This window comes from Podarcis pityusensis (assembly GCF_964106645.2).
Source record: "Podarcis pityusensis genome assembly, chromosome: 3".
NCBI classification, from domain to species: Eukaryota; Metazoa; Chordata; class Lepidosauria; order Squamata; family Lacertidae; genus Podarcis; species Podarcis pityusensis.
Genome location: NC_138026.1, coordinates 3,776,966 through 3,921,144, shown reverse-complemented (window position 1 = coordinate 3,921,144; position 144,179 = coordinate 3,776,966). Strand labels below are relative to the sequence as shown.

The window sequence follows — 144,179 nt, the reverse complement described above, 5'->3', positions numbered from 1 at the left end:
TGAAATAATTTTGTAAATAGGGATGCAGAAAGGGGAGGTATGGGGGAGTCCGAGAAACGAAGGTTACGGAAAAAAGGTCATGAAATTATACATGTTTGTTTGTCTTTTTATTTGTTTGTATTGTTTAAAAAATGTTGTAAAACTAATAAAAATTTATAAAAAAAAAGAAAAAAGCTGCTAGAAATATAATAAATAAATACGCAGTTTAAAACTAGCAGAGTCCTGTAAGTACCATCAGTACCTTTATTATGGCAAAAAGATTGTGCAGATTAGAGTTCACTTTTTCAGATGTGTGAAGAGTTATTATCAGTGCCAGGATTGACTATTCTCAACAGCTATAATTGGTGAAATCACGCTGGTGTTTGCATGGTCACTGCAAACTTTAATTGAATTGCCTTAGATCATAACATAGTTTTTTGCATTCTATTCATATTTGACCCTACTATTTGTCACACACATGCATATGTAATAAATGTTGTTAGCCTTTAAGGTGCTAAATGGCTCTGTGGTTAGGATGTTTATCCTTCTCGAAATTTAAATTGATTCATGTTCTATTGTCTAGGGCTGAAAGAAATTGGTTGCTCCACACGTCTTTGTTGTATGTTTTCTTCCTTTTTCGTGCATCTCTCTCCCTCTCTCTCTCTCTCTCTCTCGTGTGCCAGTGCACCTTAGGTCCAGTTCACATATTATTATTCAGCCCTCAACTGTAGCAAAAAAATATGACTTTTGTGGGAGAATGAGTCATCATAGGCAGTCCATCTCTGCTCCATGGGCCTGGGAAATGTAATTTGAATTCAACTCTTCTAGCAGGTTTCACAGAGGTGGCTAATCAAATTTCAAGACGCCAACAAAAGACAGATCCCAGTCATGCCCAGCCCAGAACATGGTCACTTTTACATTGATGCAACTGCTCTGCTTTATCAATCATTTGAAAACGTTGGGTGGGGTTTTGAATCCAGAGTGTAAAGCCTGGTTCCACATTTTCTCTATACCCAGGAAAAATAGAAGAAGAAGAAGAAAATAAATAGCTTAGGGATTTTGAATGCTAAATTCTGCCCCATGTACTTGATTCTATGCTTGTGTGGTTCTAATGCGGATGTGCAGAATATAGATAGTGCTGAATATATATATAGAACTGTTTTATATCACTAGTTAAATATTGCCTCATCCTTTTTTACAGGAAAACTGCCTTTACGAAAAGCACTCCCACTGGTTGATCATATTGCAAATTTCACAGAATTTAAGGTCAGAAGGAACCATTAGAATAATCTAATCTCACCTCCTGCATAACACAAGCTGTAGAGTTTCTGCAAAAATTTGCACAGGTTTGATAGGATTAAAGGACACGCTTTATACTCCCTTGCTTTGCAGTAATTGAAGGCAATGATTTTTTTTATTTTTTTTGCCTAGATACTTTCTTTATTGCACAGAAGAAAATCCGACCCTATGAGGTGTAGATAGTTTGCAGAGACTTAAAATTAACATTAAAATCCCTTCTACAAACTCTGTTAAAAATTATGAGTTGATATTTCAGTGAGTGGGGGGGGGGAGAGGAGTAAAATTACATGTCAAATATGAAATGAATACCATTTCTTCTTTTTCAGTGGTTAATTTTAGAAGTCTCCAAGACAGTCGCTGGTATTCTTTGCCATTAGAAAAATCAAAAAGTGGGGGAAGGGAAAGAGAGGGAACCACGTGGGGACTTTTAGCTTACAGCTATGAGACAGTTCTGCACTCTCTCCTAATAACCTTGACCTGCTTTTCCTGGCTCAGCAGTGGCAGCTGCGTCACATTGGTTTAGCATCTGTTTATCAATCTAACAGTGCAATCCTGATTCCTGCTTCTGTTCTCTTTAGTGCCCAGGATATTAAAATGACTGAATGAACGCAACAGAGTTCACAAGACTGGGGTAGATCTGTTAAAACAAAAATGGGAAAAATATGTTACAAAGTGAACTAGTTTGGGAAGGTGCCATTTTTGCTTGGTGGATCTATAACATGTTAGGGGTTTTGTGTAGGGAGGGGGAGATATTTGAATTTTGCTGGAGTCTTGCTGTGCATTGCATGCCTAGATCTTCATGTGGGAAATGTAAAAGTACTTAGTAGGCCATTTTCCCCTTACCATCTTTTGACAAACACTTTTCAATATGTTTCTGTGAATGAGCATTAGAAGAGAACAAAATTATTTTTAGTCAGCATTCATCATTGAAGGTAATGATGTCTCTCAACCCACCAGCAGCCTTCTTCCAGTTCTCAGAATTGTTGTTTATTTGGTATTTGGTAAGGCACCCCACCAGACCTATTCTTTCTTTTGCTAATGCTCATCTAAGTGAGCAATTGAGGCAACAGACTATTCCCAGATGTCCTGAACCACATAATGGGAATTGGAATCCAACAACATCTGGAGGACAACAATATTCCCATCCCTGCCCTAACACATAGTTTTTCATCACATTTGCTGATTCCTACTAGCAACAGCCAGTAATGTGGAATACAATACTGTATATATTTAATGGCACAGAAAACCAGAGCTGATTCGCACTATCAGACATGGCATGGAGAGTATGCGGCTTGAGTGGAACTGAACTGATCAGAGTTTGGCACAAATTACTGTCCATCCTACATCCAGTTGCATCCCAGCCCACATATACTTTGCTGTGGCCATCCCAGTTCTGAGGCAGTGAGGTTAATGTCAGCTGACCTGTAAAAAGAATATGTTAACATGTCACTGACATGCTGAAATAATGCAATGGTCAGAACTTAGGCTCAGGCACACTAAACCAGCCAATTACTCCGTCCATTTGAATGATGTTAACAAGGACACACAGACACCTATAGTCTGTTCTAAAATAGAGGCCAAGTAAGCACATTGATTCGTGACAATATACCTGTCAGCACTTGAAACTCCAAAAGAGGGAGGGCTGCTTGCTTTAGGAATGCTGAGTTTATTGAGTTTAAACATATTGCAACAACACCTAATAGTATATATACATGCAGAATATAACAAACAATGTAACAAACCAGAAGGGGGCATTGAGGGAAGTCAGATGGGGAGAGAGAAGATTGTAAATGTAACGGTAAGGCATAGCTGTCAACTTTTCCCTTTTCTTGCAAGGAATCCTATTCGGAATAAGGGAATTTCCCTTTAAAAAAGGGAAACGTTGACAGCTATGCAGTAAGGTAGGATTGGATATTGGTATGTGATAGATGGAATTTGCAATCATAAAACTGCAATAAAAATGTATTTATTTTTTTAAAAAGGAATGCTGGCACCCTTCTCATCCTCTTGGGAGAAAGAGATGTATTTGCCTTAGTATTCCTTTCTGAGAGTTATGTTAAAAACAACAAGTAATAATAATAATAAATTTTATTTATATCCCGCCCTCCCCAGCCGAAGCCGGGCTCAGGGCGGCTAACAACAATCAAATAATCAAACAATCAAATAATCCAACATTCTAAAAACATTTCATTATAAAAATTAATTAAAATCAAATTAATGGCAACCGTTAAGCAAAATTCTGTGCAGGTTGCCAGAGGAGGGAGTCAGGCTGGGCCCTGACCAAAGGCCTGGTGGAACAGCTCTGTCTTGCAGGCCTTGCGGAAAGATGTCAAGTCCCGCAGGGCCCTAGTCTCTTGTGACAGAGCAGAGTTCCACCAGATTGGAGCCGCGGCCGAGAAAGCCCTGGCTCTAGTTGAGGCCAGCCTAACCTCTCTGAGGCCTGGGACCTTCAGTAAAATTATAAATGCACATCATTTTGCCATTTATAAACTGATTTATAAACTTTTTCGGTTTTATGTTATAATGAGCTGGGCTGGGTGAGAAGAAGAAGAAGAAGAAGAAGAAGAAGAAGAAGAAGAAGAAGAAGAAGAAGAGTCACTAATAAGATAACCTGACTTCTTCCTGCTGGTAGAACAGTTTACACTAATGTGCAGATGTACTAGAAATGCTTTGGACTAGTTCCACAGCAATACAAATTGATATGATTGTTGAGCAGTTTGTTTTGGCCAGGTTTTCTGATTGCAAAATAGGTGGGAAGAAGGAACCCCTTCAGGGTTATATGCAGGTAGCAGTTATTGGGAACCTGTCAACACATCTTGATGCAAGGTATCCGGATCCTTGCCAGACTTAGGACTTACACAAAGAGTAGATCACGTGGGGGAAATGTTCTTGGGTTGTCATGTGCTGGTGCCAGATCACATGTGACGGGGTGTTCCTATGCATTAAACAAACTAAACAAATACTGGAGGCACACAGAATACAAGAAATTGGAGAAAGGGGATTCCAGCTGGGTTTTCCCCTGAGATTATTATTTTTTTAAAAATTATACAATCCAGCACCATCACCACCTGTAGTCTGGGAAGGGCCATAGTTCAGTGGTGGAACCACTGCTTTGCATGCAGATGATCCCAATTTCAATCCCAGTATCACCAGGTATGTGATTGAAAACCCTGGAGAAGTGTGTGTCAGCCATATGGTTTCTGGTCTCCACAAAGGTTTTAGACTTCTATACAGACAATGGGGGTGTTGTGTCTATGTGTTAAAAAAAAGTTGAATTGTGCCATTTTAAAGAGGGTTTACTGCTTATAGTATGTACATTCCTGCTTTCACTTCTGGTAAATTGATTTTGTATTGTTTTGAAAAAGGCGACATTATCAGTTTACCTAGAGGCAACAGTGGGGCAATAAGTAAATAAATTGTTAAGTACACTATCAGTAGTTAAGTCTCTCTCAAACTCCTTCTCTCTCTCTCTCTCTCTCTCTCTCTCTCTCTCTCTCTTTCTTAAAGTATGCTCCCTAGGAGCCTCCATAAGGATGCTGTTTCCAGAGGAAGAACTGTGAGATGAGACAGACACTGTTTGCCATCAGGGAGTGGCTGGTTTCACCTGTGCTGCTCCACCTCCAGCCTGAGGAATATTCAGAAGGGAGTTGCTGCCAAAGGCATGAGGGGTATGTGGCTTTTAATGTGCTGAATCAAGTGAAAGATTATGGGGGTGGGAAGAGTGTGCGTTTGAACTTAACGGTGCTAAGTTTAATTTTTGGCTGCTATTTTGTCAATGTTGTTAATGTTGTTCTATAGATTATAAAGGGACGCTGGTGGCGCTGTGGTGCAAACCACTGAGCCTTGGGCTTGCCGGCAGTTTGAATCCCCACGACGGGTTGAGCTCCTGTTGCCCTGTCCCTGCTCCTGCCCACCTAGCAGTTTGAAAGCATGTCCAAGTGCAAGTAGATAAATAGGTACCGCTGAGGCGGGAAGGTAAATGGCATTTCCGTGCGCTGCTCTGGTGTCGCCAGAAGCGGCTTAGTCTACTGGCCACATGACCCGGAAGCTGTCTGCGGAGAAATGCCGGCTCCCTCAGCCAGTAAAGTGACTGGACTTAACAGTCAGGGGTCCCTTTACCTTTATAGATTATAAATAATGTATTGATTTGTATCATATGTATAATATGACATTTGCTTTAATTGTGATGTTTAGCTTATTTTTTAGTTGTTGCTTTGTTAACAGTGTTTTACAGATTGTAATTGTTTCACTGATGATTTGTTAATTATTCTATATGATTTATGTTGTATTTGTTCTATTATGTTCTATCATGTTATTTTTTATTTATTGTTTGTAAGCCACTTTGGGATTCATTTAAATGAAAAGCAGCAGAGAGATATAATAAATCAAATCAATCCGTTTGAATCCTCCCCAGTTCCATATTAGTTCATCATTCCTTAACCCCGTCTCACAACTTCTTTATTGACCCTTGTCCTTTTCTTCTTACTAGAAGGTTCTGTGTAGCTATATCTGGCAGTAGATAAAGCAATAAAAGTAGTGAGTCATCATGAAGCTGCATTATTTCCACAAAAAGGATGTCCAAGCTGAGTTCCCATCCAGCTTCTCATTTCTAAGCACATTTGCTAAAAGTAAGTCCCAGTGATTTCAGTGAACTTATTTCCTGCCAAGTGAAACTGCAATCTCAGAGCCATTGCATGTGGCCTGGTTCTAACATGGTGTAAAGGTAAAGGTAAAGGGACCCCTGACCATTAGGTCCAGTCGTGACCGACTGGGGTTGCGGCGCTCATCTCGCTTTATTGGCCAAGGGAGCCGGCATACAGCTTCCGCGTCATGTGGCCAGCATGACTAAGCCGCTTCTGGCAAACCAGAGCAGCGCACGGAAACGCCATTTACTTTCCCGCCGGAGCGGTACCTATTTATCTACTTGCACTTTGACATGCTTTGGAACTGCTAGGTTGGCAGGAGCAGGGACCAAACAATGGGAGCTCACCCCATCGTGGGGATTTGAACCGCTAACCCACAGTGCCACCCGCATCTAACATGGTGTAGAAGTTGTAAAACATATAACATATAACATATAAGCTCCATTCAGATGGATGATGAATTCATGCTTAGTGACCACATGAAGTGGAGTAATAGGTTGTCCCCCTCCCCCAGATGTTGCTGGTCTACAGCTCACCTGATGACTGGCCATTCTTGCTGGGGCTGAGGGGAGTTGCAGCCCTGAAGCATCTGAAGACCCAGAGCTTGGCCACCTGTTCTGTATTATCAACTGACATATACCAGATCTTTTCTATATACCGTATTTTTCCATGTATAAGGCGACCCCTATTTTTAAAAAACCCGAAATTAAGAAATTAAGTTGTTTAGCTTTTTGGGGGGGGTCACTTCTGCCAATCGCTCACCTGCCTGCCCGCCACTGCCAATCACAACCAGCCACTGCTGGTCGCACACCTCACCACAGCCGCCAATCACCTGCCCAATTGCCGCAGCCACAGCCAATCGCCAGCAGGCCTTGCCGCAGCCACCAATCACTCGCCCAATTGCCACTGCCAATCTCCTGCTTGCTGCTGCCATTAATTGCACGTCCCCCCTCTACATTCACTATCCGTGTATCACACCCAATTTTTGCCTATTTCTTTAAAACAAAAAGCATCGTCTTATACACAGGAAAATACGGTGTATAAAAAAATAATTCTTAGCATTCTATGCAAGCTTTTGATATGCAAACATTTTGACTTGTGGAAGTTTTCACACAGAATAGCAGGAGGACAGAGAAACACAAAACATCTTGAAATTGATATATTTGGACAGTCTAATTCTGGAAGCTAGGAATAGCAGAAGTATTTGTGTCTACAAGGTAGAACCTCCTGTTTCTGAACACATTTGAAACTTATTTTCTCCCTTCTCTGGAGGGTAGGACTCAAACCAATGGATTCAAATTGCAAGAAATAAGATTTCGACTAAGCATTAGGAAGAACCGGAAGGTAGCGGAAGGTAGCTCCTTCATTGGAGGCTTCTAGCCAGAGCTTGGATAGCCATCTTTCAGAAATACGTTATCTGTCCTTCCTGCATTGCAGGGGTTGAACTAGATGGCACTTGGGATCACTTCCAACTCTGTGATTCTATGGCATCAGATGTATTCAGAGAGTATGGCTGAATGTGCCGAAGTTGAGGCTGGGTCAACAAGTCCAATTTTCCTTTTTTTTCCCCCTGCCTCCACAGAAATTGAATGCAAAGTGTTCATTTGAACAGGGCTACTTCAAAGTGAGAGAGGACCACTCAAAGCTTTTCTCTTTGATGTACTAATTTACTAAGGGAGTTTTTTACATGAGGAAACACCATATATATATATACACACACACACACACACACACACACACACACACACACTATTTGTAGTCTGAAGTGGTACAGTCCAGAATCCTGTGTGACATTGGTCTGCATAGGGACAGAACATCTCTGAGTCTCTAAAAGTGTATTTCATATTGAATATGGCCCCAACAAACGGTAGGATTCAGGGGGCCTAAGGATATACAAGTAATCTGTAGGAGAATAGCATGCAGAGCCAGAGCTCACAGCAGTATTTACCCAGAATGCCTTAGTCAGCCCCTGCTCCAACCACATGTTATCAATATGGGCTATTTCTATTATTTCCAAGAGCATTAGTAATGTAAAAGCAATTCTCCCCATTTAGCTTGAGGTGCATGAGGGAGAAAAGAAGGCACCTCTAGGAGGTTGGCCATTACTCAGTACTCTGCATACAACTCCACTTTCCCCACCTGTGCTCTTGTATTGCTCTAATGGGGTATTTATCCCTCTGAGACGATAGCTAGGAGAATATTTATGTGGCTGTAAAAAACTTTAACAGGAGGCTGCCTGGATCTAATAGTCTCAGGTATTTCAACACATCTCTGCTTGCCATGTGTCATGTTGAATTACACCATGTCCTGCCTTTGACAGCAGCCTCTAATGTGACCCATGTAACAAAGTCGGAAAGGTAATTCAACAGGAGGGGAACTTAAAGTGAAAGGGTACCTTTTATCTTTTTTTCTGGAGGGCATACGTTTTCACAGAATTAACAGGATTATGGAAACATAGTCATAACTGTGCAGTAAGCTAATATATACATGATTTGTAACAACAATTATATAAACATACATAAATTAACAAATATGGTTTCTCAGAGTGGCATACAGAAGCTCACCCAATATGGGCTATTTATTCTTAGAACTTCATATTATTAAAGGCTCTGAAGTTCCATAAAAGAGTGGGTTGTTTCCTCCTGCCTGATACTTTAAAAAAAAAAGTTTGGGGGTGAGAAGGAAAGTTTCCCATTTTATAACACTTATTTATCTTGATTGAGCAAGTGCAACACTGGATAAATGTATTTATTTAAAATATCAAAAAATTCTACTCAAAGCACATAAAACGGTGTACAATAAAGCATAAAAAGCTATAAAACACAAACTATCACCGGGGCATTCCAAATTATAGAAGTCAAGCACAGGCCAGAATTTGAAAGCCCATGGATGACAATGCTGCTTTTAATCCTTGGGATCTTTAACATTACGTTGTTAGCAATGGGAAAATAAGGCACGTGCTCAAATTTTGTGCAGTGGTTTCATAACCAATATGAATTTGTTTTTTAATTCACCTATTATAAGCATAGTATACAATGATCTTTGTTCATTACCTAAACACAGAAATTTATTATTTGATCCACGCTGAAAACTTAAGCCCACATAAAAAGGGATTAAATGGAAGCATGAAAAGATTTAATAAGCTGCAAGAGGACCTTAAGAAACTCAGGAGTCATTGTTTCCATTTTCAATGGTGAAATTTTACTTTTATGAAGCACTGGGCAGCATTCTGTGAATTTTCAGCTTCTAGTGAATTTTCAGAACTTTAAAATCACAGTTTAATCCTGTACATGTCTATTCAGAAGAAAGTCTCATTGTTTTCAGTGGGGGTAACTTCAAATTAAGCATATATAGGGCTGTAGCCTTATGTTCCCATTTAATTAAATTTTGAGAAGAATTAAACATGTTTCACTTTCATATTGAAACCATGGAGACTCAAATGTGCTTCATTTTGGCTGGATCATGCCCAAAGTATTTCATGCTAGCAGGGTGGAGACTAATTTCATCTGAAATAAATTAATAGTCCTGCTTTCACTGTTTATGGCTGTTTTTGTAGAACTGGCTGTGCTTTTCATTGACTTGTGGGGAGATTTTATTTTATTTAGCTGGCAGAAAAGGCAACATTTCACCCTCCAGCAAACTGACAAGAACTGATCATTCTGGCCATTTCTAAAACCTCCTCCATCCTAGGCAGCACAAAATTGAGCCTGCTTCATTCTGACTGGCAGACACTGATGGAGAGCAAAGATCTTAAGATTCTGCCTACTGAAAAGATACTGCAACACAATCTTGCAGTGAAATTACGTAGTATGGCCACTATCCAAAACAGAGTTAGGCATGCTTAATCCCTATTGATGTCCTTCAGTCTAAAATATACCTAACCATGTACTGGATTATTGCTAATGGATCTGAGCCATCACAAAAGACATACAGCATACTAAAACATTTACCACCAATTCGGCAGAATTGCACAGGTGTGAGGAAGCAGACACATGAGGCACACCACAAAACATCCATGTTAAGCAAAAAATCTAGGATATGTGACAACTAGGAATGGGAAACAAATCTGCATTCTAATGAGAGCCAACCAAATTTGCACTTCCTGAACCAGTATCTGAAGTGAATGGAGCTATTATTTGAAATTTGGCACTCCTTGCCTAGGGAGGTCTGCTTGACTCTTTCCCAGCGTTTATCTGTCTAAGATTGTAAAGTGGTACAACCTGGACAATAGCTTAGATGGAGAAATTGATCAAACAATGGTGAAGAAGAAAATATCTGACAAAGAAACATGATTCCAATCCTCCTCTGACCCCTGCCTCTCTTTGTGGGGAAGATGCAGCTCAACATAATTTCAGACCTATAATAACCTCAACTACACAGCCTGGATATTACTGGACAATCATGATGTGATTCAGTATTTACTAACGAGTGAGCATTGGTAAATATAACAGAAGAGAATACCTTTCGTATTCAAAAATGTTTGTCTTAGCCTACTCCACTAGTTCATTTTTTTTCTTCTTCTTCATTTTTTCCTGTAACTTGTTTACTGAAATATTTTATTTTGCATGCAGAGTTGATGTATGTTATTCTTTTCTCTTTCAAGTACTGCAAAATCTTTAAGAAACATATTCTTAAAAAAAGAATGTTCCGGATGATATTTGGTTCTCTGAAAAGGGAAAAGGAATAGGTTTATCACACTGCATGTTTAGTTAAATTTGTTGTGTTTAAGATTTATCATTTTAGAATGGTTTTATTCTTTTTTATTGTAGCAGTGGTTATTATTTGTTGCAAGTTGCTATGAGACGCTGATGAGGCTGGTTAAGTGGAATATTTTTATTTATTTTTAAGAAGAACTTGAATTCCCATTGATCTAACTGGATGCATCATTTGAGGAAGAAGGCGGATGTTAGTTCGGAGTGACTGGTTTTTACACATGACAAGTGATGTGCAACTGCAGCTGGTCAGGGGTTGGTATCCAAAGAGCTCCTAGCACCGCATGCCATTCCAAAGAGCCCCCACCCTCAGGAATTGCTTTCCAGCAGGTGAAAGCTGCCGAAGTAGAAAGGAGGACAGGAGAGACTCAATAAACAAATGCAACTCCACTTTGGATCCAAGCCAATGTGTCTGTTTGGCCAAACAACTGGCCATACTACAGAGATTAACACATGGCTTCTTTCAAAGTCAATATTGAAACACAAAGTCCAAGATTTATCTTTAAAACTTTGACATTTCAATATAAACTTTTTAAAAATGTCCCACTAGGTCCTATACTGCTGCATCACTTTTAGGGTGTGTCCCCCCTCCCACCTGTTAGGTTTAAAGCTGGTTTTTTAAAATAAATAAATGACAGATGTGTTGCAAATATAAAACCTACATAAGCTGCAAATGCTCATTCAAATCGCAAGTACTTTCTTCAGCCACATCAACATGTCTCAGTGGAGAAGTCTGAATGACAACATTTGGATCCCTCTTGGCTCCTTAATTCTATAATGATATGAATATGTGAATGGTTTTTGCTCAGAAAGTTGAGTAATGAATTAAAAAGCCCTTCCCTTACTGATCCTAGGGTGGATTTTTAAGATTGGGGTTTTTTAGGCATGTGTTCTGTGTGACTGGAATTTATTTCATCAGGCCCTCTGCTGCTGAGTTCACCAGAGAACAAACAAATCATCTGGAGAAATGGGGTTTAGTGGGCTGTCACACAACATCTGGGAGCATCAGGTTCTTGTGCAGTGAACAATCAGCATTCCTTCCATTCAGAGAAGTCTGGTCAATATTGTTACAGATTACTGTCATTAAGAGATGGAAAGGGAAAACCCATACAGTGGTGCCCCGCAAGACGAATGCCTCGCAAGACGAAAAACTCGCTAGACGAAAGGGTTTTTCGTTTTTTGAGGTGCTTCGCAAGACGAATTTCCCTATGGGCTTGCTTCGCAAGACGAAAACGTCTTGCAAGTTTGTTTCCTTTTTCGTAAAACCGTTAATACAGTTGCGACTTGACTTCGAGGAGCAACTCATAGCACGCGGTGTGGTAGCCTTTTTTGAGGTTTTTGAAGACTTTGGTGATTTTTGAAGCTTTTCCAAAACTTTTCCGACACCGTGCTTCGCAAGACGAAAAAAACCGCAAGACGAAAAAACTCGCGGAACGAATTAATTTCGTCTTGCGAGGCACCACTGTACATTAAAAGAGAAAGCAATGCTATCCATGACTGGTAGGAAATTGCATCTTTATTTACCAGCAATACTCACATGGAATAAAATATCCCAGTCCAAGCAAATCCTTCAAAAGGAAGTAATATTTTCTAAATAAATCCATTTCCACCAATTTTTATGATTTAAGAAAACCTTTAAAAATAACTGTTAAGCATTTTGTAGCCAAACGTTTGTGTAGTGAACAGAGCTTTTGTGTTGCCCCACTGCAGGTGCGAAGAAAGACAAGATGTTGGTAGGAGAGCAGGGCAGGAGAAGCAGCAGGTGCACCTTAACTGGAAGCCACAGGCCTGCTGAGCTAAAGATATTTGGATAGTGGCGACCTAGAAACCAGACAAGATATAAACTCTGAGCAAACCATATTGATTCCAATTATTTACAATGTGAGTCCAATGATAACCAAAACCCAGTGTCACAGGAAAGGGCTGTGAAGTCTCATCAGCACTATCTGGGTAAATAAAAAACTATTATTTCTTATATTATTCATTTCTGCCACAATGAAGCCAAAAGAGGACAGCAATGCTTTCGTAACAAGCAACATAAACTGTGCATCTTATACGTGAACTGGAATGCACTTTGCCCAGTGCTCCATGCATGTGCCTAACAAGTATAACAGCAAACCTTTTCTCTCTAAAGGCAGAGGGAATAGTGTGAGCAGAGTTAACAGGATTACATCATAATTATAATACTTTGTTCTTGAAATGTTGCCCTTGGAACAAGAAGACACACCAGGTGATGCTCGTTGACAGCACACCTTTTGTACGGCTCTTTTGCAGACTTCTAACGGCTGCCTTTTATGGTTGTTGACAAGCTAGGACCAGACTTGCACACATGTTCAGAATGCCTTTGAGATTAGGGGATGGATTCAGGGCTCAACCAGACTTCCTTTTTGCCCCACCATGAAAATTTGCTCTTTACCGTTGAATGGGAGCAAACCGCAGAAAACCCAAATTAACGTTTGCGTGTTCAGACCTTTAAACCTCCCCCTTAAATAAATTCAGACAAGACTCAAATTTCGGTTTGGTTTTTGGCAGAATTTAGGCCACAACTTTATTGATTACAGCAAATGAATGGTTGCATAGGCTCTGGTTTGACTAGCTCCCTGCACCATTGCAGGTAGCGTTGACCCAGGACACCAGCATAGGTCAGCCTAGGGTGAACACCTGGATAAGCGGAAAGCTGGGAACAGGCTATGTCCACCACCCAAATGCCCCCCTGGACTCAGGCACGGGCACAACCCCCTCACAGGGGTTGACCAAACCATCGAGTTCCTGGATTCCTTTACTGGAATACCCTTCTCATAGGGATGGCGAGAGTGTTCTCCCATCCCTATCACCTGAACCAGAGCCTATCCGCAACCTTACAAGTTGTGACGATTTGCTATTCAGCAGGCGAAACCCAAATGGCACCAGCCAATCAGCCAAGTGGGGAAAATTCCTGCCGTGCCCCTGTCCCAACGACAGACGACACACGACGGCATAGCAAGGTCAAGCACACAGCCCTAAATATAGGGAGAGGTGGGCAGGTGTTCCGATGCATGCACCGAAAGAGGAAGCTCTGAGTCACGTGCATAGGTATATATAGGTCCCTTGATCCATTTAGCTTGCGTCCCATTGGCCTGATTAAACCCAGCATCAAGGGACCTACCAATTGGGCGTTGTGGCTAATCAATCGACCCATCCACAACACAGGGTTTGGTTGCCAGGTCTCACCGCAACTCGTGCCCTCTTTAAGGGAGGACCCAATTTGTTCCAATTTAGCGTTCAACAGCAAGTTTTCCTGAGGAAAGTGGCAGGCCAGAAAGAAGAAGAGAGCATTCTGACCCAGTGCTTTGAAGCTCGGACCTATGCCTAGGGCAAAAGGTATAGAGTATGTGGATGAGCCCTCAGTCTCGGAGCACCTGCTTTGTATTCAACAGGTCCCAGGTTCTTTCCTTGGCATTTCCAGGAAGGGCTGGGGAAGAATCTTGCCTGACACCCTGGAAAGCCACTGCCAGTGGGCACAGACAATGCTGAGCTATTTTTGGACCAATGGTCTGATGTGATGTAAGGAAGCTTCCTGTGGGATTGATTGTTCCTATTCATTTGCCATTTTCATGGTTTTATCAGGCCTAGAAAGACACTTCAAAGATATGCCACCCCTTCAGTCTACCAAAGCTCCTGGAGTCTTCAGGTCATACCTGGAGGTCTGATAACTGAAGAGGAGGAGAAGGAAGAAGAAGAGTTTCCCTTGCTTCCTGTTTTCCATCTATCAAGGAACCTGCCTGTTTTGTCTAAGGACAGATGCATCTTGGTAACAACCAGTATTTGTTCTAGAGATGCGGGAAGCAGTCACTGCTGTTTCTTGATCCAACAGGCCTTGCTGCAGAGCACCTGCAGAGCACCTAAATAGCTCCTCCTTAAGACTGTGACCAGATGCAGACTCCCTAGCTTCAACCTGAGCCAAATGTCCTCCTTCCTTCACCTGCACCCTCCTTTGCTTCCTATGATGAAGAGCTCTGCAAATCTCCAAAGCTTACATACTATTTCTGTTATTGTGGTTGGCCTAAAAAAGTATTGCCTTAATATGGATTTAGATTGTTGTCCATATCTGCCTCAAGCTTCTGGAAAGAATAAACGCATACTATGAATTTTTTTGGTGCAGCCCACTTTAAAATGCATGTGTTTTACCTATCTAAGTCTAAACAGTGAAGTAAGAATTGGCCTCTGGAAAAGCATCCGTATGCCTGAAAAAAAAGCCCAGTGGCGTAGCATGGGTTGACAGCACCCAGGGCCATGCGGGAGGGGGGGTGTTGGGTGGGAGGGAGGGAAACGAACTGAGCACGCATGCGCATTCAACTGCCAACAAACAGCATCTGCATCACCTAGGAGATCACAGCTGCAGAGATAAGTAAAAAAGAATAGTTTCATTGTCTGGAGACGTCACTTCCTGGTTTGCATGGAGAAGCCGTTCTCAGCAGATCCCAATGAGGAAAGCATGCAGCTGTATTGAGGCAGCACTGGGTGTTGAAATTAAGTGTCCCTTAACTAGTTTGTGCCCAAGGCAACCACCCCTGTGGCCCCACCACAGAAAAAGCCCCCCCACACACACTCTTTTTAAGAGTATGCTATTTCATTTTTGTACAGTGGTACCTCAGGTTAAGAACTTAATTCGTTCCGGAGGTCCGTTCTTAACCTGAAACTGTTCTTAACCTGAGGTACCACTTTAGCTAATGGGGCCTCCCGCTGCTGCTGCACCGCCACCGTGTGATTTCTGTTCTCCTCCTGAAGCAAAGTTCTTAACCCGAGGTACTATTTCTGGGTTAGCGGAGTCTGTAACCTGAAGCGTCTGTAACCCAAGGTACCACTGTACACCTTCTAAAATTTGTTTTGCTATCCTCCTAAATTCCACCTCACCAAGTAATAATGCTTGAACTGCCAAACTTTTTTTCTTATTCCTTGCAGCTCACATCCTTGCTGAGCAATGAATTATCTCCTTGCAGCATATTCAGGAGGGAGAAAGTGGACCTTGTAACAGCCTGAGCTTTTCTATGGCTGCCTAAAGAGTTGCCAGTCTGGATTGCATATTTTAGAGCAATGTGCACCTGAGGAAAAAAACTCACCTGGTGAGCAAGCTCCTTTTCATTTAGAAAGAAAATCCCTCAATTTGTGTTTGCTTTACAATTTTAATTCGGCACTTAATTAAAGCCAACAGAGGATAAAAATTAGAGCAACAACTTTTACATTTTGCTCCAGGCATTCTTTCACTTTTCTCAAAAGAACATAGGCCCCTTTCCTAAATATATATTTAGATTATGATGACTGTACTGCATGCTCCTTTTCGTTAGGAAAGTTTTTTTTCTTTCTCACATGGCATACCCTGTACAAACTCAATTCTCCACTGGTACCACAAGTAGTACAAGGGAAGCACAACCAGCTCCCTTATTGTTCAGCAAGAGGGACTGGCAGGCAACTTCCAAACCAAAATATTTATCAGCACAAAGGTGGTGCTACAGAAGCTTGAACATTACAAGGGTTTGTGTAAAAGGGAGGAAAAATCCATTTTCAGGTTGTTAAGAAGAGAAAACTAAGATGCCTTGCTAGGTTCTGCTAAACATCTGCTCAGGCCCAAACTGCTCATGACGGCCACAAACTCCTGGGTGGGATTCAACTCATGTGTTCCATCAGTAGATGCTCTGCACAACAGCTTCCATTTGTGCAAAGGAGCTTTCCCTTCTATGCTTTCCCAGCACCCTCTGAAACTGGATCTGGGGGGCCAGGAGAAGCCCCAGAACCAGAGGTGCTAACTTGAATGAAATAGTGGGGGGGGGAGGAGAGATAAGCTCTGCCCTGCATAATTCATCACATGATGCAATGTATGCACACCATTTGAAATGCAATGCCCATCAACTTTAGGGGGCCTGGCCCCCTCAAATGTTTTATTGGGGGGCTGAAGACCCCTTGGCTCCTAGGATTTGGCTCCTATGTATGTGTGCCATCACTTTGTCCCATGTTTTGTTTTGCTATTCTTCTCAACGAGCACAATGTGTTTAACCAGCAAGCTGACAAGAGAGTGGCCATCTTGAATAAGGACTCGTTCGAGGCACATGTTGCTGTGCAACATGTGAAACAATCCTAAATTAGAATGGTAGCGGCGCTTGATGGAGGGAAAATAGCATACCCATTAACTGTCAGCAGGTTTAGTGTAACATATGGAATTCTGCCAGCACACAATGTGTGCCAAAAAGCACATTTACACCCAGACAGCTGCATAAAGGGATTTGGCTCTACAAGTAGCAAGGTTCAGTAAGCAGCACATTTCCAAAGCATTACGAGTGCATTGATTTTGGTTGTGCAGAGTGTGCTGAGCTTATGTCCAGCATGAATCCAATAGACGGGGTCTTTTCTTCCTGTTGTGGCTGAAACAGTAACACTGCATGTTTGTGTCTGAGATGCTTATGTGGCTGTGCCCATTCTCATATCATAGCCAAAAGACGTTGTTTGCTTCTTAGATGCTGGCAGTGTCTAACATGTTGCTGTTCCCTTAGCGATTGGTAGCAATTTCCTTCATCTTGCAGATCTGGGATCTTCTTTTCAAATTTCATTGTATCATTGGTCGAGAGCCAATTCACAAGACTATCAGTCTCATGGCAGATTTGCAATGGCATTCAGAATGCTTAATCCCGCATATGAAGGCTGCACGGCCAGCTGGTGAAAAGTGAAGAGCCAATATATGCTCAGGAATTTCAAGAGTTATCACAAGCCCAGTGATCAGCAGATCTCATGGCCTGCTGTACCCAAGGTCATCACTTTAGCTCTTGTTAAAGATGCCTCAGTTTTGATCACAGTTTATGAATACCATTCCTGTGAGGTCTGATTCCTACAAGAAGCAATCTCTAATTCACCACAACTGTCCTTTTAAAAAAGGAAAGGAAAAGCATCATTGTATTCTATTCATGTATCTTATTTATTCAGTTAACTTATGTACAGTTTCATAGTTCAACAGAAATATCTGTTTTGTGTACATGTTGCAACAAAAAGAACCAATATAAAAATTACAATACGTATTATATTGTTGTTGTTGTTGAAATGATTTAAAAATGCTTTCATTCTGCTCCAAGGTAGATGGTGACCTCCACCTGTGTTCTGCTGCAATACCACATGAAGGGAAGAGGCAATAGCTTAGTAGTAGAGCATGTACTCCGCATTTTACAAATCCCAAATTCCGTCCTTAGTAACTTCATTTAAAATGTTTTCAGGCAGAATAGGCTGGGAGAAGTTCTTACCTAATAACTTATAAATTCATCATCACTCGGAGTAGGTGAGCCAAACTTTTGACTCATTAAATATGATCTCCTACTCAAGAAAGTGTTGCCAACTAGAACGGGGTTTTATGGGACAGTTATGATTTTGGACTATGGCCACTGTGGCTGGTTTTGTAAACACTCGTTCTGCCATTTGGCTTCTCAGCAAGGGGACAGGTGCACAGTGGCAAAGTCGCTGAGTGTTCTGGGGGTCCCGGGCATGTGAAATCTGTGTGCTGAACACTTGAAAAGCCCTCTGTCTGGTAGCACCCTAAGATTAACTCAGTATCAGCACTTGAGGTACATCTCTCTCCCTACCAGCAAATATCTTGCTGTAGATCATAACGGTATAGAGTTAAATGGCAGGATTAGTGGTGCTGAGAAGAAGCTGCCTGTCGCACTAATCTAGGACTCCTTGGATTATTACATGGATTTCCTCTGTAAAAGTTGTATAGAGTGTGCAAGCAATAGCACAGTGATTTCTACCTGAGGCAAATGAATAAAATCACAAGCAGAAGCAAGCCAGCTTTTTGTAGGAGATAGGATGAATGGGTTCAATAAAAATCAGATAGATACTTCTGAACAGTGGCCAAGAATGCTTCTGGCTACATAACATCCCTAAAACTCACAACAGGGAACACAGCTCTCCAAACTTAAAACGAGTATGTTTTCAAAGCACAATGCAACATTCTTTTAAAACAATGTATATATGTACAATTTGAAAAACGTATTTCTAGTAAAAAAACAAAACATTTTTAATAGAATCTTTTTTAAAATTCCATTTAAACTCTTCAGGAAATGTGATCATCTAAACTAAAAGTAAGCTGAGTTTCTTCAAATTTATGTGCTTAATCCATTTCCTTCAGCATGTTCAGCTCTGTGTATTTTGTAGAGTAGGAAGGTAAACAGCGTTTCCATGTGCTCTGGCACTCTCAGTGGTTTCCCGTGCACCAGAAGTGGTTTAGTCCTGCTGACCACATGACCCAGAAAGCTGTCTGTGGACAAACGCCAGCTCCCTCAGCCTGAAACTGAGATGAACGCTGCACCCCATAGTCAAATTTGACTGGACGTAACCTTTACCTTTACCTGTAGGGAATCCCCACAGACCCTTCTCTCCTATCCCCCAATCTCTCTGTTCCTCTGCAGATGCACAGTATAGCAGGTACACTCCAAGGCACCTGACTGAATGGAAGTTCCATCTGCATCTCTACTTTGGGTGGCTAGATACAAAACATGACAGGGCCCCAGGACATTTAACAGTTGACTTCAAAAGAAGTCTGAAGATAACCTGATCAAATGCCATCTTCTGTGTCAAAAGTGCAAGAGCCCTCTCCTCCTCTGGCCACCCTGTCAGTCATAGAGGCACCTAGGAGGTGCATATGGAGTTCATAGGTTTTACTGCTGTATCATTGCTAGAGAAGTAAAATTAATGATTGGATTTCTTACACAGCTTTCACCATAAGGTCCTGGGGTGAAATTACAGCAAAATAGAAATTGCGGGCCAGAGATTTTGGTTATAATATACAATATGATGAGTGGTCAAAATTATGGAATGAAAGACTAAAATTTACGGCATGTACTGCGCTAAAGGAAAATGTAATGAAAATGGTATACAGATGGTATATAACGCCAGTAAAACTAGCTAAAATGTATAAAACATTTAATAAGTGTTGGAAATGTAAAGAAAAAGAAGGGACATTCTATCATATGTGGTGGGAGTGCAAAAAGGTAAAAGGCTTCTGGGAAATGATATATAATGAATTGAAAAGGATGTTGAAATATACGTTTATTAAGAAACCGGAGGCCTTCTTATTGGGATTGGTAGGAAATGAGATAAGATTGTAAACTTTTTCAATACACAGTTACAGCAGCGAGAATACTTCTGGCCCAAAAATGGAAACAGGAAGAAATACCGACGGTGGAAGAATGGAGATTAAAACTGACTGATTATGCAGAATTGGACAAACTAACAGGGAAGATTCGGTATCAACGGGACCAAAAATTCATCGAGGACTGGGGAAGATTTACAGATTATCTGAAAGGCATATGTGATGAACTGATAACGTTTGTTGGTTTTCAAGAGACTCTGTGAAAAATAGAGGAATATTGTTAAAAAGAGAATAAGATGAGGGAAGGAGATATTTAAAGGCAATACTAAGTTAAGAAATGCGTTAATAATATAGACGTAAACGAAAGATCAACAGAGGATCTGAGGGAAGTCAAAAAAAAGAGATGAATGTGTGATAAAATGTGAATTGATTGTATAAAAAATTGTTTTTTTGGAAAATGAATAAAAATATTATAAAAAATAAAATAAAATAGAAATTGCTCTTTGCATAGTCACACCCCACACAAGGACCCTTGAAATGAACTGACTTGAATGGGAAGAAGACGGGAGGAGACTTTATGTAGATATTTAAGAACTTGCACCCATCTTCCCTGAGAAAAAGGCCAGGGAAGAACTAATCTTTCTGTCTGAGGAACAGGGCGCAGAAATAGGCATGCTGTGACCTGTTTGTGCCACTGAATCTGTACAGATCTGCAGAATCAAGATTCCTAAGTCTAGTCTTACGTCTTCCTGTCGCACTAATCAAAGGCTTGGGAGTGGGACAATGTATCACTGCATCAATAAATAATGTTACATTTATCAGCCTGGGGTGGGCCCCCAAAAGGGGCTTTGTATCCGAACCAGTCTGGCTGATTCCATGGAAGGTTGCACCCAAGTCCATCCATCCTCCTGGAGGTCAATATATTTTATGGCTATCACAACGTTTATATACCGCTTAATTCTAATTGTCAGTCCAAAGCTGTTGAGAACAGGTACAGTATTAACATTCAAAATATAATATAAATCAACAATAGGCTAAAGGAAACATGATTTAATCTCAGCGAAGAGTGGTCATGTATCCAACTTCAGGGTTCTCTATTTGAGGATCTGTCAGAGGACTGCTGGAAGGATTGCCCAGGCCGGTTCATTTTAAAGATAAAGAACCATAAGTAGAGCGTGTCAGGGCCTTGAAGCTGACCGTCAATAGTTAGCACCTAGACAGCAGACTGAGCTGGCCCTCTAGTCCTCCAGTCACAGACTTTCCTCACTATGGTATGGCGAGAATGAACTGTATTTCTATTTAAATCAGGAGCGGGGAATCTCAGGCCTTGGGGCTGAATGTGGACCTCCAGGCTGGTACATCTGGCCCTCAGGACTCTTTCCAAGCCACACACCCTCTCCAGCCACACTTCCTCTGGCTCTGCTTCACAGACCCCTGGGCTGGAATGTGTCCTTGAACTTCAGAATTGCCTTTTGCTTGCCTGGATGGCATGTGAGTGGATATAGAAACTAGCTTACTGTACAGAGGCAATATTTACATCCAATACTCCATCCACATTTGCCTCTGGTGCCACACTCCACTGGCGTGTGGCCCTTGAAAAGTTGGCCAGAGGAGAACGTGGCCCTCGATCTGAAAAGGATGCCCAGCCCAATTTAAATTGCAGCAATTATTTGTAAATTTGCACCTGTACATATGAATCAACGTGTGCGCATTATATGCAAATCTGTGCCTCACTTTGTGGGGGTGGGAGTGTGATACATTCCCTTTCTCTCTTCTCTCATGGCAATGCTTACATGGGTGCCCTAGGCTAGCTTCTTGAACTTGGTGCAGCAAACAGAAAGTACAAAAGCAGAATGCCAGAGCAGAGGCTTCACACCACTAGCCAAGTGCAGGGCCCTCTGTGACAACACCCTGCTCCTTTCTGCACTGAAGAAAGCTCTGAACCTTGGGCAGCGCACTCGCCAGGCTACACCTCATGCCTTGTTCAAACAGCCCCCAATGCTCAGGGACTATGGCTGTGGGTGGAGTTGCTTGAGCCATTGCTGTCAGATAGGGAAGGAGGCATTGGTTGAGTCAAGCCTGCAGGAGCCCAGATGATGTGAGGCAGCTTATGGTCACTCAGCAGCAGTTCAGTGAAGTTCTGGGCACCAGTCAGAGATGGTGAGGGACTGTGACCCATCCCTTGTTGCTAAGACCACTAGTAGTGACATGAGCCCAGGTTGGTGAACCAAAGAAACACCACAGATCCAATTTATTTGGGGGTAAAAAAAACAACAAAAAACCCACTTCCCCATGCCTAGTAAGGCAATCTGAGAATCCTTATAATGTGGCTTCAATGGTAGCTGAACATTTTGCTCACAAAAAGAAAGAAAGTGAGCTGAGCTCCCTCCTGCCTCTTATCTTGCCACTGCGCTAGCAGCCAGTGTGACTGTTCTGTGGTGAAAATGTTATTCCTTCCTCATTTTTTCATAACCCACTGGAATGAACCCAGCCATTTCTCCAAATGGATGCCCTGTGACACTGTACTTTTAATATCGCTCAGAAAGATATGGCCATTGCCTTTATTTGACAACATTATGGTCCCCTAAACACTCATCTGCTATTTGTTCCTGACCTTAGCAGAGCAGCATCCTATTGCTTTTAATAGAGCATTTTCCCTAATACGTTGTTGACATAAAATGTCATTTAGCAGAATAGACAGGGGACCAATTTTGAACGGTCTGGAAAAATAGTTTGGCCTGAGATTTTATTATTATTATTATTACACAAAGCAAGACTAAAAGCTGTTTTATGAGGGGAGGGGAGGGGGACGGGAGGAGAAGGGAAGATAGAGGCTGCAATGCTGAGGACATTGACTAGCAGTTAAGTTCCACTGAACACTGTGAGACTTGGTCCTCAGGAAAGGTGCTTAATATAGATTTGGAAGAAGAACTGAGGTGATTCCTTGCAAAAATGCATATATTTGGCAAAATTTTGTATAAAAATGCATATTAGGATAAATTCATGCAAATTCTTTTTTAAAAAAAAACTGGAAAATAGTGAGAAAACAGGAAAGTGAAAGAAACCAAAAATGACATATTCATCCATCCCTAGATGGATACATATCCCAAATAAATTTACTCTGTGTGATGGAGATATATAGCTTTGGGCAAGACTGCAAGAGCTAGTTTCTCTTTCCTCCAGAAGTCTTTAGTAGGGTCAGTGTCTCTGTCTCTGTCTCTGTCTCTGTCTCTGTCTCTGTCTGTCTGTCTGTCTGTCTCTCTCTCTCTCTCTCTCTCTCTCTCTCTCTCTGAAGGAAGGCAACAAATTAGATTCAGGTCTCACCTGAAACAGAATCTAACAAATTTGCACTTTCTGAAACAATATGCAAACACAGCTATGCTTCAAAATTTGCTCTTACCCTCATTTTTCTGTGCACTTTGCTAACCAAACAATGTTTACAGAAAGACATTTATTATGGCATAGTGTGAAAATCTGTAAAACTGATTGGGAGAGGTTGTGCTTTCTTCCCTATGGTTTTCCTTGTGGGCTCTGATTCAGTAGCCTTAGGTGGTGCTGCACGTAAAACAGGAAGCACCTCAGGTGCTAAGAGTACTTACGGCTGATTGAACCCTGACTGGAACTTCAGAGGCACCCATGCGATGGTGGCAGAGCCCTTCTCCAATGACAAAGGAGATAATTCCCTTGCATTATCCTTTTCCTGGCATAAGCACATGACAAAATAAGCACATTTGCTTTGTGGGTTGCTTGCATTTGTTGCTGTCATTTATCTTAATAACGCAGGTGGAAGAAAGTCTAATCTAATGATGTTCCCCTGCCTGAAGAGTGGGGCGGCCCCAGCCCCTTTCTGCTTCAGTCAAGAGCCAAGGAGCGGCACCCCTGTTCAAGAAGTGGCACGTGCTTCAATGCAGCGGCTCAATCTGTACTGAAATAACATACTTTCCCAGCTCAGTGGGGGGGGGCGGGGGGCGGGGAGCGCTGGCCCTTAGCTGCAGTGTTGAGTAATTGACATAGTTGCCCAATGCTAGAAAACAAACTCTGGAACTATTCTCATTAGGCATCCCCCTGGTTAGCTACTCTGTTATTGTAAAAACCCAAATGCCGAGATCCTACCAGCATGGTTCTGTTTTTAATTAGTTCTGATGGTCCTGGGCTACGTGCCAAGAAGGCGGGGGAATGAACTTCCTGCAATGGGAGCTTATTGCTCAGTATGTTGCTCTTCTGTACTGAGATTGTTTTTGCAACGTTTTATGAAAAAGGGGGCTACTGATAGAAATCATATAAGTTCTTTTACTGCTTTTGATTCTCCCTTCCTCCCTTTCAGGCTCATAAAAGCGCTCCAAGTGAAAGGAATCCTAAAGTTACAGCAGAGATTTGTGAGGCCAGCCTCACAGTTCCACTGATGAAAGACATCCTAGTACATTAATTTTTTTTTAATGGAGTAAGCCCAGACTCGTGTTAAAATTTTAAGACCAATGACTTTTTAGTGTTTTAAGTAAATTAATTTAGACATTTTTAATAGTGCCAGCAGTAGAAGTAGTGAAAATAATCACAAAGAGCACATAAATGCATTCCAACCATATAGATGCAAAAGCTGTTTACAAGATACAGCAAAAAGATAGTAGCTAGCTACAATATTTTTTCTTTGATATTTTTAGAGTGCATTGTTTTAATTTCACTTTAAATCACAGTGGTATTGAACAGAGACCCATCTGCTGCAAAAGCAGTGGCAAAATTATCTCAAGCGACAGAATGCTCCCTTTGCATCAGGGAGGCGATAGGGTCAATACCCATGTTCTCCAGCCAACAGCTTAGTGTTAGATCATTTGTTCTTCATACAGAAGATCCCAGGTCTAACCACTGGTAACTCCGGCCAAAAGAGTATGGCAAGTGATGTGAAAGATGCCATACAAATGCTGCAGGAATGGTAGGTAACACAGGTCCAGAGGGACAGAAAGGCAGCTTCCTTAGATTCCTAAGATTTGGGGAGCATAGACAGAAACTCCAAAGGGTTGAAAAGGAGTTTGTTGCAAGGTGGTTGTAATGAAGGGGCTGCAAACATGGTTCCCTCCAGTTGTTGTTGGGCTAAGACTTCCTTCAACCTGCTCCACAGGCCATGTCGGCACCACATTGGCTATCAAAAAATTTAATGTTCTAAGACTCTGTGGTTTCATGCCCCTGAAGGGTGTTCTTAAGACACAAGATACAACTAAGACTCTCCAGGGACCAGGGAAATTCAGGGAAGTGGTCCTATGGTTTTATTACCAAGTTAGTATCAAACAAGTGATTAAATGGAGCCTACCACAAATCTTCCTAATACACCTGATCAGGTAACGCTTGTGTAGGACATGCTTAAGTCCTAGATAAAACCTGGGTTGCGACTGCTCCAGATTTTGGCATACTTGAAACAGCAAAGAAATATAGGGTGGTCATGTAAACATTACACTATGGAGAGGGAAAGAGGCTTTTTAGCCCTTCTGATGGCAAATAGCCAACTCCAAAAGGGCAGGTTCCCTCCTGGGCACCCATACTTTTTGCCAATCTAGAAAAGGAGATGTGGTTTGGGGAGGGGGTTGAAGGAGAGGCAAGTATGCAGATCTGTCTGAAACAGATTTATTTTGTGAACAAAGCATTGCCCTGGAAGGAACTCATATGAGACACATGATCCAAAATCATGTGTACTTGGCCCTGAAATGGTGTGTACAGTAGTTTAAATAATGTGTAGTATGTGCTTGTAATTCTGTGGTTTAATTCTTGCCTTAGCTATGAGTTTGCTAAGGGACTTTAGTAAGTCAGTATCCCTCAGTTTCAGCCACCTTCCCCATCTTCAATATGGGGTTAATAATACTTTCTGCTTTCCCATCTTGCTGGTGCATTGTATTCACGTAATGTGTGTGCAACACTTTGAAACATTTAAAAGTCATATATAAATTTTAAGTTTTACATCTTTCATCTCAAATATCCCATAGATATGCTGTTAAATGCATTCGTCATGATTTCAGTAGGCTTCCAAGTACCTCTTAGTAGGGGTTTATTTAATTGTCCTGTGTGTTGCTACTCATCTGCATAAATAAATATGAACTGGTGTATTTATTCCCATAGAAATTTTAGTGCATAATCACTACACTCCAAGCCTGTGCAGGGACAAAGACTTCCATGGGTAAAGATTTTCTTTTCAGAAGTTTCCCTGTGCTCCAGTCCTTAAGGACCTAAGCCTATTAGAATACTTCATGGGGATCCAATAAAGCAAATAGTGGCTGTCCCTAGAGCTGTTCAAGAAGTCACCCTCAAGGGGGTGGGGAAAGCCCTTGATTATTATTATTTTTGATTGTGCATATTGCCTCCGTCCAAATGCTGCAGGCAATTCACATGAAGCGCCATCCCCTCTGGGCGACATTATTGAGCGTAGACTGTAATGTGCACGAGAACAAGCTCTGTCTACTTCTATCTATAGTGACATTGTTATTCAAAGGACTCTTGTGGGTGAGGAAAAGAAAGATGCAAACAGCACTAAAAAAGAAAAAGAAAGAAAGAAAGAAAGAAAGAAAGAAAGAAAGAGAGAGAAAATGCTTCCCGTTGCTCTGGCAGAAAGAATGTGAGTTCTCAACCATCAGGTTTGACTAAACAAGAAGGAAAGAATTTGAAAGCCAGTTATACACTTAATGTGGGAGAAGGTGATGCACTGGTAACTCTCAGTTTTTCGAACTCTGCTCCAAATCTTTTTAAGCCTCTCATCTTAACTACAGTGGTACCTCAGTTTGCAAACAGTCCTGTTTATGAACTAGTCGGTTTACAAACTCTGCCAAACCAGAAGTAGTTTGCGAACTTTACCTCAGTCTATGAACAGAAGCCGAATGGTGGAAGGGCACCGGCGGTGGGAGGCCTCAGTAGGGAAAGCGCGCCTCAGTTTAAGAATGGGTTTGGTTTAAGAAAGGACTTCAGAAACGGATCAAGTTCGCAAACCGAGGTACCACTGCTTAAGCTTGATTGACGAGTGATGACAGATATAGTAAAGAATTTTAAGAGATTATAACACAAATTAGGTGGTGGTGGTGGTGTTTTCTTTTCATGGAGCTGAAGCTCTTGCAGCATAAATGTCTTCACCCTTCCACTGTCCTCTTGGGTGACATACCATCCAGATATCCTTGGCTGGCACAGTATTGCTGTCCAAAATGCTATCCCTCTCTTAATTTCTTCTCTCCCTTTTTGTTGCCTCATGGCACTTCTGCCATGGCATCGTGCTTGTGTGTGTCTCAGCCTCACATCATTGGCAGGCCTCTTGGGGGAGCTGGGAAGTGCACAGTGCATCACACCGCACAAGGGGAAAGTGAAAGGATGGAACCTGACACAGAGGTGCCAGCAGGGGCCCCATCACCAACTTGCCCCATCACATGATGCATCCTGCGCAGCACACTAGCGTTCGTGTGCCGCCCCAGGCCACACGGGTGACCCGCCCCCCACCGCCACGATGCTGGTGCTCACACTCAGCCTCCTTCTCCCCGTGGAATACACTGGGTGGGGTCAGGACTTGTGGAGAGTGATCTTTGCCCTCACTCATTCCAGGCCCCTCCTGACTCCCAGGCTGCTGGGCGGGGGCTGGAGTGCGTGGAGGCCCCCTGCTTCAAAATATTGAGGGGACTGAAGCCCCTTGCGCCCCCTATACCTGACACCCCTGGATGCCAGATTTTGCAGGTTTTTATAGTGTGTATAAACACTCTATAAACTCTTTTTGATCAGAGCTGACTGTAGAACAAAGAAAGAAGTATGTACATAGGACAGGTTTGTTTTTTCCCCCTTTTCCACCTTTTACTCACTTAAAAATTATTGCTTACCACCAGAATGTGTGTGTTCCATGCTCAGTTTGACCCAGTCTAGGAAATCCAAATTCCCTGTTGTTGCTGTTGTTGTTGTTTTAAAAAAAGTAAACTGGGTGCTGTTTGAGGACAGCATCATGTGAATGATGCCCAGAAAAGTGAGGCAAACAGCTTTGAATGCACAGTAAACCACGATGTGGGCAGGGCTTTAGTCTCACTCCTGCACTCTGTCCACAACTGGCTTTAATGGGGAAAGCTTTCAGATTGGAATGCACCTGGATTTCCCTGGATTTTCATTGTGGACCCACCCATGCTTTTATGTCCACTGGTTATTTTTATGATGCAATGCACACTTGTAGAATGAGTTGGTAAATTGGCTCCAGGGGACCTTACACCAGGGACTAGTTTGATTCATTAATTTATGTGCATCACATGTACAGATCCCTGCAAGTATTCAATTATGTTTGATGTCCCATCTTTTAACTTAATCATTACTTAGATTTGTTACCAAAACAGCCACTTTTAAGAGGCTGTTATCCATCCAGGGAGGAGAGATTTACGCACTTACCTTCCATTAGCATTAATAGGAGTTGCCTATATAAATCACTCAGCACCAGAATGGGAAGATCAAGCCCTCTCTGAGTCCAGAAGATAAATGACTTTCTCAATTGGAAGATCATTTTTTGGAAAAGAAAGAAATGCAATTATCCAAGATGAAGCTGCCTTGAAACTCCATGGTCTGTAACAGTAAAGTGTATGCAGCATATACTTCCTTGCTCTGCAACAAGTCGGCTCTTCAACAGTAGCAACAACAACAAGCCGTATTACCCTTAAATCTTAAAACTTGATGAAGCATGCAAAAAATAATAACATATTATCATAGCATGATTTAAAAATAGCAACAACATTTGAAGATATATTGTTGTAAATTTGCAGATTAACAGGGGAGAAGGTCTACTTTAAGACTATACTGGTCAGAGCTTTTTGTTACAAAGACTGCTGGCTAAGTGGTCCAGAGTGGCTAGAACTGCCTTCCTCTACTTTGTGCCTTCCAGGTGTTTTGGACTACAACTCCCATCAGCCCCAACCAGCACAGGGCTAGAGGGCACTAGGTTGGCAAAGGCTGGGCTAGATGGTGTGACCTTCAGAGCTCCAAATAGGGGAAAGCATTGTGGTAGGGAGCAAACCTTCCCCCAAACCCCACCTCAGAGGGATGTGATGGTCAACAGTATTGAAAGCCACCAAGATGAAGGAGAACAGGGTCACACTCCCCTCATCTGTCTCCCAATAACAAGGGTGACCAAGGCAGTTTCAGTGTCATGACGAGGCCTGAAGCCAGACTGGAATGGATCCAAGTAATGGATCCAAGTCTAGTCATTAGGTCTGGTTGAGGGCAACTGAAACAAAGAATGCTGAAGGAATCAATTAAAAAGGCCAATGGAAACCAGAAAGCCCTGTTTGTACTATCCTAGAGGTGAGCATGATAGAGCACGGAGGGCAAAGGGCATGGCTGGGGATGCACTATTGCAGACCCCTGCTTTTTAATTGTAATGTTGCCCTTTTTATAATGCACATACAGAAAATAAGGATGAGTAAGCATGGTAGGACACAATGGTTATTTTGAAACCTCATGAAAGTAACAAAAAGACTTAAGTGAGACCAGTGTTGCCAAAAGCTAGTTTGGACTGCACTTAGTAAGACTAAGACTCTAAGTGCATTTAGTCAGAAGTAAGTCCCATACATTTCAGTTTGATTCCTCCAAGTAAAAAGTATCCCATACGAAGTGCTATTTTCCTAGACAAAGAGGTGCCAGAACTCACCATGAACATCTCCCTTGTACTCTCATAATGGCAATGGCGCCCACTGAGTTCCATTGACTTCCGGCTTTAAAAAAGCTCTGCCCATAGGATTGTTGCCTATAAGGCTCTGGTGTCACGGAGGTGCACCTAACTCAACACAGGAGCAGACTGCACAGCTAATATGCACATGTGGGTAAGACTGAATGAGGTTTACTTCTGAGTAAACACAGATAGGATCAGGTGGTGTGGGATTTAAGGAGTCTAGTTGTGCACAGCGCTGTAGTGACAATTATAAAGATATGAGGTTATTAGGACTTCAAGCTCTTCAGAAAATAAATATCTAAAAATAAATATCTGAGAGTCAGAAATCACGGAAGAAATCTTTCTCCACCCCACCCCCACCCCCCACCATGCCAAAAAAGAAGAAGAAGAAGAAGTGAAATGGTTGGTTGTCTCCTTGTGACATATTTTTTCTCTCAGCCTTGCATGTTTGCATTAAAGTGATTGTGAATAATGTACATTTGACCAGTGCTGTCTGTGGAACTAATGCCTATTAAAGTGATGGGAAGTAGCATATGTTGTGCCTAGGGCAGAGAAAGTCCAATCACCCCCACTGTGTGAGTCTCCAGCTCAAAATGCAGGACAGCCTGGGCTTTATCCTAAATGAACCCAGCAGGGAGAAGCCGGGCCCAGCCCCTCATTCTGCATTTAAGCCTCTATACCAAATTCTAAAGAGTTTGATTGTGAAATGGCAACTGTAACATCCATCAGTTAATTCACACTGGCGCAATGGCACCCTCTTTCTCTTTAGACCAACTTCATAAATGCAAGGGAAGGCATTCAAAGAGAGAACGGCGCGTGTATTCAGTTGTCTCAAGATGTATTCACTTTATTTGCAACCAAAGCAAATTGAGAAAGAAAGGGAGAAAGGAGAGCCCTCTGCTCCAATTATTCTCTCATATTTTCTGCCAGTGAACAATTCTGTCAGTAATTGTCAAATGACTTGGGTCTGCGGTTTCACTTTTATATTCCTGCACTGTACTAGAAATGCTCTGCTATTTCAGTACTATGTAAAGACTCCCCCCGCCACCTCTCCCTCTGTCTTTTGGTGAGTTATCTTACATAAGCCTTCAAATGACCTCCAGCGTTAAGTTCAGATTCAGAACAGCCTTTCTTCTACTTCTGTGAGCTCAGTAGCTGGGGCAGAGAAAAAAGAAAACCACCACCAAAACCAAACAAACCCAAAACATGAGCCAATTATAAAAATGTATGTGAATGAGAAATTCAGCTGAAGTCAGGGGAATAAAAGTTGCCAACTTGTCATGGATACCATCATGCCATGATGCCTTTTGCCTCATTTAGACACAGCTTCGGAAGCATGTGTGGAGCACAAGGAAGCTTTTGGATAACAGTCTTTCTACAGTCTCCCCAACCCCACTGAGTAGAAGGGCATCTCTTTACTTTTTAAGGGAGGAAACCCTAAACTTTAAAGTATTTTATCAGCATTCCTTGTCACTGAAGCTGATAGGACACATTCTGATCTCATTTGTGATATCATCAGACAGCAAAGTCTTGGATTCTCAGTGACACTGTTGAATTGTGTTGCTAAAGTATTAGACTCTGGAATCCAAAGTCCATAGGGTTTATCTATAATGTATTTCCAGATTTCTCAGGCAATTGTATTGTTGTGCTGTAAACCACCCTGGGATCTTGAGATGAAGGGCAGTATACAAATTTAATTAATGCAACAGCAACAGCAACACAATTGTCAGAGTTGCACATATTTGGATTTGGGCTTGCAGGGAACTGCACACAGAGGAATAAGAAAGGTTTGGAGCATAAAATTCCCCTCAAAATCTGGAGAAGGCCAAAGGGCTAATAACAAACCTAGTTCCGCCTTCAGTTTATTTAAATGAGCATGCGCTAGACATTCTGTGGGCAGATTTGTATTGTCAGCCTCAACTGAAGATTTCTAGCAGATTTCTGCAGAAAATCTGTTTACAAGGGTGCTTACCTGCACAAAGGCCTCTAGTGGCAAAATTGGCCAGCTACAACACTGTTCTGCACAGGAGCTGTGGTCAAACTGGACATTATGACAGAAGATCTGTGACTTGCTCACATGGTGGGGTTCCTCTTCAGATGTCCATGGTCGATCTGCAGGTGGGGGTCACACGAGTCCAGAAGTAAAACTTTGAGGAAGGACCAGCAAGTCCAGCTATTTGTTTTCAACATGGACCCCTCATCTCCACACATTCAATGTGTGAAGGATAGTACAGTCAGAATCCCATCCACAGCTGTGCTGTGACTGTGTAGTGAGAAGAGGTGCAATCATCAGAGCCTGTCAATTGACTTTTAAATACAGTGGTACCTCGGGTTACATAGGCTTCAGGTTACATACACTTCAGGTTACACACTCTGCTAACCCAGAAATAGTATTTCAGGTTAAGAACTTTGCTTCAGGATAAGAACAGAAATTGGGCTCTGGCGGTGCGGCGGCAGCAAGAGGCCCCATTAGCTAAAGTGGTGCTTCAGGTTAAGAAAAGTTTCAGGTTAAGTACGGACCTCCAGAACCAATTAAGTACTTAACCCGAGGTACCACTGTATAGCGATTTAACTTCTGCCAAGCCTTTGCAGAAAGGAGCCCTTGTCAAGGGGAGGAGTGAGGAGTCCCATGGTGGCCGTGCTCCTCTCTCCTCATGCCACTGCTCTGCCCACCTTGTGCTCCTTTTGCTATGCCATAATAGCTTCCTGCTGGTGCAATGATCTCTCTGCAGGATGACCTAAAAGTGATCCTATCCTACCCACTGGGGTTATCTTGAGAATAAGAATTTTCTCTTAGTTTGAATGGGGGTGGGGGACAACATCATGGCTTTCCTCAAGCGACCTTTGTCTCTGGTTCCTTTAGAGTATCCCTTGGGATCTAAAGAATATGAGCTAGTTTAGCTGCAGTCAAAAGTGCCTTGTAGCTGAACTCTCCAAACATACATCAAAAATCATGCCAAAAATTTCCTGTGACTGTCTGAGACTTTGTTAGACATTATCTTAACAGATTATCTTCTGTGATTCCAAAGATTATTGCGAATTATCTCATTATTCTTTTATAATGTTCCCTCTTGTAAAACCACTCACTTTTGATTCTTTCTCTCCCCCCCCCCCACTTTAGTCATTTCCCTTAGAATGGAATTTTCTTGTTAGTAAGTTATGAGGTCCAGTGCCAATGAAATAGGAGGGGGGAGCAGGCCATTATTTCTGTAGCTTTTTTGCTCCGGTTATTGGAATGTCTTTCCTTATTTCCAGTTGGATTTCATAATAGTTATTATTTACAATGGGAAATTGCTTCTTCTGAGGTTAGAGACCTAGTTGTGCAACTGAGTCTTAAAGTCAAGGATTTTTGCACATGTAAAGAAGAACAAGCCTCCTCTCTTTCTCCCTTTCTTTCTCTCTCGTGTGCTTACTATAATTCCCTCTTCTACACATCTTTTAAACATACAACAGCTTTGTCTTTGCATATGATCATACTAACTATAACAACTCAGTGTGCCCATAAAAAAATTAAAAGCACAAAGGAGTTATTTCCTTTTAAAACACTGGACCTGGACTGGTTTTGCTATTACAGTACACAGGAAACTTTTCAGACGTGATTAAGTTTTAATCAAATGCTAGCATCAGTCCCTCCCATTTCCAAGTTTTAAGTGACATTCTAGAATGCCTAGGGCTGGAGGTGTGATGTGGGCTACTGGAGTTAGTGGAAATAGATACAGAGTCATTTTTTTCCTGTGGTATATTCTTGTGCCAGTCCATATTACAAGAAGCCACTAACTCAAAAGTCAGTTGCCTTGGAGTTTCTGAAATAGATTAAAGTTACAGTGAGAATCCATAACTGGCTTTACTGCCTGAGCACTGCAGCAGAACTCAAAAGGTGCACTTCATGTCTCTCTGCTGTCTAAACAGAAGGCTGGTTTGTGGGCATGAGACACAACGTTTTTGGGGGGTTTTTTGCAGTGTGTCACCAAGACTATGGGACCCCATTCCATGGGAGGCCTGCTTGACTCCTTCTCTGTTCACCTTTTGGCAGGCAGCTGAGACATGCCTTTTTCAGCAGGCTGCTTCTTATAATACGGAACTAGGCTCTGCTCATTGAAACTGGCTGACTGATCATCGGTTTTAATTTTCTGTGTTAGTCTGACCTACAGTTGTTTATACCGTTTGCTGACTTTTAAATGGCATTTAATAGAAACATGTATAAATGCCATAAATAAATAAATAAATAACCAATCACCAAATTAATCTGGAGATTTCTGCATGCAAAACAATATGTGGTTGTACAAATTATCACACACACAAGCAAATATTTTACTTGATGTTCCTTCAGATTTGCCCATCTGACATGAACTTTCAGAGAGGTGGATTCCTGGATAGTACTGTTTATCTTATTGTTCCATTAAACACCTACCTTTTCAATATGCTTGCAAATGTTCTTACCCATATACTCTTGAAAACGTTAGAGAAGGCAACCAGTTCAGATAAGATACAAAACAGATGAACATTTGTCCATTTTGCACACACAAACTCAAACCAGATTTGTGTTGTGATTCTGAAATGTTCTTTTCCTTCTTATGGAAAACCAGGAGAGGAAACGGAAATGCCAAAGTTAGCAGAAAGCCTACAGTTCTCATGGTTGGATAGGAAGCAGATGTGGTTAAAAAAATAAAAATAAAGGAGAGGCTTTTCTCACAAGAGATTCTTCCAGCATAAACGTATGGACTTACCAATGCAATCTTTTATTCTGGTTGTGTTAAGGCCCATTCAAACAAACAGGAATTACTCAGGAAAGTCTGAAATTCTACAAAGCTGTCTGAAGTTCTCAAAGTATTTTAACACACTGAAATCGGGTACACAGCCAATTTAGGGACAAACTAGATTAGATGTGGGGAATGGGGGGGGGGGTTGGGTATCTCAATAACTTTTTCTTTCCTTAAACTGCTTGGGCATGGGCATGGATGGGCCCTGCTTGCCACAACATCCTTTCTTATTTTAAAAACTTTTTTATAGTCCAGGGTTGGCTATCCATGCATATACAGTCATATCTCGGATTGCAATCGCTGCGGGTTGTGCATTTTCGGGTTACGGACGCGCTGAACCCAAAAGTACTGGAACGGGCTACTTCCAAGTTCGGTGCTCGCACATGCGCAGAAGCGCTGAATCGCATCACACACGTGTGCCAATGTGGTGCTATAGGTTGTGAACGCTGCGGGTTGTGTACGTGCCTCCCGCACGGATCACGTCTGCAACCCAAGGTTCCACTGTACAGAATGTGGTTACAGATGCTCATTTTATTATTTTTTACTTTAACACATATATTACCCTTCCCCACAATAATACAGTGCTTGTTCCTAAGTAAACGTGTTTGGCATCAGGGCAGCAGAAGCATCCCCTGTTTTATTCTTGTAGTCATAAGTGAGTTTAAAGTGTTGAAACTGCACATGCTCAGTATATTTCTTTTTCTAGCAAGGTTGATGTCACAGCCACATCCCAACTGCCAGGGTCCCGTGCCACTTGCAGAAGGGAGATTTGGCCACAACAAAGTGTACCCCTCTGCTTGCGCACCCCGCCCCACCCCTTGCCCCCTATGAGATATTCACCACCAGGTAAGAGCTAAATTGCTAGAAGAAGGATTTTGATAAGCTGGAATGTGCCAGAGGAAGGCAGCCAAGATGATCAAGGGTCTGGGAACCAAGCTTTACGAAGAATGGTTGAGGGAGTTGGATATGTTTAGCCCAGAGGAGACTGAGAAAAGATATGAGAGCCATCTTCAAATATCTCAAGGGCTTTCACATGGAAGATAAAACAAACTTGTTTTCTCCTGCTCTGGTGAGTAGGACTTGAACCAATGGCTTCAAGGTACAAGAAAGGAGATTCTGACTAAACATCAGGAAGAACTTTCTGACGGTAAGAGCTGTGAGATCATGTTCTTTCAGGAAACAGTTAACTTATTAATAATTATACTAAGTCTAGTGGATGTTTAAGGCTTCTAAACAAGGTAGCAAAGACACAGCTTCTTTTAAATGTCAGTTGCTTACTTCAGTTATTACTCCTCAGTTATATGTTACAGGTTTCTAGACTAGATAGTAAATGCTTAGCTTATTTCCAGTTATTTCACTTCAGTTTCTTAAACTTATTTACAACAATGTTACAGCTTAATACTTTGGTTCTTACACAACGCGATACGTTTTGTCAGATACCCAACCTTTTGACAATCACACTCCTGAGGTACTCCAAATACAGTGGTACCTTGGGTTACAGACGCTTCAGGTTACAGATTCCGCTAACCCAGAAATAGTACCTCGGATTAAGAACTTTTCTTCAGGATGAGAACAGAAATAGCGCAGCAGCAGGAGGCCCCATTAGCTAAAGTGGTGCTTCAGGTTAAGAACAGTTTCAGGTTAAGAACGGACCTCCAGAATGAATTAAGTTCTTAACCCAAGGTACCACCGTAGTACAACAGACCTAAAGGATCCCCACACCATTCTGAACTGGTATGGATGTCTTCTCTTTCTAGAAGATCTTTCCCCTCCTGATTGATATGAGACCCAAGGAGACAGTGTCCTCACAGCTTCTACCTCAGCCTTCCAGTTATCTGCTGTCTGAATACACTCACAAGACACTAAACACTGTCCTTCACATTAAGCTCAAAGCTTCCTTTCTCTAGCTATATATGTTTCCTCAGCATGGGTGTTCCACACAGACCAGAATCAACTCTCTAATTCTTTAGCTCACTTTCTCTCCCTCCTGCTCTCTCTTCAACCATCTCCCCATCTGAGCCCTCCCTTAGAAACAGCTCTTTTTATTCTCCCCCCCCCCCCAAAAAAAAATGATGGCACCACCCCTTCTGGCTGACTGTCTTGGTAGCCAATCAGGGAGAGGCTCTGGCCCTCTGGTGGAATTCCAAGGCTCTGCACCACTAGACTCTGGTCTTAGCTCAGCTGTCTGTCACAGTTGGCAAATTGGGTTTTTCTTTGAAGAACTTTCTGAAATGTTGTGGATCAACACCTAATCACTTCTGTTAAGATCAACATAACATCTCATGTGAGAATTTCCCATGCAAAGCCCCTTTTTAGGAATCAAAGAAAGCCCATGTTTTCAATGCTATGTCAAATTACATATTATTACAGGAACCAGAGCCAAATCTAACCTTTGAACCAGCATGGGGGAAGTTCCCATTTCAAAGAGAGCTTTCGTAAGACGTGGCAACAATGTGCACTGTGTCCCCAGCTGGCAAAATGTTGGCAGCCATTCAGAAACCCTTGTTAACAATGATGCTTTTTTAAATAGATATATCTATACAGTGTCTCAACACACTTGTTTGAACAGCATTTCAAATCTAAAGCACAATCTTCATGAATATATAAGATGTTCCAGATGTTCCAGCATCCCAGGCCATGCATTTTAACCAAGTTTATTCTGCATTTATATTTTGCCGTGCAGAAAGGGCATGTTGATTAGACTTATCAGTGAAGTTGTTGTTATATTTTATGTTATTGTTATATTTTATTGCCACTTCCTTCTATATAGCCTTTTCTATTAAATAAATAGCTTTTTGTGCTCTTTATTACCAGTGTTTTCAAGGCTGTTTTAAATACATTGAGGACAGTGTCTGAAATCTTTGCCATATTTACTTTGTTCCAGAAGTACTTGATGAGGCTGGGAAGGAATTTGCATGGGTATACACTTGAGAGAAAGGCTAGAGATACTCAAATACACTGATTTCAATGAGCACTTTATTGATACTATTGTAGCTTCCACTGACAAATCACTTTGAGGCCTGGATCCTAAGATCACAAAAAATGTGCAGTGACTCCGAGCCAGAAGGGATCCTGTGAGCAGAGGGATGTGCATGCTGGACAAAAGATAATACGGGACATATACCGTATTTTTCGCTCTATAAGACGCACCAGACCACAAGGCGCACCTAGTTTTTGGAGGAGGAAAACAAGAAAAAAAATATTCTGAATCCCAGAAGCCAGAACATGAAGAGGGATCGCTGCACAGCGAAAGCAGCGATCCCTCTTGTTGTTCTGGCTTCTGGGATACCTGCGCAGCCTGCATTCGCTCCATAAGACGCACACACATTTTCCCTTACTTTTTAGGAGGGAAAAAGTGAGTCTTATAGTAATTCAGTTCACTGAGAATCTCAGCTTTCATTTTAAGAAGATCCCACTTCTAAGTCCATCTTTGTGACTGTGAAGATATGCTTGCAGAGGAGTGTGGCCATGGCCAGCAGCCAGAGGAGTTGATAAAAAGATTTCCAAATGCTGGGGGCAGGCTGAGTTCCAGCATGACTCCTTAATTTACCGCTTGTTCCTAATGTAGATCTTCACTCACCTCTTCTTCCCTGGCAGGGAGGGGGGCACCATTTTTTGATTCACCTCAGCTGTGCCTCAGGTGCCAAAATGTCTTGAACCAGCCCTTTCATAACGTATTAGAATCATAGAATTGTAGAGCTAGAAGGGACCACAAGGGTCATCTAGTCCAACCCTGTGCAATCCAGGAATCTTTTTGCCCAACGTGGAGTTTGAACCCACAACCTTGCAATTGAGAGTCTCTTGCTCTACCGACTGAGTTTAATTACGCACTATCTACAAACTGTAGGTTGTATTGGAGAGTCACAATGATCATGCTATATCCAGCAGAGAAAATATATATCCAGCAAAATGTGTATGATGCTCTGAGTGTGGTTTTGTGGCACATGTGTGTGTTTTAAACATGAATCAGCCATTAATGAAGACATATGGACTAATGAGCTGGAATTCTGAATATTCCTGATCGTAGAAACCTTCAGCATTGCTGAAGACATATTTCTAATTTCAGTGCCGAACAAAACATCTCTGATACCCTTATCCACCCCTTCTTTGCAAAATTCCACAAATTCCTCAAGCTCCCTAGAAAACCTGATCACAAACCATGCCTGCATTTGAATTCATTTGTAAAAAATGCACTGACTTCATTCCAAGGTCTCTGTTTTGACTGGCTTGGGTTGGAGCTGCAGTTTTATTTGGGAAGAACCATAGCTCAGGGCAAAGCACATGCCTTGTATGCTCAGAGTCCCAGGTAGTAAAAAGCTCAGGGAAAAACTTGCCACTGTGCCACTGCCTATCTAAATTGATAATATTGAGTAAGAAGGCTCATAATCTGACTCAGTAGAAGGCAGCTTCATAGTAGTTTTCATTTTTAAAAAATAACTGCCCTTCCCCCAGTGTGTGTGTATATGATGATCAGACATGTTTCTAATAGAATAAATTTCCCCTCAAAGAAAGATTTTGTCAGACTTGAGAAGTCTGTGTGTTCCTCTGACAGTGTTTTAAGCAAAATAGACTGCTTTTTTGGTATAGTGTGAATTAACCATTGACCTTAGGCATCTGCTGAGACTTTAAAATCTACCAGATGATTCTTATTTTAGAGCCAAGTCTTTGTGGGCAGTGGGGCTGAGTCATCCAGGAATGCTAGAATTGCATTTTCCCTTTAACCTGTTCCTTTTCCCTCTCAAAAGAGGTGCAAAAAGTTTCCAGCTCTAATTAGCCCTGGGAATATCCCCAAATTCAAAATGCCCTTCTTTAGTCAGTGACCTCTGCCCTCTAAGTTCAATGCACTGTCAGACACATGCATGGAACAAACCATTTTTCTTAGCATTGTAAACCATACTGAGGCTGGGTAACTTCCCTAAATGCATCACCAGAATAATATAGGATGCAATTATTTGCAAGAAATATATTACTAGAAAAATACATTGCTCGGCTATTCACTGGATTAGCTCTCTCCAGACATTTAAAGAAAGAAAACTATTTTGTAATAGGAAAATTATTTTTATATCTCTGATCTCACTTGCTGTTTTCTCCCCTTCTATTCTGCTGATAATTTCCACATTTTTTTATGAAGAGCAATTCCAGACTCTATTATGTTCCATGCTCAGACATTCTCGTAGGAAATGAAAAGCTGCCCTAACCTTCCTTCCTGCTCATAAAGTCCTATGCAAGGTGGATAAGACCAGAGAGTCTTCTAACTTATGGTACCTTTTAAACCATTTCGCATAAGCCCCTTGGGCAAAAGGAGGCAAAACTATATTTCAAATCCAGATTCAGATATTTTTCATGGAGCATTTCTCCTGGCAATTACAGAGCTGACCCCATGAGCATAGTAAAAGATAGGCTGAATAATGTGGTATTATCAAACTTGGTTAGTAGCGAGAATGGCAAGAGGTATAAACATTTAAATCAGTATTGCCCAAATACTGGAATGTCCCATTTGGGGCAGCCTCCTCAGAAACATCCATTTTTTCCTTAAGTTAGTGGCTTCCAAGCAGTGGTGCTGGTGAAATACAAAGTTCCTGGGTACATCAGTGATAGTGGGGAAGCTTCCCTGAAAGACAACATGTCCCCCATGGCTGATTTTCTGTGCTAACAGCAAAACCAACAAGCATTCCTTCTAACTTCTCGTCTATGACAGCATTCTCCAAAGAATTCAAGAAAGTGGGACGTTCATGTTGTGATTAAGATTGCAATTCTATCTAAACAGAATTATTGGGAAATAAGTCATACTGAACACAGCAAATTTTACTTCTGAGTAGACACAAAACCAGGCTGTGTATGTCAACTACCCTGGAGTAAACAATACCTCAAATATATTAGTCATAACTGATAAATTACTATTGTGTTTTCTTTTTTTTTTAATACCAGGACTGGTATGAAGCGGCCTAAGACTCAGTACTGAGTTTCAGCATACTGGACCAAAACAGTCACAACTTGTGAAACAGTTCCATTCAGTTAATATGTCTTTTTCTAAGAGAGCAATTTTGACTACTGCCCCTGGAATAAAGTTTGAACCTGGGGGTCTCTTCGCACACAACATTGTTGCAGGTGTATGCCTGAAACAATTGCCATTCTAATATTTGTCCATAAGGTAGCCAGATGTGGAAGAGGAAAGCAGCGCATGTACCCCTGATAGTCGTGCAGAAGCAAGACTATCAGCAGGATAGCTTGTCATGCAATACAATATTAATAGTATATTAGAACCTTTGCAATTACAAACTGTAACTACAGTTATAAAGATTGTCACTATAACCTTTCATATAAATGGTGTGAAACCTTTAATAAAGGTTAAAAGTTTTGTGTCCATATTCTGTACTAGCTGCAGGTTCCAAACCATCTTTCCATGCAACAAATTGCAGTAGCCTGAGAAGTTGCCAGAGCATGATGACTATAGGCAGGCTAGCCCTCCCCAGGCAATGCCATAGTTGGTGTACCCGTCTCAGCTGATAAGGCTCATCATGTCACTGAAAACAACTGAACCTCCAGTTACAAAGCTGGATCAAGGAACAACCCCCACAGCGAGCCTGATTCTTCCATCTACAGCAGGTTGAACACTATCTCTTTAATCACAGGAAGCATCTGCCCACTGAACGTCTGTCTTGTCGGGACTGAGCTTCAGTTCATAATTATTAGTCATCATCTAGCCCAGGGGTCAGCAAGGTTTATCTTGCCTGGGCCAGATTGGTCCCACGGATTTCCAGGGGACACAATTTCCGATGCCACGGAAGCAAGTCCCCATGCTGCGCTGCATAGGTTTAGCACAGCACGCGAGTGGGTGGCTCAGTTTGGGGGTGGCTTGTGGGCCCGTCAAACAACTTCCACGGGCCGCTTCCAGCCCATGGGCCTTAGGTTGGTGAGACCTGTTCTAGCCCATTACCAAGTGCAGGCACTGATTTGGCACTTCTACCATGCCACCTGATTTAGATGGCAAAAAGAATGAGATTGGGAAAGAGAATACTGATGACACCCCACTCAAATCCCTGAGGGAACTCTCCCAGTGGTTCATATACATATTTGAAAAGTGAACCCAGAGCACACCTGTCAAAGAGTCAAGTAGAAATCCACAAGGATCCATTTCCTTTTTTTTTTTTATTTACAATATGTGTAATATGCCACCCAGCAACAGCATCTCTGGCAGCTTGCAACAGTAAAACATTAAAATACAGTAACTACCAATAAAGCAAAAAAGGAAAAGGAAAAAATAGGAGCAGCGGAAAGAAATACAGCATCACTAAGAGCAGATCTAAAATTAAGCAGAGGGCATTCCCTAACCTCCCAGAACCACCATCAGAACTCTCTGCAGTAGCCAAAGCTATAAAATGAACCCCATACCCCCTGAGGTCACTTGTGCCTTTAATGACAATGGTGGATCAATCAACACCCTTAAACTGCAAAACCTGATTATTTAAGGGGAGTGCAACCCTCCCCCCCCCCCCAGTACCAGTAGAACACCTGAGCAGACAAACCACCCAATTGACGTACCTGTGTCATGTCTGGGGTGAGCTTTAGTCATTTATTTACCCTCATCCAGTTTATTACTGTGGCCACCACCCCTCCTAATCTGATGGAAAACAGAGAGTTCATATCCCTGGATGACCTCTCCCAGCAATGTTAAATCTTAAGCAACACGGGGGAAAGAACAGAATTCTTTGAGACCCCATAGCATAATTGCTATGGAAATAAATTCATTATGTAATTAAAAGCTCCCAGATCACTACCCACATTAGAGGCTACATGTTTTGTCTCTGAATGTTTGTGCCCTGGCCTCACTGTTCTGCCAGTGTCTTCTTCCCTCCAGTCTAGGTCAGAGATGCCCAAATATGCTCCAACACTCATAATTCATCACATCACATGACATGGCGCATGCCCATCAACATTGGGGGAAGCCCCCTCAAATATTTTATGGGGGGTGGGGTTGAAGGGACCTCAGCTCCTATGTGTCTCTTTGCTGGGAATGATTGAATGATTTGCCTCCTTTCAGGACTCAGAAACACAGGAGTGAGTATCTCTGAATTCATGCTGTGTTCTTACACTGTAGGTGTGTGACCATGAGAACACAAGAAAAGCTCTTTTGAATCAGACCAAAGGCCCATCCCTTCCAGCACCCAGCTGTGAGAAAACCAATGCCTATGCAAAGTCCAGAAACACAACATGAAGCCCTGCTTTTGGGGTGTAACAGTGAAGTATGCCTTGCATTTTAATTCAGGGAGGGAGGAGAAGAGTGTCTTAGTGAAACGAAGTCCTACCAGTGAAATCACAGGAATTTGAAGCATTACAGTGCTGCAGGAGAACAGGAAACAAATCACTCTTTGATGGGGCATGGCACTAAATGAATTTATGGACTGATCTGACTCCCACTGAAATAATTTAAGTTTTCCTGCAGATAATAACAACAGCAGGATCAGATGCTGTAACAGCTTGGATTATTGTTAACAGCTAACAGTGTGCTTCTGGTAACAGGGGTATTTAAAGGTTTATTATTTTAACAACATCCTTTCTCTTTCATTTATGTTTCAAATAAACAGATGCAGTCAGGCTGACACCTAAAGAAAAAGGAAACTGATGTCAGTGTGGCAGTTATTAGCGTACCACTAAATTTAGGATTCACCTCTGGCGTAATTTTGCTAAGGGTAAAATTTGCTTCAGCCACCCCCCAGCCCACCCCACCCTGCTTTTCTAAATTACTTTCACCATAAAATGGACCACACAAGCTTTGCTTTTCTGAAGTTCTTAATCAGGATTTTTAAAAAGGCTTATATGGCTTCAACGAGAAAGAATGCTTTGGGATGAACAAGTGATATTCCATGAATTGTATCAGGCTTAGAAGGAGGAATCGCAAGACCTAATGCCACTCTGCTGCAGAAAACTGTATGGATGGCAAGACATGGAAAATAGTCAGGGGCACACTTTAACAGGCGGGGGGCGGGGGGGACTTATTTCAACCTGAGGGCTCTCCCAGGTGCTTGGGAGTGGAATTTTTTGGGTTCTGCTGCTGCTGCTGCTGTTGATTATCAGTTTATTATTTGTGTTTGTTTTTATGTGGTTTTTCTCATTTTCTGCTGTTGATATTTGAAAGTAGTTTTGTAATCTGCCGCAAGCACTAGGAAGGGGGTATAAATGTTTTGAATAAATAATTTGGTCTCAAAATGCACTGTTTTACAAACAATATGTATGTCCTTTCTCTTACTATATCAGAAAACTAAAATCAGAGAAGAGTTGTATTTTTTTATTTTTTAACCTTACCACTAGGAAGGAAGGAAAAGGCTCCCCGGGCCTTTTAAAAAACCTTTAAATAAACACTTGGAACCACCAGCTGGCAAAACTTTGGGATATCCTTTTCATTTTGTGGAAGGGCCTTCATGGTCAGGAAATGTAAACCTCTCATCACATTGGCCGCAACCAGGATTACTGCTTCATGCAGTAATGTATTTTCCCAAATCTATTTTATGCGGACCACAAATGAACCCGCACTCGAACCATGGCTTATTAGGTTGACAGTCAGATCAAGTGCATACTTACTCGGAAGTAAGATAGACCCAATGAGCTGAATGGGATTTACTCCCAGGAAAGGACTGAAGGGATGCAGGCAGTCCTTCATTATATATATGTGCTCTAAGCCTGGGCTCCAAAGTGCCCCAGTATTAGGTAGAGTGAGGCAGCTGCCACAGGTGGCAGATGCTGGAAAGTGTGAGGGGAAACAGCAGCAAATCCCACCGACCTTCCTTCCCCATAGGGGCCGAGGGGGCTTCAAGCCCCCCATAAAATATTTGAGTGGGTCAGGGGGCCCCAAAGTTGATGGGCATTACCATTCAAATGGTGTGCATACACTGTGTCGCGTGATCGATTATGCAGGATGGGGCTTGCCTGTGCCCCCCCCCCAATTTTATTCAAGTTGGCGCCCCTGTTGCTATTCCTCCAGAATCCAGGCCCATTTTACTACTGTTGGAGAATAAAGCTGTTTGTCTGCCCTCCCCAGAAAGCTTCTCCCCTCAGGTACTGTGGAGATACAAAGGGCTGCTGTTTAGATTGCCAACTGATGGGGGTGGGGGTGGGGAGAAGGTGTCTGACCTGCTCTTGTGCCTTTGAAAGCATCTTGACATACAGACATCAAGAAGCAAAGCATGATGGATATGAACATTAGCTCTGTTTGATAATGCAGTACCTATGGATGCCAAATGCACAAATGGGCTAGTTCAGAATGCAGACTAGATGTACTTTGAATATGTACATTGAACTCTTTGGATCCTGACCTAAGCCTGCAATCCTGAGCATTGGAAGTAAGTCTTATGAATAGCAATGGGACTCACTTCTGATGAGTTTAAGTTACTATGTCAGTTTATTTAATGTCTTTACTCTGAGTATAACTAACGGGGGATATCACCCCTTATTTGCAGCTAAATTCTGAACCAAACATAAATCCAGCATGTTAAGACCCTAATAGAAAGTGATAGAGTATGAATCAGAGGAATATTTGTGAAGTGCTTTTTTAACTAATATGTCCAAATGAATGCACATATTGCAAAACCTCAGTGAAGCTAGCCTTCTGAGGTTCCAGAAGACAGTGTAAGTGTAAAAATAATTTAAATTTCAAATTACCAGTCCATGTCAGAAGGAAAAAGCTATTTAAGCATTTCCTTTCTTTTCCTATGCAATCTTACAGCAATTAACTGTTAAGGATACTTAGGAGTCAAAATGACTTCAGTACACAAGATATCAGAGACAGTAATTCCAAGTGACCACTGTCATCTTTGATTGTATGAGTGGTATTCAGCTAAGTTTTGCTCAGAGGAGACTCACTGAAACTAATGGACATACGTTAGGTCCATAAATTTCCGTAAGGCCTACTTTGAGCCCTTCAAGAACATTTTAGTTTGCTTGTTAGCCCCATCACTTACTTACCTTTAGACTTTCTCTCCAAAATTTATGTGCTACTCTCCATCGCAAAAGATCTCAGAGTTGTTTATATAAAAGAAGAGTGGGGGGATTTTACTCTGCAATAGAAGCTTTTGCTGGATAAATTTCACTAACTAGCTAACTTAGTGGTAGTATACACAGACAAATCCTCAGTCTCAGTAATCACACTAATGTTTAGATTATGTTACATAAGTACATATTTTGCACACATAATCAGCTCCAGATGCTCTCTCACAACTACAGTTCCATACCTCCATTCATTGCTGGTGTTCTATCACAAGCCCATTGGGAGTCACATATAAGTCAAGCACACTCCCAATAAATATTACATTCCCATTCAGTTACTGTCACCCCCTCTCGCCATAACTAACATATACTCTCTCGGACAATTTCACATTCAGTTACATATACTCTCTGCAGCACTCACATCTTGTTATGCTCACAATGCAACACCCACCTTTAACAACAACTGCACTGTCACACTCCCGTTAATGCTGCATTAGAAACCCACACACAATTACAATCACTCTCTCCTATTCACATTCAATTCAAAAAACAGTAACACTACACCTCCAGAACTGTCCATCTCTCATGCTCACATACACACACAGTCAGCATATATCGGGTTGCTTGTCACATTCCTAGACATGAGAATGGTGAGGTTTTGACGGCGGCTGCTTTGTTTTTATGGCTGCATTCCATGCTTTCTTCATAAATGATGGGGGAAATAAATAATGCCACCTGTAAAAAAAATGACAAGTACATACTACTATGTTTATTCTTTCTTTTTTCCCCACTGGTCAGGTTCCCATTTAGCTTAACTTTAAACTTATTGGATGGTAGTCATTCTGATTTTGATGCATGCTGGTTGTCCAGTCTATTTCTCCAGAGTCTGTTTTTCCTTTGTTTTCTGGCTATATGTTACCATATAGTGATGGACATCTTGGATATTTTATGTTCTTGTTCTGCTGTTATGGTGCATTATGAGTGTGCACCTCTCACTAGGGTGTTGTGTTATTTTGAGATTTAATGGTATAATGGATATTGGTAGGCTGATCTCAGTGTTGTAATCTGTGGCAGTCTGTTAACTGCTGTTGGAGCTAAAAGTCTTCAGATCAATCCCAGAACACAATTCTGGACAACAGCCGTACAAGAAATATGTAAAATAACTAAGCAAGTACTAAGCAAATCACCCCAGAACTGGCCCAACTAAACATCTTCCAAGACAATAACGCCCATTTACATCACAAAGAACTCGTAACCCATCTACTCTCAGCAGCCAGAAACATAATAACCAGACGCTGGAGAGACCTGTCAGGAGTAAGCATGGGCCAATGGTACCAAATAGTATGGGAAACAGCCCTACTAGATAAACTAACCAATAAACTGAAACTGACATGGGGACAAATAGAAGAAGACGCCTTCACCCCTGTATGGCTCCCCTTTATCATATCACAGCCCAACAAGAAAACAACAAAAATCCACCTACAGCAGATGAATCAATATGGCTAACCTGATCCAAACACCCGCCCCACCCCACTCACACATGAAAACAAAGTTCACCACAGCCAGTCACAAACAAGCAACCGCACCCTAGGCCAACCCCAACCTCTTTCTCTAGAAAACTAGTACAGTGGTACCTCAGGTTAAGAACCGCCTTTTTCACTGCCACCTGATTTCCCTCCTAATCCATTCCCCATTGGCTTTTGATCAATCCCTCCCTCACCTCCAAACGCTCTCAAGTTCTGGTATAACGTAGCACTTAGATACACACACCCTCATTTTGTCCTCACACCCAACTCTGTAAAGGTAGGTTAGGCTGATAAATCGTGGCTGGACCAAGGTTATCCAGCGAACTTCATATGCTGAGTGGTGATTTAAACTCCTCAGTCCTTTCCTGACACTTCATGACTGCTTCAGTACACTTAGCATCAATACCCTTTCTCTTATATTTTATTTGCTATATTAGATTTGGATGTACGTATGTACACACACACACTAGGTTATGGGTGACTTTTATGAAAAGCTGGAGACTTGTTTTACAAAATTATTGTAAGGATTACTGAGATTATCAATTAGAGAGAAGTAGTGGATTTGTTTCTTTGTTTTTTAAGAACAGGTGAGCCTTTTTTCAGCAGTAACTCACCGGCACCTCTCCAGTGGGCGCCATTGCCATTATAAGAGAACGAGGGAGGCGTTCATGGCACCTCTTTCTCTAGAAAACCAGTACTGAGACTAGGCAATATTGACATTTCCCCCTGACTCACTTAGGCTGTAGGTCCTCTGGGTAGAGAGACTGTTCCATGTTATATACAGCACCAAGCACACTGATCATGACAAATACTAGCAGCAGAGCGATGGTGGTGATTCGTTAGAGTAACCATTGTTGCAGCATGTAGCTGTTATAGTAGGAGCCCAAAGAGCAGTGTGGCATTAAGAACAGGATGGTAGTTTGTTGCAGTTGTAGATTGTGCAGTAATTGGATATGGAGCTGTCATAGGGGGAGGATGTGATCATAGTAAAAGCAATAGCGGGATTTATTGTAGTTGTAGTCCCAGGAGTCCCAGGTGGAGGTAAAACAAGCAGAATCAAAACTTGGGCTGATATAGTAGTAACAGAAGTAGTCAGGGGTGGAGTGAGATGAAAATGTAATAGTAGTTTGTGTTGTAAAGTTGGATTCAGTATAACTGGAGAAGGAAAAGGCCATTGATAGGATGATGCAGTCATTCCATTAGACTGATATTAGCTTTGGACTTATCAGTTTTAGGATCAGTGATGGTCCTTTTGCTCTCTCTCGGTTCTTCTCAAAAGTCTCGTGCTCCTGGCCACCCCCCTCACCCTGCCTGGGCCCTGAATGTGCCCACAGCCAGATCACAATATGCAAAAGTCTGGGCCACCTCGCCTTTCGTTTCCTAAGTGCTGTTTTGTAAGGCTGTGTCATGCTTCTCAGTTCAAACACGCTCGGGCTCTTTATTATTCATGGGCCTTTTTCTCAGTCGGTGGTGTTGAATAATAAAACAGCCCAGGATCAAATGGGCCAATTCTCCACGCCTGACACCAACTGCTACTGTTCGCTGGGCTCTGCCAAGCGTTGCCTCTGATAATGAGTGGGATTTGGTTAAACAGTAAATTAATGAATAATGAAATATCCAGGTTGATCAGTTAGAGAGCACGCTTGCTTTGCCCCGGGCGGAACGCTGGGGGCAAATATTACTCTCAAACGGCGCTTGCCTGTCTGCTGGGCTGGATAACTATTATACAGCCTATTGCCTGACAGAATGGACTGGGGGGAGGGACGGGGGGGGGAGCCCAAGAAAGCTGGCAAGGGAGGGAGGGAGAGGGGGAGTCGGCAGGACAATCTAGTTATCACCTTGTGGGCTGCTGAATAATAGACAGGGGGATGGAATGCAAACATTAAGGATAGAAACTCCAAAGAGTTGGAAGGCTGGGAAAGCAGGAAAAGAAAAGGAACCAGAGAGCCCAAAATGCATATCCGCAGAGTTTCTTTTCTCCTCCCTTCCCCACTTTTTCTTTCTTTTTTAATGTTTAGTTTTATTCTCACACCCCATTTCTCCTCTTTTTTTGCAAGTTAGCGTTAAAAAAATACAGAGAGGCGAGGAGCAATTTTTTAAAAAGCCAACCAACCGCAAAGTTCCGTGCTTTACGCCCTGCATTTTCCTCCCCCCCCCCCCATCCGTTCTGGAAGTCTTCAGGCTGGACCCTCCACCCGAGAGCCTGCGCAAAAGAGACAGCCTTTCGGCGCTCTTCGCTGGGTTGGGAGGACGCGCGCTTTGCCCCTCACTCTCAGATCAAGGAGACTCCGCGGGGCTTCACTTTTGGCCAGATCGTGCCTAAACCGCGAGCCTTGGTGCAGGGAAGCGGAGGGCGCGGGGGGGAGGAATCCGTAGAATCATAGAATCATAGAGTTGGAAGAGACCACAAGGGCCATCGAGTCCAACCCGCTGCCAAGCAGCCCGTCCCGGGCTTTCGCTCTCTCTGGGACTCCAAACTACTTTTGTCGCTCACTTCCAGTAAATCCGGCTTGGGTTATATGCGAAAATGCTATGGGCTATATGTGGCTGCTGAATGCACGAATGAGTGCCTAGATACAAAGCAACGCTTCTCGTTGGGGCTTGATCCTGACTCCATTTAATAAAAAGTGGGGAACTGCATCTATTACGCACAGAATTATTTGGCTTGGGTGCGCTTTGATATGGCGAAGTTATGTGGCGCTTGCGCACATTCCTTCACCCACAAACCCTGCCCGTGGAAAGTCAGCAGAGGGGCATCGATTGGGGAAGATATACATAGAGTGTGTGCGCCCCTCGTCACCCCCTGAGAGATTTTACTTAAAGCACCCAACCGCGTCCACTGATCACAACTGACTTGCAAGCAGCCGCGCGCAGGCTGGAATGCATGAGCTGCCCAAAAGTCAGAAGAATGTCTGCAGGCAGGCAGGTAGTGCTCACACCTAACTGGCGCCGGCAAAGCAATAGCCGTCCCGGCTCGGGATAGATTTAGCCTGAAGGCTTAGGCTGCAGTCTTCCTGCATCATCTCCTCCCACCCGCCGTGGAGTAATAACTGTGTCCTGTGTGGGTTTCCAGGGAAATCCACCTTGTTCCAGCTAATACGTCCGATCATTCTTTCAAGGGGATTCCTTCAAGAAGAAAAGGTTGGAACCGCTTGCCCGCAGATGGGGGCGGGGGAAGCATTTCATGGGAGCAAAACGTAAGAAAAGACGAAGTTCCGGAAGCTACAGAAAAACGAATTTGTTGTAAACACAAACGCCTACACGAAAAGGCGGCAGCGATCTAGTGTTCACGTTCACTCGGTGATGTGTTTTTTCTTCTTCAAGGGGGGCGGGCGGTTGGGTTTAGAAGTCAGCTGATAAGCTGAGTACAGGCAACTCTTCATGACCCGAAATAACAGCAAAAGCGCCTCAGTTTGACACTCCTGCAAGTCGAATCATGCGGGAGGCAAGGGCCGGCATTTCCTGTACATTCACCAGGGCTACAAATACAAGAGTGTTTGTATAGTATCTAGGGAACTTTAGGAGGGCTTCTGTGGTGTGGTTAATTTAGCATCCTCCCCAAACTGGAAATGGAGGAGGGGAGCAGGGTGGTCTGCAATTTAGAGGCGGTCGCTCAGTGAGATTCGAACCAGGGACTTCTCGCCTCATACCGTTAGTCAAGACAATGACCAAGCGTGTACGTAGTATGCTTACGACAGTGCCTCATTCGCCAGAGGTAAGCTCTACAAAGCCGATCACTCTCGCCTAGACCATTGGGCGAAGTCCAACCAAGTCACACTCGGAGCATACCCATTGAAACCAGTAGGCTTAAGTACACTCATTTCAGTGGGCTTCCTCGGAGTCTGACTTAGTTGAATGTTGCTGTTGTGTCACTGGAGCAGGAGTAGTATTCTTCCATCTTTTGCTCAGGTGGAGATCTCTTACCCGGATTCCTAAATGTCTTTCCACTGGTAACGTTAGCAATTTATAGAGATTTATTGGTTGCGTCATTATTGCTATTTACCATTATCACCTACATTCGTAATTTGCTTTAGTTTTCCATTCAGTGGAAACGGCAGATCTCTTGCCAGCGCGAAGTGGCGAACTCTGTGAGTTTAGGATCGGTGTGGCATATTCAGGATCAAGGCGTAAGCGGGACTCCCTCTTATCCAGGCCACTTTATTGCTGACCTGGATAGAACGTGCGAATATAATAACGATCATATCCATGGATGCTGCTGCCGCCACTTAAAAGTTTGGATCCTAAATTCGGTTTCATCCAAAGCAGATCTTAGCTGAAGGGGGGTGGGGAGTTGAAATCTGCATGGATCCTCCAGCCACTTAAGCTTCTTCATCTCGATTTCAACTAATACGCGCCTCCTCCTCCTTATCGCATTAGTTAGAAGCAAATCCCACTACCTTGTGAGTTTCGGATGTGGAGATTATTTTAACTGGATTTGCACCTAGACCCTAAACACGCTGACGTGAAGTATACCCAGCTGCTTAGCGTGAAGCAGGCTTTTCGGGAAATCAAATGGGATTTAGGTTTAAAAAATCCAAGGACCGGCTTAATTGTCTTGCAGGCCGTTTTATTAGTGCCTGAAGCATTTAAAGAGTGTATTATCCGCTGCAATTAGAAACCTCAACAGTAATTACTCCGCAGTTCCCGACGTTCGCTTGCATTCGTTAAAAGAATCGTCTGCGAGTCCCCCCAAAAAACAGATTTTACCTGGGATGCTAGATCTCTAAAGGGTGTTACGTCTTTCTCTCTCTCTCTCTCTCTCCGTGGAAAGAATTTCCAGACAGATTAATATCTCTCGCTCGCAATTATGAGAGTTGCTGAACTGGCATGCAGGAAGCATTACCCGGAAGTGCGACACTTTCCAGGCTGTCCCTGCAGACCAGGAGCTTAACCTGGAGCGGGCAGCAAGATCATAGAATCATAAAGTTAGAAGATACCCTGAGGGTCATCTAGTCCAACCCTCTGCAATGCAGGAAACATGCATCGGTCGTTGCAGGAGGACAGAACTACGGCCCCAACCAACTATCAGCCCCAACCAACACGGCCAGTGGGACCCCATCTGGGGAGCTACAGCCTCCCCAGCCCTGCTCCAAAGGGGCCAGCTACTAGCAAGCTTGTTTATGGCTGATTTCTGTTCTCATTGTTTGGCTTTGTTCCACACGGAAGTGGAAGTGATGGTTCTAGCTTCCCAGGCACCTCGCATGGGATCCTGAAGGTCTCTTTGTTTTCAGCTAGTTTTAAATAGTCACCCAGATCCAGTAATGAAGGCTGCGTACACACTATGCCTTTATAAGGCACATTCGACGCGCTTTCTCTCCCCCAAAGAATTCTGGGCACTGCAGTTTGTTGAGGGCTTCTGGGAAGGGTAACTCTGTGGCGGGTAGACTACAGCGACCAGAATTCTAGGGAAAGAATGTGCTACGAAGTGTGCTTTGAAGCATACTGTGTCTACCACAGAGCCCGGGGACGGAGCAGAGGTGTCCGCCCACAGTCTATCGTGGGCTGGGATGGCGCCCCGAGATCCACCAGCCCCTTCTTGCACTTATCGCTGCCTGAATGAAGCCAATGAGTTCCGGGGCTGTGGGGTAGTTGCATTAATGGGGCCAATCTACCTTTTAGAAGTGACTTAGTGGCCACGAGGACATTCGAGTGTGAGACTCACGGCTGATTTACACCTGAAAGGGTGGTGTTGTTGTTGTTGTTTTACAGGTGCAAGCTTGAGTCCTTTCATTTGGGAGGGTAACAGGCAACTAGTGTTGTTTTTACACTGCTGGTTTTCACTGCTGTCTGTAATCATTACGTCATAGTGTCGTTTTAAATTGTTTTAATGTGTCTATTGTGAACCGCCATGGGCTCCTCTTGGGGAGGAAGGGAGAGTTATATGTTCCAAATTATGGATACATTTTGGCTGATTAATCCGTGGAGGGCAATTTTAATGAGTGAGGATAAACACTATCCCGACCCCTTTTACTCCTAGGAGTACATTTTCTTCATTCTCTCAAAAAGGTGTTACTTTCATACCTTTGGGGGAGAATGAAGAAAACATAAATTTTGATTTTCCTAATAGGCAGGTGCATTTCAATTGAACCTATTAATCGGTTTTAAAAGCCAGCTTAATCAATAATGAGGCGATGGCTCTTCGGAGAATTCTTTAATAAAATGACTATGAAGTCAGGCTTGGGATCTCTCATCCGCGTCCCAAATGCATCAACATTGCTGTCGATTTCCCTGCTACTGGGCTGGCTTCCCAGGTCCCGAGGATGGGCCACTCAGTCAAAGAGTATGCAAATAGACAGAGTCAGAAATTCAGAGAGAAGCAGAACGCCAGATGTATTTCAAACCGGCGACACAATAGGTTGTTTATACCGCAGGAATCAAGATGAAGGCTCGCTATAGGAAAACGTCTGAGGCGGCAGTCTTAAGCCCGTTTACCCTGGGAGTAAGCCCCGTTGAATTCAGTAGGACTTACCTCTGAGTAGACGTGGTTAGGCCTGCGCTGCCAGTTGCTAATTCAGAACAGAGAAAATAAATGATCTTTTATGGGGACAGTGTGGAAAATAGAAATTTAGTACTTTTCCGGACAATTCCGGACAAAGGTAAGTTATTGGTAGGGTTCTATCAACATAACATAAAACTAAAGGGACAGAGCCGTAAGGATGAAAAGGGAGATTGGATTTCCTATTAGAGAAGGGCGGCTCACCTCTACGTGTCATTCCAATGTTGATCCTACATCCGGATCCTAAACACGTAGCTCCAGTCCACTTAAGTTAGTTGTGACCGTCCCATAGAAAACAATGCGACAAAGTCGTTTGCCAGGAACTTGCTGCTCTCCATTGCTTCCGATAGGACTCGGGTCACAAATAATGGCTAGATCGGGGCCTTTTGTTTTATTTCAGTGGAACGTACTGCCAGGTTAAAATAAGAAAATACCTTCATACTTTTTCAATAACTTTTTTTAAAAAAGAAAAGAAGAAAGAAAGAAACAGCTGAAAACCCAGCTCCTAACTGTCAAAGACTGGTGGCCCAGATCCCTCAAAATTAGTTTTTTATTGATTCAATTATTATTTCAGACTTATTACCCGCCCACCAGTCTAGGCGGCTGGGCTAGTCACTCTAAAATGAGAGGCGTTTACTGATCCGCAGATATGCGCATTTATGAGCTGCTTCTGATGGTGGTGCCGGGCTCAGGTTCCCACCAACTTTAGTGTAACCGTGGGGCAGTGTGGGGGACAAAACCCCGAGGAAGACTATTCCCCTCTCCGTGCCGACGCTATTAAATTGTTATTGCGATGCAATCTAAGAAGAGTCGCTTTATCGCGACCAACTTAAGCTTATGGGTTTCTATGGGTCTACTCTCTGAATCGGCTGCGCCCTTTTTCTTTCAGAGTGGAGGGACGACAGAGGACTGGACAGCTCATCCATTGCTTTCGCTTTTTACCCCTTCCCTCGCTCACAAACCAAACTTCCCTTCGTGCTTGCCAGCCAATCGGAGCGCGGCGTGCTTTGGGAGCTTTGGGGGCGTTCCAGTCAGAAAGTTCCCCCAGCAGAAAGAACCATTCCTGCTGCAAGGCGGGAAACAGGGGTGGGAAAGGACGCCTGAGTCCTTTCGCGGGCGACGCTATCGACTGTTTTCCTTGCTGCAGACACACGGTGCCTTTAAAGCGCATTCGGAGCCCATCAGGGAATTCTGCGCACTGTAGCCTGTTAAGGGTTGCTGCGAATTGGAACTCTGTGCAGGCTAAACTACAGTGCCCAGTGTGCTTGGAATGTATTCTGAAGGTCGTGTGTACCCAGCCCTTACAGCTTAGCCTAAAACGGCAAGCGCATCCCTTGCACCTAAATTCGGGCGCCTGAACCCCTTGGCAGCAAGTCTCGCGCCGATAGTAGAGGCCGGCAGGGCAGGGTTAGGATCCATCTCAGCCTTTCCAGGCCCCAGCCTAGGAAACCAACCGTATTTGGAAGGACGCTCTGCGGAGACTAGCAAAGAGGAAACGCATTTACAGTGTAACAGAAATCAGAAAGATTCAGGAACCTGCGTTAGCCTTTCCTAGGCGGGTATTTCTGTTTGTGGGCCAAACTGCCTCGGACGCTGAAGAACTCTGCTTCGGGGGTTGGGTGGTCAACACCTTTCAGAGCGGATTTCCTGCATCGGGTTAGACTAGACGCCTTTCCCTCTCTCTGATTCTAAGCATTGACTTGGAAATCGATCGCATTTCCTGGCAAATGTGTTTAGAATCGGGATGCACATGGATTTACCTTCGCCTAGCAATCGCTCCCTTCCACTGTCTACTATACAGGATTCTTCCCAATATATGTCTTTTTTTATTGCAGCTGTAAAATGCAAACGTGGTCCTTTCCAGAGGCTTCAAAGTAGGTCACATCGTGACACCAGCCGCGGGGATGTTTGGCGGGGACAAAACAACAACAAAAAACCGTTGCTCGGATTCAGGCTCATAAAACTGGAGAGAATCCCCCAGACCCCCCTCTCTCTGCGTGATATTTTGAATATTGAGCAATAAAGTCATCCTACAGAATAATGGAGAGTATTAAGGGGAGGAAGGGAGAGAGTTTCTTCGTGGACTGAAAAATGGTAACGCTTGCAATCAATTCTCTAACCTTCCCTTAACTTGACTGGCTCTAAAACTGAACGGGACTGAAGGAGGGGTGAGCAGACTTCGCTGAATCCAGACCGACCGTGTGAACGTTTTCCAGAATGCGGTATCTTCAAGCTACTTCAACCGGAAAAAAGAGGGATCAGCTGCTCGGTCGATTGTGCCATCAGGCCAACAAACTGAACTGAGTAGCGTACTTTGAAACAATATAAGACTATTGGAACTCTATTTCATAATTTTTAGGGTCTGGAGTGGAGGTCCGAGGATATTTCTGTTTGGATTGACAAATCCTTTCACACTGGACTGGGAGTGGGGGGTGCTGTTTGTATGGTTATAGGTATCTTTGTGTGTTTGTGTTTACAGTTTGTTCTTTTAGGCATGATGAAGAATGGAGCCTTTAGGAAACTAATGCGGCAATGCAGAAACTCTGACTTGGGGTAAATTCCATTGAACTCAATGGTACTTGCTTCGGAGTAGGCTTTCTTCTGTGTGGGGAGGGGGGAGGGAGGGAGGGAGGGGGTAGAGGGGGAGAGAGAGGGGGCGTGGCCGTGTGGCAAACCGCAAAATGGTGCGCTTCTCCCCTAGCAGGGAAGAAGGAGTGAAGATCCACATCTGGAACCAGGGTGGGAGGAGACTGGCAGTGGCTCCTCTTTGCCAAGAGGCGCTGTAGAGACAGCAGGGGGATGAGGGGCTGCGAAGGAATCCGGCCTCCAAGAAGCCCCCCTCAGCTGTTGCCGCCCTAAGGGCAGTGGTAGCAGGCCAAGCATTCATTGGAGGCTCAAACTGCTGCCGCCTAAGGCGGTTGCCTCACCTTGCCTCGGGGTGGGCCGGCTGTGTGTGTTTGGAGGCTTGCCTTCCTAATCTGCGGTGCTTTCGTTGGCTGGTGAGGATGAAGAGGCCGGCCATGTGTCCATTAGACTGGCAGCAGCTCTTTGGGCGGGAGCGAGCCGGCCTGCTCCTTTGCCAAAGGAGTTCGCGGGCGCCGCCGGCTTCTGCCCAGCGCGCGTCCAAAGCGCAGCTGGCGTCCGCCGCGCCCCGAGCCTGGAGCGAGCGAGGACCGGAGTTCCCCGGGATCCCTGGAAGGCAACGCGCTCGCGAAGAGCCGCCTTCCAGGCAAGTCTGCGCTGCGGAGGCGACAGGAAAGCCGAGGTGTGGGGCGAGGCGGGAGGAGGGCAGCCGGGGGGCAGCGGCCTAGGGTCGCAGGCGAATTGGGAGAGGAATCAGACACAGTCAACGGGGCAGCACTTCTGAGAAGCAACGTTTATTTCTTTCCACTGTAGAACCGGGTCCTGAATTTCCCAAAGTCCAGATTGGGAAAGAAAAGATTTTGTCTTGGCTGCGGAAGTAAATCCATCTTCAGAAATGAAGCAGCACCAACATAGTTTTTAAAAAAGGGGAAAAAATATCTGAAGAGGAAAATACAACAAAACACAACAATCTTTTTTTTTTTTAAATTCGTATTATTATTTATGTAAATCAGGTCATCACTGGACAAGAAACCAATTTCTACCCATTACCATAACAGCTTGTCTATAAAGAACAGAAAAAAAGATCAGATTGGGTACTATCTAGAGTCAAGCGTTTGTAATTTTTTTTTGTCTTTTTGATCGTTTTTCTTCTTCTTGGTTTAAATTCCCCACCCATTCACAGAGGTATAGTCACAGATAAATAACCCCAAAACTACTTGCTCGCCATATTTACACAATCCCGTTAAATTAAGCATAAATAAATATATACAAACTCATCATTGAATGCCTCTCCGCGTTTGCCCCCCCCTTCTTTTCTGAGAGTCGCTAAAACCGATGACATTTTTTCATTTTTATGGAAAGACTATTCAAGAAGAGTAGATGTTGGTTTTGCTTTGATTTAAATAAAGGACTCGATTTTGGCATAGAAAGGAGAGACTGTAGATTTCACACTCCTATATTCGGTATATCTATTTGTCTTATAATTTCAGCTTCAAACCTTGCTTCCTAAAACTCATTGCTGGAACGCGCAACCCACTGAATGCAACGTGATTTACTGTCACATAAATGAGCTTAATAGAGTGGTGATAGACACGCTGGCACACAAAGGGTTACACTATGAAGGTTGACTTTAGCCATCTGCAGTTCTCTAAGTCACATGATTGTTTTAAACTTTTTTTAAAAAAACAACAACACATGAGCATGATATAATATTGGAATAAACGTCAACCAGGAGAAAGAATATTTTATAAACATGGCCAAGAACATTCATCAGTGCAATTAAAACATTAATTCATTAATTGCATATATTGAAATGTTAAGAGTAGAAGATTGATTTTAATCAGAGCTGTCCTTCAGAAAAGGGTATTCAGTGCTGATGGCCTCAAAATAAAAATAAAAAATCCCAAAACAAACTATATACATGCATTGATTCAACAAGACGGGTTTTAAGAACACCCCTCCCTCCAAAAAAGAGGAATAGAAATTATTTTCATCATGACTCAGAAGAGAAAAATTGCATTTGATTAGAGACATAGGGAGGCCTAGATTGTTCTCAGAGGGAGGCTGGTGGTGGACGTTGGCCAAACAGTCAAGAAAGCACCTTAGGCATCAACTAAAAGTGTGTTTATTCAGATGTTTAGCTGCAATCCTGCACACTCCTAAGACAGCAAGTCACTTAGCAACCAGACACAGGATTGGTAATACTCAGCCCTGAACTGGTGCTCTGTGAACTAACAATCTAAGTGTATACATGCCTAGCCAGAAGTAAATCCTACTCAGTTAAATGCAAGTAGATCACTCCCAGTGAAAGCAGGCATAAGACTGCAGCCTAACTGATAATCTAGCAAAAAGGAAAGTTGAATGGACACTGGCACTTGGCTGTTCTTGTTTCTGTTCCTAAAGGGGCAAACGGCATTGCCAAGGGCATATGCACTTCTTCTTCAAGGGTTCTTTGTTTCTCCAACTATTTCCAAGGCCTCTCCTCCTAGAGCACCCTTCCCCAACTGGTGCTCTCCAGATAATTCAGGCTTCGGCTTCCATCTGCCCCAGGCTGTGGTGGCCCAGATCTGTAGTTCAAAACATCTGGAGAACACCAGATTGGCAAAGATGGCACTAGAGAGATGTATTAATGGAAGGTGCCAAGAAGAGCAGGAGAAAAGGGCTGAGCAGGAAAGCAGAAAGGTTGAGAGGTGCAAGTTCAACTTCCTTCATTCTGGCCTTGGGGCAAGCAATTACCTCTCTGACTTCTTTCCCTAGTGAAGAATGGAGACTACCTAATTAACGTTGGAGAGACACTTGAGTGGGGCAATTCTGAATGGAAAATTGTCATGAGAGCAAAGGGTTAAATAGTCCCTTTCTATTCACCCCCTCCCCATAAGATTACTGATTTCCCTTTTCTTTCTCTCTTTTTAAAGTTCGGGGTGGGGGGTAAGAAACCACACTGCCTGCATATAATAGGTAGTTTGATTACTAAGATCAGGATCATTGCACTACTGTCCACGAGCACATCATGATCCTAAATGCATAGCCTTGAAATGAATTTTTATTTAAACCAAATCCCTCCCAGGTGAAAGGTGTTTAGGACTGGATGCAAAAGTAACAGTACAACCTTACTTCTCATTGTTTAAAAAGGCACAATTTATCCATTTGCTTCCAATATGACAGCAGGGCAATCTTGATCACTAGGGTTTTCCCACAGTATGGAGTCTTTGTACATTTGACAGTTGTATAACTGGCAAAAACCCAACCAGCACAGCTTTTCCCAGCAGTGATAGCAAAAGTGTCCTCTACTGAGTTGCAAAAACAATGAAGGATCTTGTGGCATCCTAAAGGCCAACTTTCTTTTAATGGCATGAGCTTTCATGGGCTAAATTTCACTTTGTCAAATGCATGGAGCGTAAGCCTAAAATGGCAGATATATATATATATATATATATATATATATATATATATAGTAATTTTGGCTGCAATCCTATACATGTGTAACTGGGATCAAGTCAGTGCAACTTACTTCTTAGCAGACATGTGTAAGATTGCACTATTAATAGTTATGCAGCACTTTCAAGTTTTGGAAACTAGGAGCCATTTTACCTGTTACTCAACAATAAAACCAATTTTGCCACTGAGATTAACTCTGGCTCTCCAGTGAGGGGCAAAACCTGTTTCTTAGGTGTACATTTCATGAGAAACGTAGGTGTCTACAGGCCCTGAATAAATATGAAAATTTATAAGAAGCTTATCTGGTCAGCTCTCCCCACCCCTTCCTTTAATAGCCCCATTAATGATAGAGGCAGGTATAAATTGAGCAGGTAAAGTATCCCCAGCAGGCAGCTGCAGCAAAGGGAAAACTTCCCATTCTGGATTTCCATTAATCAACAGGCACAGGAGCTCTGCCATTAAAAAAGTTGTATACAAATTCAGCAAGGTTTTCTGTTGCTATCTGCTACTACCAGCCATCCCCACAGAGTGTGTGTGTGTAAATCATAGCTTTTAATTCCATTACTTTTAAGTAGAAATCATTATCTGGGATTAGGGTTGCCAGCTTTTGTACCAGCCCTAGTACTTGTGCCTTTAGTAGCAACTTAATATGTGAGAATTAATAAGCGATATGTTTCATCTTCTCACACTTCTACTCATTCCTGCATACCAGGTGACTGTTACAGGTTCACAAGCAGGCCAGAGTAGTGTTTTTTTTTGGGGGGGGGGGTTCTGCTCAGTTGGCATCCCTGTCTAGAACTTAATGTTTTGGTGGACGTTGCTGGCAATCAAAGTTAGGTTCTCCACACTAAAATGAAAATGTTCAAGTTTTTCCAGCTGCCTGGACGATAGTGGAAGAGGCAACTTCTTATGCTCCTCTTCCACCACCACTAGATGCCATAAATGCAATTTATGGAGGTACCCTAATGAATGGTTTAGCAACATCCCTTGAAATGTAGGAAGCAAGAACCAAGAATTGGTGGTGCTATGTAAATCCTTTTAGGTGGTCAGCAGAACTGGAAAGGCTGTGCTTAGGTGCCATGTTATTTGCAGAGATTGGAGATGCTTAATTCACTTCATGGGTTGTTGGTTTTTTTAATAAAAAAGTACCAAGAGTTATCATTTATCCATGAATAAATCTCATTTAGACCAATGGAATTTATTCATGAATGACTTTAAGATGGCAGCCATTTACCCCCAGGTATGTAGATGGTCATTATTTTAAAATGCTGCTGCTGCAGCAAGCCAGGCCAGGGTATATATAATGTGACCCTTTAAATTTCTGGTACTATATAGACTCTCCACATACTCAAGGTATCTATGAAACTGGATAAATATGGTTTCTTTGAGGAAAAACAACATACATAACTTTTAGAGAAAGAGGAGTCAGATTATCAGCTTCTAGCAGCAGAGACAACTGAGTGCACACTTGAGAAATAAGGAATAAAACTATCATAAAGTGTAGGGAAGAGATGTAGCTCACTGGTAGTGCATGCTGGGTGCACGCAAAAGGTCCCAGGTTCCATCCCAGTCATCTTCACGAAGGCTGGGAAAGAATCCTGTCTGAAGCCCTGGAGATTGCCAGTCCGTACAGTTCAGTATTGCCTCACCTAGTGTCCTTCAAATGTTGTGGGACTCCACTCTCCATCAGCCCCAGCCAGTATGGCTGACGATGAGGACTGATGTGAATTATAGTTCAACAACAGCTGGAGGGCACCAGTTTTGGGAAAGCTGCTGTAGACAGTAGTGAGTTAAATGGAGCAATGCTCAGAATTGGTATATGTCCCTATGGGCAGGCATCACCAAGCTTTTTGGGTCCACAGGCACATTGGGGATTCTGAGAGAGTTCTGTGGGCAACATCTTCTGTGGCTGCTTCTCTCCTTCCCTCCCTGGCTCAGTCTCTCCAGGTCAGAGTTAAAGTTGGTTCCAGCAGAATTTTTAAAGGGCCTTTTGAATTTCCATGAATTTACCCTGTGGACCCCCTTCCCAACAAAAAGCACAGTCAAGAAGTGAAAGCTTACAGTGGTAGACTACACAGCACTACAAAAACATTGAAGGCACAGATCTTCGCGGTTTTTACACAGGATGCCAACAAACACACCCAAATCACAGAACACAGCTGTGGACACATTCTGAAAGGTGTAAAAATATGAGTATCCATGCCTAGGGTCCATGCTTTCATGCTGTGGCATTTTCTCTCCCAGCTCCTGTGGTGCACCACTTTATCCCCTCTGGCTATTCTCCTTTCCTGCCCCCGTCTCCTAGATGGCTCTCCTTTCCCTCCTGCCTTCTTGGTTGCTCGGCTTTTTGTTCACATGTTGACCTGAGCCTTAAGAAGCACATGGAGCTGAAACAGAAATAGGAAAGAGCTAAGGCCCTTCCAACATCCTCCTTCCTCTGTATGCTTTTCAAGTGGTGTGGGGGGGAGGTAATAAGCTATGCCGCCTCATGACAAAGAGGACAGTCAGTGGGGGAGGGGTCTCAGAGGCTTTGTGAGTGCCACTGGCTATTCTTAAGGGCACTTCTGTGCCATGTTGGCAACCCCAGCCCTATGGTTTTAGGTCAGCATGTGCACACTGCTCCATGATTTTAGGATTCTAAGCTCCATTCTAGTGTCAATGCCAAGGAAGAATTTGGAAACACAGATGCTCTAACTGGGGGAAAATGACAAATGAAAGGAGGCAGGAGAACCCTGAGATTTGCTTCCGCCTTGTGATGTGTTGTAACCAATGAGCAGCCAACATGGTGCCTCCCAGCTGTGGCTAGACTACTAAACCAACCAGCCCTACTCCACATGGCCAATGATCAGGACTGATGGGAGTTGCAGTCCAACAGCATCTGGAGGGGACACCACAGGAGCCGCCTCAGTACCTACATCCTAAGGACAGTTTGACTACAAGTGGCTGCTGATTAAGAAAAAGAAAAAAAATTACTTGGTTGATACGGTTTTGAAGAGAGCTAAGACTTCTGTATAACATCTCTCTTAGGGTTCCTTGCATTGTTGTCCACAAAGTTTGCAAGTTTAAGTTTGGAGGCTGAACATGTCTGCGGTATAAACTAGAAAGATTTTGCTCCCTATTTACAATTAGGACAAAACATCTCCTCATTGAACTTTGTAGATTTTCTGCTTTTTGTGCCACAATGTTTCCCTCAGTTCAGTGTTAATAGTTATCCTAGATTTTATTTTATTTTTAGTCACTGAAATATTTCTTCAGGTGGCCTTTTAAAAGATATTAAGTTTGGGTTCTTTCTTGTGCAAGGCATGTTCAGATCAGTGGACTGAAACATAGTAAATTATTCTTGTGATGCATAAAGGTGATTTTGTTACATTTATAAATTGTCCAAGATAGTGTACGGAGTCAGAGCTAACAAATATGAGAACCGGAAAGCATTAATTACTATCGCAGCTGTCTTCAGCTCCTCAAAAGTGCCCTTTAGGGTAACAACTGCAAATAAAGGTACATTTACTTTCTTCCTCCCTCTTTTGAGATGGTACAGTGTACAAAAGACACAGACACAATGTAGATTTCAGAAATATAGGAAGCAAAAAAGTATGGGGTGAGGTTTAGTCAACGTTAAGCACATTACAGTCCCATTGATTTCAATAGGAACAAGTTAAACATATGCTTGATTCTCCCCAAAACTAAATGGGACCAACTTTGGTTGGATGTGCCCGAAGTTACTGAACTAAAGCAGCCCGACTGATAGTAGTTCCAACTAGGGGGCCTGAATTTAATCAATTAATATTTTAAACGTTTCCTGATTCTTTGGAAAGTATTAAAACAATACACCATATTAAACATCATCTTAATTCTTGCTTTTCTCTCAAATAGGAGAAAATGCATCAGATAAGATGGTGTCCACTATCTAAAAGCAAACCTATGCTTCTTGCTTCATGGCAATTGTTTTGGCCAACATTTAATCAATGAATCAACTAAAACTCATATGATTAATCAACTCATTTCATGAATTGTATGACAGTCTGGGTTCCAATACTGCTGTAGAGTACTATGCTCAGTCTCTCCTGCATAATTTGTTCTAGTGACATTCTAAAATTAGCAACTTGAGGACCAGCACCATAACTTGGCAATATTGCAAATTCACATGCATACAGGTGTGCATTTAGGATCAGTGTGTAAAGCTCCACTCACAGCTGAACTGAAATACTTAGATTTAGACCAAGGCCCATAGGAAGTTCTACTCATTTTGATTAAACCTGCTTCCTAGATAATTGATCACATCCAATATACAGGTACTCCAAGTTAATCACCTTCTGAATATGTCTGATTACAAATAACAACACACAGTTTACTTCATGGTGCAGGCAGAAATATCCAATGGGAAAGTATTGGCTTAATTTCAAGTACTTTATGGTTTATAAAGGTTGGAAATGAGATCTTAGGGACCAGTTCTAAAACACAGTGTACGTAATTCAGCAGTTGCATTGTGCATGATACTGTTTGGAACACAGTAGGTGATGAATTCAGAATGTACGTCTTCATGTTTCAAGCAACTACACATGCATATTTCACTGTGTGTATATGCCGTACAGAACTCCAGTTGGATGCATCATTCTGCTATATGCTGAATATGTGTTGAATATTTATACACATGGTGAAACAGACATGTGCAGCCATTTCAACTGGGGCACTGGTCACTTCTTGTACTCTTTAAGTTTACATTGTGAGAAATAACCTTCATATTTTTAAAATTAAAAACTACCAGGACCCAAATTGCTTTTGAAAACTGAATTCCAAACGTAAAACACTACCCTGTGAAACAGATGGACCCCATCCATAAGTGTTCGCTTAAGGAGAACAAAGTTCTACCAAAAATAATGGAAGTTACAGCCATGGTAATGTGTTTATCCTATTCTCATCTTCTAGCATGAATTCAGTAAGTTAAGTCAAAATGATGTATAGACATAAGCTGTTGTGACAAAAGGGAAATGATTTTTCAAAATGCATGGAACACCATAGCCATTATCAAGTCAACAAGGTATTTCCAAGCTGATAACATGCAAGGTAAAATTCATCTTCTTTCACTGAAGTATAACTTTAGTAGGTATTCCAAACAAGGGAGGGGGGAGCTTTTTAAAATCTCATTTATAAAATATACTGTAATGCACTTAAATTTCTGCAAATGCTTGGAATTTGGTTGATTTCCCTCATCCCAAGACATGTTGTTTTTTCTAAACCAAGAACTGCAAAACTCATTTAATAACCTGGGGAAAAGAGACTTCCTTAAACAAAGCTACTGGAAATGCTCAAGAATCCTCTTTACCTTCAGTCCCCTCCTTCTCCTCTAAAGACACTTAGCAAACCTGTGTTATTCTGTGCATCAAATATTATTGGCCCTCCCCAAAACTTTTCTATATACTGGATAAATTAGCATTTGCCTATCAATATGACATTGCCCATTCAGCTGCCTTTGCCTTGCTTAATCTATTCCCTTTGAGCTTCTTTAAAGAAGTACACCTGCGGAATTCCAAAACAACTGGCTTTGATTTGAAAAGAAAAGTGTCAGAATTGTGGATTTTCATCTCTGTACCTGATGAAATGTGTAGGGAGTTCTAGTCCTCTTTGAAGAAGCTCATAAGCCAAGCGGGCAAAGCTTTGGGAAACAGAAGAAAATAAAAAGGGTACATACTCCTGAGAAGGAAATCACATACTCATCAAGACATTCCTGTTACTAATACTTCTTTAAAAAGAGAGAGAGAGCAGTCTGAGACATATTAAAAAGAGCAAACTGAATTGTTGAGAATTAGCCAATATCCATTCAGAGTAGCAATTAGCAGACTGGCACCTCTGTCTTAAGCATATTGTTCCCAGTCTTAGAACAGCCAGTTCTCTGCACTTGAACGCACACAAGAAGCTCCTGTTCACTTCAGTGGCACACCTCCATGTACAATTCTTGTGGGGCCCACTGAGCTATCTGCTCAAATGAGATAGGTGGTTTCATTGCAATGCAAAGGAAACTCTTGCAAACAGGAGAGATTTGTGTGTACATCCGAGGTCCTGCATCTACAAGGGATTGTCAGACTGCAGCAACTGGACTTGGAAATAGGTCATATTGATTTCAAACATAGGATCAGTTCTATGTAGCATTTGACCTTCATGGAGTAGAAATACATAAAAAAGTTATATATGAATGCAAAATGTGTATATTGGTTTTAAAAAGAATAATCCAGAAGCAGGAGAGTGTAGTATGCGTCCCCTCTTCTGTTCAGAGCTTTTGCATTCCTGTATAACATTTTTTCACATGTACATCTCCATTTTGAAAAAAATGTTATGCCAGAGGTTACCACCTAATTCCAAGTTAGTTCACCGCCTTGTTATCAAAATCTCATTGGATCCTGTATGCAAACTTTACACATCCTAACAGCCAGTGAAACTTGCAAAGTTGCAGCTTCAGAATTTTAGGAATAAATATGTAAAGTATCTAGTTTTCAGTAAACCCAGAAATTTAGGTAGTCTGTATTGAAAATGGGGACACTCGATAACTGTCTTTTTAGCTAACATTATTTGAAATACTCTTCCAAGTAAGAATAGTTCTAACTTCATCAGAACGTGAACTTGTTAGATGCAAATGCACTGCTTTAGGTTTCCCCATAATGGTTTCTAGTCTAAACAGACCCAGAGCTCTCATTTCCTGCTACCTCAACCCACTGTGAAGAAATCTGCAAGCCAGAGACTATTGGTAGAGCTTAGGCCTGGGCATTCTGATGCCACAGAGTGGCAATGGCAAGACATCACCCAAGTCAGGGGGCTACAGTTGGTCTGAGCTGAAAACAGGACACTTTGCTCTGAATGGGACAGTCCCATATAAAATAAATCTATCCCTTAGTTTTTTTGATTTTTCTACTTTAGATAGACTTCTTTTTTTCTTTTTTTGAAAAATAACAATTATACAGAAACAGACTATGTATCTCGGCCAACATATCAACATTATCAAAAAGATTCTTCCAATAAGTTATTGATTGTTTTTACCTATTATTGACATTTTTCACACACACCCTCCCCAATTATCACAAAAAGATTGCAGGAGAACAGAAGTGGAAATTCCTTGAAGTTGTCTTCAAAAGTTCCTTTGCAAAAGCCACTGAGCCTCTGTGTTCCTGTTTCCATTGTGCGTCTCTGACCTTACTTCCTTTAAAATAAAATAAAATGTGGGTGTGACCTACCTAGTATAATTCTTCCAAAGCCCAATCCAATATTTTAAAGCTAAAATTAAAATGTTTGTTTAAAAAGATTTCTCTCTCTGCTTTTCCTTTTATTTATTTTTCCCCTAATTTCATTAGCTTCCTTGTTTTTTGTTTTTGTTTTTTTCATTTTCTGTGCTTCTCTTCCTTGTCTCCAGTTTTACTACCTGGTCCTTCCCCAGAAGTGTGCCTGTTAGCAGAGTTGTTGTTCAAGAACATCTTGTCCATGCCTTTGAGAGCTTCAGTCAGGTAGTTCTGGAGAGCAGTCAGGGCAGCGCATATGGCTGGGGACCCAAAGCCATGAGTGATGAGGCTGAAGTGAGTCAAGCAGCTCTGAATCCCAGGTTCCAAAATGGGGCTGGGCCTGCTATTGCCAATGGGTGTCCTGTCCTGGGCCAAGAGATCCGTAAATTCTTTACAAAGTTGCCTGCAGAGGAGGAAGACAAAGAGCAGATGGCAAGAGCCAAGGTTGGTCAGGAGCAGACCATTTCATTTTCAACACTTTGTAAGACATGTTTAGCACAACCTTACAATTATAAAAATAATTCTCAACATGTAAGGAAAATGTTCTTCCACCAAGCAGCTCAGGAGCTGGAGAGTCCTATTTTAACCTCAAACAATCCAGGTTGAGAGACTGACAGGGGCCTTATTAACTGCTTAAAATATGGCTCTGGGCAGAGGCCCATGATGCAAGCAGCACGCGTTAATTTATATATTTATAATTTATATATTTAGACTCCATAGAACAGGCGTGTCCAACTTCCAAGAGACTGTGATCTACTCCCACTATAAATAAACTGGCAGTGATCTACCCATTGGATTGACCGGAGTTGTTGAGCTTTCTTTGGAGGACAATCAGAGTCCTGCGATCAACCAGTATCGACCAGGTACATCACGCCATTGACAGGTAGATCGCAGCCGGCCTGTTGGACACCCCTGCCATAGAATATACAAGAAAAAGCCCTCCTGGACCAGGCAAAAGTCCATCTAGCCCAGCATCCTGTTCTTACCATGGTCAACCAGATGTCCCTGGGAAGACTAAAAGCAGGACCTCAGCACAACAGTACTCTCTCCACCTGTGTTTTCTGGCTACTGGCATTCAATGGCATAGACATAACACCTACGGTACATATGTATTTATATGTATACTATAGAGGTACATATAGGCAGACATGCAGAGGGCCACATTTTGGTCCAAAGTCCACCAAAGAAGCAAACAGCTTATTAATACAAATAAAGATTAAATAAAAGTACAATAAAAACTTGCTGTCAGGGCTTACTGTAAACTGTGGGATGTCCTGGGCCTGCTACACCCCACCTGCAGTTTGTTAGCAAAAACTGCTGCTTATATTAAACCAAGGGTCTCTGGGCAAATTAAGATAGTGGGAGACTCAATGGCTCTATTAAAAGGCAGGAGATCCAGGACTGTCCACCACCCACAGTGAGCCTCATGCATACCAGGGAACTGATTGGGTTTAAAGAAACATGTATAAGCTGCCTTTCCAAGTGATAATCTGCCAAGGTGCCTTACATCTTAAACATCCAACCATACAATAATATCAACAAATAAACAAGTGAAATTGCTAAGCCCAGGATTCCTTGTGGGGTCTGAACCAGGACCTTTCCATGCCCACACGCAGTCCACTCCGCTACACCAGTCCTCGGGGGCTTGTTTGTTCTAAGGGGAAAGAGCTATTGCCTGCTGCCTTTCTGCTTGCAGCCGTTATCCTCTGTCTGACATATCCTGAAGGATTTACACACCTGCATTTTATAGTCATTTCAAAACACTGACTTGTTCTTTTCCCCCTTTTTGCATTGTATGTGATCATTACACGTGTCATTGCCAATATTTCACCTGAACTTTCAAATGTGCAGCATTTTCTAGCAGGTGCTGGAGTTATACCATTTGATCCAGAGCTCTGTGTCAACTCCAGTACATTTCACAGAGCTTCTGCTAGAAGGGGAATCCATTGCTAGAAGGGGCCAAAAGCCCCCAGAGCAAAAGACTGGATGTGTGGGTGTGTGCGGGTGTGTGATGAAATGGATTAAATAAAATAAACTTCGTCAAATAGTTTCCTCAAGGCAACACCACTCACACACCAGTCCTCCCCTCCTCAAACAGCCCTGTTCAATCTGATCTCCAGTGTGCCACCAGCAGAATAGCAGTGCACTGCAGGGAAAGGCATCTGAAGAGAACATTAGTGAGAAAAATCAAGCCATGCACTGGAACTGATATGTTCCTTACACATGATCCCTCCCCTCCTCAAAATTCTTAAACTTATTGAGAAAGCAAGCCATGCACATACATGCTGAGCAGTGGTTATGGTACTAAGCTACAATGGATTTAACACATGAAGAAGAAGAAGAAGAAGAAGAAGAAGAAGAAGAAGAAGAAGAAGAATTTTCAGGGTGACTGATCATCGAAACAAACCCTCAAGGAGGGAAGTCACTATAGTTTTTATTTTACAGATCAGGAACACAGATTTGTGCAAGTTTACCCAAGATGCCCATGGCTGAGCAGCAGTTTGAATACAGCAGCTACTCTTATCTATTACAATGATTATTATTTAATTTTGTATACCTCCCTTCCTCCATAGATCTCACAACATAAAATGCAAGGGATTCTCAAAGTCTGCAACAGTGAACCTCCCTAATTCAATAAAAACATTCCTAAACTGCTTGAGTGGTATCTCTCATTCAAATTTCAGGGCAGTCAGAGCAAAAGAAGGCTAACCTACCACATGGTAGGAGGTGAGGTGCCCCAAATAAATTCAAAGTCTGCAAAAAAAAAAAAGAAAGTATAATGGTTGCCACATAGGCATTATAGATCAACTGACTCATAGAATGGAGTAAGCAAGGAGTCTGTCTCCTGGTCAAATCTGTCCCAGTCAAAATATCACACACACAGCTGAACTGGGAAGGACCAGGGAATGAACCCAAGCAGCTAGCCACATATCTCTGAAATAAACACCAACCTTAGGGAAGCAGAGCAGTAGCTCACAATGCTTCCTTCGCATGACATCACATACCTGATCCATTCTGCTCAACTGGAGTTACCATGCCAGCAGAGAAGTCTTAGCAAGTCAAATTGTTTTAATTGCTGTTCCCAACCCATTCTTTTCAAAAATGCATTATCAAATTAGCACAAGGGTCATGGACTACACATTAAGTGCAACAAGTTGCAGAATCCCACTGTCCTCTGTGCATTTGTTGGTGGTGCGGAAACTAGGGAGCAAACCATTCTACTTAGCCTTCTTTCTGACAAGCTAATCCTTTGTGAGCAGAAATGCCCAAGGTGAAGGAAGCCTAGGCCTGCAGTCAGAAGTGGTAAAACCCAAACATGGGCTCATCACCACGTTTGTTGTGTGGGACAACAGGGCTTATCCACACACTGAGCTTGGGATTTGTTGCTCTCTCTGTGTTAATCTAACACAGGGGTGCCCAAACTTTTTTCAAAGAGGGCCAGATTTGATGAAGTGAACATGCATGAGGGCCGACCAAAGAAGTAGGATTGAAGTTGTTAAACTTTTTAGGATGTTACTCCAAAGTTGTTGACTTTTTTTTTTTTAGAGCCCCGGAAACGAACTGCCTGTGGGAGCCAGATTAAACTGACCAGTGGGCCGGATTAGGCCCCCAAAACGGACTTTGGACATGCCTGATCTAATATAATGGGAGGTAGTAATTTATAATTACTTCCATAGCAACCCAGTAGGGCAAGACCTAACATGAAATATCTAGGGGTAGACAGAGTTCAAAGGGGAGGGGAGAATTGTCACAGACATGCCTCCAGGTGTGGCATTCTGGGCATACAGTCAAGGAAGCACATGAGGGTGACAGGTTACAGGAGCTGAACACTAGCAGGTCTAACCCACAGGGATCCATTCTGTCTCACCAGACCTTTATGTGGTTCTGTTTATTGGTTGGCCCTTTATGATTATCTGCTGTGATGCCAGGAGAAAAAAAGGAGGCAGGCAGCAAACAGGTAGACACTTGGAGTGTGTATATGTGCACCCTCTCTCATTTTTAGAACTGAAGCTTCAAAGTCTAAGGAGCTTTCAGTACACAGGTATATTTAAATGAATGTACCTCTTTTGACACTCTCTTTTGACGCCATACCCTGACTCACGCTGCCATGCATAGTAATAATAATAATAATAATAATAATTTATTATTTATACCCCGCCCATCTGGCTGGGCTTCCCCAGGCACTCTGGGTGGCTTCCAACAAAATATTAAAATACAGTAATGCATCAAACATTAAAAGCTTCCCTAAACAGGGCTGCCTTCAGATGTCTTCTAAAAGTCTGGTAGTTGTTGTTCTCTTTGACATCTGGTGGGTGGGTGTTCCACAGGACGGCTGCCACTACCGAGAAGGCCTGGTTCCCTGTAACCTCAGAACTGCAATCATAGGTTGCTATTCATCTCCCATTGAACTCAGAAGCATTGTAATTTGCATAGTTTATAAGCTTAGTTTAAAAAGCAGCTGAAGGAGAAGAGGGGAAAGGCTGGAAAAAGAACGGTGAGTGGGAAAGCATCCTTTCCCCACCCTTGGAAACTCACCAAGCTGCTGTACTTAGAACTGGGTGTGGAGAGGACAGCTGGCTGCTGAGAAGGATATGGTTGTGGGCAGCCTGAGGATGCTTCATCCACTTTGGGTCTGCCCATAAAAAACAAGCCTAAAAGACTAGGCAATGTCAGAAGCAGTTTCTAGGAACCTTCCCTTTGTGAGATTTTTGAGGGAGAGATATGAGTTTGTTTGGGCCCTGGGTGAGAGCCAGGAAACTGAGAGAGAAGATGACATTGGTTTATAATATTAGTAATTTTGTATCAAGGTAACATTTTTATATTGTAAAATTTGTTGATGCTTAAGTTGTATGTTTTTGCTTTGATTTTCTGTACACCACAGAGATATTCTTATATATTAAGTGGTATAAAATCAATAAATCATGTCCTCTCTAAAAGAGGGCATGTGTTGCGGTGAGACCTGGAGACCAAACTCCTGTGTTGTGGGTGAGTGAGATTGGACAGCCATAACACCCGATTGGTAAGTCCCTCGATGATGGGTTCAATCTGGCCAATGGGGCACAGTCCAAACAGATTGAGGGACCTATATATACCTATGCACGTGACCCAGAGCTTCCTCTTTCAGCTTGTGCATTCAGAACACCCGCCCACCTCTCCCTACTTTCAGGGCAATTTTGCGATTGATCTTGCTATGCCGTTGTGTGTCATCTGCCGTTGGGACAGGGACACAGTAGGAATTTTTCCCACTTGGCTGATTGGCTGGTGCCATTTAGGTTTTCGCCTGCCACGTAGCAAATCGTCACAACTTGTAAGGTTGCGGATAGGCTCTGGTTCAGGTGACAGGGATGAGAGAAGGCTCTCACCATCCCTATGAGAAGGGTATTCCGTTAAAGGAATCCAGGGACTCAACTGGTTTGGTCAACCCCTGAGAGGGGGTTGTGCCCGTGCCTGAGTCCAGGGGGGCATCTGGGTGGTGAACATAGTCTGTTCCCGGCTTTTCGCCTACCCAGGTGTTCACCCTTGGCTGACCTATGCTGGTGCCCTGGGTCAGCGCTGCCTGCAAGTGTGCAGGGAGCTAGTCGAACCAGAGCCTATGCAACCACTCACCTTCTGTAATCAATAAAGTTGTGGCCTAAATTCTGCCAAAAACCAAAACTAAAATTTGAGTCAAGTGTGACTTTATTTAGGGGAGAGATCTCTGGGTCTGAACACGCAAATAAGCCACCTGCCAGAGCAAGCCCCAAAGGTCTTCTGTGCGTGCACACACACAGTAGAAATCTGAAAATTTTGTTTAGTTTTACAATTGCAGTCATTCTTCACCATTGTTGTTACAACCTACAGTCTAGAGTCTAAATGAACACATAAAAATAAATACATTAAGAGCCCTAGCCTTTGGGGGCACATCTTCAAAGGCCTTGACAAATGCAGAAATAACCAGTACCCATTCCGTCAAGCCCACATTTCACAGTGGGCCTGTGACCACGTTTTATGAATAAGCAGCCCAAGTGGTACAAGTATTCTTGAGGGATGTGATGCAAGTGGTGTACTCTAGGATGTCTTGCTAGGAAAGACAATGTGGCACTGCCGCTGCTGGAGTATTGATTTGCCATGTGAAGAACCCTCATTCAAAATGTTGCTCAGCCATGAATTCTTCTGAAAATTCACTAATTCTCAACCTAATAATCTACCTCATAGGGTTGTCGGAAGAGGAAAATAAGATTGTCAATTGTAAGAAAAGGAAAATGTCACTTTTTCATAAAAGGTCAGAAGGCCTCAAACAGTTGCAACACCTGGGTAGAAGGTTGCAACAGCTAAAAAACCGCAGACTCGCTTGGGTGCTTGGGGTTAGAACGCCAGAAAACAGGGTGGCTTGCTGCTAGAATGTGGTTTATCTAGACACTTCAGCAGGGTAGGACTCGTGTATGCCTAAGGCATGGTCGGGATGTGGCTTTATTGCTTGGGTAGATGTGTGAGAGCATAGGAACACGCTTCCTTATTTTGGCAAAAGTAATTAAGGGTAATGGTCCCTGAATTCAGGGGAATGGGAGATGTCAACAGGGGAGGAGATTTTAGTATTTTAATTACGAGGTTGTGATAGGCTGTAACCCAGTGGAGGACAGGGGACGGAACTTTTCGCTCAAAGGAAGGTGATATAAACTTGTGTTTTGCTGAATTTGGGTGTGCCTGCTTTGGACACCCATCCTTGCAAGCAATTAATGAACCTTTGCTGCTTCACCAACTTTGCTCAGACTTTATTTTAAGGGTCCGTCCCAGGACGGACAGGTGTCTTATATCCAACATCACTGTACATCAACCTGAGATCCCTGGTGAGCTTCAGTTACAGTCTGTTGACAGGAAACACTTTTACATTTCCTTTTTACATTTACATTTTGCTTTTACATTTCACACTACACATCTACCTTTCATTACTTTTCCTCTCTTCCCTACTCCAACTATTTTTCTTCTGTCTCTGAGAAACTAAACACACACAAATAAGTAAAACAGCAGTGCTAACTCTGATGCGGCCCAATGCCCAACACAGCTCCGGACACAGTTGAAGTCCAGTGTGGTGAACATTATGTGCTACTACACAGACCACTATAGAGCATGAAAGCAAAAACCACACCAGGATAAACCAGGAAGAATGCTTTAGCACATGATGAAAAAAAAGATTTTAAAACCATGGGGATATTTTATTCATTGTTCAGTTATGGGCAAGATGATGGGAAGATAATTAAACGTGTTCAGAAGGGTAAGCTCTTCTATTGTATAAGACTTCTATGGTATAATAGGAAGCAGCCCCATAAAAATATGGCAAATGTGGGGTGACAAGGCGGGGGGCAAGAGTACAAATCCCTCATCAAATTGGACTGTCTGCTGCATTTGCCGTAGTAATATATGTTCTGAAAACCGTCATCATTTTGCTGTTCCAAAGCCAAAACCACCAAAGAACATTCAAGAAAAAACATTATTTATAGTGCTACGTTTCCATACCTTTAATGGAAAGGTGGGCACATTTTATTTATTAATTTATTTGTTATATAGGAGAAAAAAATCCTCACCTCTGCGGAAATTACAACGCTAGTTTCCATCCCCTGTTTCTAAGACTCCACTAGCAGATAGGTAGGCACACAGATGTTTACAACCTTGCCTTTCTATACACCACTATTTGGCCACATTGGGGCCTGGAGGATGAATACCAGCCCTTTTTGCTCATTAACATTCCACTGACAAAGCTCCACTTCAGGTACAGTAGCAAAGTGTGTGACAAGTAAAGTTAAACCCTTTTCCTAAATGCAATGCAGCTAGCGAATATATGACACATGTTTGATTAAAGCAGACAAATGGATGCAATCTACAATCTGGAATGAAAGCCCATCTAACTTATTTACTGAGGCAGGGTACCATGTGTATTATTGCTAGAGCAGTCAAGTTCCATATTTTCCTGTTGCCTGGAATGGACACACAGGGGAATGTGGCTCCAGACAAGAAGGACTTCCTGTCATACCTGCTCTGGATTCTCCTCGCCTGTGTGTGACCAGGCAGGTGGGCAGGGCCCTAGCTGACCAGATAAAAGGGCTGGCTACGCAACCATCTCTCTCTTGGACTTGTACTCTCTTACTCTTGGACTTTTGCTCTTCTGGCTCTTAGCCAGTGCATGGCTCAACCTTCACATAGGATGGAGCCCACAAGCAGAAAGTCTGATATGCAGCTCAGACTTCTTTTCACTGTAACCACATGATAAAGTCTGCCTTTGGATTACTGCTGTGAACTGAATGTGAGTAACACTTTATTCTTACTTTTAAAGAAGACTGTGATGTGTTATTATTATTTTAAGAGGAGAAACTTACCAGGAACAATCCAGACTGGACAAACCAGACTGGATTGCTTAATTAAAGGATTCTAACGAATCATCATTTTGCTTCCAATAAGTTGCAAAGGGAATGTGCTCTGCTGTTTACTCACTAGTGTGAGTGAGGAGGGATAATATCAAAACAATATATCCTCTCCTACCTTCCTTAACATTCCCACACCATGATCCTTTAAAGCCCATGGATTTCACCCAAATCTATTTATCATACAAATGGTTAGAAATAAGGTGCAAGAGTGCTGAATACATACTGACCTTCTAAACAGAACAAGATGAACAGCAAGTCTTGTGGCACTTTAAAACTAATAAATTCATCATGGGAAAAGGTTTTATGGGCACCAGTCCACTTCAACAGATGCATGAAGGGTTACCCTGAAGTATACATACACAAGTGGAGTGGTGGAGTGGAACTGTAAACATTCATGTCAAAAGGGGGGAAATGCAGAAAATACAGATTGTGGTAATTGACAGCAGCCATTCACAAAAACGTCTGTTGCTAACACAAATTTCTTAGCGTTGCTAAGCCAAGAAATGTTGTATGATTAAACAAAAAACATTTGCCCCAATTCATGACAAATGAGATAAGAGTTCACAATGAGACATAAATGATGTGAAGTAGTCAGGTAGTTATGTTAGGCACAGAGCCATATTATAATAGGATGGTCCAGCTGTGCAGTCCTGAAACTGAAAGCAGATCAAATGTTTCAGATGATGGAAAAAGTTCTTGTATGTGCGTCTTATCCATTAGGAAACAAAAGGAGAAAAAAGTAGAAATGTCAAATTTGCAGGCCAAATATTTTTCCATCTTCAAAGAGCAAAGGCTCTGTGAGCAATTAAAGTTCTGGGACATTAATATCTTTTGACCCTGCGGAAAAGGGCAATCAAATTCCAATCACGTCTAAAAAACATCTGGACAAATTTGAGCAAATGATTTTTCAGCCATCCATATATTTCTTTAAATTACGCTGTCAACGGAGAAAGCCACATCCTAGGGCACGAAATAAATGAGATCTGTTTGAGGCCTGCCTGCAAGAAAGAATGTGTGGGGGGGAAACAGGCAGCCCTACACTACCAAAGGCCTAAGCCTGCCATAAAACACCAAACAATATGGCACAGGAGCCAAAGGGAGGCATAAATCAAACAAATAGAAAAGCTATTGTAAAAGTTTCAATGAGCTAGAGAGAGACATCTAAATATAGCAGCAGATTTAATATTCCACCCCCCTGCTGCCCCCCAAGCTGCTGCTGTAAAAGCGTCAGATATATGGATGATTAACAGTAAACATTGGAAGGCGTGGGGTGAAATTTATTTTTTGTCATCTTGGATGGATAGCCAAGAATCCTATGGAAATCAACTTAAGAATTTTCTGCTGACAGGGGGTTAGGCCCAAGGTCACCCTTCATAGGGAAAGATGGGTTGACAAAGAAGGGAGTCACGTTATGCCAATTTTGGCAAACCAATTTTGCAAAAATTAATGCAACGAGTGCATTTCATCTGTTGGCATGAGAAAGGTAATGCAGTTTTACCATTTGATCCATCACAACTGACATTTCTAAACTGACGTTTCCTCCCACACCATTAAGCAACCTTGCAGCCATGCAATAAGTGTGAGCTGAATGGTGTATTTCACTTCCAATGCCAGCTCCTTCATCAAGGCCAAAACCCCAGAAGGCAAGCTTAGGACACATCCTTGTCCACACTATACTGCACCTGGACCTTAATGTCATCAGCTCAGCCTCTTACAGTGACAAAGAGGGACGTCCCTGGTATACGCATTGCCGTGGGTTTTCTAGAGCAGTTGCTCAGAGTGCAGCATAGTTTCTAGAGCACAGCTGGGGAACTTGTAACCCTCTAGATGTTGCTGGACTATGTCTCCCATGATCCCCAACCATTGGCCATTCTAGCAGGGACTCATGGAAGCTTGAGTCCAACATTTGGAGGGCCACAGCTTCCCCACCATTGTAGGAAGTAACCACTGTAGGAACCCTATACACAAAACTCATGGCTGGCACCATCTTCAACTTTTATCCCCCATCCACATGGATCTGACAATGCCTGGACGCAGGAACCGTGTCTGGCCAATTATTTGTTTCCTTCTAACCCAAATATCAATCAGACAAGAAAGCAACATTTTGGCATCTTTCGTCTTGCCCACACATATTTCTAGAACAGCAAGATAAGAGGCCACTAGCAAGTGACTAACGCATTGATACAGAAACAGTCAGTCCTTAGTTTTTTCACCACAGGAAAAGGACTGTGTCTAGCCCTCACACAATCGCTTTCACCATGGCTACACAACTACTGTCTTCCACTGCGGGAGGCAGTGGAAGACATAAGTGCCTGGCGTGCTCTGGTCCATGGGGCCACAAAGAGTCGGACACGACTAAATGACTAAACAACAACACACAACTACTAGGCCCACCCAGTTAACAGTATCACAATTCCAAAGAAGCAAGTGACACACATCTCCAGGTGGACAGATCTGTGCAACCAAACAGAACAGGATGAAACAGCAAGAATGTGCAACACCATCCTGAATTAACTATATCTGAACACAGATGAAATGGGAAAATGTACACATGCAGATAACAGCAGAGTCACTCGGAAGAAATTTGGAAGCACAGGAATCAAATCTCATTGAAACTATTGCAAAAATATTAATTGATATTTTTTTTTGTTATTTTGGACCACATCAGGAGGGGGAAATTAAGCAAAGCAACAGCTACACAACCACTGTAGCGATAAATCCACTCACAGAATTGAAGATTCGAATTATTAGAGCCCAAGGAATACGGAAGTACAGGTGGGTTGTTAAAGAAATTGCAAATTAGCACAGAGAATACTGTATTTAACACCCATTGAGAATTCAGGGGTAAATAGTATGACTTTTGGAAGTGATTTCATAAGCATGTGTGGGGAAGGCCCACTGGAATTGGTTTTCCATGTATTTCTGGGGGTGGGATGAACGGGAAATGATACCATCTGTCAAAATGTTGTGTTGCCTGAAATTGATTGTTAAATATGGAAGACCAACTGTGTCGATTCACAAAGTCAAGTCCTCAGAAGGTAAACATTAATACAGCACTTGGGGGTAGAATCATAGAATTGTTGAGTTGGTAGGGACCCTGAGGATCATCTAGTCCAACCCCCTGCTTGAACCTGCACCACCATCTAACCAACTGAGCTATCCAGTTGAAAGGGCTTCACATCTGGACCTTTCAAGTTTTGTGTATATCATATATTATCTCCCCTGAAGTCAAAGGGGCTTGTTTCTAAGTAAATACGCTAAAGATCAGAACTGGGGAGGGGGGGTCAAGGAAAAACACACTGGATTTAATGTCAGTTCTAACAGCCGCAGACAACGCTAACCAAAACCAAGATATGGCTTCCACACGAAAACATCTTTTCAAATCACAGAAGCTGCCTTCAAGAGAGACACATCTGCATGCAGCAACTCACTATGTACAATTTTATCCACGCTACTTTAATCAATCCACACAACCTTCTTAAACAAAACACACACAGAAAAAGTTGTCTGATGCATTGCAATGAGCCTGTGGCCAACTGTTTTGAATGTTGATAGCTTCCATAATGCAAATATACTATAAACCTATAAACCTGAAGGCACAGATGTTGCTGGTTATTTCACATTAATAGGGTGCTCCTGGTCTTAGGAACCTCTCTTCTGCAGCTTTTTGCTTTTCCGGTTTTACCTTTTTGTTCATTCTGACTCTCCCTTAATTCCTCTGGTTTGTGAAAACCAGCTTCTATCTAGAACCGGAGAAAGTCAGTCAATTGCTACTATAGAGACCCTTCTGACTGGCTTTGTGCCTTCCTTCCACCTCCACCCCCGGCCAACACTAGAGCACCTCAGCCAACCACTTTAGAATGGAAAAGAATGTCTAAGCAAACAAAACCCTACAATACATTTGGATTGTATTACAGAAAATTGTTTGTTTGTTTGTGTTTGTTGATTGTATCCCGCTCATCGGACCGGGTTGCCCCAGCCACTCTGAGTGACTTCCAACAGAATATAAATGAACATGAAAAAACAGCAGACTTTAAAAGCTTCCCAATACTGGGCTGCCTTCAGATGTCTTCATGAGCCCACATGGTACTGTATACAATACACATGCTCATTAAGTCACAAGAGCCTTCCTATTCAAGCCTTCAACCCCAGTAGGATTCTAATAATGAAAGGAAGACCATGTTCCCAGAGTCCTGGCCACACCACCTTTCATGTTTTGGAGGGGATGCCTTCATGCTGATACTTCGCTACTAGTTTGCTGTAACATAAAATATTGCTCCACCTTGGGTGCTTCCTGAATGAGAGACCTCCTGGATACCATATATAAGCCACTTGGAGTTCTTTGGAGGGAAAGCAATATATCAAATGTAATAAATAACCCAGCAGTAGACAAATCTGAACTGAGCTTGATATGTGAACACTACCACAACGTATCTGTTAATCTGAAAATTATACCAAGGGGATAAAATCCACAGGGAGCAAAAGTTGTGACAGTGTGATCTGTTTTGTAATTTAAGATCTACTGATCCCACAAAAACAACCTGCTAAAGTATCAACATGAAACTATCAGTTTCAGGGCCAGAATGTTGAAAGCAAAGTATATTATAGGGTTATTCCTACTCACTTTGTGGCAAGCAGCATATTCTTCCTGGAGTGGAGATCAGTAGGGTCTGTGTGCTGTCTGTTCAGGTACTCAGAAACAGCTTTGGCTGGGAACTCAGTTTCACAGATGTATCCAAAATCCCGAGCTAAATGTACAGCTTCTCCTGGGGAAAGATGAGCAGCTTTGATCATCACAGGTCAACCACATTGACACAATCCTTCTTAGCCAAGTGAATACGAACTGAATGAGACTGGCATATAGTCAGATCCTTAGATCTGTCAGACCAAAAACTAACTTTTCAGTTATCACGATCTTCTTCTTCAGTCATTTGCAGATGTCCTGCACCTTCATCCTTAGCATTGCATTAAGCCATTGGTCATACTGAACGTAGTAGAGTTCTAGAGCATTAAATGTCTGCGACCTGGGCTATGAAAGGGTAACCAATATAACCACATCAGCTCAACTAGATGCTGGCTGAAGCTGTTAGCAAGCAGGTTGAATCACACAAACAGGGAAATGCACATTGTGCATGTCTACACAGCAAACCTGAATTAGTTATTCCTGTTGGGTTTCTATTCCTCTCACTGTGCAGATATTGTTTAGGATTGGTTCATCACATGTCTGTGTTATGCATTCCAGCATCGACTGCTGGAATCACGGGAGCGGATGTTTTACTGTATTGTACTCTGTTTCCATTTGTTTTTGCTTTCACTTCTGCCTTCTCTCCGAGGAAGACCAGAGAGAGGAGACATGTTTAATTTTGTTCTGCCTTATGCTTAATAAAGCAGCTTCGTGCTCACAACCTCAGCCTAGCTCTGACTGCGTTTTATCTCTGCTGGACTCTGGATGTGTGCTCAATGTCTCCAAGACTTGAGTCACTATAAATCGTCGGGGAAGGCTGTCGGAACTCCCTAGAGCTGCACGCTGATGGGAGGGACAGGCTGGAAACATTCCTGTCGTTTGCCTGGGGGTTGTCCATGCCCCTGGCCAACCCGACTATTCCATCCCCTGAAAGGTGTTCTATGATGGGAATCTAAAGATTCCTAATAAATCTACAGTTCCCAGAATTCTTTGAAGGAAGCTGTGACTGTTAAGTGCCATAATAATGATATCACTTAGTAGTGGGGTCAGCCTTACACTAAGACTGAGATAAGAAGTAGTTTTACTCCCCAAGGTTGTGCTGGCAATACTGTGGAAAGAGCTGTTCAGCTAAGCACTTTGAAGCCCCATTTATTTCAATGGGAGAGACTGACATGCACACTTATTTCTTCTATTGAGAGCAGTCCAATTTTATAGCGCTTACTTTTGACTGAATTGTACCTTTGGAGTGCAACGCTGGAAAAAAATACAGTTGGGTTTTATTATTCTCTTTCCCAAGAGTTATTTTTGAGCTCTTCGTGTACACTTTCTTCAGACTGCTTTCTCTACCTTCGTTGCCCTCCTTCCCATAAAATTAATTGGCGAACAATTAAAAACAAACAGGCTTGCACGCTTGTTGTAACACCTTCTTTTAATAGGCCAGAGTCCAGGAAGCGAAAAACAGTGTTCTAGACTCTCATAGCATTGTAGGTTCTCTAATAAGTAGAGCTGGAAGAGAAATTCAAGCAAAGAAAGGAGTTCCTTCTTCCCCTGTGGTAGAAGGCCTGGATACTGATTGAGCAAATCCTCACTTAACATTCACAACTTGGAGAACATTCAAGACATCCAGCCTGTCATAAATGCAAAGCAATGTACTGCTATTGTAAGAAGTTACAGACTGAGTTGCAGTTAGAAAGAATAAGGACTCAGGAGCTTTAGATCATTGGATGCTAGCATTATATTAGGGCTCCAAGTTGAGCTAAGTCTTGTCTAGCCTCCAAACACAAATGCTCAGTCCTGAACAACATGAAAAATGGACAAGACTGTACCTCTGACATTTGTAGCATGCATTTTTCCTCCCTTGTTGCAAGTGAACTTGGGCATTCTGTTGATATGCAGGAATGGATAGTACAAAGTTCTCCAAACCTCCTGTTCCTCTAGTGTTATATTAGAAAATTTCCCTGCACAACTCCCTTGCTCAACTGGATGCCAAAACTGTCCATCAAGAGTCTCCATATCTCCTAGGTGAGGGAGATGTGAAGGCTGTATTTACATTCAAATGTGGCTGTGGAGGACCATCAATTCTTTTTATGCACAACCAAAGTCCAAAAGCACCCTGTTAACATGAGTGAGCCCTACCCTAAGGAAGCAGAGTGCAAGTCTCAGGCTGGGTTCCTAAACAGAACTGAACCCCTAAACAAGCTACCAAAAAATACAACAGCAGACAGTCAACACATGTATACATTCTGTTGTTGTTGCTTGTTATGTATTTTGTGTTCTCATTTTGTATTTTGATATTTTTGACTGTGTTCCAGTGTAAAACATCATGTACTTCATCAATTGGTGCTTGCATCCCACTGAAATTTATCCCTTTGCCACTGAAAAATAAAAAATAGATACCTTCACTCACTACATCTCCCTCAAAATGTAGCATGTAGGATAAAATTCTGTGTACATGTATTCAGGAACAGTAAGGGCTTGTTGACATGGGAATTTATAGTGGATTTGTTGCTACTCATGGACGCAAGCTTTACAACATCTGCACAATGCTGTCCTAATCAAAATACCATCATTTAATTGGGAATGTTCTGTTTTACAAACAATCCTTAAGTCCAACCACAGTCAGTGTGGATTATAGCTATGGTACTGGGGGTAATTATAATATTACAAAATAAGTTATTGTAAAATTTAAATACCTGCCCCTTTTCTGATTACTGATACCACACTGTAGTTTAAACCTAGAGGAGGAGGAGGAGGAGGAGGAGGAGGAGGAGGAGGAGGAGGAGGAGGATCAAGGCAACCCCAGAGACTGTTGCCTATAAAAACAAATATGTCTAATAATCCTAATGACACATTATTTTGAAAAGGAAAGGAAGTGGGAGAGAAAGATGACCTTCATCAAATCTCCATTCACCATGGATGTTTAATTCTCCTTATGAAACTTACAAGATAAAGACCAGACTCCCTGCCCCTTGTGAATCCTGAACAGTGATGAATGAAACATTTTTGCCACAGGCAATAAAATGGAAGAGCAGTGGAAGAGAGTGGGATATTGCTGAAGCAGCTGCTAATTCAGTAGGATAGGCCAAGAGATAGTTCTTTAAGGGAAACTGTTTGGCTTGCTCAGCAACAATTTTTTATATTTTGTAATGCATCTCACTCCAATATTCACAAACACAAATGCATCTCACTCGTAATAGTTGCATGCACAGTTCTAGTTCCCTGTTAACTTTGAGAATTCCTGAAGCACTTGAATAGGGTTTGGGTGGAGTTATACTCTTACATCGTGGTCCAACACAGAAATGACACCTGAGTAATGCACGATGAACTGTAATCATACAGTATCAGCAGTTTATTATGTGCAAGTTTGCTGTCCATCTCAACTTTAAGGGACCTTTGGGCTGCTTTCCTCAGCAACCAGCCCATCCCTCTCCTCTCCATTTTCTGTGATCATTTCCTATTTACTTTATAAACTTCAAAATATCTTCACTTCTCATTAAATGTCTCTCCTGAAATGGACCTTCATCATCATCATTATTTTAACAATAACTTAGGAACCAGGAAATTGAGTGATATCTTGCAGATCCAAACAGAAGCAGAATTTTGTCAAGTAACTAGCAAAGGCCTCTGGTACCAATACCTTTATTCCTGAACTTTTATGCTGACTTTTCTAATGGCTTCATTCAGGTTTACAGCTTAATCACATTCAAATAACCAGATTTTGGAACCCTCAAGTCAATAATTACATATAGTATACTAATGATACCCAGTGGTGTTTTTTTAATTCTGCTTTTGAAAGAATTCTGTGAATCCTTATTAGTGTCAGATACAAGTATTTGTCAAGGGGAAGCCTCCAATTCTTCTCTGAGCCAGCATGCCTCTCTATAACCCGGAACTAAATTTTCCACAAAGCACAGATCTATCCATATTGACTGGGGCCCAGCCGCTGAACACTGAAGGGATTACTTGCAAGTAAATATGCATAGGATTGGGAGCTTAGTTTGGAATCTAGCAGCAACTCCCCTTTCTCCTCTGCAACCCTGGAAAAATACTCCTACAAACAGAGAGAGAGAGAGAGAGCGCAATTGCAATAGAAAGCTCCTACTAGCATCAATGGAGTTCCATTGGTATTACCTTCACAATGCAAGCAGCCAACCTTCCCCCACCCTCCCCTCCAAAAAAAATCCACCCATGTTTAAAATTTCTATTTTTATATTCTCCTCCATCCCAAGGAAGAGATGCTGCTTAACTCAAACGTTCACACAGCACCTCTTGGTATATTAATTTACTGTTCTTGGGTCTGCACAGTTGCTTTTCAGAAGCATCTCAATGCCAGTTCCCAACACCTCTTGGGATGAATTCGGTTGTGACCCCTAGGCTGGTCCGATCAGAGGCGTGCTGATTCCAAAGCACATCTCGCTGCCCTCAGTGGGACTCACTCCGAAGCACAGGCTGAAGTCAAGCCATTTCGGATGGCGAGATCTACACGCGCCCCAGAGTGGAGATATGGGCCCAGCTTCATGACGCTTGAGGTCTTTGTTCTTTATTCAACACTCCTGCTTCCTGCGTGCCGGAGCTTCGGTGCTATCCCGGCAACGATTTCCACTCAATGCACGAGCCGCGTGCGAAATGTCCCCGCTCCCCCGCCCTCGAGAGCCGCCCGGGGACGCCGCGGGGGGGGGGATCCGCGCGGGCCGCATCTGCTTACCTTCCACCAGGGAGGTGAGTAAGGTGACATTTGCCGCTTTGCGCCGGCCGGCTGGCAAATTCAAGCCGATTTTTTCTAGCCTCTCTCGCAACGATCTGCCCCCGTTTTTCGATTTGGCTCTGCAATGGCAAAATGGGGGATAAAGAAGGTGCTGATTCGAAGCTGAAGGAATGTTCCCAGGAAAGAAACTTTTTTTGGGGGGGGGGAGGGGAAAGCGACTATGAGGCAGATCCCCGGAGCTGGAAGGGGCTTTAGCGCGCGTGACTGGGTCTGAATTGCAGCTGACTGAGGAAGTTCTAGCAGACAAAATTGAGAAACGGGGAGGGGGGAGGGGGAGAGAGAGAGAGAGAGAAGTACGGTAATGAGAGACAGACAGGTAATGAGGAAGGGGAAAGAGAGAAGGAGGGGAGAGTGGGGGAGGGAGAGAAGCAATGAGACAGACAGATCGAGAGATGGGCTTTGGGGAGGGGAAGAAAGGAGAGGGGAGGGGAGGGAGAAATAATGATTCTCGAGGAAGAGTTATGCTGAGGGATCACAGAATTGTAGAGTAGGAAGGTGTCCCAAAGGGTCATCTAGTCCAGCCCCCCCGCAACACATGACTCACTGGTACTGGCTGGACCCTGCACCAGGAAAGCAAAAGGAGATGGGCTGGTAGCGCCCAACCAAGGCAGCAACAGCCCGATTCCATGAGTTTTTATTTGAGCACTGGTTTTATTGTGGCTTGCTCCTAGTAAATGGCTAGATCATGTGCATAGCCAAGGGAGGCAGGGGGCTGGTGGGCAGCTGCCCCCCAATCAATAAAAATCAATAAAAATACATAGCTAATTGCAGTTCTGCTCCACCCCAGCAAAAGGCCTGCCTCCCCCCTTAACAAAAATCCTGGCTACGCCCGTGGGATAGATTATTAGTTTTGAGGAAAAGCAAATGTCTAGCCTTGAGAAACACCTCCGTGGCCATAAAACTGGAAAGGTGGAAAGGTCAGAGAAGTAGGAGATCAAGACTTCCAGGATACAGGTAGCTGTGGAGAGGGGAGTGACGGCTTGTACAACTGCCCTCAGCAACGCGAAGAGTTTAGTATTGGTTCTGAGTGTGTGTCTTTTAATTGCAGCTGGCAACCTTATGACCAATTTAAATATATTTGCCTATTATTGAAATCTCGGTATTGCAGGCACATTTTAACAATATCTACCATTCCTTTTAGAAAAAGACCTCTTATCCATTTCAGCAACATACCACAAATCAAAAAAGCCCACAGAACTAGCAGCCCTGCTTTTTAAAAATGAGTCCTCTCCAATTAAAAGTGGGTCCCACTGAAGGAATGGAAGCTTTCACTAATTGATCTAGCAATTAAAGTATTGCTGCTTTCCATTCATTTGACAATAGCAACAGATTCGACTTGCAATGACAGAGGAAGACCCCACCTCTACTTCTGGACTTCACTTCTTCATCAACCAAATGGCAACCATTGACCAGGATGCATGTGTGCATATGAGCATAGATGGATGCATGCTGAAGACCACGTGCCCAAGCTTCACACAGGCTGAGGAGGCCCCAGTTTTACCTTTAATATCCATGGCTATTAACCCACCTAGAAATGACACATTGTCTCATACTACAGGGAGAAAAGTCAGGGGGGGGGATAAGAAGGAAAGGGCTTACTCTGCAACTGTGAATATCTTACATTAGAGATGTGATTTCTGCACTGTTTCCCACCCTCTCTTCTGAAAGACATACCAGCCACCCTGTAGAACAGAGCTTCACACCCTTTCTTTACATGTAAAGAAAGAGATGTTAGGATCCTAGGCCAGCTTGAGAAGATCTATCAGAAAAGCTAGAAGGTTGTCTGCATGCTCAACTCATGGGTGCTTATTCCTTTTCCTGAAGTCAAATTAGGTTTTAATATTAGCTGGTGTGGTGCCCTCCAGATGTTGGACTATAACTTCCATCAGTCCCAGCCAGCATGATGGGTCAGGGATGATGGGTGTTGTAGTCTAGCAACATCCAGATGGCACCATGTTAGGCTTCAGTTGCAAAAGCAGCACTGTGGAGTCTGGCCAAAGGCCTATATCAGAGGTCGGCAACCTAAGGCCCATGGGCCACAAGCGGCCCATGGGGGTCGTTTAACTGGCCCATGGACCCCCGCCGCCCCCTAAGGGACCCCTGCTGCCTGCTTGGTTGGCTCCAGTGCGCCGCGCTAAACCGGCGCGGAGCAGAGCAGGGACCACCACCCACGACGCTGGCCGGCTTCCCATTGGCTACAGGAAACTCCTGCAGCCAATGGGAAGCTGCACATGCCTCCTCCGCGCCAGAAGGAGCCCCGGAAATAGTCTTTGCACATGCGTGTGTGCGCATGCACACACACACTACGGCCCACCACTTTGCTGACTCCTGGCCTATATACTTAGGCACCTCATTCCACAAAGTGGTGAACCAGATGCCAATCAAAAGTACATAAGCAGCAGACAAGGCCAATAGCCCTCTCCCTCTGGTTGTTTCCCCATAACTGTTCTTTAGAGGCATCATGTATTGTAGCCACTGATAGGCCTGCCCTCCATGAATTGGTCTCATCCCCTTTTAAAATCATCACCACATATTGTGGCAGTGAATTCCGTCGCTTCAGTATGCCCTGTGTGAAGAATGACTTCCTTTTGTCTGCCTGAACCTTGCTTCATTTTGTTTGAGTACCATGGGAAAGGGGAAAACACATCTCTATCCACTATCTCCACATCATAAATATTTGTGAACACCTCTCTCATATTGCTCGTTACTCACCCTTTTCTAAACTAAAAATCCCCAAACACGGTATCATTTCCTCCCAGGTGAGTTGCTGTGACCCAGTGATCATTTGGGTTGCTCTTTCCTTGCAATCTCATTGCCATCAGCAAACATGGCCACCTCACTGCTCACTTCTAACTCCAAATCATTTATGAACCATTAAAAAAAAAAAATCCATTCCCTATGCAGATACCTGTGAGGTCTTATACACCTGACACATCCACTACAAGGACTGTCTATTTATTCTTATTCTCTGCTTCCTGTTCTCTAACCAGAGGACCCATCCTCCGATTCCATGACTGCTAGAGTTACGCAATATCTACCAGGTCACCACTGTACACTTATTCAATGGAATTCTCAAAGAACCAGACTTCAGGCTCAAATGAAGCCCTTACTGAAGAGATGTACCACATTAACTGAAAGTAAGGAGTGTTTCCATGGTGGGGTGTGAAGAGCAAATGGAGCCCCTGCACCAGGCCAGCCCTTGCCACTGGAGCAACACACCCCATCATGGAAACACTCTTCAATCAGCTTTGGTGTATTTCCATGGAGGGGCGTGGAGGGCGAACAGAGCCAGCTGTGGCAGGCCAGCCCTCACCACTTGAAGTGACACCAACCCCAAGCGGTGTCATTCCAATGGCTGGTGTTGCTTTGGGAGTGAGGGATGGCCAGGCGCAGTGGGCTCCTTCACCCCCTGTGCCCCCCTGCACCCCCCCCAAGGGGACATGTGTCCGCCCCAGGAGCAGTGGGAGCACCCTTCACCGCTAGTAGATCATCACTCATTCCTTCTTCCCTGGAAGGAGGAGGAAGCAGCATTTTGTGGTTGCCTCATGTGACAAAATGTCTTGGGCCAGCCATGTGCCTTAGCAATTCTTACAACAACCTTTTAAAATAAGCCAGCATTATGAATTCATAGAGGGAGAAGTTAAGGTTGAAAGTGAGTGCTTTGCCTAAAAGAGATGGCTAACTGACAGCACTCAACATGTTGCTGTACTCCAACTCCCATCAGCCCTTGCCAACATAGCCAATGTTCAAGGATGATAGAACTCAAAGCCATAGCTGTGAACTTTTCCCTTTCCTTGCGAGGAATCCTATTCGGAATAAGGGAATTTCCCTTTAAAAAAGGAAAACGTTGACAGCTATGCTCATAGCTCAGCAACATCTGGAAGAGCCCAGGCTAACCACTCCTGGCCTAAAACCACCTAATGTATTTTGACCCCTAGAATGCCTGGCTCACAACTTAACTCCATAAAAAAAATCCTTCCAGTAGCACCTTAGAGACCAACTAAGTTTGTTATTGGTATGATCTTTCGTGTGCATGCACACTTCTTCAGATACACTGAAACAGAAGTCAACAGACCCCCACACACCCTCTCACTATATATAAGGGTCTGGTGACTTTTTCATATATAAGGGTCTGGTGACTTCTTCACTTCAGTGAAGAAGTGTGCGTGCACACGAAAGATCATAGCAATAACAAACTTAGTTGGTCTCTAAGGGGCTACTGGAAGGATTTTTTTAATTTTGTTTTGACTATGGCAGACCAACATGGCTACCTACCTGTAACTAGAACTTAACTCCAGGCTATTACAGTACAACAGCTAAAGTGCTGAATATGCATACATTATCATATCATCCCTACCCTTCAAGTAAAACTTACTTAAAACAATGTTTAAAAAATAGATGAAAGCAAAAATAGGACATTTGAGATTTCAGCATTGCAGGGGAATTGACTAGATGACCCTTGGTACCCTTTCCAACCCAATGATTCTATGCTTCATGGTTATTGATAACAACAACACAACAACAACAAATTAACATATCACAGGAAACAAAATTCAAAGGGCACCTGAGCAGGACAAGGTCCCAAAAGGACATGAGAGACTCAGTCGTAGGCAAGCCTCACTGGGGGAACACCAAAGATGGGGTGCCACAGCTGAAAATAGTTTTTCTCAGTTGCTACGTACCTCATCTCCAAAGGCACAGCCACCCAGGCCTAGAAGATGATCTTAACATTTGGGTAGATTCATTTGGGAGCATTTGAAGAACCTGAGTCCCAAGCAGTATATTGCTTTAAAGGATATGCTCCTGAACTTTGAATTGTGCTCTGAAAAGCAGTGCCAATGTAGTCCTTTAAGAACTGGTGAGATGTGTTGCACATGACCAGTCCCAGTCAAAAGCCTTGCAGCCAACTGGTTTTTTCCAAGAAGTCCTCAGAGTCCCATGCATGCATATTGGTAGCCAGACTGTTAAGTATATGTCCTATGAGGTCTTCTACATGCATCAACATCAACAGATACGCACAAAGCTGATCCCTGTAACACCACGTAATAAATCTCACACATAAGCACACAAATACCTATCCCAAGGCCTTACCTTCTAAGTACTCCTCCAAGAAGCGAGGCATTCAAACATTCTGGGGGTGAGAGGCGCCTTTGAACTTCTCCAACAGTTACTTTGTACTTGGAAGTTGAGCTGAGCAAGGAGAGCCGCCCAGGTACTGAACAAAATACTTCGCCTGTGTTCACAGACATGCCACCAAGGAAGCCGTCTTTGTTCATCATCAGGGAAGTTACAGATTTTGGAGGAACTGGAACTGGGGAGACAGAAAAGTAGGTGTGGGAAACAGCACACTTCAGTGACCGGCTCAGTCATAAGACCACATTTGCTCAACCAGAAGTCAGTCCCATTGATTCAGGACCTTTTGTTTGGATGGCTTACTGCTCTGAGTCATATGGGGGATCCCATCACAGGGATGGTTCTTATAGAGCTGCCATGTCAGGCCCCAATGCCACATTAGCAGTGTTTCACATAGAAAGACCCTTTGGGCATTATCCTCGGAAAATGAGAGCTGCTAAACTGAGAGGGGCCAAAGGACCCCATCCAGAATGACAGTGAACAGAGTGGGAGCAGCTGCCATGGAGCCTGACTCCATCCTTTACGGCTCACAGTCATGCTTGGAAGTCACTCTAAGACTAAGCTGTGGGCAGAGGAGCTCCTTTCCAGGACAGTGAGACTCTTCTTTCAGGAAGGAGCAACTGTGGCATAATAATGAGGAGTCAGTCTCGGACATTAGGCATTTCCTACAACACAGAAAGAAGCCACATTGCTGAAGGTGATGTTGGCAAGAGTCCCATACTGCCTATGGAAAAGGACCAAATGACAAATTCTTTCCATGGAAGTAGTGAAAGGAGACATGCTGCAATGGGTCCCAGAACAACAAGGTGAACTTGGAAGGGAAGGAACACAACCCATATGGAATAAGTCAATACCTACAGTACTACCAGACTTAACATCACTGTTTTCTATGCAATTAATAGCTCACATATTTTGTGTTCCTGGATACTAAGTCTCCAGTATAATGCAAAGGTGGGTCATTCTAAGCTCTCCAAAAGGGATCACCTAAAAACTCAGAAGAAGAAAGGGGTGCACTAAAAGTTGGCATACTGCCTTTACATGTCTATCAGAAAACATTCGGCTGCCATGGGGTTGGGCTGGAAAGCCTTCTCCACCAGCAGAAGCTGCCAACTAGTTTTCTTGCACAACTCCTAGTAAATACCTACATAATAGTCAGAAATGCAATAGATTAAGGGTGGCCCCCCCACGCTGCCCCATGCCAGGACAAGATTTTGATCATTTTATATCTACCTATTGGGTGCTAGTTTTACTTATTTATTTGCTTAATTATTCATAATCCACCATGTGTGTGTGTGGCAGGGTACAACATAAAAACACAATAGGCACAGGAATGGCAGTGGTGGAGGGGGATGAAGAACCCCACTCGTCACTGAGAAGCCAGGTTTAACAGGTGGATGTCTATGAAGAGAGCCAGCTTCTATTGGTCAACTTGAGTTCAGCAGAATACAGCTGTTGTGTCCCAGTTTCTTTATTTTTTTTAATCTGTGTTCATCTTAATTAGTGCACGAACTCTGAGTTTCCACTCTCTCTTTTAGGGTGACATGGAGCCTATGCTCTAAACCCTTACATGGAGTGGGAAGGGCATTTCACTAGATTTATAGAGTTGGAGGGACCTGAAAGGTCATCTGATTTGCTGCTGGGCTACAGCATCTTGGATAGGTGGCAATTAAGCTTTGAAAACCTCCAATGAAGGAGAGGCCTCCATCTTCCAAGGGAGTTTCCCTAACACTTTGTCAAAATCACCAATATTGTAATTTCAACCCACTGCTTCAGGTCCTTTCCTAAAGCATCAGAAAATAAATTAGCTCCATGTTTTAAGATGCTTGTCATATCACCACCTCTTAATTGTCTTTTCCGGGCTAAATAGCATGTTAGGCCACACCTGCTGAAGCTAATTTTTTGCACAATATTTAGGGTGGGGAAGAATATCCTTGTTGTATTTAGTCACCCAGTTGTCTCTCTAAATCTCAAACCAACAATTGTATATCTTTCTCTGGACCAGTGACTGTTTCAAGCTTTTTCACAGATTAGATATTTAGAACACCAACCCATGAATCTATTAGTTTAACCCCAGGGTAGTTGCAACAATACTCCAATTAACCCTTCATAGATTCTTCCTTATCTCTAGGGAAGTTGCCCTGGTGTTTCTAAGTATATTTGTAATTATGTAGAAGTTGGAGACAGCAGGCGGCCTTTACTACAACCACATGGTAAAACAGAATATGAAACAAGGGCAATTAGAGATTCACAGCCTGACCCACTAACCCATTGAGCCAGAGAAACTTGTATGGAAAGCTCATTTAGGCACCGTGAAGTGATTGGGAAATCACATTCAAAAGAAACATTTTGGTTTAACTTGTTCCTGGATCACATCTATAAATACAGTTTTTAAAAGAGGGAAGTAAGCTTTTGAGCTGTTTAGTGTAGCTCCGTAGATTATAATGGACAAGCCAAAGAAAAAAATATCAGTGTTCTTAATAATATTTGTGGGATATCCAGAAAGAGCAGTCAAGTCCAGCATTTCCTGTTTGCTAGAATGGGCACTCAGAGTTTGGATTGATCAGTAGCTTCTCTCTCTACATATAAACTGTAAGACACTTTATGCACTGTATAAATAAATAGTTATTACTCGTAAATATTTGTTTCATTATTTTTTAGTACTGATTCACAAATATAAAAAGGAAAGGAATCCAATAAATTGCTAGCCTGGTAAGCTTAGCAGCGGGATCATTTTTGCACTGGTTTGATAAAAACTTGTATATTTGGGGTTTTTTAACCCTTTATCCTGGCTTGGAATTGATGAAAACATTATTTTTTATTTAACAAACATACTGGGAGGGCTGGGTGTATAAAAAAAGCAAATCATTCTAATTCCAAATGAAAATGGAGCTCACTACTGAAAAGCTGCTTTTCCCTAAGATTCCAAGCTGCTCAAACAATTTATTTCAAGAATGAGCGCTGTTTTAAGAGAATTAGAGCAAATTCACCAACTATAAGTAGACTTGGGTATAAAGTTATTAAACAGGGCACACACACCCCCCCAAAAAAAAACAAATAGAAGGAAATTATTAATGATACATTTTGCTTGCTACTAAACTTTTTTAAAAATCCCTCTGATTTGCAGCAGGTGCTCTGATCAATCAACCAATCACTATAATTTATACAAAGACTTACTGCATCCCTCCCCCAGTTGTTTCATTTGCTGCCTGTAATTGAGAACAAACCGTACTTAAGGTACGCTTCATGCAAGAGTTAATAAGGGCTGACAGCTGCTGCTATTGCTGCTTCCTTGAGATCACTGCAGGCTGGTGCTACCTTAATAGACAAAGCGAGTTCTCAAGTTCCGAAAGGGAGGGAAGGAGACATTTGGATTCTACAAGCATGCCCTGCAGGAAGCCAAATATATGGCAAGTCCAGATTCTGTACTTTACACTCGTTCTTATTTAGAGCAGATGAAATGATAAACCTGTGTCCGGACTGTCCCACTTCTTTTTTTTGGGGGGGGGGGGATTTCTGGATATAGAAAACTAAATGTCGGAGGAAAGGGTTATAACCTAGCCATTTTCCTGATGTGCTAGATTTCTTACACTTGGGAATGTTATCCAAAGGCAAAACACTGCACCGTTTGAGCCGCCCGCCTGCAATCTGAAGTGGTACACTCCTGTAAGGAGGCTACCACAACTATTATTTGTGAGAACCAGGTCGCAGCTTTCTATGACACTTTCATGCCTCAAAATGAATCGCATCTATAATTGGTTAGCAGAGAGGAAATCCAACTTTTAAGAACTCCTTAAAGATTCTTAATATCATCATATCCTGGCGCTAGAGTTTCAGCCAGGTGTGAAGTACAATCTGATCTATTTCAACGGGACTCTTTATTTCCAGCTTCGTATCCCTAGGAAAAGGATTGTTGTCCCATTCATGAAAATACTCTTTAGTGGCAAAGGGGGCGGGAGTATGGTGTGCGGGCGCGTTGCATATATATTGATTATATACACATCATCTTCCGAGCTTCCCAAACGTGTAAGATCGAGTGTCTTAACAGGCTAGGCTTACCAAGGAAATTGGCAAGTCAATAACCTCAAGGGAAGGAGTAGACAGAACAAGCCTTCGTCCAGGTTTTATTACAAAATATTTCCTTCCACCACACCAGAATCCCACACTAAAGCGCTGTAACAACTACAGAAGTCCCAAGCCCGTGTTAGATTTCATAGATCCGTGCTGCTTGGTGAGGATTGGACGGAGGTTTCAAAGTAAACGACTGAGTGGTTTTGCCTCATGGGAAGCGAAAGCTGGCTCGGCTTCCGTTTGGTCTTCTCGCTCATATATTTTATCTTCCTTATTTCACGCAGTTCGATTTATTATTTATATTATTTTTTAAAATATATATCTATATCGCCCTTCTTCCGAGGGCGGTTTACAATATAAAAACACAAAAATACATAACATAGTAACAAACTAAAACAGTAAACCGCCCCGCCCCCATTTAAAAGTCCATCGATATTTATTTATTTATCTATCTATCTAATCGATCTATGACTCGTCTAGGGCAAGGTGTTGCAGAGGCTTATCTGTGAAATCAGTCCCAATTGAGTGACTCAGTTGTGGCTGAACTGCGCCCTGTGGATAAGGGGAATGCACTCTGTACATGTTCAAAGGGACTATCGTCATTATTAATCTGCATCTTCTAGACCTTATTATCGGCTTTGTAAAACACGTTCTAGGGGTCTCATAAATCTTTCAGCTGGATCCTAAACTTGATTTTTACTAAGATTCTTTAAGTCCTCACCAGAACTTCCTTCCGAGAGATGTATTTAGAATGAATCTCCCATCCCTCCTTTTTACCACCCCTACTCTGCATTTTAGAAATTTTTATATTAGCTCCTCAGTCTATCAAGGCTCCTGAACGCCTTCCATGACCAGAAAATAAAATATCAAATCACAGAAGGCATTTAATTAGAAAGAAACGAAAAAGGTCCAATCTCATCAAACAGAGTGGGAGCAGCAGCCTTGGGATCTCGGCTGACCAGGCCTAAAACCAAGTCTGGGGGTGAGTTTTGCTGGCGGTCCTCTGCAAAGACCCCCATCCTAAACCGCCTTCAGCCTCTGTCGCCCCCGGCCGCTTAACTGGCTTAGCGAGGACGTCATAGCAGCTCTCACTGGCAACGCAACAACATGGTCACGCCAAGAGAAAGGGGTCCCATTTTTAAAACGAAGACGACCCCCTTACACACCACTTGCTTTTTAGTTGCATCCTCACACGAGGAAACCGCACCCTTACAGGGCAGGTCAACACAGATTTACTCCGAAGCAAGCCTCACTAGTTTACTGCGGCGGGGGGGGGGGGTCTCAACCTTATTCTACAAGTGGCAGCGCCCCCTCCCTTTTATCGATCGAGAAGCATTTTTAATAGGCGCTGAAAAATATTTACAGCTGGAATCGCAGCCAACTCCATAGGTCTGAGTCATTTCGGGCCGCAATGTTCTCAGACGCGCTTGCCAACAAACCATTCGTCTGCCCCGAAGAGTTTTAGAAGGACAGGGATGTAAATGAAAGAGCCTGAGATGCAGTTCTGCCCCCTTGTCTTCATCAGAAAGAGGCTGCCTGTCTCCAGGATTGCCACTACTACGAGGACGCTGCTGGTAGGGTTCGTTGGTTTGTTAAATTTCTGTACTGCCCTTCATCCGAGGATCACAGGGCGGTTTACAATAAGACCATAGCAAAACTAGAAAGATGCCCTATTCCTAACGCTGCTCATCTTTCCTGGAAGTATCTTGCCATAACTGTTAGCAGCAGGTATCCTACATTTCTTGGGTTGTGGCTGAAGGAATACATTCAGGAAACAGGGTTTTTTTTCCGCTTTAGAGGACTTGCGTTGGAACTGAGTACTCTTACGAAGCCTCATCCCTATACATATTTACTCGGAAGCAAGTCCCACCACGTTCGATAGGACTTGCTACCAGAGAAGCATGCACAGGATTGCAGCCTTACCTGGAAGTCAGTCCAAGACAATGGGACTTACTTTGCGGGGTGGGGGCGGTTAAATTAAAATACGTGACCAGATGCAAGGGTCCAGCAGCCTGCATCCTAAAGTTGTCTCCGAGGAGCAAGGGCTCCAAAAGGCGCCCTAACCCCACCCTAACCCCAACCGCACTTTCTCCCCAGATGCTTAATTTGGTTGGGACCATTCTCACGTCCAGGATCCTTTTCACCCTTTCCTTACGTGGGGATGTGCTTCCAATTAAATGTGTTGAGGTCGGAGCGCGAGTCCTGCAGCCAACTGGGCGGTGGATCTGGATGCCAGTGTCTCATCAAACCCATCCTCCAAGTAAGTTGACCATTCAGGCTGCAACCCTGTGCATACTTACCTGGGAGTAAGCGCCGTTGAACACACTGGGACTTACTTCCGAGTAAACATACATAGGATCGGGCTGGACATGAGGGGGAAAAAACAAAACAAGAACACACACACTCTACTTGATGTAAATAAAATATTCATCTGAGTCAGAGGCTGCGATCCTAAGTCACAAGAGGGACACTCATTAAAATGAACGGAACTTGCCTCTAAGTAGATCTGATCGGGACTGGAGTGCAAGGGGAGTTTAAACAGATTTTGCACTTGTCGCTTTGCCCGCTTATATAACTGAAGCGACTGCATTTCATAGCATTTTCCCATGTAGGTACCGTCTAACAGGTATTATGGCGCTTGCCTCCTGCTTCTTCTTGTTGTTGTTGTTGCTACAGTCCTTTTGAAAGAAGCAGCCCTTTAGTAAAGGGCGAGATGACATGGGCAAACGTTTCCAAATACACGGAGAGCTCCTGCAAACCTCTACATAACCGTATCCATTGCAATTTCATCGCTCCGGAGATGTGCGCTCTAATCTCCAGTCCATCTTTTGTAAATTACCTAATTCTTCTCTCTCTTTTTGAAAGGGAAAAAGGAAAGGAAAGGGAAAAGCGAGCCTCCCATGGAAGAAACTATAGGGATCGAGTTATCCAGATCTGTATAATTACTTTTATATTAAAGCTATTGCCAAATGTAATGCAATTTGGAGATTTCAGTTACTCAAGATATACCCATTAGGTGCACAAGAGCGGGGGCGTACGCGGCACAACGAACAGCGAAAGCACACAGCTCATGATGAATTTTAACCTAAATGCCTCCTCCACTTTTTGTTGTTATTGGTGATTACGATGATCCAGAAGAGCTTAATTTTGTTCTTGAGTTCAGCGTAGCAACGATTTTACGCTCCCAGCCATGGTACCTCCACTGTCCCTGAACACCAGTTGCAGGGAACCACAAATGGGGAGGATCTGTTGTGCTCTGGCCCTCCTTGCCGCCTTCCCATAGACATCTGGTTGGCTAGTATGAGAACAGGATAACGGACTAGATAGGCCTTGGGCCCGATCCAGCAGGGCTCTTCTGTTAGCTCAAACTACTTGTTTCTGATGCTAGCGCTCAGCCCTGAAACTTTTCAGAGGCAGAGTGACTCTGAGCATGGACAGAGCTCAGTTGGCTCCTCGCTGGGTCTGAAGTACTATTAACATCTGTTTTACTTCTCTGTAGCCATTGAATGCAATAGAATTTATTTCCCATAAAATATTGAGGGTCGTTCTTCACTTTATATGGAGGGAAGAACTGGAATTCCGGACTGGTATCATTTCAATTGCCGAAGTGTGGCTGGGTGTGCCGTTTCTGAATGCTCCCCAAAGTAACCCCATCGCTCTGCATTGGGTAAACTAGCACACGAGAGAGAGAGAAGGTTTTGCACAGCCTCTTTCCTCAGCGCCAACATTATTAGCGGCAGGGAACTGTGACGGCCACCAGAGCGGCGTCCGGAAGTGACCCCAACCTGCAACTCCCCGGCTGAATCCGCCACCCATTCCGTAAGGCCATCATCCCAGACCCACTTTGCAACAGCCCCCACAGAACTCAGCGGGGTCTTTCCGTCAGAGCAAATCCATGTTCCCGGCTAGTCATCTACTTTCTTTATAAGCCAATGGAATTTACTCCCAAGTAAAAGTCACTAAGATTGGGGAGCGGATGGGGAAGGGGAGTTAAGTAATTGCTGCTTTTCTTCCACGAATTATCATTATCACGTATTTATTTATACCCCGCCTTTTTCCCTGACAAGGTCTCAAGGCGATTTACAGCGACCCGCCCCCCCCCCCCTTGAGCCACTACATCCTTTGCTTGGGCTGCTGTACCGGGCAAGGGACACCCCCCCCCCCCCCCGCAGCTCCTCTCTCAAACCCAAGAGCCTTTTCCTCTCTCGTCTCCTTGAGAGCGCTTCCTCCCGCACCCGCTGCCACTCCGGTGTAATATTATAACCGAGGTGGGTGCTTTTGTTTTAATTTCTAACAGAAGGAAGGGACCGCCCTCCCCGCTTCGCTTCCCATCTTCGTCCCTCCCTCCCTCCCTTTCTCTTGAGCTTATCAATAGGAGCGAGGGAGCCGCAGTAGCCGCTTGGTTTGCTAGTAATTATGAACGACAATCCTGTTCCCGAAAACCGGAGCTCTTAGTCGAGCAAGATCGCTTTGAAACGACAGCAGGAAACGGCAAGGAAATGGAGCGTGCAGCAACCCAGCGTGAAACTTTCGCTTCTTTACATGTTTACCATTTTCCACGCATATATTAAGGCTGGGCGGGCAGGGAGAAAAGAAAATCGGTTCTCCATTGGGTTGCTCCCACACAACAGAGAGCAAACAAACAAACAAACAAACTAAAAGGGGGCGATTCCGGAGCAATGGGGCTCCCAAATACCTTGTGATAGGATCACAAGGCTAGATTTATGGCGCTTCTGAGTTTCTGTTTATTTTCGTTTTATATATTAATCATACGTTAAAAAAAAAAAAAACCGCACTTAATTAGGGTTTGGAATCGTGGAATTGTTCTTATGTAATGTGGGTGTTTTCTGCAGCAACACCCCAAGCCACGACCCATTTGCTCCCGAGGAATCCTCTTAAAATAAATCGGGCCAGTAGCCAGCAAGCGGATTGTGCTAATTTATCTGGAAGTCTCTTTAAAATCTGTTTGTGTCAAGTAATGAGCGCGCAATAATTCGAAAGTTTCCCTCTTTTGAATAGACAAGTGTTCTTGGAGATTGGTCCTTTGGATACTTGCTGAGAAGTGAGTCCCGCGGGTTTCAACGGCCAGTTAAATGTTCAAAGGTGCAGCAACGACTTGGCCTTCAATCCCACGTGGCGGACACATTTCTCGGAAGAAAATATTCCAGCAAGGCCCAAGGAAACCAAGGCTGTGCCCTCCCAAGGCTGTGGGCTTCAACTCCCTGCAGACCCGACCACGGGCCACCACGGCTGAGGCTGCTGGGAGCCTCTGGAGAGCACGTGCTAAACAGCCCTGATGGAAAGCATTTCTTCGGTGTAAATAAACATTTACTACCAAGCCAAGCTGCAAAAACACATAACTATAGAATCACAGCGTTGGGAGGGACTCCAGAGGTCATCTGGCCCAACCCCTGTGGTGCAGGAACATCCACACACGGTTCCCCATCCAATCTGAAACCATACCCGACGACCCTGCTTCGCTTTGTAAATCTGCTGGCAGGCTTCCTCACATCAACCGCTAAGGACACAGAGAGCTTTATTTCCCTATTTTATATTATTGTGTCTCTTCTAGGACCAAAAAAAGTATGTGTCCAGTCGTGGGAGGCTACAAAGCTTCAGCTCCGGAAAACTTTAATGTTAAACCCATTTTCACTGAATGGAATTCTACACGCTCTCGAATTCATCTTTCCAGTTATTTCGATTTAAGCAGTTTATAGTGCCATCCTAACTTGGCTAGAATATCGCAATGGGATTCAGCCCCCTGTAAAGACCTGCCGAGGATCTCACGCAGCCTTAAACCGCACTACCTAACAGCTGGAAGAAAAAGGAAGAAGTTCCTTCTCGACTCAGCTCAGTTTTTGCATGTTCTGAGTTTCGTTGAAATGACTGGCAAAAAGCTCAAGCGATTTTAGCAAATATTTGCCCGATGCGGTCAGCTCTCTCTGTCCCTCTCTCTCTCTACTGTACTCCAGATTTGCCTCTCCCTTCTCTTTAGCTGGCAGCGAGTTCCTTTAGCTCTGGGCTTTGGGCAGGCGTGGTGCTACTCCTGCAAACAGGTTTCAGGCAGGCCTACAAACCCGCCTCCCCGTTCGGGGGGGGGGGGGATATCAAGTCATAAATCGCTACAATCGGCAAGTTCAAGACGCCCCTTGCCCTTTTCACACGGGTTGGACAAGGGCGTCAACATAAAGCGCTGCATTCAACTGGATCCCAAAAGTTAGCCTTGGAATGTCTCCCGGGCAAAAAGAGTTAAGCTTTGACCCGCCGTACCTGCCCCGCTGCATTCAAAAGCGGTTTTTCTCGAAGGAGAATTAATACTAGCCGATGGCCCAGAACGGGATTTTCCCTTCTCCGTTCCTTGCAAAATGGTATCTAATCTTATCTATACATATAATGTGTGGACTTCTTTCGTGAGAGTCTTGACCACTGCTGAACCAACCACAGGGTCCATCCCTGCACACTGCTTCTTAGAATGGCTTCCAACTGCTCAGGTCCCTCTTCTTGGCCACTTCCTGCGCTTTACACCATAAATCAAGCACAGCCAACGCATATTTAAAGGGCACGACTTTCCTCAAAGAATCCTGGGAACTATGGTTTGCTATAGGTACCGGGAATTGTAAGTCTAAGGTTGCCAGGATTCTTGCGTGCATTGAATGTGCGTTGATTATATGCGTCTCTGTGTTCAAAGCTACAATTGCGCTCGCCACGCAGAGGAAGAAAATGCGAGCGGGGTGGCGGACGGTTCCCCGTTGGATTCCCAGGGGTTTGCCCACCGTGGGGAGTCAGGATACGATCCCACGCATTTGCTGCTGGGATGCGTTTGCCGCTTTGAGGTCCAATTATCTACATATTGATCCCAAAGTAACTGCCAGTGACAATTTCAAGTGGGAGAGGGCTTCCTACTAGCCACATCCAAAACAGCCTAATAATAAACTACCAAGCCCTCGGGTTCAGCAAAGTCATGAGGGTGGACCAGCCATGAAGTCTGCAGAGATGGGAGAGAATCCATATCACGACGCGTTCCTTTAGGAAAGCCTTGCAGGGAGTCTCCCTCAACGCGGCTCCGCACTTCCGACAGACTCCACCCAGCGGCTACGGGGACCGGGAGTCTCCTCGCCCCCGCTTTACCGCTCCGTGCATAATCAAAACATGGCTTCATCCAGCCTTTTAGCCAACGTGCCCCACCCTCAATGCCGGTGTTTGAAAAGCCATTCGAGCCGCTGGGGGATCCTGCTCCGCCTTGGCCGTTGCTAATATTTAATGTCTGCCCGGGCGAAGGGTTCATACATCTCCCCGCCCCAGGAAAGCGTGCGATCTGGCAACTCAGGTAACCCGGATTATCGAATCATAAGCGTTTGGAAGGGGCTCCCAAGGGTCATTTAGTCCAACCCTCTCTGCAATGCTTAGTTACTCTTAACCTTATGGAAGTAGTCTCCAAATCAGAAGTAAGCTCTACTGAGAAACCATTAGGTTCGCTATAAAGTAAAACAAGTTAAAAGACGTGGTGAAGTTTGCTCAGGGGTGTTCCAGGGTTGCTTGTTGTAGAGTTGGACTTGAATGGCCTCCAATTCGCATTTCACCTCTGAGGGTGGGAGGGGCTGCCATCAATTCGCTCAAGGTGCAAACGCGCCGGTCGCAAAAGCTGCAGTCCCGAAGTGTGTGACTTGGGAAGGCCTCCCTTCGTTAGCAACAGGGTTTTCTGCTGAGGATTTGACTGCAGAACATCGCAGGGCGCGACGGAATCCCAAACTCCACTTTCGTGGAGGGGATTCGGCGTTGTCACCGTTTGCGCTTACTGCTCTCTAAAGCTGGGACTGCCGCCGCCGCCGCCGCCCCCCTCCGCCTGCCTTAATGGAAATAAGAGTTACGAATGATTTTTTAATGTCTCGTTGGATTTTTAGCCTGTTAATGTAGCGCATCCCTCTCATTATTACTTTATTGATTGCTCATTGACCAGCCCCCTTCAAATCGTATTAACCACCCTCTGCCACTTTAGATTAGGAACTGCTTCTCCCTCCCCCCGTTTTCTTCATTTTTCTCTTTTCTTTTCTTTTCTTTTCTTTTCTTTTCCCTTTTTTTTTTTTTTTTTTTTTTTCCAAAAAGCACCTTTCATTATAGCCTCACCAGCACCCCAGCAACGGAGATCCGGCTTGGCAGCTTAATGCTGCCTCTAATGGGGCAGCTCAGAGACAAGGGGCCACGGTCCCTGCCTATTGCATTAATAGCTCAAAGGGGGCTAATACAGAAAATTAGCCTTAAACGAGCTCTGGAGATCTCCAAATGAAAGAGCCATTTATCACGCTGGCTACCTCCACTCCACTCGTTTGCTCTCTCTACTGGGAACAACTCATTTCCTCTTAACTAAATTACCTCAGAAATGTCAAGGAAGCCCAGATCGCAAACATAACGAGAGAAGAGGGAGGGAGGGAGGGAGACAGTGTGCAGCTCACAACATATTGTGTTTCTGCGACGGAGTCAAGCGCCTCAGCCAGGAAACAGCGAGGTCGGGGGGAGAGAGAGGAGTATAGACAACCCATCTGTTTACTTCAGTTCAAGATTAGTAGATGGAGAAGGAAGCAAGGACGAAATAAAAATAAACAATTAAAAGACGACACGCGAGGAAGACAGAACTTGACTATGAAAAGTAGTCCTAGATTAAATTAACAATTCGACCCAATGCACTTTTACTACAAAGTAAGCTCCTACTAAACTCAGTGGGATTCGCGCTCTAGTAAGTTTGCTTAAGGCTGAAGTCCCTATGGAAGCGAGGATGTCTACTACTTCCTACTGAATACAGCCGGGCAAACGGGGTTAGGATTGCAAATTAAATTAAATTCATGGGGCCTTCAGCAGAACCAGCCATCGGACTCTGAAGTACGTAATACAACAGAGGCTCGACGGCACACGCAGGTCAGGTTTGGTTTTTGCTGCCGCTGCTACTGCCTCAAAAGAAACTAGACAGGCAGGCAGGCAGAGAGTTTCGCACCCAGATCCGAAAACAGGTTTATTGGGTATTGAGGACTGATTCATTCGTTCAAATACATTGCTTGATTATTCACGCCACGCTTTTTGCCTTGCAGCCCTGTTCAGGGAAGTTTTTAGTGTGTGTTGTATTGAGCTTTTACTGTTTGTTGTTGGGAACTGCCCAGAGTGGCTGAGGCAACCCAGTCAGACGGGCGGCATAGAAATAATAAATTATTATTATTGCAGCTGCACGTGTGAACTGTCTGAATTGAAACGGAACTGCGTGTTTGCGGGAGAGATGCGCCATTTGTCTGCAGGGGCTTCTTCCACCAGGCCTCCCAGCAGTTCAGAATCAAGCACGCACATGCAAACCTCCTCTCTCAGCCACCCAGTTCCAGTGGAGCTTGCCACCAGCCGGATGTGTGCAAGATGGAGATATGAACTGAATTTTATTCTGGTTGGTACCAAGGTTTTAAACAGACGACTAGAGGGAATGAAGAGGGTTACCGTGTAGTCTTTCCTCTCCTCCCTCTCACGCTAAGAAAAAAAGGGGGGGAGTGTCACACACTGGGACCAGCGTGGCAATAAAAGATGACAGATATCGCCATTACTTTCATAGGCCTCAAAGATCGTAAGACATGGGCGCTAAGGGATGAGCTGAATGTGTTAATAATTTATCTCCATATCGCATCTCCTTTGTCACTGGGATATTTTTGCCTAGAAAAATGGGCACCGCTCTGTGTGAAATAGGAAGCGTCACTCCACTTTTCTATCCGTTCACACGTAGCAGAGAGGGTTGCAGCTGCAACGATCCCTTTGGCATTAGGTTCCAGCCAGAAGAAAGAGAGCGGCCTTCTCCCTGCCACAGATCCTGCAACTATCTGCGCAAACACCTCGCGGCCCCTGCAGCTTCCCTCTTCCCAGGATCTGCTTAAGGACAGGCAGCCACAGATGCCCCTAGGCCTTTCGTTGTTTTGCTACTAGAAACCTGTCCAGCCATATTTCTCGAAAGGGATTTCAGACAAGGCTCACTGGAAGGAAAACATTGAATTCCCAAGACTTTTTAATTGTGTGTGCAGAAGGTGTGGGGAGTCGTCCACACATCTGATTTTAAAAACAGGACGCTCTTCTAAGAGTAGTGAATGCGATTCTGGGCAGTGATTCTAACGCAGTTACTATGGCTTCCAATGGAACAGATACCCCACTCATTTATACAGTTGTACCTCTGGTTAAGAACTTAATTCGTTCTGGAGGTCTGTTCTTAACCTGAAACTGTTCTTAACCTGAAGCACCACTTTAGCTAATGGGGCCTCCAGCTGCCACTGCGCCGCTGAAGCACGATTTCTGTTCTCATCCTGAACCAAAGTTCTTAACCAGAGGTGATATTTCTGGGTTAGCGGAGTCTGCATACTATACAATTGGCATCTATGCTTGCAATCCTATATAACTTACCTGAGAGTAAGCCCTATTGAACTCAAGAAGCTCACTTCTCAGTAGAGGTGACAAGGAAGGCAATTTAACCAAAAATACTTAAGATCGTGCTACGAGTAATCAACTTGAATAAAATATATGGGGCGGGCAGGTAAGCCCCGCCCTGCATAATCGATCACATGACGCGGTGCACCACACCATTTGAAAAGCAATGCCAATCAACTTGGGGGGCAGGGGGCAAATACTCCTTGACCTCTAGGAGTTGGCTCCTATGTAGAGAGATTTGTTAGACAATATTATGCAGCACACACACACACCGGGGCAGGAGGGAAGGACTCCTTAGGACTAAGTTCGACTGGACTGACTTCGCTAGCAAAAGGCGACAGTAGCCGGGGTTGTCAACGTGGTGTCCGCAGATGCCGCCGGACTCCAATTCGCAGCGGTACAAGTCATAAATGATGATGATCATCTCTAGACATTGGCCATGCTGGCTGGGGCCGATGCGAAAGGGAATCCAACGACATTTGGAGGATATATAGTCTCATCCTCATCCCTCAACCTCAATCACATTTACTTAGTTGTTTCATTGGCTTCGGTTGTTTAGCGCCGCGGCCTTAAATTGATTGGCTTGCTCATTATCGAAATTTATACGACGCCGTTCTATAAAATATGCAGTTACTTCCCTCCCGAGAAAGTTATTAATAAGTACTCTGGCTTCGGAAGAGACTTGTGCTATAAGACCGGGCTGTAACGGTGCAACCCAGGAGAGATCCTACTGCCATTCAAGGCAATGGAAGAGCGCACGGGCTGAAGGGGTCAAGTACCCTGGCAAGTACCCTGCTCCCGCAAGCAAAGTGCGCCAAGGCTGAGGCCACGTTTTCGAAGCTGGGCTATCAGTTAACGAAGAGGACCTGGGAAAAAGCAACGCGCTCATGAGCTCCATGGTGGCAGACCAATCTACGTGCAATCTACCTTTCCTGCCCAAGCCAGTCAGCTGAAGAGGGCTGCCTGCTCTGCTCCTAAGTGCCACCTGAAATCATGAGCAGAACTGTGCCCTTCCTTTTCGCTTCATTCCAGTTTAGGATTTCCCATAAAGGCAGCAGTAATTCTATGGACGTTTACTCGGGAGCAGGTCCCGCCCGCATCTGTGGAGCCGAGTTCTATGTCACCTGCACTAAAACCAGTAGGATCCCGTCCCATCGGGATTTTGACTTACTGGGGAGCAGGGGTGCCAACTTGAATAAAATATTGTGGGGGCCCAGCTAAGCCTCGCCCCACATAATCGATCATATAATGCAGTGCGCGCGCACCATTTGAATGGGAATGCCCATCAACTTTGTGGGGGCCCGGCGCCCTCAAATATTTTATTGTGGGGGCCGAAGCCCCTAAGAGTTGGCTCCTATGCTGGGGAGCTGCGCCCCCACGCAGCCTTGCATCATGATGAAAGCAGCAGAAATTACAGGGCCCGAAGCTCTTCTCTCCGCCGCTAATCCACCTCTACCTTGGAGCCACACAGATTTGATTTTAAGGAAACAAATCACGTCCTTTCCATTCAGCTTTCTTCAGTGGGATACCACGTTCAGCATATGTAAATACATCCTCCTAAACTTAGTTCCTTAAGCCGCCTTTCCCTTGATTATAGAAGCAGATTTTGGGACGGGAGCCTTGAGTTTCAGAGGAACTCTCAAAATCGGGGTCTAAGACAGCTTTCTGTTTCCTTTCCGCTCAGAGCTGGGGGAGCTTTGTTAGGGAGCTCGCCGGAGTGGTTCTTAATAGTAAGGCGAGCCCCGGCAATTGGGGCTGCCATTTAGGACGCCAAAGAGCCAGTGCTACCACGCCCATCCTGCGCAGTTCAGAACTGGATCTAGCAATAGTAATTCCGGAGATCATTAAATCTAGTACCCCTCTCTTCGTTGAGTAGGGTCTGCTCAATGTCTATTGCCTTATCGCCGTAATCGTCCCACGTTTTCAAGAGTCTGTCAGGGAAATTCAAACGGGGGGCGGGGGAAGCTGGGGAAAGGGTGAAGCAGCTGCAATACGCCCAAAATGAGTTATTGTAATTACATTTAATTAGTTTAATTAGTTAATTATTTTGCTTACAGCTGTACAAGAGATTGCAAACATTTGTTAATATCACATTCCCTCTAACAGTATGGGGCGAAGCTACACTTACACTAAATCATGTATGCATGTGTAGATTTGTTTTTTAATGGAGCATGTGCGATTCGTAACCCTCCCCATCCCATGTTTTCCCGAAGGACAGGCGTGCGTGCGTGTGTGTGTGTGTGTGTGTCCACAGGCTGGGAAAACCCTTTACAACCAAGCTCTTGCCACACCCGTGCACGTTTACTCAGGAGTTGTCCGCTGGGTTCAATGAGACTTACTCCCAAGTGAATTGTGCATAAGGCTCAGCCTAAAAATCAAGGCTGTCATTGGGCAAGCAGCACGGAGGCAATATAAACAAGGGGCCCGAATCGCAACCGCCAAGGATCATGGGAAATTTGTTATTTAGCCAGAGCCATTGTTCTACGCAAAACGAGAATTGACGTGGGGGGTGGAAGCTATGAAATGATTTGCGGCCGCTTCACAACTGGACTTTCCCTTTCTGAGTGGAGGAGGGGAGATACATTCCAGAATTAGGAAACCTTTCATTCCCACACCAAGGGAAGTAACCTCACTTAGATGCAAGATCCGTTCATTCCGCTTTTACATCACAATCCTCAAAACGTTTGCCTACAAAATGGTTCCATGAAATTTCAGAGATACAGCCAATCAACAGTCAGGTCTTATGAATGCTTACCGGGACGGAAGTTTCGATGGCTACAATGGGGCTCACTCCCAACTTAATGTGCACAGAGCTCGAGGCTAGGATTCTTCGTAGACATACTGGAGAACAAGCCCCATTGCGCAATTAAACTGGTTGCTTCCCAGGCACATTCCTAGGCTCATGACGTGTTCTTAGGATCACAGCTGTGGTTCCCAGGAAGCAAATTTCATTGATTACAAGTGTGGTCCACATGATCAGTAGGGAGTTTTGCTTCCGTTACCCTCCCTCCTTATAAAAATCTGCCTTTATTAATCCCTCCGTTCTCTTTGTTTCTACTGACGTATTCTTGTCTCTTCCACGTGAAACGTGCAATTCAATCCTATCCGCGTTTACTCGGGAGTAAGCCCCAGTGGAATAAGTACTTCCAAGTAGGTAGAAAAAGGATATTCATTACTTGGAAGGACTATCGATTGTCCCCAAACTGTGAAACAAATGCCACACAGACGCGCGCGTACACACAGTATTGAAATGTTTTCCATACCTTTTTTGATGACAGACTGGTCCAACAAGTTCATGCCGCTGTTATTGGCATCTTCTACTGACTATGAATACAAAAAAGAAGGGGAGGGGGTATCACTATTCAAATTGACTGGCCGGCAGAGTACAACGTACACGTAGGTATAAACATATGCACTCACGCGCGCGCACGACATCACGTCAGCCCAGGATCTGGAATTCCTGTTATTACCATTTATATTAATTCACTAGGGAAAGAGAGGCGTTCCTTATTAAATCGACAGGGCAATGAAGCGCTCCCAGATTAGCGGATCTAATAGAAAGAGGTGCAAAACACCTGGGCTTCTTTTTCTTCTTTATTGCTTAAAAAAAAAAAAAGAGCTAAATAATACACCGACTTTATTCCTTTAAGCTTTTAAAAATTCCTTTATTTGCCCTAGTTAGACAATAAGACCATTTGAAATAGGGCACATTCACGATATAATAATTCTGTGCGAGTTTGCTTGGAATTTAGGAATACACACTCTCTTAGCCAAGTCGACGATCTCGAAACAACCCGATCTTAGATGTTTACTTATAAGTAAATTTTATTGAACCCAATCGGGCTTACTTCCGAGTAAGCGTGCTTTAGGTTGCCAGTTTAAGTAAAGGATGAGCGCCATCAGTAAAGCACATAAGTTTAATTTAAAGCCCACGCTGTCAATATCTTCGCTTTCAATATCTTCTGTTGGAACAACTTCCTTACCGGTGCAGGGGGAGAAGGGCAACTCGCATTTATTTCCATATATTGGGGGGGGGGGGAGAAAACGAAGATGGGGCGGGGAACAACAACTTACTGATACTCTGATAAGCGATTAAAATAGATTGTCTACCGAAGCCAATTTTTTTTATGGCCCTCTAGCCTTCTCCTTCCCGCTATGATCTAGGAGCCACACGTGTAATCATGGCACGTCTGTCTTCAACTAAAAAACACAATCTTTTGGACCAGGAGCGAGCATGGTTGGACACGGAGGAGGTACTGCAGAAGGCTCTTGTATTGCGTGGCTGCATGATCCGATTAGGTCTCAAAGGGGAGAAAAGCTTGGGTTTTGCTTACTGCTTGCTCGGAAGCCTGGTTCTCTGGAATAAGAGTGCCAAATCCGTGTTTGGACCATACCTCTTTAGGGCAACAGGTGGTAGCGGTGTGCCGCATGGTTAAAGTCCCTTCATTAGAAAAAGTCCCCGGATGTAGAAAACTAGCACAGCGGGGAGACGACTACCTTGGAATCCTTCTCCACTGCACAGATTTATCTGCGGGAATTGCTCTTCAGGATAGGAACACAGCCAGCCCCCCCCCCCCCAGCAGCCTGAAGTGGTACGGTCCAAGACACGACCAGGCCTCCGACTTTATCCTCTGCATTATGAAAGATGGGCCTCAGTTTAATGGGATTTCCTTCCCAGTTAGGATGCATTGAGGTGCAGCCTTTATTCCCCCACCCCACTGAAGATAATTTCACCTGTTGCCCAACCCAAGTAAGTCTTAGTAAGTGGAAATATTGTCATAATCTTCAAAGAAGCAGAGCAGTTCCTCCTCATCACAGCTACCGTTATGCGCACCTACACGTCAGTCCATGGAATAAAGGGAGTCCTATAAGGCGTTTCAAACTCCTTATGAAGGAAGAGGATTCCTCCCCTCCTTCACCGTTACTCAGACGAACAAAAACCATTAGGTTTCCAAGACAAATGAAAGAAAATAAATTTGCATCATTTCATATAAAAGGTATAGCAAAACTGGGCTGAGGTTGCCTCCCTGCATTCTCTCCCTCCCACTTCACAGAGCCTGGGTTTAAATACCGGTGTTTCCCCCAAAGTTTTACCAGCGCAGTCCTGCCCAGGTCTACTCGGATGTATGACCTATTGAATTCAACGGAGCTGATGCTGCCTAACTCGATGATTTCACTTGCTCTCCCAATGAGGCCTTGTTGAGTCTAGGCTAGGGTGTCTAGAGCGAACAGGGCACTCTATCCCTAAGCAACAGTGACGGACCTAACAAACATTTCCGACTCTTCTGCTGAAGATGGCCTCAGCGAAGGATTTCATTCAAGGGCTTCTGCGTAACTGGGTCAAGCGGTCTCTTGCCAGCCACTCTGACTCTAGTGCTAAGCGCCTTTGCTTGGAATTAGGGTCCTCGCGAATGGTCATGGCACCGAGAGCTTGCCAGAGAAGCGTCCGCTAGCCCTCAGCTTCAAAAATAGCCGCAGGACAGAGCACTAGACAAAAGGAGAGGGAGCGTCCTGCTTCTTCCTTTCGCCCCCTTTCCAAGCGGCAAGCCTACGCACGCTTACTCGGGCATAAATCTCGCTTCGTGTTCAGTGCCTTTACTTCAAAGTAAAACGCGTCGAGGATGGCTCTGTAAAAGAGCGAGCGGCTGGACCGCGTCTCTCACCTTACAGACGCAACCAGAGGGAATAAATACCTGCCGGGGCATGTTCTCCGTCCTTATTGCGGGCAAGGGAAGGGTGTCACAAGCCTCTAATCCCTAAACAAAAAATAATTAGCTCGGAACGGTTCTTCCCCACCTGAACAACCCCGGCTGGACGTCTAAGAACACACACCCGCCCCCCCAAAAAAGTGGCCATGCTTGAGTCTCGCTGGGAAGCTTGCGAGCAGAACATTGGAGGCAGCGCCCACCCCCTGGTGCTCATCTGCAGCTCTTGCAAGGGATGGGGATTCTAATCCTCTTTCGCTCAGGTAAAGGGGTGGGCTTGGCGTTGATCCGGATTAAGTGCCCCCGAAGGGCGTGCCTGTGCTCTAGGGGCGCAGTTCCTGGGAGGCGCGGTGGGTGGTGGCGGTGGTGATGGCGGTGGCGGGGCTCCTCCTGGAAACCTGTTCCTCGCACCCTCCGCTGCTCGCCTCCTCATCAGCAGCGCGCCTGAGCTGTTGTAGTTAATGAGAAGAGTCTTGTCTGATTTTCGATCTAATTACGGCCGCCTGCTGGGTTTTTGTACAGGATATTCGCGCAGCATGCTGGCAGTTAATAGTCACAGAGAGGATCGTAAAGATTTAATTAGGACTGCATGCGGAAACACGCACACGCACACTCACACACAACTCAGACTTTTAATTACTAGACTTCTTTAGTTAAAAGTGATACCAGGGGTTACTTTGCATGGGTGCAAAGTTAACTTTGGATCCCCAGCGCCTCTCAGAAGAGACGGTGGGGGTGGAATTCAGTCTTGGACATTCCCCGCTATAAACTGCACACATTTATTTATTTATTTATTTTAAATTAAAAAAGCTAACACTTTCCAATCGCCGCCCGACATACCGAGAGCAATAAATGAAGGGGGTGGGAAGGAAGAAAAGCCTAGCAGTGCAGGTCTCACTTCAGTTCGAAAGGGATTTACGGGGAACGAATGCGCATTGATTTCAGCGAGACCGTGATCGGCTTTTAATAGGTGCCTCGGAAGTCAGTCCCGTCCATTAAGAATGGGACCGGTTTCCATGTAATTCTGCCTGCGTGCTCTTACTTAACTGGAAAAGTCCCGCTAAACTCAAGGGGCTGGCTTCTGCGCACAGTTGCGTAAGAAGATACAGGATTGCCTTCAGGATTGCTGCGAGGAAGAGTAGTTTTGAATCTTAAACCCTGAAGCAAATCTCATATAGAAACCAGTTAAGCCGAAGCAATCTTATTGAAAAGGCTTCAGAGCCACCAATTCCAAGCGAAGCACCCCTGTTCTGAGTAACACGACTTTGTAAGCAATTCTGGTTGATTTCAGTTTGATTTACGATAGCAGCGTTTAAACTGCATAAATCCGAATACTTTGGATTTCCTGGACTGTGAGTTTGCTCGCCTGCGAACACCTGAACTGATGTGCTTAATGAGAGAACAATAAGGTATTTCAAGAAAACATTACATCAAATATTAACCCGTAATATATTACTGGGGATGAAAAATAAAGCGCTGCAATATATCATACTTGGTATCACGAATACTCGAGTTTCAATTAAAGATAGGGAGCAACTGCAGACATATTAATGGCATACAGCCGTGAATATATCATAACTATTTCTTCATCGATCTCTCTGTCTAATCTTAATTTATTAAGGACATTAAGAAGAAACAAATTTCTTATCATCCACCTGATACCTTAGTTACATTGCGGTACACATTAATTGCACATGTACACAGAACGTACCAAATTAAAGTATCCTCGCTCTAATAATAGATAATGACTGCTAATAATTCATAAAGTATTTCTGAGGAAATAGTTTCTCAATGGTGCTATTTATCAAGGAAATGCATCACCAAGGAAACGAAGAATCAAAATTTCGTAGACGTATCTATTTAGCTCTAGTAGATTCCATTAATTCAAATAAGCCAGATATCAATTTTATGTAGATTCGCACGCTAAGATGTGCAACCTTTCCAAACATGCCATTAAGAATATACGACGCAGAACATTCTTCACTTATTCCATAACATTCACATCTAATAGGATTACTTAAGAGGAAATGGATTTATTGAGCACTCTTGCACGCCCTTTAACAATATATACACCTACGATCCAGCTACAATTAAGCAGAACTTCTGCTGATTCCAGTGGGATTGATGCAAAGATGTACTCTCACCCCTCGCACTGAAGTCAAAGGGACTTAAAACTGCCTAACTGTGCCAGGATTTGGAAGAACGCCCACGCAGTTTGATGGATCCCCCATCTTCCTAAATAAATCTTTGCAGTAGACAAAGGTTACCAGCATCCACTCACTATTCAGCTACCCTGGCACCCCTGCCTTCAGTCACTGGTCCCTAGATCCTAAACACTTCCCCTTGGAAGTCAAGCCCTACTGATTTCAGCAGAACTTCCCAGAAAATATGAGCAGGCTGAACTTTTAAGGACAGTCTGGAAATCTTCCCATATAGTTAGTCATTCCTTATGACGGAGGTGGCACGCTCCCTCCCTTTACTAGAGAGGTGTTCATGTAAAAGTTGTGAACTGCATCAATTGCCCGCCCACATGCTCTACCCTTTGCGTGGCTCCTCTCTTGAGGACCATTTACTTGCTTCAGAGCAAACACCCATAGAATCGGGCCGCACGTGACCAAGTGCAGAATTTAACGCTCCCAAGGACAGCAACATGTTTACAGCACTGCAACAGAAAACTCTCCAGTTACAAGAAACGCCTCATTCTGTCCATGAACAATGGATTACACATGGCTTCGGTTTGTATTTCTATAATTATATATTTTCTCCCCAATTTCTTTCTTTCTCTACTTGCCTTATTTCCCCCCTGTTACAGTCAACCACATTTCTGTCCAGACAGCTTAAGAAATTGGGAGGCGGGGATGCAGGCACCGTTTCCCCTCTGCATAACCCTTTTCTTGTTATTCGAGAAACTGAATAAAACCGATGCGTGTGATTTTTGTAAACTTCTGGATTTGTGTACAAGGTAAACTGGATTATTCTTACAAAGTTTAGAATGAATTCTATGGTGTATCCCCCATCCCAAATAAGAGTAAGGTATAATGGAAGGAGACTGGACAATTCCTCCCTCTCTCTCTCCCTTAGAAGCAAATGCATTTCAAATAGCACAAAGTTCCTCCCCATCAGGGTCGCTTGCTCCTGCTCCACCTACCTTTTTCTGTCTCCCAAAAACTGCACATTACTCACAAGATTCATAACTCAGAATAGCTGTTGCCTCTTAGGCGCTTTCAAGGCAGCTGGTTCCTAGCCTAGGTTTGTTTTGGAACAAAACAATCCGCACACCTAGCACATTTTCTTCAGCTAAAACTTGGGCCATAACCTTTCCTATGACTGATGCTCTGCATTTTTCCTTTGTTTTCACATAGCTGAGCGATTTGCCCCGAGTTGCCATGAAATTTCTCCATTCAGCCCAGATCCTCTAATTCGCTCTCCCTTGGTCACTGGACACAAACTCATACATTCTGCCCCCTCAGTGACCGTATTTGGAGGGAGAGTCGCTTAAGTGAAAAGCGCAGGATCGGGCCTGCCAAGTCCCTCTCCTCCTCCGGATCGTTTGCGTCATGCACATAAACGCTTGATGCGCGCGGAATCTGACGCCCCCCTCTGCCTTAGTTCATAAAGGCTGTCAATAAACGCAAACCGCCCAAAATAATCAGATGCGTTTTAACCCTCTCTTCTCCATCATGCTTTCGTGCAATTGGGGAGTTCCTAACGAAACACCCAACGGATTTCGTTCAATCTATATACTAACAATTACTTCGTTCTGGAGCAATTTCTGTACTGTCATTATTTCCTATAATGAAAAATCGTTGATTAGGGTTAAGTTCTCTTGGAATAAATTCAGAAATCACGTAGGTTCACGACAGAGATAACTCTGTGTTCAGAGGATCTGTCTTCAGTGCAAAATAAAATAAATGCACTAGTAGAAACGATGACATCTGCAGAAAAGAACGCCCACCCGCCGGAAGAGAATGTAGCCCCCCAAATAACTAATCCTATAGGCCACTGCCACCTCTTTTCAAGACACTGTGCGAGGCTTTTGTCTTAAACAAAAAAGTAGCCCTTGATCGTTTGACTGTCGAACTGGAGGAGAAAAGAAATTTAGCGCGTCATCCAGTTCTCTGAAACACATGTTTAGTATTTTAGTTTAGTATTTAGTATTATTAATAAAATAAAATAAAATAAAATCTAGAGCAGTGCATTGTGTGCGTGGATTTATTTCCAACTTTCTGCCTAGCACATGTCTCTGAAATTTTCTTCAACTTTTGCAACGAGGAGGGCGGGGTGCGTATCCTGGGAACTCACATGACTTCCATCGAAGTTCTTGGGGCTCCCCCAGCTGCCCCCCTTGCGGTCTACACGGAAATAAATTCCATTGATTTCGGTGGGACTTTCATCCCAGAGAAGTCTGTCTCTCGCTGCCTCTGGCAGCTTGGGGCTGCAACCTTCAGCTGATCATTGATGGCTGCAGCTCACAACTCACTTACTTCCAAGCAACACTGAGGGAAGTTGCAAGACAGAGTTTGTTTCAAGTCCTTTGAAGCAGCCGGGAACGTATTACCAGAGATAGAAAGGAGTGGAATAAACTCTGGGTGTGTTCCGTCTTCCAGAAAACAAAAGCCCCAGAGATTGCTAAACATGCAAGCCTCCTGGGGTTGGGGGGGCGCACTATTCCAAAACAGACCTTGAGCAGAGGTCGATCACATTCGCAATGATCCTGGGAAAGGTTCTATAGCACAGCAAAACTTCCAGCGCTGGAAGGCATCCGCGCACGCCCCCCGCCCGCGACCCCCGCCTGTGTGCGTGGGAGCTGGGTGCTCCTTCCCGAGTGCATTACCTGGACGTCCTCCATCCCCGGGTGCCCGATGCCGTGGAGAGAAAGCGCGTCGCCCATGCCGGAGTCCAGGCCGTGGTGAGCCGAGTGGAGCAGGACGTCTGGCCGCCTGACCGAGTGGTAGTCCCGCCTGGGGTCCAGTCCCGAGAGCTGAGGCAGCGACGCCCGCGGCTGGGGCAGCAGCGAGCCGGTCTCCGAGCCCACCTCCTGCCTCTGTCTCTGCCCCCAAGGGTGCTGCTGGGGCTGGTGCAGAGGGTTCAGGGAGTAGGGGTCATTGACATGGGAGTAAGGGTCCTGGCTCTGGTGATAGGGAAGCGGCTGGTAGGGCGGTGGGAAGTAGGGCGGCTGGAAGTCCGAGGACGGGGTGTGAGACAGCGGAGGGGCGCTCGAGTAGGGTCCCTGCGAGACCGAGCCCAGCTGGGACAGCCGAGAGCTGTGACTGGGCACGCCATCGTGGCGGTCCTGGAAGGTGGACAACCGGAGGGAGGGGAGAGGAAGGAGAAAAGAGAGAGGAGAGAGAGAGAGAGAGAGAGAGAAATTGGGAAAGGGATTTTAACACCCAATTTATTATTCTCAAAAAATACAGTTTAAAAGGTGCCTATCAAAACGGTTCCTGTTCAGATTAATCACCCCTCGGCACCGCTTGTTTTCAGCGGCGAAGAGGCTGCCCGGCGTTTCTTAAAGCTTCTGGTATGGTTTGTGTATAATTGAAAGCAGAATGATAAATCAACAAATTAGGAAAACGGAAGAATAACTCCTGTCTCCTTTTCTTAAGTTCCCAAACTTCCCATGAACTTCTTGACTGCAAGCGACAATGGCAAAAATACATGAAATAAAAAGTCTGGTTTTAAAAGAGAGTGGAGGAATTAAAAACCCCTTAGCTCTACCACGAAGGACTGGGGTGAATTTCTCCACCCATTCCATGGTTCTTCCCCACGAATAATCTCGCAAGAGCACGAACAAATATACATTTATTCAACACTGTATCGCTTTAGGAAGAGCTTTTGATGAAAACAAATGAACAAGCCGCCCGCTCGTTTGTCCGTGGCAGAACTGGAAAGATACGATTCTAGGTTCGTTCTGGAAGATTGTATGGAAAATAATATGAAACAACATTTCTCCTATTAAAATCGATCTCAAAATCGGAGGAAAAAAGTTAGGATTAAGCCAGTGAAGCGGGGGCCTTCAGAACATAATTTATTAATATTTTTCTAATATTTGATTCACGCCTGTAAAAAGAAAATTAACAAAAATGTTTTTGGCGTTATAATGAATAAAAGGTTTTGTAAAAAACAAAACACTATTTACATTTTTTAAAAAAAAAAAAAGAGTCACAATCCAAATCAATATTCTTCTGAATCCTGGATTCTATATTCGAAGTGAAGCTGTGATTTTACACACACACACACGCACGCACAAAATCTATTCCAGAAAAAAGTCGTTCAAATCCCCGACAGCAATTTTTTTTTTTATAAAAAGTTTCCCCTCACTCTGCCCCCCTCCTCACCCCCCTAGCTCAGACCGAGAACACAATGCAAAACCGAAGAAGCAGCTGCGAGCTTCCTCCAATTATTGTGCTAAATTACCAAGCCAAAGGCGTTCAAAGAGAGAAAGGAAGAAAGAGAGAGGGGGAGAGAGGGACTGAGAGAGAGAGGGAGAGGGAGAGAGAACAGGGCAATTTTAAATCACAACACAGAGCCAACTCACCATGGCGGAATAGGTGTGGACTAACATCTGGAGGGGGAAAAAAGTCTGGAAACAGCTAAAAATAAAATAGCGATAGAATAACAGTATCAACGGGAGGGGACGTATCAAGGAGATCTGCAAGGGAACGCGGAGCACCCAGGAGAGCCGCTGGAGGTATTTCCGAGTCTATCCATCAAAACAAAAATTCGAAGAAGGAAAAAAAGCCAGTGCCCCAAAAGCTGTGTGTGTGTGTGTGCGCGTGTGTGCGTGTGCGTGTGTGTGGGTGCGTGTGTGTATGTATTTAAAAGGCTCCGCTCTCTTGTCCCCCCTCCCGGCCCTTTGAGCTTCCAAATGCAATCCTCTTCAACCCAGGGCGAGGTTCAGACTGCTCCGGCGCCCCTTTCTCCTTTTCCTTCCCTACAACGCCTCATAATAATTGATATTCATGACTATTAATATTACACGACTACTTTAAAGGGAGAATGCAGGACCAAATGGAGCGTGAAGGCTTTGCAGGCAGCTCGAGAGCTCCCCTAGTATTGTAAATGACGTTCATTCAGTGGAGAATTACTAGATGTAATCAGACGAGGGGGCTGGCGGAGGCAGAGTTGGGGGAGAGGGAAGGGACAAAAAAAAAAAGTTGAGCGAGGAAGAGGCAGAACTTCAATTAACTCGAGCAGAGGAAGACGTGTAAACGAGGCACTGCTGATTTGGAGCTAGGAAGTGATCTGGAGCCGCGCCAGGGGCTAAAGAGGGGAGGGGGAAATCATATTTCCTTCTTTTACATTTAATTATACATTCCAAATACGAAAGAAAATCGATTGCCCTTGGTGCTTTTGTTCTAATTTTTAAAGCAAATAATAAAAGGGCTTCTGTAATCCTGCCGTGTGTTTTTTAAGTCAGCCAGTGAGATTTGTTTGTTTACAGAAGTAATTAAAGCACTTAAAATACTACCAGTTATTACAGACTGCCCTCGTTTTGAAAAGCTATACAGAGAGGGTGCAGAGCACTTGGCTTCTATTTAGCCTGTCATTATTTGTGTGTGTGACACACACACGCACACATCTCAAACGTATAGACAGCTTTCCTCTGGCTGTGCCAAAAAAGCGTTCTATTTCCACCTAGATGTAAAATCTACGCAATGAATTTGCAAGGATACTAGATTTATAGTTCTTAGGCGAAGCCAGAGGCGATTAAGAACCTTTTTGATGTTCCCAGAACCCGTTCGACTGGCCTGACTGCCATTTCAGTTAAAGTTCAACTTAACGTTCCTGCCTAAATCCACTCTCACTTGGCCGCGCTGCGCTGCGCTCCCTGCCTTCTCCGCAGCGGCGTCTCTTTGAGGGGGAAAAGGTCGCTTTTTAAATATATATATATATGTTTACAGTTATCAAAAGCGATCCGATCTAATGGGTGAATGTGTGTTCCTTCACCTTTTAGGCTTTTTATTTTTATTTTAAGAAAGAAAAGGATATATATATATATGTCTAAATCCACGCAGATCTATATAGCTGCCTTGGGAGCGGGTCTATCGCATATTTCCCGCAGGATTCGGAGACAAATCCTGGGATTTCGATTCCTAGCCACGAATTTCCCAAGGCGTGAATTTCTGCTCGGAGTCCAGCGGTCAAAGCGCAGTAAGAAGCCGAGGACCCCCTTTGTGAGCCACAACTTAGGCTCAGCGTTACCATTTCACAGAGGAGACCCCGCTGCCTTTTCACTCGAGAGGGGCCATATTCCGAGGCAGGTCTCGGTCCCCCCCCCCCGGGCGCCCTGAACTCGCCCTGAAGGGAATGACTGGAAATGCGTTTGGGGAGAAGGGGAGAGTAGGGCGCGCAAGAGAGGTCCGAGCTCTGTGAGCTGGAAGGGAGAAATGGGACCCGAGGAGGAGGGCGCTGCAAATCCCCACGCCGGGCTTGATTTTGCCGGCGCTCAGTAGATAATTACCCCGACAGGAGCTTTACACAGCCCCGGAGACGTTGCTCGTCGTCGGACGCAGGCTACCCACCGGGATCCCCCCGGCGCCCTATCTGGCAGGAGCCCCCCGCCTCGCCTGCCCTGGCGTCTCCCCTCCACCCTTCTCCTCCGCAGACGGCTGCACTTTTAAATATTAACTCATCGCCGGCAAAACGCGGCTCTTGGCTTTCTTAATCGAGTTGGAAACTCCGCAGACCGGCCGGCGGCTCTGCTCGCCCGCCCTCCTGGCCCACACTCCAGTAACCCTGCCCGGGTCGGGAAAGGGGGGACACGCTGCTCCACAACCCCCGCTTGCAGCCCAAACTTCCACGGCGGAAAGGGAAAGACGGTGTTCTCTCGCTCGTCTCCTTCCACTGGCAGGGGGGAAAAAGAGACCAGCGCGCCGCTAAATTCTCCCTTAACCTGCTCTGGAACTCAGCTAGGAGGGAGCCCGGATATTTCGGAAAGAGGGCAGTCCACCTCCCATGGAAAGCAATAAAAAGAGAGCCAAGCATCGATTTTAAGAGAAGCTGAGGGGATCCCCGATGTTTCTAGACGCAAGAGGGAGGGAGAGACAGAGACAGAGAGAAAGAGAATGAAAGAAATATTTTTTTCCTCGTGAACCGTTCTCACGAGAGGAAAAAAACAAAACCCCAAAGCTGAGCGAACACCTTCCACCAGCACCACCACTGCTCTTCTCCAGAGTCTTTCTGCATCTGGGCTTGTGCAGAGTCCTACAGAAGGGGCCAGTTTAGGTGGTCTCCCCACTGAGGGACGGAAAAGATGGGATGAAAACTAAAGAAGAAAATGAAAGCCTATCCTATTATATATGTAATGAACGGCATTAGGCTTCATCTAATCGAATTACACCGACTTCCAGATCTAAACAAACTGCAGCGTTTAAGTTGCTTTCTGTCATCCCCCAGATCATTCCGTGCTTTGATGTCTAAATCTCGTCTACTTCTTCTTCGGCTTCTTCTTCGGCTTCTTTTTCGGCTTCTTCTTTTGAAAAAAGGCAGCTCCCTTTGACAACAGGGCGTAAAACCAGCCTCTCCCAGTCCTTTCGCCCCTGAACGCGGCTCATGTGTCTGCGTCTGGGCGCCCGCCTGCATCAGAATCTCTCTCAGAAATAAATCCAAACGTATAAGCGGGCACTTCCCCACTTCTCTAAATCTAAGGTTCCTTCTTTTCACCAAAAACATGCTTCTTATCTCTATACTTACCTCGTAGATATCTTCATACTTGACATTTTCGACCAGTTTCCAGAGCATGATGGCGGGCTGTTCTCTAGGAGGTGAGTGCATTCATGTGAAGAGCAGATGTCTGGATTCTCAGTACTTCTCTGTCTGTAATGATCCATCTATAATTGGAAATGGGGGACAGACACCAAACCCGACGTTCCTCTCCCATCGCAACTTATATCTGTTGTCTGAAACAATAGGCTGGAGAAGTAAACCTCAGCCGGATAGGAAAATCATTCCCATCTACACAGTTTATATAGAACACATAGACATATTGAACACACATATATTATGCATATAATTACACACCCCTGATGCACACACAACTCTATATTGGCACACACAGTCGCACGCACCCGTGATAAATATAAATATATAAATATACAGCCACACATCCGTATATGCATATAAGAAAGTGAGTCAATGTTAACGTGGACTTTTTGATCATGACGAGCATGCATTGCAAAATAGATAGCTATAGGTATTGATTTGATTACATGTCTGCTATTATTAAAATAGATACACTAGTAGAAATATATGCTGCGATATGCAGATACACACAGATTTGTGCATGAATAGGTTCCTTAAGACTAGGCTCAATAAAAGTGGGGGGAAATACACCAACCAACCTACCCTTTAGGAGTATTAATTATTTGTAATGAGAGATGAGGGAAGATGCTTTCCCACCCCGAAGAGGGACGTGTAGAGATTTACAGAACCTCTACCGATTCATTGATAAACGCAGAGATAGGGCGACCAGGACGTTAGAGAATATTAAACCTGATCATGTACATTTGGAACATACGAGTTTAATTTCGGCAATTTTAGACGAGCCCCCCTCCCCCACGGATCTAAAACCGAAGCAATCCAAAGATTTAGGGACATCTCGATTTGGATGTATTTACCATACAACAAACACTTTAAAATACCCTGGTTGTGAATAGTTTTGGTTCTTTTTTTTTGCGCCGGTCTGTCCGTTTGAGCTAAGACTTTGCTCTTCCCTGCTCAATATTATTTTGCAATCAGGATTTCAAAGCAAGTTTGATCAAACAGGCAAGACCGATTTTTCTCCTCCTTGGAAAGATATTATAAAAGCCTCTGATGTGGAGGCCTTTGCCTTAGAATTTCAGGCTCCCTTTAAAAGCGCACCCCCGCCCCTCCAATGCATGTTTGCCTACATCTCCATGTGACCTTGCAGGAGAATATGTATATATATCCCTAGAGTTTCTTTGCAATATCGAGAAATAAATCGATCGTTTGGACCTGAGGCAGGGCGGGAGGTGAGAACTGCCCCTGGGCTTCCTTGGCCACCAAATAAAGGGGAACAACCAACTTTTCCTCTTCCTCATTCCTCGCTAACCCCCGTTTCCAGCAGGAGCTGGAGAGACGGGGGTCTTCCTCCAGGGAAGGCGCAGAAAGCAGGCTGGTCTTAGGAGAGGAGACAGGCAAGTTGGCGTTTGCTTGGAAGTTAGAATGGCTGGTAAGAGGAATTCGCAGCAAAGGTTGCCTTATATGCGTTGCTGAGCGGTGATGGTGGCGGGGTGTGTGTGGAGGAGGACAAGGGGGAGAGGCATACGAGGAGGAGGAGAAGGAGGAGGAGAAGGAGGAGGAAGAAAGGGCAACCGCATCTTAGAGCATTAGGAAGGAGCCTTCCTACACAGGCAGAGCAGCGAATGCAGAATGAGCCCAGGGAAGGGAAATCAAAACAGAACGGGATGCATTCTTGGGAGCTGTGCATATTCATTGGTGTGGGTGCGCGCGCACTCCACCCACCCACCTACCCTTTCCTCCTTAATCTGACGGGGGGGGGGCACTTTTCACACAAATGGAGCCTCAGCTCAATCCGACGGAGGTCCCTTTCGCTGTGTGCCCAGTGGAGTCTCCTCCTCCCGAGTCAAGTGGGACGAAGATTGCCGGCCCTTCTGACTCGGAAGCGAGTTCCGCGGCGGGCTTGGGATGGATCTGACGCCCACGTTTCTGGGGCTCGGAGCTTGGCCGCTGGCTTCCACTCCTCGCCCTCTCTCGGCTGCGCTCTTGCGCGCTGCCACTTTGGGCTCTGATGTGATGGAAATGCCACGCGTGGGAAGAGGGGCCGGTGGTCGATTCACCAACAACCCCTTGTTGGCCGTAGAGTTGGCTTCACCATATATAAGGAAGCCTATCCGCACAAACTCACTCACTTCTATGCCTACAGTTTAAGGGCGCCGCCCTGTTGTTAGCCGCCCTGAGCCCGGCTTCGGCTGGGGAGGGCGGGATATAAATAATTTATTATTATTATTATTATTATTATTATTATTATTATTATTATTCCACGTTCTCTTGAGCGGCAGGAAAGAACCCCCCTTCGCGACTAAAGAGCCTGAGCTTCTGGCGCGCTTAGCGATGTCAAAATAAAGCCTCACCACAAGCGTTACGCATCAAACCCAAGGAACAGTCTTCCTCTTCATGCACAACTCACCAAGTGAACTTGGCGAAGTTCTTGTGGCGCTGAATTGAATAAGCTAAAATCTGTAAAGTCTTATTATTATTTTAGCTAAAGACGTGCAAGAAGAGCAATGGCTGGTAAAACATCACCATCATCTTTTCTCTTTACAGCTATAGAGACTTTGGAAATTGAGACTTTAATTGGCGAGTGGAGGGATCTGAACATTTTGCACGAGGAGGCAGCCCTTGCCACGCAAATGAGCAGGTTTCCTTTTGAAAGAACCGCGCTTTTATAGGCAAGACTGATTCGCAAATTGCGCAAATTTGATATCACGGGAAAATATTTGAACAAGTTATTTGAGGCCTAATAGTTCCCGCCTCAAGCCTATGCCTTGGCAAGCGAGTCCAGCCAAATTGCAGACTTCTGCCTAAGGAATGGTATTTAGGGCTGGAGCATAAGAGAGCTTTGTTTTAGGATCGTGTGCACGTAACTTTTAACTGACTTGCCCAAGCAGGAACACTCAGCATTTTGGAAGAAGTGCAGTCGAGGGGAGCTGCCTTTCGACGGCTTATAGAGACCCTAAAACCCTTATTAATGGAAGGCTTGCAAGAGAACGGCTGAAAACGATCATTCAGCAGAGTAACAGCGCCCTCTGTAGGACACTGATATTTTGCGGTCGCCGCGGCGAAACCGCTCTTCCCTTTAGTGATAATACAAGTATAATTAAAATTAGTCTTTCAATTTATTAAAAAAGAATGAGGACCTTTGTGATGAATAAGCAGTAAGCTATAAAGAGTTGTCCCACGCATCGCTTCAAAGAAATTCCAAAGTGAAAATAAAGTGAACAACTATGGAGTCGTACATATTTCTTTTGCAAATATTATACAGATATTTAGGCTTGTTTTCATTTATATGTTGATTAAGTGTTAATAGCCTGATGTATAAAAGAAGGCTTTACTCAAAGCTGATGGCAGGTCCACACACAGCCGTAATACTCATGGGGCGGGTGCAACTACAGACATCGTCCTCACCGTCGTCTGCTCCATCAGCTTTAAAAAAATAAAACTTAAAAAAATAAAAATAAATAGGTAAATATATCGTTTCCAGTAGAACACTTTGTTCTTGCAAGGTCTCGTTGAGATGTTGCATATCCATTCAGTTGTGTTCAGTCGCTCAGTCTCGGTCTCTCTCACGCACTCTTTGTGTGCGCGTGTGCATGCATGCGCGCGCTGCTAAAGCTAAAGTGTATCTATATAACGAGGGATGGCAGGTGTTGGAATTAGGCTGTTTTCTTGGCTTTTTTCAACGATTTATTCCGGCGCCCTCTGCTGGTAGTCACATAAAACGTTAGCACCTTAATTTTAAAACTTTGCGCAGGCATCCCCAACCTTCCGACCTCCATATGTTTTGTACTACAATTCCCATCATCCCTGACCACTGGTCCTGTTAGCTAGGGATCATGGGAGTTGTAGGCCTAAACATCTGGAGGGCCGCAGGTTGGGGATGCCTGACATAGTGCCCCCCACTGTAATTTTGTGTACCCCTTGAATTTCTCTCTTTTCATTTTATTACATTCAGAATCAACACCTGACAAGTCCTTTACAACTGAATCCTATTTAGCAACATTTTCCAGATGTTTTTAGTGATTCTTAGAAATACATCATCATTATCATCATCTCACAGATTGTACATATTTTGCAACCACAATCTAACCCTTAGAGCAGTGGTTTTCAACCAGTGTGCCTTGAGACCCTGGGATGCCTTGAATGATGGTCAGGGCGACACTGGCATTGTCTGTCTTTCCTTCCCTCCCTCCTCTGATGCCTTCTGGTGTCTCTGCCTCCCAAAGGCTCGCACAGCTGTTTATTGTGAATGTTGCCTCTGGGAGGTACCTCTCTTTTGGGAGTGGGGGGGGGGCAGCTCAGAGACCAGAGATGGCAGCAGCAGCTGCCCAAAGGACTCCCAAGGAGAGGGGAGAGGAGAGGAGGCTGAGGGAACACTCCACAAGGGAGGGTCTTCGAAAAGGGGCGAGGAGCTGCCAGCTCTGCAAGCAAGGGGTGTCATAACTGGGCTCCTGTGCCCCACAGGGGTGCCGCAGAAAGAATGTAGTTGGATAAGGGAGCCATGGACTCAAAAAGGTTGAAAAACTCTGCCTTAGAGAAACAGACAACACTGGTTGAAATGGTTAAACTGCCTAACCTAGAACCGTGTCTCATTGGTTTCAATGCATCTTACATCCAAGGAAGCCTTATCTTCTAAAATGAGAGGTGTTGGGGATCAAACCCATCTATTTATTTTTTTAAATAAAGCTTCTACTCTGAAAGCCCTCGCTTCTATGTAAGCCCAGAAATGTGGGATATGGGCTGCTGCAGAGCACTGTCTATCCCTAATGCTATTTCATATCTATATGAAGGCATTGGGAATGATCATTTGGAGATCTGGGGGCAAGGAGTCATTAGTATGCTGAGGTCACTCAGCTCAATTACTCCATAATATCTGAATCAGAAGAGGCTGTGCAAGCCCTGGGTCAGGGCTTGGATGCAGTGCTGAACTGGATGAGGGAATCGTGGCAAGTCAGAAGCACTTTTGATGAGTCATTTCCATGTCTGAGAAATCAGACAATTGCCTGCCCTGGACAATTGCCTCCTCTGGAAGGAGCAGGTATGCAGTCTGGGGTGCTTCTGAATCCAGATTTATCCTTGGAGGCCCAGGTGGCCTCAGTCACTAGAAGCATCTTTTATTAGCTTCAGCTGCCACAACAGCAGCAGCTGTTCTTGGAGAGTTTGACTAGAGTAGTCTAGGCACTGGCAACTTTAAGACTGGATTACTGCAATGCTCTCTATGTGAGGCTTCCCTTTTGCTTGATCTGGAAACTGCAGTTAGTGCAGGATGCTACAGGATGACGGCTGACAGGAGAGATGTCCTGTCAGCATGTTACATGCCTGCTCTGAGATCTGCACTGGCTGCTGATTTGTCAGTGGTGTGCAGTTGAAGAACGCAGTGGATGTAGCCTACCTTGATTTCAGCAAGGCATTTGACAAGGTGCCCCATGATATTCTTGTAAAGAAGCTGGTAAAATGCGGTCTTGACTATGCTACCACTCAGTGGATTTGTAACTGGCTGACTGACCGAACCCAAAGGGTGCTCATCAATGGTTCCTCTTCATCCTGGAGAAGAGTGACTAGTGGGGTGCCACAGGGTTCTGTCTTGGGCCCAGTCTTATTCAACTTCTTTATCAACGACTTGGATTATGGACTCAAGGGCATCCTGATCAAATTTGCAGATGACACCAAACTGGGAGGGGTGGCTAACACCCCAGAGGACAGGATCACACTTCAAAACGACCTTGACAGATTAGAGAACTGGGCCAAAACAAACAAGATGAATTTTAACAGGGAGAAATGTAAAGTATTGCACTTGGGCAGAAAAAATGAGAGGCACAAATACAAGATGGGGGACACCTGGCTTGAGAGCAGTACATGTGAAAAGGATCTAGGAGTCTTGGTTGACCACAAACTTGACATGAGCCAACAGTGTGACACGGCAGCTAAAAAAGCCAATGCAATTCTGGGCCTCATCAATAGGAGTATAGCATCTAGATCAAGGGAAGTAATAGTGCCACTGTATTCTGCTCTGGTCAGACCGCACGTGGAGTACTGTGTCCAGTTCTGGGCACCACAGTTCAAGAAGGACACTGACAAACTGGAATGTGTCCAGAGGAGGGCAACCAAGATGGTCAAAGGCCTGGAAACGATGCCTTATGAGGAACGGCTAAGGGAGCTGGGCATGTTTAGCCTGGAGAAGAGGAGGTTAAGGGGTGATATGCTAGCCATGTTCCAATATATAAAAGGATGTCACATAGAGGAGGGAGAAAGGTTGTTTTCTGCTGCTCCAGAGAAGCGGACACGGAGCAATGGATCCAAACTACAAGAAAGAAGATTCCTCCTAAACATTAGGAAGAACTTCCTGACAGTAAGAGCTGTTTGACAGTGGAATTTGCTGCCAAGGAGTGTGGTGGAGTCTCCTTCTTTGGAGGTCTTTAAGCAGAGGCTTGACAACCATATGTCAGGAGTGCTCTGATGGTGTTTCCTGCTTGGCAGGGGGTTGGACTCGATGGCCCTTGTGGTCTCTTCCAACTCTATGATTCTATGATTCTATGATATTATCATTAATATATAAGGCCCCAACTATTTGAGGACAGTATGCTTGAAGGATCGCCTAACCTCATAGGCGCCCACTTCACTGCCTCAGTCTGCGAAACTGGGACATTTAAGAATTTTCATTCTGCACTTGTAAGGAATCAATACTTCATTGGGGCAGCAGCACCAGCTTTCTGAAACTCCCTGCCCATTAATAGTTCAAGGTAAATGTAAAGAACCCCAGATGGTTAAGTCCAGTCAAATTCAGTTATGGGGTGTGGTGCTCATCACTGCTTTCAGGCTGAGGGAGGCGGAGTTTGTCTGCAGACAGCTTTCAGGGTCATGTGATCAGCATGACTAAACCACTTCTGGAGCACAGAGGACTGTGACGAATGTCAGAGCACACGGAAACGCCGTTTACCTTCCCACTGCAGCAGTACCTGTTTATCTACTTGTGCTGGTATGCTTTTGAACTGCTACGTTGGCAGGAGCTGGGACAGAGCAATAGGAGCTCACCCTCTCATGTGGATTCGAACTGACAACCTTGTTTGTTTAGGCAAGCCCACCCAGACATGGGATTTCAACATATAATTTTATTTTTTTATGTATTTTGAAAATTTTTCAAACTGATATTATTTATATTTTGATGAATTTTAGGTCAACTAACTTGTTTTTAACACTTGATTTTACCTGGCATTTTTATTGACTATCCTATATCTTTTTATGTAAACTACTTACAGATCTTTGGTTATTAACTGGTATGTAAATCCTGTTAATTAAAAATAAATGAATGCACTCTGTGCATGTTCAAAATCACTCATTTAATTATTCACACATAGGTGCCATTTGCTAAATTCTGGCACTAAGAAAAGGTATTCTGGGCCTGGCTGTCATTGAGCCCTATTTTCAAGCAAGTATGTTTACAATCTAGTCCTGGGCCTGTTCATTCAGAACATTGAATTCAGTGGGACTTAGTTTAAGAATGCATAGGATCAGGCAGTTGTCCTCTCTCACATAGTTGTGTGATCTGTTTGTTTGATAGTTTAAAATACAACCTTGTTTCATTTTGTCCAAGGTGTACTTTATAACTTCCATTCTTGAATAATATTTAACATTTTCCACATGAAAAACAAAGTTCAGCTGCAGATCTGATTTTCAAGTTCAAGCTGTCAAATTTTCTTATGACTTATGTCATTTCGGTTAACTTACCTCATCTGAAAACAACAGAAATCCATTCTAACAGCAAAACATTTTACACAAAACCAGCAGAAACTCCAAGAGGGGAAATGAAATAATTCTATTATACATACATTCCTCTCTCTTAGGAGCTCATTTACTCAGAATTCAACAGATCTGCACCTACCAATAGCAGCAAGTGGCCTGACTGATGAGTAAGTGGAATAAATCAATCAGTCCATATAATCTTGAAGTAACTTATGCAGAAAAATGATTATGACCGATGATAATTCTTTTTACAAGCTGTCCTTTCTGTTTTTCTCAGACTTCTACTTTCTGAAAAAGAACCTGTCTGATAACTTCAAATGATGTTCTTAGAAATTAATGTGTAGAACTTAGGCTGAAATCCTATACCCACTTACCTGGGAGTAAGCCCCATTCCAGGTAGACATGCATAGGATAGTGCTTTTAACTGAATGTTTTAAAAAGAATTTTAAAATAATAATAAAAAGACTTTGTAAAAACCACTGGGCTCTTCCCTCCCTTAACAAGGCAGAGACATGCCATCTCTTTGCAGCAGAGGGAGAGATGGATTGGATTGTGCTGTTTGGCTAAAATTCTATACCTACTTACCTGGGAGCAAGTCCTATTGAACTCAGTATAGCTTACCTTTGAGTAGACATGCATAAGCTTCCACTGCACACCAGGTTGCTTTCAGAACTTGGAACTTCTACCACCAGGGTCAACCCATGTCAGAAGTGCCGCTCAAGAGGCACTTGGCTTTAGAGATGCTAAGCAGTCCCTTGAATCGAATTTGGAAGCCAGCAGTTGAAGATGCGCAGGAAGAATGGAACAGGTTCTCTTCCATAGCCTACAGAATCCAAGTCCTATTTCCAGGGAGTTCACTACAGCAGTTGCTTCTCAGATATGAACAGATAGCAGCTGCCAAGTTTCTGTGATGAATAAAAAGTGAGCATGGATGATATTAATAGAAAGCAGCCTCAGTCATAGCACCCACACACCTCTAGTTTGTGGACTACAGTAAAGAAGAAGAAGAAGAAGAAGAAGAAGAAGAAGAAGAAGAAGAAGAAGAAGAAGAAGAGGAGGAGGAGGAGGAGGAGGAGGAGTTTGGATTTGATATCCCGCCTTTCACTCCCCTTCAGGAGTCTCAAAGCGGCTAACATTTTCCTTTCCCTTCCTCCCCCGCAACAAATACTCTGTGAGGAGAGTGGGGCTGAGAAAGAAGTGTGACTGTCCCAAGGTCACCCAGCAGCTGCATGTGGAGGAGCAGAGATGCGAACCCGGTTCCCCAGATTACGAGACTACCGCTCTTAACCACTACACCACACTGGCTCTAGTTGAGCTTAAGAGGAAGGCACATTTGGCAAACCCTCACCGTGATCAACTCCCACCTGGAAACCTATGTCCCCACTGTCGAAGGATGTGTGGATCCAGAATTGGCCTCCATAGTCACTTATGGACTCACTGTTAGGCCCATGTTCATGGAAGACAATCTTACTCAGCTAAGAGTGATCACCAAAGAAGAAGAAGAAGAAGAAGAAGAAGAAGAAGAAGAAGAAGAAGAAGAGGAAGGAGTTTGTGAATTTAATTAAAAAGCAGTTGATACTGTAAAGAAGTGCAAAGTTACCAGTAGGGAGCACTGGAGAACTCCCAAAAAGGAGGTCAGAAAGTAGTATGTCCTCATTAAAAACGTAAAGGTAAAGGACCCCTGACAGTTATGCCCAGTCGCGAATGACTCTGGGGTTGCGGCACTCATCTTGCTTTACTGGCTGAGGGAACCGACGTTTGTCTACAGACAGTTTTTCTGGGTCATGTGGCCAGCATGACTAAGCCGCTTCTGGCAAACCAGAGCAGCGCACAGAAATGCCATTTACCTTCCCGACGGAGCAGTACCTATTTATCTACATGCACTTTGATGTGCTTTCAAAACTGCTAGGTTGTCAGGAGTTGGGACCAAGCAACAGGAGCTCACCCCATCGTGGAGATCCGAACTGCCGACCTTCCGTTGGGCAAGCCGTATGCTCAATGGTTTAGACCACAGCGTCACCCGCGTCCCATTATGTCCATATTAGTACTATGGTAAAGGACAAAGTATAAAAAGGAGAAATTAGGTATGTGCAAATGTAGACCGTATAATAGGCCCAAGATAACCGCCCCCCCCCCCCGGAAAATTACTTACACTTTCCTACTTTAAAATGAGGACTAACAATGTTTCTGCCTTGCCCCTCAAGTTTGTGGTGTGTGTGTAAAACTCAAAACTAATACTGGTCCAGCAACAACTGATATATGAGACTCAAAAGTGTGATTTTCAGGGTTGCTCTAAGATTTTTTAATTTGAAGGGAAGGAGGCACTCATTCAAATTTCTAAAACATTCATAGAACATATCAGGAGAACCCATATTAGGTCCATAAATATTGACCATAGCCATTACATTTCCTGCTATTTTAGCACATACAATTAAATAGTTGGCCACCTCACGAGAAGAGAAGACTCCCTGGAAAAGAACCTGATGTTGGGCAAGATTGAGGGCACAAGAAAAAGGGGACGACAGAGGACAAGATGGCTGGACAGTGTTCTTGACGCTACCAGCATGAGTTTGACCAAACTGCAGGAGGCACTGGAAGACAGGAGTGCCTGGCCTACTCTGGTCCATGGGGTCACAAAGAGTCGGACACGACTAAATGACTAAACAACAACAACAACAACAACAATAATCAGTGATGGTCTGACCAAGAAAGTCACTCTATTAGCATTTCCCCCCCCCCTAAAAAAATTGGGAGGGGGGGATGCTTTTGAATTATGGTGCTGGAGGAGACTCTTGAGAGTCCCATGGACTGTAAGAAGATCAAACCTATCCATTCTTAAGGAAATCAGCCCTGAGTGCTCACTGGAAGGACAGATGGTGAAGCTGAGACTCCAATACTTTGGCCACCTCATGAGAAGAGAAGACTCCCTGGAAAAGACCCTGATGTTGGGAAAGATGGAGGGCACAAGGAGAAGGAGACGACAGAGGATGAGATGGTTGGACAGTGTTCTCGAAGCTACCAGCATGAGTTTGACCAAACTGCGGGAGGCAGTGGAAGACAGAAGTGCCTGGCGTGCTCTGGTCCATGGGGTCACGAAGAGTTGGACACGACTAAACGACTAAACAACAACAACAAGGGAGGGGGAGGGGGGAGGGGGGAAACACTGATTTTTGAATGGACTATGTTGGAAATATAGAGCCAATCCCCTACTCTCCATTTTCTATAAAACAAGAGGGAAAGGAAGAAGGCTGAGAGGACTTGGAATGTAATTTAAATTGAATAAATCTTAGATGTAAAGATCAAAGGAAATTCTGGGGTGTGGAAAAAGGCAACACAGAGCTCTTGTGAGCTGAAAAGGAGTATTTAATCATCTGCGTGCTTTGCTTGAAAACAGCCCACTCCTTGCCATTTTCTTTTCAGCTGGGGAAGTTCTGTGATGTACCAGTGGGACAGAGTGGATTATTGCTGGCTGTTGTCTCTGCGATGGTGAGTTCAAGACCCAGCATCTCTATCCAACCTGCTACTTTGGTGGCAGAAGCAGAGCACAAAGATGACTGATGGTTAAGGATAACTAAAATCTTAAACAACGAAAAACTATTGTAATATAATGTTAACTGTAAGGAATGTAATGTCAGTTAGAGACAACTAGGAAAATAAAGCATCATCAAGAGGAAAGTTTGGACACATCAAGAATGGAGTGCAGGAAACCAGTTTTTGGAGAAATTGTATTAAATTTGTCTTAATTCGTGGCTGATTTGGTAAAATTGGGAAAACTAATAAAAACGATTTGGCCAAAAAAGGAGGGATTTAATGATATCACTTATAGACAGTGCTTTTTTTTCCTAAGAAAAATGTTTAGGGGTGCTCTCATTTTCCTACTCATATTGAAGTACTGCCCTCAATGAGGCCAAACTTAGATTCACAAAATGTTTAGGGGTATGCGTACTCCTGCATCCCCCCCCCAAAAAACACTGCTTATAGATATATGTCTTCTATTGATGTTTAGCCTATTGTGTAAATTCAATACATACATATATATATATATATATATATCCACAACAACAAAGGGGGGGCATGATTATGTGATATAAAAAAATACTAAAGGAAAGTAGAAATATAAAAAAGAACCTTAAAAGAATAAAAAGCAAACAAAAGAAAAATAAAGAAAAATAGAAAATACCTAAAATTAGAAAAAATAGGAAAGTGCAACAATTAATAAAAATAGTAAGCAAAATACCATAGAAAAGGAAAAATATGACTTCCTGAATGTGTCAGCGTCACAAAAAAAGGTCCTCTCTACACTGTAAAAGTTTTCAGAACGCTTCTTCTGAGCGTTTAACAGCAAAAAGTTCTCTAGCTGACAGTAAATCAAGAAGCTTATCAGACTGAGTCTTCAAGAGGAAGCAAAGGAATGTTTTTCTGGCATCCTTCCCCGACTGCCTAAATAGCTAGTGTGCTTTAGTGACAGAGGCAAGCTAACAAAAAAACATCAACAAAACAAAACAGCAAAGAGGAGGGAGGTTGCTGTGGGGGAGGTTCCTCAAAGCCTTCATGTTTCTTCATTCCACCTGTACATATGCTTAGCCCTCTGTAGATTTGATTGCAAATAGATAGGCTTCTGCATTTTCAGGGACCTTGAACTTATGCACTTGGTCCTGGTATTTTAAGCAAACTTTTGCTGGAAACAGTGTGAAATGTGTAGTGCTCTGGCAATTTGGCTTGCTTTAGAAAACTTCCTTTGTCACCCTTGTTGTTTTTTAAAAAATTTTTTGCTTAGAACCCCTGGCTTGTTCTAGTAGACAACATAGCAAGATCTACAGAGTAATTTACAATTCAGTTGAATATAAATTGATTTTATTTGCTGATGACATTCTTTTATTTAGTTCAAAACCACTTGTCATTTTAAAAACTATTTGCTTAATCTCTGCTTCTGATATTGGTGCAACTAACATTTGTCTTTGTGTATTATTAAGATGTGGTAGAATAATTTAATTTAGAAAGCTTCTATATCATCATCCACTACATTTTTTGGTATGGTAAAAAGTAAAGGTAAAGGGACCCCTGACCATTAGGTCCAGTCGTGACCGACTCTGGGGTTGCGGCGCTCATCTTGCTCTATAGGCCGAGGGAGCTGCCGTTTGTCCGCAGGCAGCTTCTGGGTCATGTGGCCAGCAGGACTAAGCCACTTCTGGTGAACCAGAGCAGTGCACGGTAATGCCATTTACCTTCCCGCCAGAGCAGTACCTATTTATCTACTTGCACTTTGACGTGCTTTCAAACTGCTAGGTGGGCAGGAGCTGGGACCAAACAATGGGAGCTCATCCCATCACGGGGATTTGAACCGCTGACCTTCTGATCGGCAAGTCCTAGGCTCTGTGGTTTAACCCGCAGCGCCACCCGCGTCCCCTTTTGGTATGGTATATACCGGTAATTCCATTTTTACATAAAAAAAGATCATTAATATCTTTTGAATTTGAATTGAGCTTTTATAGACTTCATCTCCCCCCCCACCCCCCGGTTCATTGCCTTATCTTTCTTTTGTTTTAATCAATTAGCCACAATTTTACCTGGCTGTTCACTATTCTCTCAATATCTCTGTCTTTCTTACACAGCTGAGCATAAATTCTATTTGCTGAGATAATCTATTATTTAATTCATATTTCCTTTTTGTATTTCATTATACAATGCAGCAGTTGGATTCCTAACCATTTGCGCCCATAGGTCTTTCAAGTCATCTCTCAACATATTTTCCCTCTTATTTTAAAGTCTATTTTTATATGATGAGTGTGCAATTATTTGGTCCCAAGTATATGTTTTATATGCTTCCCATTCAAATATCCAGGCAGATGATGTCTTGAAATTAAATTCAAAATATTGTAGGGTCTCTGCCCGCATTTGTTGTAGAAATTCATTATCATTAAATAAGGAAACATTAAAATACTAATTTCTCAATGCCTTATCCAATTTATGAAACACACAATTCAAGATAATTGTTTATTTGTTTCACCAAACCTTTATTAGGCACTACAAATAATAATAATTGCACTAAGATCTGATGCATAACTAATATCAATGCTACGATATTGGTGATATAGCAAAAATGGTATTAGAAAATAATCTAGGCAGATGTTAGGCTTTGGGGAATTGGCTTCCTCCCCTGTGGCAGTAAATAAGAAGAGATCAAACAAAAGGAATGTCTTACCAGTTAGATTCTTTAATAATCACAGGGAGAGACAAAGAACCAGTCTACCTAGAATGGCGGTGCTCCCAATTAAGGCATCCTCCCTCCGTCCCTATTAATCTACGTCACTCCTACGTTTTGCAATCTGAGTTTGTAATCTCAGCACTTTCTGTTCTGAGACTTTCTGAGCTCTTCTTGACCTTGGGGAGGGTGCTGGAGGAATGCTGTCCAGAGACTGTGAATCTGTTAACTCTCTCTCTCTCCCAGTGTTTCTTCTCCTAGCTGTTCCCCCTCCAGCATTTCCCAGCTTCTGCCTTCTGAACTATGCCCCTCTGCAAACCACTGTTCCAAATCTATACTGTCTGCCTGCTCCTGAGAAATTCAGGATCAGGATCAGGGGGAGGGGGTGGCTCCCACCATTCTTCTTCGGTGCACCCTTCCTCAGCATGGTCCCTGACAGCAGAAAATTTTTTGATGGACACTTGAGAAAAATGTATATGTTCTTTTAGCAGGATGCTTTACATCAGTGTTCCCCAACCTTGGGCCTCCAGCTGTTTTTGGACTACAATTCCCATCATCCTTGACCACTGGTCTTGCTAGCGAGGGATGATGGGAGTTGTAGTCCAAAAACAGCTGGAGGCCCAAGTTTGGGGAACACTGCTTTACATGACTCCAAGAATATCCCTGCAAAAAATTGAAACTACTGTACAAATTAATGGAGTGGATTTGGTATTCCGAATTTGGAAGTAGACCATCTTGCTTATTTATTGTCAAATACTAAATATTGGAAACCTACTACAGTCAAATCTCGGTTCCTGAACGCCTTCGTTATGGTACGTTTAGGCTCCTGAACGCTAAAAAACCTGGAATTAAATGTTCCAGTTTTTGAATGTTTTTCAGAACTTGAATGTCTGACACAACTTCTGATTGAGTACAATAAGCTCTTGCAACCAATTGGAAGCCGCACCTTGGTTGTCGAACATTTCGGAAGTCGAACGGTCTTCCGGAACTGATTGCATTTGACAGCTGAGGTTTCACTGTATCTGGTGTTAACTGTGCAACTTCAGCAACTTTAGAACACACATATACAGCACGTTTAGTTGGTTGGACAATACTAGGATCAAGATATTTGAAAATTTGGAAGACTGTTGAGACAAGCCAGAAAGATATGGAATACACTGTCTAATAAAAACCAGTTTGATCCATTTTTGCATGGTAAATTGACTTTGTGGGGAAACCCAAGTTTATGAACTGTAAAAAAGATGGTAATTTGGAAAAATTGGATGGAAGACGGCATATTGACTTTGGATCAACTGATAGGGAGAAAGATGAATTTTATATGTATAGTGTTTTTGGAGATAAATATAATTTCTCTGATGCATCAGATGAGATATCTGTGAGGCAATTGGTCAATTACTTAAGTTTTTTTATTTATTTACTTGATGGGGGCAGCTGCCCCCATCTGCCCCCCCCATCTGGCTACACCCATGCTTGCAGTGTCCTAGTCTCACTAAGTTTTGGAAGAAAGTGTTGAACTGTATCAACTTGACTGTACAGGAAAATATAAAAATTTCAGAGGAAACTATTTTTTGAATCATCTACCTCTTATATGGAAGTCGACAACTGCAGTGCGATAATGGATTCTACGTGCCCTAATGATGGCCAAAAGACTGCGAATGATGAACTGGAAGAACAGAGATATACTCCCCTTTAATCAATGGACTGGAGACATGGCAGCACTCGCAGCATATGAACAGACTGCTTAGAGATTAGACATTGCTTGGGTAGATATATTGATATTTGGAATGAGTTTATACAAAATATAGTAGGTTAATAATCATATGTATTAGCATATGTAAGAGTCATATATATAATAGCATACGCTGCACTTTTTCCACTTCATTTTGTATACCTGAAAAAAACTTTAAAATATCAATATTTTGGAAAATAACATAAACTATCAAAAGGAATTCTTTTTTTAAAAAAAGAGTAACTGTTGTCACTGCTTTGTTAGCCTTGGACCTGATGTTTTGTTCTGCAGTGTTCTGTACAGCACATGCAATAGACAAACAAACAAACAAAATGAAATTTTAAGGTGCTTTGGATTCATTTGGATTCATTTCCATCATTAGTATATTCCTAAAATGAGGAACATTATTATATATATTGGAAAACAAAGGAAAAGTATTTTCTAAAAGGTTACCTTGTAACTATGGAGGAAGACGGTAGTCCACTTCTGTTTGAACTTGTGTTTAAACAAGATAAAAGAAGGAATGTTTTCTTCACTTTGGCCTTTTTTTGCCAATATATACCTCAAATGAATTCTTCACACTCTGTTTTGTTTCCTTTAAATAATAGACTACTATAATAGTCATGTATTTACTTAATTTAGGGGGGCAGCTGCCCCCTGCTGCCCCTTGGCTATGCCCTAGCTTGCACTAGCTTGCTTTGCAGACATTAGCAAGCGATATTGTTCATCCAAAAGCTTTACTTCTGACTGCTGCAGATCAAGTTGAGGTTAGAGCCCTCAGGACTCTCCCCAGACCACACCCCTCATTAGCCCTGCTCTTCGCACTTCTTGGGTGCTTTCGTCTGGATAGAATATGCCTTTGAATTGTGTCTTCTTTGTCTGGATGGAAACATGTGTGTATGAGTGTGTTGTGTATAGCCTAAGTGTGCACAGGGTGTGCACCAGGTGTGCCCAGACAAACCTGAATGTTAAAAAAACCTGGGGATAGAGGGAAGCAGACAGAGAGGTATGCAGGCAGAATAAAAAGGCTGGAATTGATCTGGAATAGATATGTAGCTTCTGCCTGTGCCTGTAAGTGGCAATGGGTGACTGGCTCCAGCAGAGGCAGTGAGGGAGGAGGTGGGGGACTTCCTCCTCTGCAAATCTATTCCAATCTTTTTATTCTGCCTGCACCTGTCTCTGTCTCATGGCTGTTTTCATCTAATCTCTGCTTGCCATCCTCTGCAGAAAAGACCTGTGGCGGTCAGGAGCTGCTTTTGTGGAGCACAAGCAAGGAGGAGGGGGAGCCATCCTGCCCTTGACCTTCCAGATGTGCCCTGCGTCTCATCAGCTTGCCACACTGGCACAGCTCCCCCCCCCACTGGTGTGCAGCTCCCCCCCCAGATCAAGTAAATAAATAAAAATAATTAACTAACTGACCAGTTGTGTCACAGATAACTTGGTTCTGCCCCCCCCCAACATAATGTCTGCCCCCCTAAAATAAATCCTGGCTATGCCCATGGACACAGGTCTTTTTATTGGTAAGAAAGAATATCTTGCTTTGGATCCCTGACCACTTGTAGTTGGTATGTTAGCTTTTTGTCTCTTTACCTTTTCCTTGTCCTTATTTCTAGTTACAGGTAGGTAGCCGTGTTGGTCTGCTGTAGGCAAAACAAAATAAAAAAATTCCTTCCAGTAGCACCTTAGAGACCAACTAAGTTTGTTACTGGTATGAGCTTTCAGATACCCTGAAACAGAAGTCGCCAGACCCTTATATATAGTGAGAGGGTGGGGAGGGGTATTACTCAGAAGGGTAGTGGGATTGGGAGATTGGCACACGAAAGCTCATACCAGTAACAAACTTAGTTGGTCTCTAAGGTGCTACTGGAAGGAATTTTTTTATTTTGTCCTTATTTGTTTGTCTTGTTGATTTCTCCCCTTGCAACTTCCTTCACATTGAAGTAAATAAGCAAATAAACAAAAATCCCTACCTACACACTCTAATGAAATGTGCTGTGCTTGCCTATATTGTGTACATGGGTGTAGCCAGGATTTATGTTAGGGGGCAGGCTTCATGTTGGAGGGGGAGCAGAACCTCAGTTAAGTATTTTTATTGATTTGCTTAATTTAGGGGGCAGCTGCCCCTTGGCTATGCCCATGGTTGTGTAGAAACCTCAGCCCTGCAATATAGTCTATATAATACAAAGGTCAGAGTCACATCCATTTCTCCACCAATGTTTGCCTCTGGCCACTGGCACACAGACCATGGAAAGTTCCCAGTGAGGGAATGTGCTCCTCAGACAGGACAAGGTGCCCCACTCCTGTGTTGAAGCAACAGGGGCAGGAAAGCCTGCTTTCTTGTTTTGTTTTTGACAAGTTACCAAACTTGCTTTGATCTTTAACAAAAGAAGTTGTTAACTGGTAGTTCTTTACCAGTAGGCTTGCGAACTTTCATCCAACTATCTCTGAAACACGAAAACAAAAAGACAAAAAAGACAAGAGTTACATACTGCAATTACTAACAGAAGCTGAAGTGCTTAAGCTGCTTTTTCTCTTTATGTGTGGGTAAGCATATATGCAGGATCCATTGGCAGCTTGGAGATTTTCTGTACAGTTTATATTTCATCTCAGCCACAGCCAAACTATGTCTTTAAATGCAACCTCAGCAGCCTCAGCTAGGGGATTGCCTGCCCTGTGAGAAATTAAATGTGCTCCTTCAATTTCAGATCACTGAATGCAGTTAAACAAAGTTCTGATCCTTATTTAAAGCCAAAGATGGGTGCTTTGCCTTTTTATTTCTGAGCCTGCATACTTGCAATGTTCTTGCAGACAATACTGTATAGGTGAACTGTTGTGGTTTATATATTCCAGTAGAGGGCAGTAGTACATGCAGTGTTCTCCTTCAAGACTACATAGTGAAGTGGAGCAGATGGTCATAGCTATATTATAATGAGGTGTTGGAAAACGAGGCCAATAATGTGTGTATATGTGTGTTTTGGTGCTATAGGAGAGCAGAGACCTTCATATGAGGTTGATTTAGAAATCAGTTCAGTTGCACTGTAAGCTACCTCAGCTATGGCTAATTATAAACACCATGTTGGAAACCTGCAATAGGGAAATTGAGGAGATTGTGGCATTTGCAAGAAAAGAGCCTACTTAGCTCTAACCTACAAACTAAAATATGGCTCATTAGTCCAGTCATGTTGTCGGTCTAACCTTTAAATAAAAAAGGTTTCTTAGGCAATGTCCAAAGTAAGAGGAAGAATAAGCAAGTGGTAGGTCCTCTGCATGGAGAAGACAGAGAAAAGCTATTGTGTGTCAGAGAGAAGGCAGAACTTCTCAACACCTACTTTGCCTCTGTCTTCACCAAAAAGGAAAGTGATGCCCAACCTGGTGATAACAGAATAAATAATGTGAACGAGCTGCAGCAGGTAGTAAGGGAACACCTAGCTACTTTAAATAAGTTCAAATCTCCAGGGCCTGATGAACTCCATCCAAGGATACTAAAGAAGCTTGCAGATGTAATTTCAGAGGATTTATTTATGATCTTTCAGAATTCTTGGAGAACAGGTGAGGTTCCTGCAGACTGGAGGCAGGCAAATGTTGTCCCCATCTTCAAAAAGGGGAAAAAGAAGACCCAGGTAACTACCAACCGGTGAGCTTGACATTGATACCAGGAAAAGTCCTAGAGCAGATAATTCAACAGTCGGTCTGTGAGCATTTAAAAAAGGATGTTGTGATTACTAAAACACAGCATAGATTTCTAAAAAGTAAGTCATGCCAGAAAATCTCAGTTCTTTTTTTGATAGAGTTACAAGGCTGGTGGATCAGGGGAATGCTGTGGACATAGTGTATCTTGATTTCAGTAAGGTTTTTGACAAAGTCCCCCATGATATTCTTGTGACGAAGCTGGTAAAATGTGGGTTGAATGAGGTAACTGGTAGGTGGATTTGTAACTGGTTTACTGACCGAACCCAAAGAGTACTCATTCACATAGCTGTCAATGTTTCCCTTTTTTAAAGGGAAATGTCCTTATTCCGAATAGGATTCCTCACAAGAAAAGGGAAAAGTTGACAGCTATGCTCATTCATGGTTTCTCAGCATCCTGGGAAAAAGGGGTGCTGCAGGGTTCTGTCCTGGGTCCGTTGTTGTTCAGCGTCTTTATAAATGACTTGGATGAAGGAATTGAGGGGATGCTCATCAAATTTGCAGGTGACACCAAACTGGGAGGGGTAGCTAATGGCACAGAAGACAGAATCAAATTCAAAATGACCTTAACAGATTAGAAAACTGGGTGCAAGGTAACAACATGAATTTCAATAGAGCTGAATATAAGGCAGGAATAACCAGATGCAAAAATATAGGATGGGGAATACCTGGCTTACTGGCAGTACATGTGAAAAAGATCTAGGGGGTCTTGGTGGACCACAAGCTTAACATGAGTCAACAGGGTCATGCTGCAGAATCAAAAAACGCTAACAATATTTTAGGCTGAATCAACAGAAGGATAGTGTCCAGGTCAAGTGAAGTAATAGTACCACTCTATTTTGCCTTGGTCAGACCACACTTGGAAGACTGTGTCCAGTTCTGGGCGTCACAAATTAGGAAGGATGTTGACAAGTTGGATCATGTGCAGAGGAGGGCAATGAAGATGATCAAAGGTCTAGAAGCCAAGACTTATAAGGAATGGTTGAAGGAGCTGAGAGGAGATATGATAGCCATCTTCAAATATCTCAAGGGTTGTCACATGGAAGGTTGACCAAGCTTGTTTTCTCCTCCTCTGGAAGGTAGGACTCGAACCAATGGCTTCAAGTTACAGGAAAGGAGAGTCCGACTAAACATTCAGGGGGGAAATTCTGACATTAAGAGCTGTTCAGCAGTGGAGCAGACTCCCTCGGGAGGTGGTGGACTCTCCTTCCTTGGAGGTTCTTAAGCAGAGGTTGAATGGTCATCTGTCATGGATGCTTTAGCTGAGATTCCTGCATAGCAGGGGGTTGGACTAGATGACCCTTGGGTCCCTTCCAACGCTAAGATTCTATGATTCTTCATTTTCAGGGGAAGCGTTTCTAGACCTGGTTCAGCCCGATGAGCTGGAGCCCTGGACAGCTGGTGGACCACAATTCCTCCACCTCGCCATAAAGAAAGGCTAATTTCAGAATTCCCTTTTGGTGGGATGGGATGGCTTGGAGGCAAAGTCATCAAGCGCTATTGTAACAAACCCTCCCCCCAAATTTATCACTTTGAGGGAGACTATTTGCATGTTTGGTGGAGCTGCTTAACTGTAGCTATTGCAATATGTTGATGAATAAAGTGATGCTTGGAATGTTTGTGACTCATTCCCAGCCACCCTCATTAACTAATCACCCTGGATCACCCTGAGCAATGTGGCCTTGGGGATCAGCAGTGTAACTGTGGTCAGGAAAGGCCGGTGAGATGATAAGCTGCTCTCTCTCTCTGCCTGTGGAGTGAATACTAAAGAGCTGAAAAGAAATTTGACAGTTGTGCTGAACAAGTTTGCTATGTTTTACCGCAGTGATCTTGTGAAAGACATTCTATTGGCTGGAACCACACGTGGGTAGGATCCTGGTTTGCCTTCTTTATGGTAAAGCTATAGAGACAAAAAAGGAACTGCGGGAGCCTTTTTTGCTGCCACCTCCTGGCTGGAGTATTTCAATGCATTCATTTTATTTATTTCTTGTATCTTGGCAGAGCAAGTGACATCAACTAAATATTTGATCCTGTCCTATCCCAGTCCTGGTAACACACACTATGGCCACACCTGGGAGGGCAGCACAGTGACAGTGGCCCTCTTCACATGCCATGATGGCGTAAGGCAGTCCTACTGCACTCGGAGACCGCTTTGCTCATTCTAGAGAGTAGCACCTTGGGCTTATGCCCCAGAGTCCTGTCCTGATGGTACCTACACAACTATGCACACATTGAACTAAATAGGACTTCTGGGTAGATATGCACAGAACCAGATTTTCCCACTGCTGCATGTGTTTCCAGTGTGTTTCCAAAGCTATGTGGCACAGAGAGTCAGTAATGGGGGAAAGTTACACCTCCTGAATTTCTGGCTTTTAGTTGGTGACATCAGATGATTAATAGGTGAGTGACCCGACCCACCTGTCAGAGTGGCCCACTCTGGTCTGCTGATGTGATCCTGTTCCCCACACCTGTGTTAAAGGCACAGAAGGCTAGAGGGAGGGACAGCATGTTATTTCTGCTTAGAAATCCCAAATACAAAAATTATTTCCAAGTGCATAAATCAACATAGATTTTATTGCCGTGAAATGTTCACTTAAATGTGGTCATCATCTTCAGAGACCCATGTCTCATGGACAAGTCATGTAAGGAACGGAAAGGTAAAAGAGAATGAGTTTAACCACCAAATTATAAATTGCTGTGGGGTGGAGCAGGGAAGAGGAAAGGAACAATAATCTTTGCCTTGCTTGTGACCAAGTGCTCACTCACATTTAAGTACAATCACAACAACTGCTGTACAGAACAGAACCCATCAGACAAAAGAGAGAAAAAATAGCTCTTTAAAAATGATTCCCCATGAAAGAAACTGAAGTTTGGTCTTTTTCTGATGACCTCATCTTCCCAACCCCTCAGTCAGCGCTTCTGCAAAGTCTTGCAACACAGCCAGGAGGAAGAAGCCTTTGAAATTCCACTTCCTGGATGCTGCTCGTATCAGCTCCTCTTGCCCTTTTAAAGCAAACTACTGGAACAGAAGAGTTATCTTTCCAAAGTCTAAGATAAATTCAAATTTATCTGGATTAATTAGCAGCCCTTTCAGATTTGTTAATTTCCAGAGCAAAAAAACAAAACAAAACAATGTTCTACAGTCTTTTCAAGGTTGGAGGGAACCACTACATGGGGTGGGGGCTCAAGGATGCATCTGAAGAACAGGATGCCACCATGTGAGTGCTCCTATCAAGCGACCATGCCAGTGAGGAAATTTCAAAAGGAAGATATGAGCAGTGGGTGGTATTTACACAGAGGTCTGAGAGAGAGAGAGACTGTACACTGAATCAGGATTTTTTTTTGTTTTTTTGTTTTTGTATCTTACAGAACATCAAGCCTGACCTGCAAGAAGGTCATTTCACACATTACGCAGCAACAAAATAGTGGTTGGCCCCAAGTGTACACTCAAATGGCCCTCAAGCTACATCTAGGCTGCAGCTCACCCACCGTCTTCTAACAAGTGTACTTCGTCTGAAACACATATTTTCAAACAACTGTTTATCACATCCACACTAAACATTTTTAGGCGTACACTTTTTTTTTTTAATTTATAAAAACACCATAATACAGGAAGGAGGCCCTAAGTACGGGTGCCTGTCTGGTTGGATAAAAAAGATGACTGTATTTTGCTAATGAGCTTACTTATAGATAAACATTGGCAACCAAAGGATTATAAAAGACTGAACAGTTAAGATACTTTTGAATATGAACTGGGGTGGAGCTGTGAGTGGCAATAAAGGTTTTTGCCAGGATTTCAAAATGAAGAAGAGGTCCTTAGCTTTTACCGTCTGAAAATGCAGTGGTTCCATGAATACACAATTCCAAAAACCCATTCATCCCTCTCTTGATTGAATAAAAGTATTTCTAAATTACAGCCACCAAGGCTGTCCCTGGTCATTCATGCTTGTGGGTCACAGCCAGGGTGTTACAAATGATGGCTACAGGGGACCCGATACCTGCTGCACGAAAACAATAATCACCACCATATTTAACAAAAATGGTGAATCCTTAGAAGGGAGGGTTAAATTTGATTAAGTTACACAAGAGGAGACCTCAGGTAAAACTTCTTGATACCAAGAGGTTTGTCAATTCTGTGTATGAGTGTGTGTGAGAGAGTAAGGGAGAGCGAGAGAGCAAGGGAGAGCGAGAGCGCAGCTGACTTTTGACACCTCACAAAACCCCACCATGCAGTCTACTTTGGTAAGCAGTATTATATCAGAGCCATGGACTCATATGAGATCAACCCTTCTCCATGTATTGAAAAATGGCTTGCATTTTCCAATGCACAGAAGAGGAGCCATGTTCTCATGTGAATCCAACGCTCAAGTGTTATACTGTTCAAACAAGCAGGCCACTCACATGAATGTGTGTATGCAAATTGGGTGTGTGGAAGCAGGGGCATAGCCAAGATTTTTGTTAGTGAGACAGAACCGACATGATTAGTCAGTTAGTTATGTATTTCTATTGTTTTACTTGATGGGGGGGCAGCTGTCCCCCGCCCCCTCTTGGCTACGCCCATGTGTGGAAGTATAATCAGAACCAGCTCTGTGGGATTCCTCTATATTGGCAGGAATTAAGTGTGTGATGCACAACACGTCAGGGATTTATTTTATAAATCTAAACTTGTCAACATTTCAGCTGGGTTGGGCAACTGAGATTAGGGCAGATCTGCAGCAGTTAGCTAAAGTGTGACTTGCTAATTCCTGCATATCTAACCACTGTGTAAGGCATAGCTGGAAGGACTAGTTGCAAAGTTAGCAACCCTATTACATTTTGACCCTAGGCATATTTCATGATGCTTTAGTGAAAAGTTTATTTTACTCTAGATTTGGGTAAGTTTTGTGAGTATTTGGAATGTCAGAACATCATACTATTTTAAGAAGAGGAAGAAAGACAATTGAGAACAATAAGGTTGTGCTCTAGTCTCTGCAGTGAGCAAAGTGTGTGTGTGTCTCTCTGTGTGGCAGATTTGGTGTTCCAGGCCCAACATGCGCATATGTTAAGTGCAGGGTCTAGCTGAATAAACCTGAGCCCAGAATAGCAAACCAGACTTTCAGCAGATGTCTGGGAAAGGAAATTTTAAGTCCAACTTTATTATAAGCCACAGCTAGAAGGCTTTTCTCCCTCCTTTAATGAACCTAACAGAAACAGAATGAGCCTGGCAAAAGCTGAGGCATTAAGTGTCAGAATCATGAAACAGCTAGAAAATTATAACTCTCTGGCTGTCTTGGGCATGGCTGCTACAAATAGCTACTTCTGAATCAGATTATTGAATTGGATAATGTGCTGGTCTGTAACAAATCTTGAGTTTAGGAATGTGTGTTCTGGGGGGGGGGACATTTGGCACTATTATGACATTTTCTGAATAAGCAGGGAAA

At 43.6% G+C, this 144,179-nt stretch overlaps 1 protein-coding gene and 1 long non-coding RNA gene across 12 annotated transcripts; one reads left to right on the top strand and one right to left on the bottom strand.

The window, feature by feature from the left end:
* Positions 1-56,520: 56,520 nt before the first annotated feature.
* Positions 56,521-120,806, bottom strand: TFAP2B (transcription factor AP-2 beta). Of its 11 annotated transcripts, XM_080997442.1 has the most exons (10): positions 119,336-120,590; positions 114,474-114,932; positions 107,198-107,258; positions 95,795-95,857; positions 89,385-89,604; positions 84,234-84,352; positions 79,469-79,610; positions 66,589-66,848; positions 64,771-64,833; positions 56,521-56,681 (listed from the first exon to the last, which is right to left on the bottom strand). In XM_080997442.1, the coding sequence occupies exons 1-9, from the start codon at positions 119,414-119,416 to the stop codon at positions 64,793-64,795; spliced, it is 1,446 nt and encodes a 481-aa protein (XP_080853568.1). In that variant the 5' UTR covers positions 119,417-120,590; the 3' UTR covers positions 56,521-56,681; positions 64,771-64,792. The 11 variants fall into 11 exon arrangements, 10 of the variants coding, with proteins under 10 accessions (XP_080853568.1, XP_080853564.1, XP_080853565.1 ...); XR_013983529.1 differs by lacking the exon at positions 56,521-56,681 and adding an exon at positions 59,943-62,126 and having other exon boundaries at positions 62,313-66,848; positions 119,336-120,589; XM_080997438.1 differs by lacking the exon at positions 56,521-56,681 and adding an exon at positions 120,617-120,806 and having other exon boundaries at positions 59,943-66,848; positions 119,336-119,541.
* On the top strand, positions 116,191-130,886 carry LOC308472531. Its single transcript, XR_013983558.1, has 3 exons — positions 116,191-116,330; positions 119,343-119,406; positions 130,562-130,886. It is a non-coding gene; the product is annotated as an uncharacterized lncRNA (long non-coding RNA).
* Positions 130,887-144,179: the final 13,293 nt, after the last annotated feature.

Coding starts and splice junctions, on each gene's coding strand:
- TFAP2B (XM_080997438.1), bottom strand. CDS start 119,416: ATGCACTCACCTCCTAGAGAACAGCCCGCCATCATGCTCTGGAAACTG. Junction 114,933..119,335: donor AGTATGAAGATATCTACGAG/GTAAGTATAGAG, acceptor TCCACCTTCCAG/GACCGCCACGATGGCGTGCC. Junction 89,605..95,794: donor TCAACGGCGCTTACTCCCAG/GTAAGTATGCAC, acceptor CTGTCTCCCCAG/TTCCAGTTCCTCCAAAATCT.